General features: G+C 33.7%; 11 protein-coding genes and 1 pseudogene across 13 annotated transcripts; 6 read left to right on the top strand and 6 right to left on the bottom strand.

Annotated features, from left to right (window-relative positions):
• The first annotated feature begins 739 nt into the window (after window positions 1-739).
• LOC11409814 (probable esterase D14L) lies at window positions 740-3,175 on the top strand. The gene is made up of 2 exons (XM_003608409.4): window positions 740-1,314; window positions 2,388-3,175. The coding sequence occupies exons 1-2, from the start codon at window positions 1,100-1,102 to the stop codon at window positions 2,830-2,832; spliced, it is 660 nt and encodes a 219-aa protein (XP_003608457.2). The 5' UTR covers window positions 740-1,099; the 3' UTR covers window positions 2,833-3,175.
• A 15,169-nt stretch (window positions 3,176-18,344) lies between these two features.
• LOC11409813 (lysine-rich arabinogalactan protein 18) lies at window positions 18,345-20,146 on the top strand. The gene is made up of 2 exons (XM_003608407.4): window positions 18,345-18,982; window positions 19,856-20,146. The coding sequence occupies exons 1-2, from the start codon at window positions 18,440-18,442 to the stop codon at window positions 19,934-19,936; spliced, it is 624 nt and encodes a 207-aa protein (XP_003608455.2). The 5' UTR covers window positions 18,345-18,439; the 3' UTR covers window positions 19,937-20,146.
• A 1,146-nt stretch (window positions 20,147-21,292) lies between these two features.
• On the bottom strand, window positions 21,293-29,173 carry LOC11405718 (aspartic proteinase 36). Its single transcript, XM_003608406.4, has 12 exons — window positions 28,792-29,173; window positions 28,574-28,694; window positions 26,354-26,781; window positions 26,090-26,246; window positions 25,081-25,163; window positions 24,913-25,009; window positions 24,727-24,799; window positions 24,374-24,580; window positions 24,068-24,192; window positions 23,699-23,800; window positions 23,533-23,630; window positions 21,293-21,823 (listed from the first exon to the last, which is right to left on the bottom strand). Exons 1-12 carry the CDS (start codon window positions 29,025-29,027, stop codon window positions 21,655-21,657), a joined length of 1,896 nt encoding a protein of 631 aa, XP_003608454.2. The 5' UTR covers window positions 29,028-29,173; the 3' UTR covers window positions 21,293-21,654.
• A 2,107-nt stretch (window positions 29,174-31,280) lies between these two features.
• On the bottom strand, window positions 31,281-34,948 carry LOC25493522 (FRIGIDA-like protein 3). The gene is made up of 4 exons (XM_013602033.3): window positions 34,727-34,948; window positions 32,586-33,607; window positions 32,175-32,350; window positions 31,281-32,067 (listed from the first exon to the last, which is right to left on the bottom strand). Exons 2-4 carry the CDS (start codon window positions 33,601-33,603, stop codon window positions 31,624-31,626), a joined length of 1,638 nt encoding a protein of 545 aa, XP_013457487.1. The 5' UTR covers window positions 33,604-33,607; window positions 34,727-34,948; the 3' UTR covers window positions 31,281-31,623.
• Window positions 34,949-38,609: 3,661 nt separating this feature from the next.
• On the bottom strand, window positions 38,610-42,192 carry LOC25493521 (metal transporter Nramp3). Its single transcript, XM_013602032.3, has 4 exons — window positions 41,528-42,192; window positions 40,756-40,892; window positions 39,818-40,470; window positions 38,610-39,088 (listed from the first exon to the last, which is right to left on the bottom strand). The coding sequence occupies exons 1-4, from the start codon at window positions 42,061-42,063 to the stop codon at window positions 38,867-38,869; spliced, it is 1,548 nt and encodes a 515-aa protein (XP_013457486.1). The 5' UTR covers window positions 42,064-42,192; the 3' UTR covers window positions 38,610-38,866.
• Window positions 42,193-50,047: 7,855 nt separating this feature from the next.
• On the bottom strand, window positions 50,048-50,590 carry LOC112420921 (zinc finger protein 7). Its single transcript, XM_024780736.1, has one exon. It carries the CDS (start codon window positions 50,588-50,590, stop codon window positions 50,048-50,050), a length of 543 nt encoding a protein of 180 aa, XP_024636504.1.
• A 33,224-nt stretch (window positions 50,591-83,814) lies between these two features.
• On the top strand, window positions 83,815-85,913 carry LOC25493520 (pentatricopeptide repeat-containing protein ELI1, chloroplastic). The gene has a single exon (XM_013602031.3). It carries the CDS (start codon window positions 83,881-83,883, stop codon window positions 85,759-85,761), a length of 1,881 nt encoding a protein of 626 aa, XP_013457485.1. The 5' UTR covers window positions 83,815-83,880; the 3' UTR covers window positions 85,762-85,913.
• A 3,185-nt stretch (window positions 85,914-89,098) lies between these two features.
• On the bottom strand, window positions 89,099-105,327 carry LOC25493518 (WD40 repeat-containing protein HOS15). 3 transcript variants are annotated; one of them, XM_013602028.3, is made up of 14 exons: window positions 104,994-105,327; window positions 98,968-99,113; window positions 98,448-98,841; window positions 97,832-97,920; window positions 97,674-97,720; window positions 95,252-95,402; window positions 94,046-94,109; window positions 92,908-93,066; window positions 92,671-92,792; window positions 92,059-92,133; window positions 91,806-91,859; window positions 91,638-91,711; window positions 89,866-89,940; window positions 89,099-89,600 (listed from the first exon to the last, which is right to left on the bottom strand). In XM_013602028.3, exons 1-14 carry the CDS (start codon window positions 105,052-105,054, stop codon window positions 89,381-89,383), a joined length of 1,731 nt encoding a protein of 576 aa, XP_013457482.1. In that variant the 5' UTR covers window positions 105,055-105,327; the 3' UTR covers window positions 89,099-89,380. The 3 variants fall into 3 exon arrangements, with proteins under 3 accessions (XP_013457482.1, XP_013457483.1, XP_024637875.1); XM_013602029.3 differs by having other exon boundaries at window positions 97,832-97,926; window positions 104,994-105,325; XM_024782107.2 differs by lacking the exon at window positions 104,994-105,327 and adding an exon at window positions 100,686-100,888 and having other exon boundaries at window positions 97,832-97,926.
• A 2,807-nt stretch (window positions 105,328-108,134) lies between these two features.
• LOC25493517 (solanesyl diphosphate synthase 3, chloroplastic/mitochondrial) lies at window positions 108,135-116,682 on the bottom strand. Its single transcript, XM_013602026.2, has 12 exons — window positions 116,320-116,682; window positions 115,259-115,351; window positions 114,721-114,801; window positions 114,526-114,597; window positions 112,403-112,537; window positions 111,443-111,529; window positions 111,239-111,310; window positions 111,023-111,108; window positions 110,680-110,812; window positions 110,371-110,460; window positions 109,068-109,166; window positions 108,135-108,692 (listed from the first exon to the last, which is right to left on the bottom strand). The coding sequence occupies exons 1-12, from the start codon at window positions 116,443-116,445 to the stop codon at window positions 108,513-108,515; spliced, it is 1,254 nt and encodes a 417-aa protein (XP_013457480.1). The 5' UTR covers window positions 116,446-116,682; the 3' UTR covers window positions 108,135-108,512.
• An 8,883-nt stretch (window positions 116,683-125,565) lies between these two features.
• LOC25493516 (cytochrome P450 81E8-like) lies at window positions 125,566-129,371 on the top strand. The gene is made up of 2 exons (XM_013602025.3): window positions 125,566-126,518; window positions 128,368-129,371. Exons 1-2 carry the CDS (start codon window positions 125,616-125,618, stop codon window positions 128,992-128,994), a joined length of 1,530 nt encoding a protein of 509 aa, XP_013457479.1. The 5' UTR covers window positions 125,566-125,615; the 3' UTR covers window positions 128,995-129,371.
• A 1,805-nt stretch (window positions 129,372-131,176) lies between these two features.
• LOC25493514 (probable receptor-like protein kinase At5g24010) lies at window positions 131,177-134,430 on the top strand (annotated as a pseudogene).
• Window positions 134,431-135,792: 1,362 nt separating this feature from the next.
• On the top strand, window positions 135,793-138,964 carry LOC25493513 (probable receptor-like protein kinase At2g23200). The gene has a single exon (XM_013602022.3). It carries the CDS (start codon window positions 136,216-136,218, stop codon window positions 138,769-138,771), a length of 2,556 nt encoding a protein of 851 aa, XP_013457476.1. The 5' UTR covers window positions 135,793-136,215; the 3' UTR covers window positions 138,772-138,964.
• Window positions 138,965-144,179: the final 5,215 nt, after the last annotated feature.

The raw sequence follows: 144,179 nt of genomic DNA, 5'->3' as shown, positions 1-144,179 counted from the left end.
TTAGAGATGACATTTTGCATAAATTAAATCTAGGGTTAATATAGTAAAGTCACGCAAAAAAATATGTTAAATCTAGGGTTAATATTGCATCAAGGATTAACATTTAGAAATAAGTGATGACATTTTGCATAAATTAAATCTAGGGTTAATATAGTAAAGTCACATGAAAAAATTAGGTTAAATCTAGGATTAAATATTGCGTCACGGGTTAACATTTAAAAATAAGAGATAACATTTTGCATAAATTAAATCTAGGGTTAATATAATTTTTTTAGTAAAATTAAGGAGATAAATTAGGAGCGATTTGTTTATTTTGATTTCCCTAACAATTAACGTTAACATTTTGATTAAATTAAATAGGGTTAATACTGTAAAATTAAGCAAAGAAGTTAGGTTAAATCTAGGGCCAAATTTTGCGTTCGGGTTAACTTTAAGGAATAAGAGATTACAATAGTTGTTATATTATTTTTTATGTAGTGTTTTAGGCTCTGTGTTGTAAAATTTTGGTTTACGCAGTTTTGATTTTCACATTGATAAAAGACAACAATTTTCCATAATTTATAAGATTTCTCCTTCGGAATTAAATTTTTAAAAAATACGTTATTCAACCCGTGCGAAGCACGGGTTTGTAACTAGTAAGTATGTAAAAGTAATACAACTTTTTAACAAATTTACTGCAATTACTGTATGTTGTGGAAGATTCTTATATTAAAAGACCAAGCAAGCATACATGTTGTGTGCTTATCCCGGTTGCTATCATCCATAGTTTCTTAGGTCCAAAATATGACGACGTGGTCTAAAACTTTGGAAGCTTGATAGTCACAATCACAAACAACGTATTCACACCTTCTAAGTCCCTTAACCAAACAAAGAAAAACAAATACAAAACAAAATAGAATAGAATCACACCTAGAATCAAAACCTAAAGTTACTGATTAATCCAACACAAAAAAAATGGGATAGTAGAAGAAGCTCACAACGTGAAAGTTTTGGGTTCAGGTTCATAGTTCTAGCTCATGGGTTTGGCACAGATCAATCTGTATGGAAACACCTCGTACCTCATCTTTTGGATGAGTTTCGTGTCATACTTTATGACAACATGGGAGCTGGTACAACTAATCCAGATTATTTTGATTTTGAGCGTTATTCAACCTTAGAAGGTTATGCTTATGATTTACTTGCAATCTTAGAAGAGCTTCGAGTTGATTCATGTATCTTTGTTGGTCATTCTGTTTCTGCCATGATTGGAACTGTTGCATCAATTTCTCGACCTGATCTATTCAACAAAATTATCTTGATATCAGCTTCCCCAAGGTATAGTCAAATTAAATTTGTCTTTGATGTTTTTTGAAGTTTTTTTGTTGACAAACTTTGATGATTTCAAGTTAGAGATTAATCATTGTGCAATAATTGTTAGTTTGACTTTTGTTATTCAGTGCTTCTCTATTTCTAGACACAATCAATTTTTTTATTTAAAGCATAGTTTTTTTTGTCTCCATAAATATTGGACTAATTTTTAATGTAAAATTATAATATTGATTTTAGGCATTGAAATAGAATTTTTTTTTTTTTTTAATATAGATATTGCATCGTGTTCCTCAAAATATTGAATTTACCTTTCAAGAGATAGTTTGTGTATCTTGTCATAATAATTTTTAATGATACCTACAAGAAAAATGTGTGAAACAATTAATAGAATTAAAAATTTGTAAATATCCTATATTTTGAGTGGACATACTGAAACAGTATTTCATCCTATGTAGTTTTTTTTTTGGTACAATATCCTATGTAGTTTTTATTTTGATCATTATATTATGTGGGTATATCGGTTTTTTTAATGTTGAAAAATATTATGCTTTAAGAAACAAGAACAAATTTTATGAAGATTAGAAACAAAATTTCCTATATTTTCAGCATAAAGAAAAAAAATTATGAAAAAAACTTTGATAATTCTTCTCTTCTATATCACATTTAGAAGAAAAAAAAACTTAAAAAAAAGATTGTCATTTTTAATTTTCAATGTAATTTTTTTTTCTTCAACTGTACTATCTAATTAATACTATGTGCATCACTCTAAAATTATTATTCTTTACTTTGCATTAATGATAATGAAAATATATCAATAGTTAATATGAATGCACCTTTCAAAAAATAAAATAAAATAAGGATGTAATATTATCACTTTTTTTTTCTTTCATCTATGGTATTTTCTTAATTTGTATGAAATAATCAAATATCATATTTATTGTGTGTCAGATGGAGTGTGTGTGTGTATGTGTATGGATATTTTTATTACTTGGTTTGATGATTTATATTTATACAATTACATTAAGAAAAGAGCAATGAATTATTAATGATGTAAATGATGGGGGGATTATGTGGGGAAGGTATTTGAACGACAGGGACTACTTTGGAGGATTTGAGCAAGAAGATTTGGATCAATTATTCGATGCTATGGCATCAAATTACAAATCATGGTGTTCTGGATTTGCTCCAATGGCAGTTGGAGGGGACATGGAGTCAGTAGCAGTACAAGAATTCAGCCGAACATTGTTCAACATGAGACCAGACATAGCCCTAAGCGTGTTACAAACAATTTTTAAAAGTGACATGAGACAAATATTATGCATGGTCACTGTCCCATGCCACATTATACAAAGTATGAAGGATCTAGCAGTTCCGGTCGTGGTCGCGGAGTATCTCCACCAACATGTTGGTAGCGAGTCCATCGTGGAGGTTATGTCGACAGAGGGTCATTTGCCACAATTAAGTTCGCCGGACGTTGTTATTCCGGTGATACTCAAACACATTCGTCATGATATTGCGGCTTGATGTTAATGTGTGGTAGGTGTGGTGCATGATTGTATTATTTAGGTTTTTTTTAAGTAATAAGAAAATGAAAGAGCATGAAAGAGGGATGCTTTTAGTTTTGTGTCCGTTTCGTAGATGACTAAGGGTGATGGGGTTGGCAACACATGTTTCCATCAATTATGTATTGTTGTTAATTGTATGCTAGTGTTTTTAATTTTGGTAGGTGGTGATGCCATCAATAATTATGGGCATCAAGTGTTGTTATCCATTTTTTTACAAAAGGTGTTGTTATCCTTGTAATGTGGGGATGGAGGCTGTGAATAATAAATAAATAGTTTTTTTTTGTCTTGTTGGTCATGTGAAATAGGGACTTACTTTTGTTTTTTTAGGGAAAAAATAGGGGTTTACATGTCGATTGAATCGGTTTTGGTTAAACTCGTTATTCATCAATTAAATTTCTTCAAAAAAAGTTAAGACAAAAATTTATATTGTTTTGGTCAAATCCAAAATAACTTCAACTCAGTGATGAAGAAGTGGGTTTGAGTCGACCGTCAGATCTATGTGACATTCGCAAAAAATAATAATTAAATGGAATTCTGCATCATAAAAATTCTAATACTTAAATTAACTTCTACAACTTAAATAGAATCACTTTCCTTGATAAAAAAAATGGAATCACATTTAAATCAACGCGTAAAATTTGTTAATTGTACTAAAAAAAAAAAACACCCAAAAACATAGTTCTTCTTCTGAACCCTTATTTTAATTACTACCCAAAGTCCACACATATCATTCTGCTTTGCAGCATTACATCTTCGAATTGCTTCTTCTGTTGGAAGAAAGATTGAACCAAGAAATTAAAATCAACACTTGGATATAAAGGTACATTTGCACTTCAGTGTGTGCATCTATGTAAGCTCAACAAGCAACAATCCACTGGCATACCTTCCTCCTTTCGCGTTAATTTTTGTTTAGTCAATTGATTAACTAAGAAAGAAATTCAAACAAAGAATCTCACAAGATGTAAAAGCAAAACAAGTTCCTAAAATTATGGGCAATGGATATGATCTAGGTTTTCTTTAAGAGGGGCATGTTATAGGTTAAAGTGTACTTTTGGTTCTCTGTCTTTTTCAATGTTGCAATTTTGGCTCTTATACAAAAAATTACAAATTTAATCTCCTATGTTTTAGCCTCTTTGCAATAGTAGTAATTTTTTTTTCAATTTTTACTTAATCACATGGCATCTCATTAAATCAATTCGCCTGCACGTGTGTAATTACTGATTTTAAAAAAACCACACGTGTACTGGTGAATTAAAAAAAAGAGGAGCATGTGAAGTCGACAAACCTAGCAACTTCATCCATCAATCTCCTTCATCTTCTTAACCTATCAACTTTAACAAACCTAGCAACTAACTTCATCAAACCCAAAAGAAAAACAATTTTCCGAAATCTTAAATCTTCATCATATCATCCTCTCTTCTTCTCTGTTTACAAAATCAAACCAAAACTTAAAATCAATCTAGAAACCAAATTCAATCCTAAAACAATTTATGAGTTTTCATTCAAACCCAACGAAACTCCAAAAGAGTATGAGTAATTTTCTATCAAACACAAATTTAAATCCAAATCACTCTTTTTTTCTTCTTCTCAACTCCAGTGTTTACATTCTTCATTCACACCAAAATATACAAAACACCAAACCTCTCCCTTCCAATTTCACATGGAAATAGGATCCACCCAATTCTGAATCATGTTTCTAACTTATTCCCAAATGCACATGTTCAAAGCTTTGAAGCAACATTAGAAAAAGAAAAAAAAAAAGTCTGCAAATAATCGATCCATAATCGCGATATGGAACAAAATTGAACGAACAATGCAAGTATATATCAGCATCAGAGCATTACCTACATGAGTAACCATCAACTACAATCTAGTTCTAAAATAAGTTCTTGGACGCGGTTGATTCATCAAATCGATTCAGCATAAGCATGATGAAGTTTTGTTTCTTTTTAGGTTTATTTTAAAGGCGGTGATTTTATTGATCCTTCGGAGTATGAACATCGGATTTTCGAGTATGAACGTGTCAATATGTGCTTAGTGTTAGTTAATATTATTTTGATGGATTGAAATTTAGATGAGATTGATGTTGTTTGTAGTTAGAGCAAATTAGGATTTTTACTGTTTTTGGTTACTAAATAATTTTGAGAAAAAAAAATATGAAGGAGAAGGAGATTCAATGAAGTTGTTGGGTTTGATGAAGGGGGTGGTCACTGAGGTAGAGAGAAAGAACGGGGTTAGTCACATGTTCCTTCATTTTTTATTTTTTATTTTTTTAAAATTCATCAATACACATGTCATTTTTTTAATCAATAATTACACATGTGGCATGCCACTTAGTGAAGTGAGTTGTCACATAGGCGTTGAGTGAGTCCAAATTAGGAAAAATGTCTATTATTACAAATGTGCTAAAACATAGGGGACTAAATTTGTCATTTTTTCATAGAAGGCCAAAATCGCAACATTGAGAAAGATAGGAGACCAAAAATTAATACATTTTAACATACATTTTCAGGCTGATGCACTAACCAACCAAAAACCAGCAACCAAGTCTTATCCCACTAAGTGGGGTCGACTACATGGATCAAATTACGACATAGTGTTCTATCATAAACCATATTTGGATCCAACTCATTGACCTCTAAATCCTTTCTAATGGTTTCTCTTATAGTTTTCCTAGGTCTTCCTCTACCTCTTTTGACCTGACTCTCCTCCATCTGATCTACTCTTCTTACGACGGCATCTATGTGTCTTCTCTATACATGCTCAAACCATCTAAGCCTATTTTCTACCAACTTTTATACTACAGGAGCTACCCTCACTCTCTCCCTAATGGTGTCTTACTGCTCATCCAACGCAACATCCTCATCTGCACTACACTTACTTGATTCTCGTGTTGCCTCTTAACCGCCCAACACTCCGTACCATACAACATTGTCGATCGGACTGTTGCCCGATAGAACTTTCCTTTCAACTTAAGTGGTACTTTCTTATCACAAAAAACCACCTAAGGCTCTTATCCATTTCAACCATCCAGCTTGAATACGAGGATTTACACCTGCTTCTATTTCTCCGTCATTTTGTACTATCGACCCAAGATATTTAAACCGCATAACTTGAGGTATAATATGATCTCCAAATTTCACCTCCAAGATAGACCTAATTCTCCTTTTGCTGAAGTTATATTCCATATACTCCGTCTTGCTTCTACTCAGGCAGAAACCATACGCTTCTAAGGCTTGTCACCATGTCTCTAGCCTCCCGTTGCTCCCTCGACTCACCAAACAAGACTACATCATCTGCAAAAAACATACATATCGGTGCAAACTCTTGGATGTGTTCTGTAAGTACATCCAAAACTAAAGTAAAAAGATAAGGACTTAGGGTTAACCCTTAGTGCAATCCTATTGTTATGGGAAAATCTTTGGTAGCCCATCATGCGTCCTCACGCTAGTCAAAACTCCCTCATACATTTCCTTGATAGCTCTAATATAGGCAATCCAAACCCCTTTCTTCTCCAGGACTTTCACAAAACCTCTCTAGGCACTCTATCATACGTCTTCTCCAAATCAATGAAAACTAAGTGCAAGTCTTTTTTATCCGTCTGTTATCGCTCCATCACACGTCGAAGTAAGTAAATCGCTTTCGTAGTCAATCTCCAGGCATAAAACAAAATTGGTTATTCGTAAATCGACTTTCTTTTCTTAGTCTTCGTTCAATCACCTTTTTCCTATAACTTCATGGTATGACTCATTAGTTTAATTCCTCTATAATTGGCGCTTCTAAGGCTCATGCACTAAGATAAAACTAATATCTAAGTCAACCTTAAGCCAGAATAACTTGCATATCAACTGTAGAAGAAACATTTAATGGGGGGAGAGGCAAAAGTTAAATAACATCCATTAGAGTTATATAGCCAGACATGTTTGATGAAATAAAGATTAGTCATCCTATTACTCTGATAATGGAAACCTATTCAGAGTAATGCCCACAGACATTACTGCAACACCCCGTTTTTCCAACATAAAAATTTCAAAACATTTATTAGAGTAATCAACACATAAACAGAATGCTACACTTCTAAAAATCATAAATGGGATAATTAACTAATTATCCTTCAACATAAATCAATTCCAAAACATTGCAGCAGATTAAGTTCATCATCAAAAATAAGTCTTGGCACGCAGGCCTCATCAAAACATCTCATAATTTCAGTTAAACAACATAATCATAAAATCATAATCAAATACGTAAAGGAATAGAAAATAGCCACTGTATCAGAGCAACCTAAGGACTCAGCGAGGGATAACCACTTACGACAGTAAATCAACTGCAACTACTCTCGATCACCTGCAAGTTACTCATACGAAGAGCAACATTTCCAAGCAGAAGAGGTGAGATTTCACAAAACACTAATATTAAACATATAATTCAGCAATTATATTTAACAACATGAAAACATGATAATATTCATCATAGATACTAATATATCATTTATCACTTCATTAATAGTTCATATAAAGAATCACAACTTCAACAACTTGGCAACTTAACATCTTTGACTCGACAAATGCGACCCTAACTCGACTATGCAACTTAGACCTCTTATATGCATGTGGTACCAATCCAGGGCATCAAGCCCTCAACGTAATAAGTATTAATATACTTCCAGGGCATCAAGCCCCCAACGTAATTGAGCTAAAGCTCCAGGGCATCAAGCCCCCAACGTGGTGAGCAAAGGCTCCAGGGCATCAAGCCCCCAACAATGAATGCTAATGCATGGACACAACAACTTAACTTCTTATAAACAACAACCTCTTAATATATATCCAATAATTTGGAACATCATCATCTTAATCAACTTAGACCGACTCATGCAGCTTAGTTAAATAACAAACAACAACATAGGCAGTATGCAAATCATCATGATATAACAATATCGAATGCAAGTCATGAACATCATAAACATCAACATAATTCATGTAATGTATATACAATTATATAACATTAGCAACAACATTAGATCATATAATTCAGGCTTACTAAAACAACAACAGCAAGATAAACAACTTAATTCCTAATCTCCAAGATCAACTCACATCAACTCGTGCGACAAAGATCGCATTTAACCTAAACAAAGCATTCTGTAACTGGGCAGTTCGCGAGGCGAGGGCCTCTACTCGCCATGGCGAGTTCAGGTGTAACTCTCAAAATTCGTTCTTAAACTATTCCAGGTTCAATCTTAATCTTCAATCTTTCCTAATCATTATTAGACATGTTCAGGCACTCAAAAACATCTAAGGTTCAACTTAAAGGTCAAAATTACGAAATCATGATGCCTCTCTGGTCACACTCGCTAGGCGAGTGAATCTGCTCGCTATGGCGAGCTGCAAGGTGCAACTCGCGAGGCGGGTAAAAGTTGCTCGCGAGGCGAGCGATGAAGTTCATCACTCGCTATGGCGAGGATCATAGCTCGGGAGGCGAGCGATGAATGTTGGCTCGGGCAGAAGTGCAGTTTTCACGAAAATTCACTATTTCTCATGGTTTTAAGCCTAACATTGATTTCTGTAATCATCTTATGACTTATCTAAGGTCTGTGAATATCAAATTCTACATCAATCTAACAATTTTTCATCCATTAATTCTCAATTTCTCTCATTAACCCTAATTTTCCAACTTCTCTAATTCAATCCTACACTTGCTAAATACAATCATATGAATCGTATATGTTAATAGAAATGAATGCTAGTCTCACCCTTACCTTAATAATCAAAATCGCAGCTCTTCTAGGACTTTTTCTCTTCTCTTGGTTTTTTCTCCATTTTCTCCAAAAATTGATCGTACGTATTGTTTTTCTAAACTAGATCTTTCCTATTTATATCTCCTCTATCTACTTTATCTTATTCCTCTTTCTCCCCCAAAACTCTCTAAAATCTCAAAATAACCCCTCAACTCAATATTTATTTTATTTTCAAATCTTATTTTATTAAACAATAAAATAAGTCACAACTCCTCATAAAATCACATAAAATCATCTTAAATCACACATATCATATAAATATAATATAAACTCATCTTAATAAATTCTAGACTCATTTAAATAATTAAATAATTCAAAGAGAGCGTTACAATTACTACCCATCTTCCACACATTTTTACCCATTCTTTCAAACAATTTTCATCTTTTATTTTCTTCTTTTATCCACAAGGAAGCATTAATGTAGATACTACTAAGACAACAACTTGATCATAATGGTATCAACCAAAAAAAAACAGATTCATAAAAGAAAAGCCTTCCGTGTTGCTGAAGCGTCTCTTTCTCTCATGCTCAACTAATTCCTCATTTTCTCTTTGATCTTTCAATCTTTCTTCTTCTGACGGTTTGCAAGTAGACAAGTTTTCAACTTATCTGAATATCCATGTCGTTAGATTGTCATCGGCATTGCTCGCCATTTTCGCTGCAAGGAATAAAATAAACAAGCATAATTTTGGATAAGAAGTCAGGGTGCAAAAAAAGCAGTGGTTCAGAGTTCAGACCATGATGTAAAAAATGTCCATCAGCCCAAATAGAACTCAACCAGCAGTACCAAATAGAAACTGAAAATGTAACATATATATATATATATATAACCATTGCAAGAGGTGTTAATGCAAAAAAAATAAGACATTAAATTTTGTTCGATGGAAAAATAATTTGAAAACAATTTATTTTGATTAAATCCTATTGCTTTGCTTGCATTGAAATTAAGGATCTGTTTGGTTTAAATGAGTGGATAGAGTGCAGGGGAGGGATTTAATTAAGTATTTTGTTTAGTTGAGAAGAGGGCCAGAGAGAGTAGGGGGAGATATGTCTTCTGTCTGATTCATGAAAGGGAATTGAGAGATCTAATTCATTACATGCAATGGGTTAATTTACTTAAAATTTCTCACTATATTTTTGTGTTACATTTTATTTAATGATAATTAGTTCACTGCTTTGATATTTTTGTGTATACAACAAAAACAATCACTTATCTCACTAAGTGACGTCGGCTATATCCATCAAATTACGTCATAATATTGTATAACATATCATATCCCTATCCAATTCATTGATCTCTATATCTATCTTGATACTTTATTCTCTTATAAGTTTTTTAGGTTTTCCTATGCTTCTTGTGATTTGACTACACTACATCTGATCTACTATCCTTGCTATTAAATCTACATGCCAAAACTATCTGAGCTGATACGGTAGGTGCTAGTAAGTAGTAACCCAGGTGTATGAAAGAAATTGAAAAGGGGATGCAATGTAGGGAACCATATTCAAGAGAGAGTATAATGCAATAGAGTATTGTGGATAATAGCAGAACGCCAAAATTCTGCAATAATTTCACAAAATAATTTACATAACAAAGATTAATCAACAAAATATAATTTTATATTTCATGACACGAATTCAATTAATCAAATCATCTCTAACTTTATATTTATCATCTGCGAAAATGTATTTCATTGTATCAACTTCATTTCAACAACACCGATCGAGTTCAACAATGTTTGGATTCAATTCAACAAGAGGTTCAAAAGATGATATTTATCTCAATACCTTTTGCCTTAGGTAGCATATATATCAAGTTGTTTCTTATATAGGAATGTATAGGTCAATGTGTCCTAATTCTTAGCATTTTGCATTACTTATTGAGGGATATTTTCAAAGCTTCTTCCATGTTATCTATTTGAAGTTTTTATGTACTTCATTTCTAACTATCATTGCCAGGTGCATTTAGAAACTAAATTTGAGGCTAAAATAATTGAAGCAATACATGAGCAAGTAAATGGTTGTTGGCCCTTGACGATGATTTAGATCCAAATATATTCTAGGATTTGATGCAGAAGAATTGTTATACCTAATGCTGATGAAGAGAAATTTGAAGTCACGAATTCAATTGCCAGATACTAATAATTATGTTGAATGCATTCTTAAGAGGGCTTTTCCTAAACATGATGTGCCACAGAGCGTTTCAGATTGATCCTATATGATTCTTATATTCTCAAAGATCATTTCCCCTCCTATCAAAGCCATTCACCGTTTTTTAATTCTTTCAACTATTCTTACATTTTCTTTTTTGTGTTATTGAGTGTAGATTTCTGATTTCTCTTGCCATTTTCAATAGCATATTTTCTCAGATTGGCAATATATACAATGGACTAATTATGCAAGAGTAAACTGGAGCCTGTTATTTATAACATAGTTTTCCTTGTGAACGATGCCTTGGAATTGGAAAATTTACACTCCTGGTGTTGACTTTATATGACTGGAGAAATTAGTTCAGCTTCTATAACTACTTCTTGTGATTAGTTGATTAGATGGATTAGTTTTTGTTGAAAAATCAGCCTTAATTGCAGCTTTCTCTGAGTTTTGGACCACTTCGTCTGTCTTTAATTTATCGAATGTGTCACTGGAGTTACGGCATTTGCAGTGTTTATAAAGCTTGAATGTTATAATGATGATAAGTTAGGACGTAAACTCAAATTCTAATTTTTTTTTAGGCTAAAACGCACTTTTTGCCCGTTAAGTTTGCAAAAGTTGCAATTTTGACCCTATTAAAAAATATGGTAAAAGTGATCCCTCATGTTTAACTCTTTCGCGAAACCTCAATTTTAACCGGGTCAACGCAGAGGTGGCATTTAACTTAGCTGATTCAGATGACACTTGTGTAATTTTTCAATTTTTAAATTAAATACAAAATCTAGCACATTATTCATTTAAATAAAAGGGTTAATAGTGTTTTACACCCCTGTAATATAGGTCATTTCCGGTTTTTGCCCTTATAAAATTTTCGGTTTGATTTGCATCCTTGTAAAACTTTTTTTTTCCGGAAAACACCCCTCCCCCATATGACTGTACATATTTGCTGACGTGGTACACTGTGTGGCATGTTAACTGTGCATATATGCTTATGTGGCGTGCTGACTGTATAATTAATTTTTTTTTTATTTTTCTAAGGCTACATGTGGCATTTGTGACTATTTTTAAAAAAAAATTATAATATAAATTCATTTATATTAATTTAGACAATTAATAATAAATAAAAATTTAAAAAAAAGCCAAGTCAGCGTCACATATGCGCATTTGATGAGTTGGATGGAGGAGGGGTGTTTTCCGGAAGAAAAAAAAGTTTTACAAGGATGCAAATCAAACCGAAAATTTTATAGGGGCGAAAACTAGAAATGGCCTATATTACAGGGGTGAAAAACACTATTAACCCTAAATAAAATAATTAAAAAGGAAACCCAGAAGAACTTCACGAAGATAAACTTGTTGTTTTTTTGTGAAAGCAAGTTCTCTGGATTGGATTGTTATTGTACAAAGGATGGGTTTTTGAGAAAGTTTCAAATTCTATGATTTTGACCCATTAGTTTGTTTGTGATTTTTAATTAGGATTTTGATTTGTGAGTAATGAATGATTTTTACGTTTGGATCTGGTAAGAAGAAAGCTCTTTCATTTTTTATGTTTTATTTTAATTATTAAAATACATTGTGGCATTTCTATTTATTTTAAATTCCAAAAATATACAGTTGGCAAATATTTAAATTAGGTGGCATGACACATAGGATTGATTGGGTCAAAATTGAGGTTTTGTAAAAGGGGCTAAACATGGAGGGTCACTTTTACCATTTTTTTTAAAAGGGGCCAAAATTGCAATTTTTGAAAACTTAGTGGGTGAAAAGTAAGTTTAAACTTTTTTTTATGATTGGAATATAAAACAATGTATTAAGCTTCTCTTTGAGAGTAGAGTTGGGTGGTGCACAGTGACCAGTTGGAATTGTTCTATTATTGAATTGGTTCAAATGAATTTTTCTCATGCACGAGAAAATGTCTAATATTTTGAACTGTTTGTATGACCGTCTACCAACACTATATATTATAGGTTTAATGATGTGTTTCGTCCTTGCAATTAGGCGTCATTTAAAAATTAGTCTATGTAATCGTTAATCTTGACAATTTACCTTTGCATTGTTTAATCATTTAAAATTTCGTCATTTGACCAACTTAATCACTGCCAAGTCATCAAATTAGCAAAATAGTATGGGAATGGACAAAAATACCCTCGTCTTTATTATGAGAAGAAGATGAAGACAGGGGTAAAAATGTCATTTCACGAATGGATGACGAGGGTGTTTTTGTCCATTCCCATGCCATTTTGCTAATTTGATGACGTGAGAGTGATTAAGTTGGTCAAAGGATGAAATTTTAAATAATTAAATAATGTAAGGGTATATTGTCAGGATTAGCGATTACATGGATTAATTTTTAAATAACGCCTAATTGCAAGAATGAAACACACCATTAATCCTATATTATATGCATGGATAACTATAAGATAGCACACACTTCCAAGAAGTTATAGGAATTAAGTAGGGATCATCATGGAAAGAGAACTTAGATTACTTCCTATGTTTCATGACAATTATACTGTTTGAAATGGAATCCCATTTGTAGGAAGGTTTTGTATTCAATTTGATTTGTATTAGAGAGAGAATAAACACTTTGAGAAAGATTTACGTTGTGATCGTGAGTATTTTTGAAGTCTTATATATACAATTGTTTTTTTTCTTTTTTTTGACAAGCCTAATCATATACAATTGTATATTAATTATCTTATTTTTTATAAAAAAAAAAAATGCATATTAATTATTGAACAATGGAGATACGACAAGTAAAGATATTTGATAAACAAACCACATGTAGATTCGCCAAAAAGATAAAATTCTGTTTTTTTTTATAACAGCATAAAAAATTATTTGATGTGACATTCTAATGAATGACTTGAATTTTCTTCCTTCACCACTCATGAGATGTAAGTTTGATGGAGGATTAGTTGGGGCCTATAATGTTGCCAATGACTTATGCCATTCATGGTATGTGATCCTCTCTGGTTCAAGTCGTTGGTGATAGATATTAGGGTGTGTTTGGAAAATTCAAAAAAATAGCTTTTATTTAAAGTGGTCTTTTAAGTTTTTTATTTTTTTTAAAGTGGTCCTTTAAGTTTCAAAGGTCCCAGTCTTTTTAATTATTGAATCGTTTCAAACAAGTCTTATTATAGATAACATAATTGGTAATTGTTTCCTTGAACTCATCTTTGGTACCAAATCTGGCTCTTAACACTCACTTAAAATTAGTCATCTTTTTAGGCATGACAAATTGTGAATAATGCTCTTTGTTAATATCATCTGAATCATCACTATCATCCTCTAAAAAGACTTATTTGAAACGATTCAAAAATTAAAAGGATTTATTTGAAACTTTTGAAACTCAAAGGACCATTTTAGAACTTTAAAATTTAAATGACGACTTTGGAAAAAACGAAAAACTTAAATGATTTTAGATGCATTTGACCTAATAAATAAATAGATTAGTTTACACTTTAACACTTCAGATTTTATTCATAAAAATTAAATAAATTTTGTTCTATATCCGGTTGTTTATGGAACATTTTCAAGCGGGGCCCACAAAACGGCGGTGGTGCTAGTTGTAATATGTTGTCTTCCTAATAATAGAAGTATTTTGCAGCGTGAAAATTCTTGCGTCCTCGCAGGAATGATTGTTGAAAAATTATGTGATGGCAAAAGGTTATTGGTTCATTGAATTCGATGGATATGGCCCACCAAAGCAATCCAGCTGGTTCATTACCAACACCAACTACTTATTGGTCCCTCAAGCAAACCACCAAATCAGCATATATCCCATAGGAGAAATGATATTTGTACAACCTTCTCTTTTATACTTACATTATCTTCTTATTCTCTCTTTCTTTTTTTTCTCTCTATTAATTTTGACCAATAAGAAGAGAACACAATAAGGTTGTTCCAAAAGTTGTATCAAAAGAGTTGTTCAAATATCACTACTAATCCAACAAAATGAAACATGACGGTGCTAAAGACTAAAGAGTCTTATGTTTATGATGGATATAAATTTTTACCGTGATTGATCTCTATTATGAAATATGTGATACATCAAATCAGTTTTTTTATGCGCGAAAGTAGAATCCCTAAACGTAGAAATCATGGAAATGTTAATTTGATGTTTTTAAGCTTTTATGTAAATTTGTGAAATACATGTAAATTATAAAAAAAATGGAATTAAGAGAGAAATAGAGATATAAATGTGTATGTACCATGAATAAAATCGGATATAAAAGTAAAGGTTGAACATATTCTAAGTAAGAGGATCCATAAATCCGTGTCGTTTTAAGGTTTTGAGTAAGAGTGTAGCATCTCTCTTGCTTGTGCGGTTATTCTAGTCTCGATGTGGACAGTCCTATGAGCTCTCCTCATCATCCAACAGCGATGTGGACGGTCCCCTGAGCTCCCCTCGTGACCCAACATCATTTAGGAGGAAAATACCTACCATTTTTCTCATGTTGTTAGCGCTACACTAATCTTAACCATTCAAACTATGTTTCTTCTCTCTACGCTGTTTTCTTTTTCATCGACAAATCAATCAACCATTGAATTAAGAAAAGAAGGGGTGACTGGATAAAAATGACAGGAGAAGATTCAATTCTTAAAATAAAGGGTTAAAATGTACCCAATAAAAGGAGTTAAAAAGAAATTAAAAGAATCTACTTGAGTTTGTGTGTTAGTGTTGGCTCTAGAACTCACTTAGTTTGATTTTTACTTGGTTTGGTCTCTGAGGATGTGTTCCTCTTGAATTATCAAATTCATCGATTCTCACAAGGTATTTGATAGTGTGATTTTGACCTTTCTAATTAGTCGATCATTGATTCTTCAATCAAATATCGAGTTTTAAAAAAACATATTAAAAATAAATTGGTATTGAAATATAAATTTTTTGAAGACATCGAATGCAATTTCTATATTTGGCTTAACTAAAGTGGCACTAGCTAGCAATATTCAACTCTCCGGTATCACATGCGCCTATCTGCCTAAATGGGCCCGCTCCAGACTGGATCTAGCTCCAGAGCTAACGGACACTACACTGTACATTCTGTTTCTTTTCAAATTAAGAAAGTTTAATGCAAGTAGGGTGTCTGGTAATAATACAACTAAAGTGCTCTGCATCTGATCTATTTTATGTACCAAATTAAATGTTACTCCCTCTGTTTCATGTTATTTAAAGTGTCACGTTTTCTTTTAAAAAGAAAAAGTCACACATTTTTTAAAAACAATCAAGAGTACTAATTTTATGATAAAATAAAATAGACTTTATTTAACCAATATGTGTTACTTTATTTTATTTTATCATAAGATTATTATTTTTTTCCTTCAAAAAACATAATCTTACGATAAAATAAAATAAAGTAACACATCCCGTGAGCTTAGCTCAGTTGATAGGGATATTGCATATTATATGCAGGGGTCGGGGTTCGAATTCGAACACCCCACTTCTTCACAATTAAATTGTGTGAGCTCTAACTACTAGACTATTTGATCCAAAAAAATAAAAATAAAGTAACACATTTTCTACATCCACTCTGAGGATAATTAATGTATTTCTTGTAGAAATAACAAAGTATAAAAGTTATTTGAGTGATACATTTTAAAACTTCTAATATTATCTTAAAATTTGGAAAATAAAATCTCCAAAAAAATTTCTTAGATTTGGTCTCTATATAAGTTATTTTTTACTTTTAGTCCCTTTAATTTTAACCGACAATTTAAATCTCTCTATTTTGATAATTAATCAAATATCATCCCACCATTTATCGTCCCTTTAAAGTGTGTTGATATCAAGGTCTTAGGTTTTAGATTCTCCCGATGTCAATTTTACTGGGTTAGTCTAAACAAAGTTTTATCTTGACTTTAAATGGACTCTTCGTAAATTAAAGGTGGAATTAGACTCATCGAATTAGTCAGTCATTGTTAAAATTTGAAAATTGTTGAAGGTGAAATAAAAGTTGCATGAGAAGAAAAATCAGAAAGTTTAGTGAAACTGCGTTTAAGACAATATAAATAATTCAAATTGTGAAAGATGTAAACAAATGAAAAAGAATGAAGGGGCTTATATGAAACAATTAAAAATTTGAGGGATAAAACGCTTAAGTAATGACTTAAGAAATTAGACTGACCTCAATTGAAAATAACTCAAATTACAAGGACTAAGCATATGATTAAGGCCTTTTTGTTACATGTTTAGTCTTTTTCTTATACATAGGTGTTGAATCGCATAGGAGCTCAGCAGATGGGAAAAATAAAATAATAGGAAAAATGATTTTAGAATTGATAGAGTGAAGATGTTTACTACCAATAAACATTACGATAGGGTGGGGCGGGAACAGAAGATAAGAAATTGAACTTCATTTTCATCTTCGATGAATTCGGATATCTCCGTTTTATTCCATCTCTATAGTAAAATAATTTATTTTGTTAAAAATAAGTTTTTCAGCCCTAAATTTGAATTCACCCCAAACCTAAATATTTTCCAAAACTTATACCTAATATTTGAATTTAATTTTTACCATTTTTATATTAATCTAATCCATTTGAGTTACGAAAGCATCTGACACTATGCGTATTCATCAATTGCAAACCAGGAGATTGTTCAAAGTGATTAAAAGTTTAAACATATCCAGATCAATAACTAATATAACCAGCTAACAACTAATATGAAATACCTTAAATAATATCAAAATAATTTTAATAATATACAACTATATTTAATACTAGGTTCAAATGTAGTATTCTAGACATGACACTTTATCTAATAATGAAAGTTTAATAAATTAGTGGCAAGAGATTTATACATTAACGTGTAAAAATGGATATATGTAAATCTCAATTAAATTGGAAGTAAGAAAATGAGATTTTCTACCTATTAAAGCAACATTATTAATTCTCGTGAGCTTAGCTCAGTTGGTAGGGATATTGCATATTATATGTAGGAGTCGGGTTCGAACCCCGAACACTCTACTTCTCCACAATTAAATTGTGTGAGCTCTAGCCACTAGACTACTTGACAAAAAAAAAAACAACATTATTAAAGAAATTGGACTTTTTCGCTAGTTAAGTAAAAGTTTATATTTTCCAGCTGTATTTTTCCCTTGTTTATTGATTTGCCATTTCATTTTAACACGGAGATCATTTATCCAAAAATTATTTGAAAGAGATAATAGAATATTCTTTTAAGGTCAATTAAAAATCATATGTTTCATTTTATTTATGTAAAATTCAACAATGTCAAATATTTTGAAGTGAAATTTTGTCATCTATTACACATTACAAAGACACCAAGGTTAAAAGTTAATTTTGCAATTACCTGCAAATGATATTCGACTAATTTTGTATTCAATTTTTTGAGGATAAAAGACGAGGATGAGTTGTACTTGAGACACGTTGATCTAACGGCTAATGGTGGCCCAAGATATGATAGGACCCACTTAACAAATATGCGACCCATTTCTATTTGCCAACAACAGCATCATCACCGTCAAATAACATCAAAGTCCTATATAAACCTTTCATCACACAGTTCCTCAAACCCTCTCTCACTCACTCACTCTTCTCTTTCTCTCTCAACTCAACAAACAAAGAAATAAACACACAGTGCTTTCAAACTTTCAATATGGATCGTAACAATCTCTTCACCCTCGCATTCATCTGCATTATCGTCGCCGGCGTCGGAGGCCAGTCACCTTCCGCTGCACCAACAACCTCACCATCAACTCCGGCTGCCACCACTCCTGTTTCATCTCCGGTGGCAGCACCTCCTACTACACCAACAACACCAGCTCCTGTTGCTTCTCCCAAATCATCTCCTCCAGCTACATCCCCCAAAGCTGCTGCTCCAACAGCCACACCTCCGGCGGCCTCATCACCACCGGCGGTGACACCAGTCAGCACTCCACCACCAGCACCAGTTCCTGTGAAATCACCACCCACACCTGCTCCAGTCAGCTCACCACCAGCAGTGACACCAGTGGCTGCTCCAACCACCACACCGGCGGTTCCAGCTCCAGCACCAAGCAAGGGAAAGAAGAACAAGAAGAAGCACGGTGCTCCAGCACCATCACCAGCGTTGTTGGGTCCACCAGCACCACCAGCAGGAGCACCTGGACCAAGCGAAGATGCGTCTTCACCTGGACCCGCTACTACCGCGAACGATGAGGTAAATCTTGTTTTTGTCTTTTCTTTGTCGTTTCTATATTTAACATAGTACAATGTGGTTCAGATCTGTTACATACATACACTTGTTTTCACTTTGTGTTTTTTTCTAACCAAAATCTAAGAACAAACGGTAACTTGAACTCAAAAATCTAAGTTTAAGGTATTCCACGCGCCACCATTGACGGTGGGTTTGGTAGGACACACCTTATTAGGTCTGAATTTTTTTTTTTTTGTTTACCATAAAAAGAAGAGTTATTGGTAAAGATAAATAAATATTTAATATATAATTTATTACTGGTATTATATGAGCTGTCATTTTTGTTTTCTATTGTATATTTTTTCCATCCAGATCCAAAGATGAATAAAATAAATAAGGTTATAAAGATAAAGTGTGTACTATCTGGCTTTTCTTTAGAAAATATATTCATAGTTTTGGATTCACGTAAAGCGAAGAAAAAGTAATTCCTTTATTTAAAAAAAAAAGTAATTCCGAAATAGACATACACTATTCAAAATAGATATATTGTTCATATAATGGCATTACTTTATTATGCTAATTAATTAATAGTTACTGAGCTGGGTTACATACTTTTATGCTGTATTTACATGATATTATTTTAGATAGCTTTTATTTATGTTTAGAAATTTGATTGTATTGAGAATTCTACATGATATCCAATATAAATATAAATTTTTATTTTCTCAAAAATATAATTTTTTGCTCAAGAATATGAAATGATGTTAGTTTTCTGGCGTTGATAGTTGTAAGAATAGTAATTTTTAATTAGTTATGTCGTATGATTATAAAACAATGTGGGTTTAATGTTAATTGGACCAAACAAATCTTGAAATTTCTTTGTTCCATTTTTTGCAGAGTGGAGCAGAAACCATCAGGAGCTTGAAGGTGCTAGGAGGCTTAGCTATGAGCTGGATGGCTGTTGTTTTATTCTTCTAGTCTGTCTAGATATAATTCCTTGATCTTATTATCACACTCTTGTATTATTTCTTTCCATCCTTTTTTTTTTTATTCTTATTTTTGGTTATCTTATGGGTACACGATGCATTACATTACATTTATTTACATTTGTTACCGTGAGACTTCTATGATACTATTAATATTGTGGCATTATTTTATTCTTGGTGAAGATTGTTGTCATTATTCTGATATCTAGCATTTGTTTCGTTTGTCTTATTTTACGTCATTAATCTTGTGAGTATGTGACTGCTTCACGGAAGAATACCAGACAACATGTCTTTCTTTTGTATATATCTAAATTTTGGATAAAATTCAGTACAAATTGAGTTCCTATCTTTTTTCCCGTAAAAACTCTCAAATTTTAATTTATTTCTGCGTTTATATATTTTTTTTTCGGTTATATTATCCTGTTGTTTTTATCCAAAGGAACGTGTATTTAATAATATAGTATATGTTATCCGGTTAATTTGATTTATACATTCCTAGGATTTTCATACTCAAGGGATCATGTAGATTTTGTATGAAAATACCAATTTTCCCTACCCATTTTTTCGAAGCAGATCATTTTAACAAAAGCAATTGTTTGCGAGCAAATACCATCTCCTAAAACAAGTGGAGGTATAAATATCATCCAATATAAATGCCTCTCACTAACGATCTCTTCTTCTGTTTCACCACGGAGAAATTCAAGTTTTTTTTTTCTTCACTTTTTATACCATTCTGCGATTTGCATTTGTAGGTAGTATAGATTATCATCGTGACATTGTTGTTGTTGTTGATCATTTTGATTCTCATTTCACTTATTGGATTTTAAAATTTGAATGATATTATGAGAAGATACAGGAAAATGAGAAGACGTTACTCCTTCCATTAGGATTCGGAGATGAGTGTATTTGAAATCAAATAACCAGCAGCTTTTTTATTACAAACTATAAAATGCACACAGGACACTGACGCAGATGTGGATGAGATAATATTATACATCCCAGTGTTCAAGTTAACTTGAAGCTACCAGTACTAGTGAATTGTTATATCTCTTAAAGGAGTTAACTTATTTTTTTTTTGAAGGATTATAGGAGTTAACTTATGTTTTAACAGAGATAACTTCAAATATACTTCGGAAGATACAGTGTACTCAATCTCACAAACAGCGAAACAGGAATGACAATATCACCCGAGATTATGAAATGTCATTTATCTGGAAATTGCAAGTTATATTCGATCTTTTCAATTGTTCAATTATTAGCACTTGCATAGCTGTGTGCCTGGCTTGTGGTTGTAACATGTGTGGAAAACTACGATGACAAAGGTTGATTTCTTAGAACACATACCCAGTGCAAAGAGTAGACAGTATGAACATTTCTCAGTAAACAACAGGTTAAATGAAATGTAAAAATTACAATATAAGGTATTGTATTTCAATCTTATGATGCCACCTTTTGATTCACCTGTATATTACAATATTCACAAACAAAAATTCCTTTACGGTGATAGAATATCTAGAGAATTCTTTTTGTATCTCTGTGAGGGTTCAATAATCACTGGATAATGATATTGTGGACACTGATTTCTTTCAAACAAAAACCTTGACCAGCTCAGCGACTATGGTTTGCATCATTAATTGCTCTTGATAGCAAGTGAACATGCTACTGGGACTAATGAAGCATGACATTAAACAGCTGTAGCATAAACTTAGCTCATAATGGCTGGAGTTCTTGCTCAGGAACAGCCACATCAACAGGTTTATATGAATGCGCGCTTTGCCGTCTTCTTTTCCAAATAAAGAATCCAAATATTGATAATCCTAGAAGCGATGTAAGAAGAACAGCTAGGCCCACAATCATGTAATATCGCTGCCACCAATTCCTGAACCATTTCAGAAAAACGTGTTAATATCTCAAGTGGTTGCAGACACGTTGAATTCAAAAAATGAGAAATGTTGGGATAGACACTGCTCAACATAGGCATTTGATTCAATAAACATGCGCAAACAATACATGTACAAGGTTGTGGAAGTCATTTAAAAGACTTCTTTAAATAATAATGCTTTTGTTCATGCCAACCCAATCGAATGCCTCTGTAAGAATTTATATTCAACAATACACCACATACACTTCTATCACTCCAATGATGACATGGCAATTGAAAGGATGCAACATTCGCCCCAGAGTGTAAGGGTTGTAACCTGGAACTACCTATAGATAAAACCCATAGCCCAACTCATACAATAAATAAAAGCTTGAAGACTTTGAAGTAGGAAACGTTAAACAGAAGATTGTGAATCCATCCAAGATGAGTACGTGTAATTCCCACTTATTGTCACAACTCAAAAGTTTCAAAGCTCATTTATCTTATTATAAATGTTTGCTTGATAAACTAATAATCGTATTATAACAAAAAATTTATTTAAAAATAAATAATCAGACTGGAGGAATTTGAAGATGAAGACTTGATGATGACTTTGAACTTTGAAAATTATTATGTTGGGGTCGCGGAAGAGGATTAGAGATGTTTGTGTTTGCATTGTTTTTTTTTTTTTTTTTTTTATAATTTTGTCGTAGTTTTGAAGTCTTATTTTTTTCTAGTCAAGTAGCCTAGTGGCTGGATTCACACACTTTAAGCATGGAGAAGTGGGGAATCCGGGGATCGAACCCCGGCCCCTGGTTATTATTGTCCTAGCAGCTACCAACTGAGTTGTACTTGTGCGGGTGTGTTAGTTGTTAAGTTTTTAAATTTGCTTCCATCATAGGCCGTTACGCCATCCGCCATATGTTAATGGCATGTTTTTGGCTTGCCACCATAATCTGCCATCCATCAATGAAAACAGAGTACAATCTAAGTAAGGAAAAAAACGCAAAATAGACATACATAAAGGGCCTGTTTGGATAAACCGCTTATTTGCAACTTAAGGCAAAAGATAAAATAATGTTAAAATTGTTTTGTATATGCTATAAGTTGTTTTTATAAGCTATATTGAAGAACTTACGAAAATAAGTTGAAAAAAACTTAGATAAATAAGCTGTTCCCATAAATTCTCTCAAACAGTCTCACAAAACTTATGCTAGTAGATAAGCTCAAATAAGTCAATTCAAACAGGCCAAAAATAGATGTAACCCACATGTAAGGGGAATATCCATCTATAAAAAGAGGTAAAAATCTTTACCATTTAATTTTGCATGACTCATCAAGATTAAGTCCCCTCTTGCTCCCATTACACCTCAGTCAACTTTTATATGAATACATATTAGAAGAACAATGATATAATATGCAAGCGATAAACATCAATCAACTTTTTAACATGAAAATGAACTTAAAATATGTCCAGCCTTATTCCACTACCTTTTCCTTTTCACTTATTTATCTCTTATATACCACATTTGCATTCATTCGCTAAAAGAACATCTTCTATCTTTCAAAGAAATATATCTTTTAAATCCAAAACATAATTTTTTTATTTTCACTAATTCAAATTGAACCATTTGTTGCATAATTGCATATGTATATAGATGATGTGCATATGTATGGAAGGAATAAGTTTCCAAGTGTAAGACATTTCTCCATTAAAAAAAACTAACCTTTTTGATGGAGGCATAACATTCCAATCAATCAACTTATAACTTCCGAAGGCATCAGGAAGTTGCATGCGGTGTTCAGCAAGCCGGCCAATAATATTCTGCGCATAGAAATCACGGTCATATGGGAAGTCTTCAAACAAATGAAGATGCACAATTGTCAACTTACCATTGCAGTTGAGTTAGAAAAGTAATCAGCATATGGCCTCGGGGTTATGGCCCATCTAGAGAGAGAATCATTTCCAGAAGATGTAAAATTCAGTAAGTGGATCTGTGGACATCCACGCAAAGTGTTGTTACCAATTTATCATAAAGTAATCATAAAGCATGATGCCCATATACAGGAAATGCATAGTTTATATGAGCATTTTGAAAAAATTTCATCATGACTTGAACTTTAAACTTAGGACTTCTACCACAATTTGAAACCCAGCCTAAAAACCCGACCAGCTGCCTAAATACACGCATATAGTTAATCAAACTTGAAGTTGTAATTATACAATAAAATGTTTGTGCAGCACAGTAATTATTTTCTAACCTGGGAAGTATTAACATTTAACTCGTGAGCTATGAGTCCAGCCAATTCTGTAAGGCGAGGCTTCATATCATCGTAGCTGATATTAAATGAAACTGCTATTGTTATTTGTGCGATTTGGAATTCACCTGTGCATTAAATCGATTAGAACATATCAGTCATCAATAAACATATACATTGAAAGAGACAGTTTCTGAGACAAATAAAAAGTATGATGAACTATGTTTCTGAGACATACAACCCCCGAGCCATGTTAAGAAATGATGTCTCTAATACAACTCTAAATTAAAGACGAGAAGCTTATCATACCTCGAGGTATATTATGTTGTGACACAGATGGAGCAACTGAAGGATCCACAGATTTGGTTGAATTTGTTGCTTCTGTATTTGGAGGCATTGGTGGTGGGGCACTGGATATCTGCAGTCTCTCCCATAACTCAGCACAGTTGGTTTTCCAAAAACCAATTTTTGTTTGCTCGCGATCATACAAAACAAGTGTGTTTCGGACGACAATACCTGTGCAAAAAAATGACATCGGAATAAGTATTGCAGAAAGCTATCTCATAGAAGCTAGCTACATAACACAAAATTAGGATGGAACAATATTTCACATCAAGGCAAAACATGAAATGGCATAAAGTTACCAAAAGAAATGAAGTTACCTCCTAAAAGAGTAGTTGGATCCTTTCCATTTTGAAAAATTCCCAGACAATATGCACCTCTTACTTTTGAATGCTTCACGAAAAATTTCCCCATGAAAGGTACGGATAATTAAATCAGTAAATTTATTCAATGATTACACCAGTCTCTAAACACGGTTAAACATACAAATGATCCTATATAATTACCCGGAACATGTAATTTTCAGGTGATAGTGAGTACTTGTGACCATTCCCAAATATCATGTCAACTACTGGAAAGGTTTTAGAGAGTTGTGACACATCACTGAAATACAACAAACTGTTAGTTAAGCAGCAATGATAGAGTGACGCGAACTCATAATTTTATAGACATACATTCCAGCACCAGAAAAACATAAATCATTATAATTTGGATCTGGACCGCTGATTTGACTGAAAGATTGAAGTTCCTTCACAATCTGCAAACGGATAAAAAATTAGAGTTATCAGGTCAATACAATTCTGTTTTTTTTTTTTTTTTAAAAAAGATACAATTCTATTGTTATCATTTTTTGACTTGAAATGAAAGAAAATAAAATTTAAACGAAAGCCACTATAATAGGAAAATGAAAAGCTTCAGATCTTGGTATTTTTGGGATCACAAACGAAGACACCGTTGATGAAGCCCACAATTAACAAATTGGTGATTCCTCAAACTTCTAGAAGTCACGACTCACGAGTGCCAAAGTAAGAGTATAGGCACACACATTAAGTTTATTTAAATGAAGAAAACCAACAATGATTCATGGATCATCTATGCAATCAAATGAAATTTTACAGAAAGGCTATGAACAGCATCAGCATCAATCTTAACAGAGAAACAAAGACTAAAAAACAAACACAAAGGTTGGCACTTAGCAGCAAATCCACATAAAGTATTAGAGAAACCATCAAAAAACTTAACAAGATATATATCCAGTCTTATATGCAACGATTTTAATAGTATGAGGAAAAAACTAAATAAATCCTCAAAATACAAGTGTATCAGATAAATCTGCAACAAATTCCTAAGAAATATCTTCTGGAAAATAATTAAATATGTTTAAACCCTTCAATTGCACTTATGCCTTGGCAAGGCCGGAATGTGTTCAACAGCAATATCGTAAAATGATTCACTAACAATAGCATGTGCAGAAGTGGCTCCTCACAAGTTTCACTTTTTCATAGAGATGCTTATATAGTTGTATATTGAGTATTGACGCATTGTCAATTTATTCTAGCTCCATGTATGATAACACGAGACTCACAAATTAGAAAATAATTTGAAGGTGCCAACAAAATGGCAGGTGAGATTGAAAAATGAAAATCCAAAAGCTTCAATAAGAGTATTTAAGAAAGAACTTACAGCTTCTTTAAATGCAAGAAATGCTTCTTCCGGTAGGTATGCATAAGTTGTACCACTGTCCAAGACCGATCCATGTTTTCCATCAAAAACACTTGGATTTAGAGGCAGCCGCTTCCCCGCAACATGTATCTCCTTCAAATCAATATTGTAATAGGGACTGTCGCCACCCCGAAACTAGAGTAAATGTGTGAGATTAATAAAATGCATTCGTTGTGAAAATGCATTACATCTCAAATTCACGAAATAGAACTTTGAAATACACACCTGCGCACAGGATCCGATTGTGCAAAGACCATGTCTGACGGGGGAGATATGCCACCAAGAACCATTGCACCCCCACCAACATCCATTCCACCATAGCATAGTGAGAATGAGTCACTAACTACATTTTTGTCAACCAGCTGATCCATGATACTAAGATCTCCTCGGCCCAAACCCATAATGCCATCAGCATGCTGACTATAAAGATCGCCAGTCTCAACATTTTCACAACCAAAAACAGCACGCTGTGGAGCAAGCTCGCTCTGATTTCCAAAGGATACGACATCCTCTCCAAGGACACCACTGCTAGTACTCATTTCAGCATACTGTCTCTCATACACACATTGCATCCTGTCATTGTCACAGTTGCAATCCAATGTGCATTTGACAGGTTGATAGGTGCTTGACAAGTCTGGCTGAAACTTCGGATCCTGTTTAAGTAAAACAGAAACAAATCCAAGATAAATAGGACAATTAACAAATGGCATATCCATCTGTACAAGTTTTAAATAAAACCACTCTTTTGCATCTCTTCCACCATGAAATTGATGGTATTGAGAAACACAACACAAGGGAAACATAAGTATTCTACTGCATGAGTAAGAGCATAAATCAAATGGGTTAGAGTAATTTTTTCAAAACATTTAACTTAGCATGTTATGTTCAATTATATAAGCTTTTTTTTAAAGACTTCAATAGTCTTTTTATGAAAATATAACACATTCATTTGATCAGAAATTCTATTTGAATGTCTTTATTGTAGTGCGGCTTAAACAAAGTCAATGGACCCAGGACTTCAAGGTCTTCAATAGGCAAAAATGTCAAATTAAAATTACTGTATATTTAATAAATTTGATGACTACAGAAATTAATAATTAAGTCCAATTATAACTTTACTTAGCATGCACTCACCTGATACACTTTTGTGTGTGTGGGTGTGAAGTGTTACATGGGAGAGTATGCTCTCGTGACTCATGAGAGAAATAAATTGTGACGACTTGACCATACAGTACAATATAATCAATCAAGATCAGATTTAATTAAATTTATATAATATAAATCATCCTGTTGAAGGTGAAGTACTTTCACCTCTTATCATATATGCCCTCTAAATATATATATATATATATATATATATATATATATATATATATATATATATATATATATATATAAACAAGTTGTCATGTTGTATTTGATTAACATACTAAAAGCAAGAGAAGCTACAACATAGGTTACCAACTTACATCGAGAGTGTGCTTGCTAAAAGTAAAAATAGTAAAGTAGATATTAGAGGGGGTATACTACTATTATTAACTTAAATTACACTTCCCTTCCTTGAGAAATGCTCAAATTACAATTCTCTCCTTTCTAATTTTCAAAATTACACCCTTTTCTAGGGAAAAATGTGCTGCACTTTCGTGTGTGTGTGTGTGTGTATTAACTGCTTAGCAGTAGTGAACAGCTGGAAACGACTCTCATAATGGCATATTTCTTCTTTATATAACTTTCTATATCACTTGCACTATTTAAATGTCACATATTATTGATTGTAGAATTTTAGAAGTTAAAATGGATTTTTAAACATTTCTACTATCCGCTTTGGAATTTCACCATTAAATATTAATTTCAACCACATTAAAGTGAACTGGTGTATTGAGTATAAAAATCACATTCAGTCTAATTTTGAGAGAAAAAAATGCGGATTTAAGCATCAATTCGACAATTAGGGTAGAAGAGCAAAACATATGCATATTATTATTACCTTCAACTCTTAAAACGAGTCCAAATATACTACTACTCCATTTTACACCATTAAATTTTTACTCCTACTAAGCACGGCATCAATTTATAACTTGCAAGTTCCTCAACAACATACCAAACTATCCTATAACACCCTAGTGCATAGTTCCTAGATATACATGTACTTTCATAGTGAAACAATTCAATCACGAATATCGTGAATCTTAAAGTATCTATTTTTGTTAAGTGTAAACTATCACTTCCGTAATTAACGGAATACACGTAAGCATTGGTGTTAAAAGCAACCAACCAATCCAAGTGTAAACATTTCCCATTTTCATAACCACAATTCATCATATCAACAAAATAACAAAAATCCCTTCACACAAACTAATTATCATTTTCCATTTGCATTTACAGAGTCAAACTATGCACACATGAATCCAATAGAAAAGCCGAAAAAACGCAACGAATCATTACCTGATGCCTACCACACTGTTCACAAGTAGAGCAAGGAACATACGTAACAGTACTCCCCGTATCAACAATAAGAGCAAACATTTGCGGAGGAGTACCGATCCAAAGCCTTGTTGTATAATATCTACACAATTCAAAAAATTCAATAAACAATTCGATTAATCTCAAATCTAAGAATTCGATTAAAAAAATGCGAGCAGCGATGAAGAAAGAAGGTTTACCCGTTAAGAAGAAGATCATCGTGGAGTCTCATACGAGCGTTAGGATGACGCTTCGATTCGGATCCATGAAGCTGGCGACGAGGATCGAGTGCGGACGTGGAGGAATTAGGAGTGGTTAGGTATAGAGGAAGAATCATAGCGTGGTGGCGGTTACGGAGGAATGCGGTGTCGCCGGCGATGGTGTGGGTAATGTGGAGGATTAAGATTAGGATGAGGTGAGTTAGTGGCCGTGCCATGAGGTGGTGACTCGGGCAGGTTGAACGATTTTGGATCCGAGTTGATATCGTTGAAAATGGATCGAAATGAGAAGGGTGGTAGTGTGTTTCTCTCTGTTGAAAGGAGCGAAGTCCGAGTCAGCGTCTTCCTCAAGGAAAAACATATTGATATTGGTTTTCATTACTTTTTTAATACATTTTTGCTTTTTTTTATTCATTTTATAATATAATTCTTTTTGTTTGCTTTATATTTTAGTTTAGGATAAAAGTTAGGTGTAGTGTCTTGACAAAAAAAAAAAAAGTTAGAGTAGTATTATTTGAACAACCAAATGAGACAACTTATGTGACAATTTTTATTTCGTCTCTTTTTATTGGTCAAAAATAATGGAGAGAGAAAAAGAAAGAGAGAAAATATGAGTATAATGTAAATATGATAGAGAAAATTGTCAGAAAGTGGTTGTACAAATATCATTTCTCAAAAAGTTATGTGTAGTGTTATACTAGTTTATTTCACAACTTTTTTATCAATTAAGGATATATTCTACGCAAATGGACAACAAACTTTTTAGAAGATCTTACTCAAAAGTTTTCTGTTAAAGGGAGGGGATAAAAATAGTGTGTAAAATTTTGTCATTGATTTTAAGGACTTAATGATTATACTGTTGCTATCTTTTCAATTCTTTGGTTTTCGATTTGATAATTATGTTGCATGTTCATCTTATTTTTATTAGAATTAAATTTCTAATGAGTTTGATAGAGGATTGGGCAGTCTTAAAGTTGTCCTTTATTTTATTTTTTTGTTGATTAGGTTGAGTAGATAGATGCAGCTCAAATTAAATCAAGTGATTGTGTTAGTGGTTAATATATTTTTCTTTAAGTACGAATTATTCAAAAAAACTCAAATGATAAAACAATTTTTTATCATATTTTATTTACTTCATGATCAAATTTTGGATTACTAGAACCTCCTTCCTTCCTTTATCAATTAGAGTGTAAAAAAAAAAAACCTCCTTCCTTTAGGAATTAGAGGGTTAAAAAAATTGTTCAAATGTAGTGATTTGAAGTTCACGTTATAGCTTATGTATATGTTTGGTTGAGCTTGTAAATCATTAAATGTGAGTATCCAAAGGTCAATTATACTCCTTCCGTTCTTTTTTAAGTGTCATTTTTGTAGAAAAATTTTGTTTCTATTTAACTGTCACTTTTAAAGTTCAATGCAACATTAAATATTGTTTTATCAATATTGTCCTTAGTTATTTATTACAGAGAGAGAAATATATGAAATGAGATATTAAATGAATAAGATCGTTATACTAAAAATATAGCTTATTGCATCAAAAGTAGTATCAATTGTTGATTGTCTTGGTTTGTGTAAAATGTGAAAATGTGATAATTAAAAAGGAACGGAGGTAGTAGTTACCAATGAAATTTTTAACTTGAAAGGAAGAAGCTCCAAATTGGAGCATCTAGATTTCGTGCGTCTAAATAACTATCGTGAAACCAAATATCGTGAAAGCAAAACCAAACATAGCAATACGTCTTGTCTTATCTAAGGACGTGATAATCGGGTAAACTATCGTGAAACCAAATATTTTGCTTATAGATAACATTTGTCTCAATTGTGTGCTAAGAAATGCATACAACATAATGTCAACTTTTGCATAATATTTTGCATATAAGAAATATTTTATTTTTGTTTGTGAACCTCCTTTTTATAGAGGTTGAACCTTAACATTGAATATTGATTTAGCACCTACTACCTAGAGTGTGTATCCTGTATTATCCGATACATAATCTCGAGCAAATTCTTGATCAATTAGGAGTTATTGATCAAATTTTCCCTTAAGTGGTTTGTGCATGTTTCATTGAGATTGCATGCTTGATCTTTGGTCTCTATACAAGACCATCTTGTGCTAATCTTATTTTATACAGAAATGATAATACCTTCAAGAACTTTTTTTTTTTTTTGAACAAATCAAAATGGAATATATTGCTCAAAAAATACCTTCAAGAACTTATCATGGGTAGACTTTTCAACCACCTTTCTCATCTATCTTTTCATTAAATTCTTATTTCTCGACTCATCCACGAACATTTATCTAGCTCATGGGTGGTGTCTTGGGTTCCATCGAGTCAGAGCCGTTTGTTCATCAATGAGGTATAACCTCGTTTGAGGCTCAAATCCCTTAATTTCTATCATGGTTTGATTTAGGTTCTCTCTACGATGTTGGGTCTCATTATATGTGATAACTAGTAAACCAACACATTATAACATTACAAGGAAAATGAAAACCTTCCTTTTTTACTCAAAAACAGAAAGCCTAGATATATAATAGTTTAAACTTCATCGATTATTCTAACCATCGATGTTGCATCCACAGACTCGACCTACAATTGGCTTCCAACTCCTTTGTATTGGACCAAACGAGTTTTGTCACCAAATGTTTAACATACACTTCATTTAACCACAGCGACCATGTAAGAGCACACCTGCCTTCTGGCATCATAATAACTCAAACAGAACAAAAGGGAATATTTAAAAAAAGTTTGGATAGAACTAATGTTTGATCTCTAGCATGTCTCAAGTCATTTCAGCAATGCTTAGATGTTAAAAAAATCACATGTAATGATGGGGTGTGGATTGCAAACTACTACCTATATAACGACCATAGTTAGGAGGAGTTGCACTAGCTGGCTGAGTGTATATAGATTGGCCAGGAACTTGATAATCATGTGCGACTGCAGCATAATGGGGATACCTGTCAGCAGTTCCTGCATATGCTGTCCTAACAGGCGGAACCTGCCTACCAGTAACGACAGCTGAAGCACTACCACGGCCAGATGAACGAAGTGGAAAATGCCTCTCGTTAGGCCTTGGCCTCTTTGATGGTTGAGGACGTTTGAAAAAATCTCCACCTCTCCTTTTTTCTGTCTTTGCTTTCTCTAGTTGATGAACCCTTTTATGGAGTGTATCAAGTGGGTACTCGGATTCGAACTCGTATTCTTCAATGCACTTGATTACATTTCTCAGTGCGGCAAGCTCTTGTGCATTGGCATCAATCTACAACAGTAATTAATTAATTTTTTGTTACTCAACAACAATAAATGAGAACGTACATGTACAAGATAGTCACTCAATTTGAATTTCACTCAAGCAACAAAGCATACCTTTGCAGTAGCAATATCACGGACATTATCAGCCTTTACTTGTGAATTTCTCCTTTGGTTTTTGAGGTATGTCCTCAGGAGGGGCACAGGGGGAAAGCTTTCTTGAAGCTTGAAGAGTTGAACAAAGTGTACAGCCGCAATGTGTTTCCCATTGTTGATTAAAGCTTCGATAAGAGCTGCATAAATAGTGAAAATTAGAATAATCAATATCTGAAAATTGTGTCACCGCCTAACAATATAATACCACAACAAAAGCAGACAAGTATATGTCACGCGTGGCTATGCTTCGTCGGATAATCTAGCTATACTGCCCCTAAAGAAGACTACTCATCTAGTATAGGGGAGATATTTGACAGGACAATCCTTCACTGCAGACTTCACAGGTCAGTAGTTTATTAAAAGAACACCAACCTGGCACTTTGTGAGTTAAGCCAATAGAGCGGCAGAGCTCAGGTGCCGACCTATTCTGAGCAACTGCAGGTACAAGCTTGCAGAGTTCTTCTTCATCAAACTCTGAAGCAATCCTATAAGTAGAAAGAAGCTGCAAGAATGCCTCTGCTTCCAATGAATTTCCATTGGCAGCATCAATGCCTGCACTAGCTAACTTGAGCCTCCACTCATCGGCAATTGCCTTGGCTTGCTGCTTGGTTTCAGGGTTCAAAAGGTGATCTGCACCTGGGTCAGCCCTTGCCAATAAGCTGGCCATGGCTTCCAAAATTAGAATACAGGATTTGCGCTTGCCCTGAAGGGCAGCACCCACGTTATCATTTTGTTGGCTAGTTTCATTGTCGGGATAAAACCCCAATAGTAAATCAAGCACCAAACGTGCTGGATCAGTTGCACTTTCTAATGCAACAGAAACTTCTTCACGAAATTCAGACACTTTTTTCTTATGCGCCACAACATAATCCAGAAGGCCTGTCGCATCCATTTTCTCACAATAAACTTTCAAGTCTAGATGTGGCCTAACCTCAGTAGCCACACCTTCAGACTTTTCACCTGACTTATTAGGAGAGTCTTCAGGGGAGATGCTTACCTGATTATCTTTGTCCTCCCCATCATACACAAAATCAAAAGTTGTAGTCTCGTCATTTGGACGAGCCTCTATAATGGCAGCTACAGCGGTGTCTTTAAGCTCCTGCAAACGATCTAATAGATCTTGTTCTTTTGAAGTAACCGCCGCCTTTCTCTGTGTAAGTAATGTATTCATTTCTAATTGTTTCTCTTCATACTCCCTCTCCTTAGCCTGCAGCTCTTCATTTTTCTTGTTCAATGCCATCTCAAGGTCAGAGAAATGTTGCTTAATCTCATCCCATTGAACCTTATCCTCAGAAGCGCCCTTCTGAGCTTCCAATTCAAGAAACGCCTGAGCAAGCTGCTCAATCATAGACTCTTTGTTATTTTCATTGCTTTGCTCCACGTCACCCATATTCCTGCAGCTTAGCCAACAGCCTTTAAGAACAATTCAATTTAATTGTGATATACTATTACAAAGGTTAATAACATGAGAATAGACAATAAGAAAGTAATTTAATCTACACTCCTTTATCACAGAAAATCCCTTTTATCTGTATTTCTTTCTAATAATTTAGTATAATACTTAAGCGTATCTCCTACAACATCCCTCTTCATACCATTCATCAATCACTTTATCTAAAATTCTTATCAAACCTTACATATCAAAACACTGAAAAAACTAATAGTTTACTAAACAATCTGGCAAAATTTTCCTACATATAAATTAAATCTTCAGCTAGTTAATGGAACGTGGAAAGCTTCAGATAGTTTAAAAATATGTTGTCAATCACAGCACTTTAGCACGTAATCACAGCCCTAAATTCTCTGGCACATTTCCTTTTGCAGGGGCGTCAATCGCGGCCGCAAATATCGTTGGAATTGCATCCTCGCAAGCTACAGGATAAGGGAAGTAAAATCCAAAAAAAATGAAGAAATGATAACCTAGACAACTTCCTCACTGTTTCTGGAAGCCTTTCTAACCTAGATGACTCGGCAGCGGCTGCATTTTGTTTTGCTATATTTTTTTTCCCGCAGAGCTGCCGAGTTTTGTTGTTTTAGGGTTTTAATTGTTAAAATGTGTTTACTAAGAGTTATCTCCTCCAAAAACGCTTTTCATACCTTCATCGAGTCATTCATAAAGAAAATATAACATGCTTTATATATCGACAAGACAACAACATTTTCTTACATACAAATTTTGAGCTGATTAATAGAATAGGGCAAGCTTCAAATGGTTTAGAAGTAATAATTATAATTATAATTAATTTTCAAGGGTTTTAATGTTGAACCAAAATAATACAATTGCAGCAAAATGAAAACAAAACACCACAACATTATGGTTGTAGCAAAATTCATTTGCAATTTCGTTGCAGTTAGAAGCAAAACCAAACATCGAAACCCTACCATTTCAAAAGAGCTTTGAAATCCACTACGTATTAGGTGAATAAAAAACAATAAACCTAATTGGTGTAAAAACGAAAAACCTAAACATTGAGTTAAAAATGTAGAAGAAACATGCGTGAAAAGAAAAATACCTCAGTTATGATGCAAGAAAATCGTAGCTACGCTAAACGCGAAGGTGGTTGAGTCTTGTTTTAGCCCCAATTTGAAATTTTGGATGCGGTTGCGACGATTCAAAATCTAACTCTGAGCGGGGTATGTTCGTTTGGGGAAGAAAGTAGAGTGGCCAAACAATATGTTGAAGAAAGGTATAAAACTGGATATGCTCTTCGAACTTCCAAGAGAGGGGTAAGGGTTCTTTCGTAGATTGGTAAAAAATATACAAAAAAATTATATAATTATTTTTGATAGAAAAAACAAAAATATTAATTGGTTAGAATTTAATTTAATTTTTTTTTTTTACGGAATGTTAAAATTTAAGATTAATTAAGTTTTTAATCCTTATAAATATTCACAATTTTATTTTTAGTCCTTACAAAATAAAATCATATTTTTTAGTCTCTGTGACATTTTCCTTAAGCATTTTATGGACCAAAAATGTTGATGAAATTTTTTTATAGGGACTAAAAATGCTGACGGAAAATTTTATAGGACTAAAAGCACTAACAAAATTTTTTGCAGATATTTTTAGGGACCAAAAACTTAATTAACTCTATAATTTAATCTTCGTATGGTACTTGTGAAAAAATTTACATTTTTTTAATGAAAAAATAATAGTAATTTTTTTTGGAAGAAAATGTTGGTATTGGCTTGGAAACTGATAGAGTGCTCCTCCTCCTCAAGGTCTCATGTTCGATTCTCTTTAGTGCTGGTTTTAGTGGGCTAATTTAGCTTCTTACAATAAAAAATCAAATATCCTCGTGAGCTAAGCTCAGTTGATAAAGACAATACATAATATATACAAGAACCCCCGACCATCACCCTAAAAGATTAATTCATCACAACTAATAATACTCCCTCCGTCTGGCCACCACCCAAAAAAATTAATTCATCACAACTAATAATACTCCCTCCCTTCACATAATATGTGTGATTTTAAACACTTTACATCGATAATGCATATATAAACACGTTATATAAACTAGTTTTTAGACTAACAATCAGTGTTTGCATTTTTAATTATGCTAATGCGTATAAATTACGAACAACAATTTTTATAAAATTTTGTTTTGGTTAATTATAGGTTGCACTTTTACATTGTAACAAACTATACTTATCTTTTTCAAAAAAATAAATTGACACTTATCTTTTTCAACGAAACTAACAAAACAATATAACAAATATAATATAATATTTTTTAAGGGGAAGTATAATATAAATTTTTATCATTTAGAATGACACCAAAAATATAACATTCTTGTAGACAATTTTGTTTAAAGGTATAATTAGAAGTAAAAAAATCAGCCCAAAATCATGTGTTTTCTTTATATATAATATAGATATAGATTAATAGCTAAAAACAAACAATGCATATATAAATTAAATCCTATTAATTATTGAAAATGAACATTTTTATTTAACCAAAAAAGAGACATCTTTACTAACAAATAAAATTTGGACATTTAAATTATTCTTTAAAATATTGATTGAAAATAGATAATCTCATGAAGAGGATAAGGATGATTTTCATGCAATGAACAAATATTTTGGTGCTAGTCACATCCCAAAAAAAACAAGTTACACCTAAATTTATTTAAAATTTTACAATAATACCAAAATTACCCTCTTCATGTAAATTTTTAAAAACCCATCTTTTATGATCATTCTGAACCCTTACCCCCTTTCATCCACAAATCACCATAGATGTGCAACCAATATCTGAATCAACATCTTTATTATTGATTTGTACTATATTCATAAAGGTTAGTGAATTTCATGAATTTCATTTTCGATGAGTTTCTATTTGTTTATTGTTTGTTTTGGTATGAGATATGTCTGTCAGTCAATTTGATTTTAAGTGAGAGGTTAGTGTAAATTAAGTTTACGTGTATGTATATAAAATGGGTTAGTGTAGTTTACGTATGTAGGTTAATGTAAATTCAAGTTTATGTATGTTCAATTTAGGTTATTGTAAATTCAGTTTACTTACATTCAATCTAGGTTAATGTAAATTAAGTTTACTTATGTTCAATTTAGGTTAATGTAAATTTAGTTTACTGTATATAAGAGGTTAGTGTAAATTCAGTTTACTTGTGTTCAATCTAGGTTAATGTAAATTAAGTTTACTTACGTTCAATCTAGGTTAATGTAAATTAAGTCTTGGTTAATGTAAATTCAGTTTACTTACGTTCAATCTAGGTTAATGTAAATTAAGTTTACTTATGTTCAATTTACTAAATTTAGTTAATTTGAAATTTTTATTTTAGTTAAAGGGTATATTAGTCATTCTGAAATGTAACTTGTTTTTTTTGGGGTGTGACTAGCATCAATCAAATATTTTAGGTTAGTCAAGTAAATGATTTATAATTATCTATAATTTCATTTTTAGGCACTACAAAAAGTGTGTTCTTTTCTTTAAAAAAAAAAAAAGTGTGTTCTTTTATTGGGAATGAAAACGAAATTCATAATATTTATAGAGATTATTTACTTAATTAATCTGAAAAAAAAATTAATTGGTGTATTGACATTTGACACAACTAAAATTTTAAATGTTGTTTATTCAATAAAAAAACACAAATAATTGTTCTTTTGGCATAACTATATCAAGAAGATCGTCATCCTTGAATTTGAGCCGAATGTCAGAATTGCTACATAATCAACATTGTTACGCAAAGATCCCAAACTAGTATTAGTATAGTACAATGAAAAAAAATTAACTCCTATTTTAAAGTTATACCCATCATGAAAAAATATGATTACGTTGACAATATTATTAACTCGCATCTTCTTGGAACTCCCTCAATCCAAACTTGGATGCTTTCCTCAACTTTTCCTATGTTCATCTTAATGATAGTGTGACTGATCTTTTACCTGGCAAGCAAAGATTAATGGTTTTGATATAGCTAAGCCTGGATATAGCTGAATTTTGTCTCATTAGTTCCTCTAGTCCCCTGCATATTTCTGCATATTCTTGGTGCTGGAATTGGAAGCAAGGATCCATGACAAAGTTAGGTTTCTTATGGCTGGGTTGTCACAATTCAACCCCTACTTATGATGTCATGCATCGTCGACGTATGTTGCAATCTAATACTTGTACCATATGCATGAATGACAACGAGTCTTCCATTTTTTTCAATCACACTAATAGTTTTAATTTCCTAAAGTCGAATGCCATTGGAGATTCTAGCTCCATTTTCCTTGCTGGAATTTGTTGGACTTGGAGAGCTAGAAATCCTATTTGTATCGCTAAAGAATCTTGTCCAATATTTAAACTTACTTTGGTTGTTCATTCTCTCAACTCTTAATTAGATGTTGTTACCCACCTCATACTTTCCAGAGAGTGCCTAAAATGGTGATTTGGTATGATTTTAAAGATGTTATGATTCTTAATGTTGATGGCAACACTATTAGGAATCATGGAGTTGTCGGTTTGGGTGGCTTGGTGCAATTTGATAGTGATGATTGCATAATTGGATTTTATGGTCACATTGCCTGCAACAATAACCTTCATGTATAATTACTACCATTTTGTAAAGGATTCGCATTAGTTTATTTTCTTGTTTATATTAAGGTCATGCATGCTAAGTAGCGGTAGTTAAGAAAGTAAAAAGCAGGTTGTCATGTCCGTCAAGATGGAGCTGTTGCGGTCGGAAGTTGGTTTGTTGTGCAGAATTTGTTGTCTTGGTGACCTACTGCTATGAGGTTGTTTGTTTTGTGAAGCTGGAACTGTGTTTTGTGCGTTTGACTGTTGTGAGGCTGTCCAGTTTTATTGCATAAGCAATTGTGTATATCTGACTTACTCTTATACATTGAGTGGGCCAATGGAGTTTTTATCTCTATTTGCCTTTGTACACCTTGTGCTTGGGATAGTATTTTAATTCAATTTTGCTAGAAAGTAGAGTAGCCTAAGATATTACAACAAAGGTCAAGCACTACATGTGTTTCCAAAGCCTCAAAAACAAAATTTCAAAGCAATATAACACCTAAAGTATACCCTGAATTATTTATAATTTGCAGGGCAAACACTAAGATGGCCCCTGCCTATTGCATCATGAAAGCCAACTGGTACAACAATACTACTTCCTAGTCTGCAGTTCTAAGGATCCATTATTCACTCAACTATCTGAGGGAAGTATCGCCTTTGGTCGCGTTACACTTTGCCAAGGTGAAAATGTGGTCGCCCGCAGAATAAGATATATTATGAATGCAACATATGCAGCGGTTATTGTACACACTACAACACCAACTATTATTCCATTCACTTCAGCCGAGAAGAATTCCAACAACAGATAGCCGTTAATCACTGTCACAAGAGCAGCCACACTCCACGAAAAAATCTGCATCCATAACAGAAACCAATTAGCATTTTACTTAATACAAGAGTATACATTAATTGATGATACAAACTTGATATGAATGAGGTTAAAAGTAGAACTGCATCCGCAACATAAGAGGAACAGGTACACTGTATATAATTTATAGATAGTTGATGCAAAAGTTAAAGTTGGATCATATGCAATCTCCAACAGCAAGATACTTAATATACTTCCTAACACATAATATTGAACCGATAATAAATTCATGGTCAAAATGAAAATCAACAAAAAAGGGATAAAAACATGTATATTATTGTATCAAGTACTTGGAATGACCTGAAGATTGTCGAGTGTAATCTGTAATGAAACTAGTTCACTGCATAGTACACCACTTCCATAAATCTTTTTAATTCTCAATACAGGACAGTATAATCATGCCTACTGATTTGTCTTTTTAAAATCTAATTCTAAATTGTAAAAAATGATTACGAATTCATGGACCAATTCTAAATTTTCTTCTGCTTGAACTGCTAGAAGAAAACACCAATAGTAGGCCACTTCTGAATTATATCCTTCCTATGTAAATTAAGATTTGATTTGATTGACCAATAACACAGGCATATCAGACAGCAATTTCACACAGAACAAACAAAATCGGCATCACTAAGTCTTTTTCTAAACATATAAACCGATAACAACTATCTGATAAGTAACCATAAAAAACAAACTGCAGATTGAAGGATAATATACCTTGAGGACAGGGCCAATTTTGAAAGTGCCCATTATCTGCTCCTTCGACACAAGACAAAGCAAAGGAATAAGCGCAAAGGGAATTTGAACCGATTGAAGTACATTAAGCCACTCATTCAGAACATCTAGTGAGTCCTCCGTAGCATCAAACATAAGAGCAACTATCATGGTTGGGACTATTGCAAAACTACGAGTAATCAATGCCCTCATCCATTTCTTCAACCTTAAATTTAGAAAGCCTCCCATGATAAATTGTCCAGCATAAGTACCAGTTATAGTGCTACTTTGACCAGCTGCTAACAACCCAATACCCCATATATACAATATCGGAAAAACTCCACCTCCATATGTCTCCTGAAGATACTGTCCTGCATTTTCAAGGCCTATTTTATTTGCTACTTCGGAACCATAAAACCCCTTTGCAAACACAGCTGTGACGAATATGTTAATGATAAAGGAGACTATCAAGGCAATTGTTGACTCTATTGAGTAATAGTTAAGCGCTTCTTGAACTCGGCCTTTGTTGCTGTGATCAACTTGCCTTGACTGAACAAGAGCCGAATGCAAGAATACATTGTGAGGCATTATAAGACATCCCACAACTCCAACAGCTTGTTGTATAGTTCTGGAGCTGAGTTTTGGAACCAAAATACCTACAAAGATGAAATCAGACTCCAAATCATATTCAAAGCAAGAAGCAAACCAAAACAACAATTTACTTATAGTGGTTTTATAAATCTAGCATTGACACAAACATCAAGCACGACACTAACACATCGGCACTGATAATAATTATAGAAAATAAAAGTAGTTAAATGTAATTACATGTGTTGTTGTCGTGTCTATGTCAAACACGCCTTTAATATGAAGTGTCCGTGTTACATAGAATTTAAATTTTGCACGGGTCCTAAATCAGTGAAATAAACAAAACTCCTTACCAACTAGAAGTTCTTTGCCACTTGGCTTTGCCTCACCAAACATCCATGCAAAAGCAAGTGCCATTACACCAATGAGAACAGCAAAAAAAGCTTCCAATGTCCTCACACCATAGTTCTCAAGAAAGAGAAAAATAAAACTGTAACAAACAAACAAGGCAACGAAGCACATGATATGTTAAAGTTTTATTTGGAGTTACCATAACATCCAAAATGTTGTTACAGAAAAGACACCAGGAGATTATCAATCATTTCTGTTTAGAAAATAACAAAAGGAAAAAGGGGTTCCCACTCATGCTACAAGACAACCTATGAAAATATTAGAGAGCTTAGTGTGTGTTTGATTCTACAGTAATACAAATTGATTTTGATTGAACTGATTTTAGTTAAAACTTAGTTGAATATAGAGTGATTTATGTTAAGATACATTCATTGACAATTAAGAACTAGTTGAACAATAAAATTTAAGTGTATAAATCATGTTAGAGTCAAAAGCTACAAACCCTAACTCCAAGTTATAATCAATTCTAAATGCAAATTCAATTCCAATTGACATAACCCAAAAATGTGTCAAAATCAATTTTATGTATCTAGATCACTTCGTCTCTTCCTACCATGAAACCAAACACAAATTTTGAATTGATTAAGCAAAACCTTGCAATTACCTAAGCATAAAAATCATAAACTTTAGGAACAATAGCAATCACTGAAAAAATCCAACAAAATCAAGTAAACTAAAAAGAAGCAAAATGGATAATTAGTAAATTAGACTTACCAATCAAGAGCAGTAATGACAACACCAGCCCAAAGAGGAATAACTCCATTACTAAGAATCCTAATAGCAATAGCACTACCAATAACCTCTTGTATGTCAGAACCAATAAGAGCAAACTCAGCCATAACCCAAAGCACATACCTAGCCCATCTAGGATACTCCTCCCTACAAAGCTCAGCCAAATGCTTCCCTGTAGCCACACCAAGCCTAGCTGACAAAAGCTGAATCAAAAGTCCCATAGCTGTGGCCCACATAAGAAGCCATAACAAAGAATACCCAGCAATGGCACCAGCTTGTAGGTCTCCTTCTAAGTTCCCTGGATCCAAAAACGCTATACTCATTAGAAAACCAGGTCCAGTGAATAGCCATAGCTTCTTCCATGAAAATGGTGGCACCGAGGTACCCCAGTTTGTGGATTCGTCTATTCCTACCACCACTATCTTTTCTGATGAATCATATGCTGTTTCTTGTGGCTTTTCTTCTTCTTGTTCTTCCACTATAAGTGGTTGTGATTGTTCTTGTGAATTTGGATACATAATTTGATGATATTTGAATTTGATTCAATTCAATTCAATTCAAGTGTTGATCATTTGTATAAAAAACGTTGACAAACGAAAATGGAAAATTCGGTAAATTGGAATATTTTGGTGTGGCGAAAGTGTTGAGAATATTTTGTAAGATATAAAATGGTGTGACATGTGTTAAAGTGCGACATGCCACGTGCATGTCTCATTCTAAAATTTAACATGTTGTGTTTTTTTAACCTGTTATGCTTGTGTTTTACGAGGAAAATTTGTTTGTTTCCTTATGGAGGGAGATGGTTCGTGGGGTGAGATTGTGAAGTGTGGGGAGCCTTAACTGTGCGTGTGCGCGTCTCCATCTTTGCGTGCAATTGCATGCCGTTTGTGACACGTCAGCTTCTTGAAATAATTGTATGTGTAAATGTGTGTGTCATGCTTAATTGCGTTAAAAGGATTTGTTCTTTCAAAAAAAAAAAAAAAACTTTAAGGATTTGTTAACCTTAATGTGTCAAATGTCAATTACTACCTCCGTTCCTATTTAATTGTCACATTATGACATTTTACACAAACCAAGACAATCAACAATTGATATTACTTTTGATGCAATAAGCTATACTTTTACTATAATGACCTTATTCATTTAATATCTCATTTCATATATTTCTTTCTCTGCAATAAATAATTAAGGACAATATTGGTAAAACTACATTTAATGTTGCATTGAACTTTGAAAGTGACAGTTAAATAAGAACAAAAAATTTCTCCAAAAGTGACAATTATGAAGGAACGGAGAGAGTAGTTTTTTTTTTTCAAAAAGAAAATTACTTCCTCCATTTCAAAATGAGTGTCACTTTATCCAAAAAAAAATTGTTTCAAAATGAATGTCGTTTTACATTTCCAATACAACTTTAATTTTTTCTTTCAACTTTTCTCTCACACAATTTTCAATGCAACTTTAAGTTTGTTTTTTTCTTATAAAGTAAAGGTAGTTTAGTAAATGTGTTATGTCTAATGATAATTTCATTCCATTTCTTAATCACAATTGGCTAAAACGACATTCATTTTGAAACGTAGAAAATAACTACTACCTCCGTCCCTAATTATAAGACCCTTTTGAAAAAATAACGGAAATTAAGATAGTAGATATTTATATTAAATATGTTTGTAATTACTATTGTTTTTACAATTTTATCCTTTAAGAAAGAGGGTTGGCTTATGTTTTCAACATTCTATTTATTGCTGATTGAAAAAAAAAGATGTATAATAAATAGGGGTATGTAGATAAAGAAATAATTAATGTAGTTGGAAATAGAAAAGAGGTCTTATAAAAAGGGAAAAAAAAATGTGTCGATTAGTTTTGTGATGCTACGTTGATGATTATGATAAGTGATTTAACATTATTCTTTTGAGCTTTTGTTAAATTTTGTTTTAATGCTAATCACTTGGATATTACAGGCTAACCAAATAAATTTGTGAGAAGTTTAGAAAATGTGTAAATATGTTTTTGGTCTTATAAAATTTGTAGTTTTCTAAGTTTTAGTCTTTATAAAAATTTTCATCAATTTTTTGTTTTTAAAATTTTCTACCGTCATTTATGGTTCTTTTTTAAAGTCAAATCATGTGTATACTTACATATTTTTGAATGAATTTTTATCAAAATGTTTATAATATTACTAGCGAAAAGACGTGTACTCACGTGCCCATATTTCCGCTCTTTTTATTGCGTTAATGTTTGAAAATTATGATCAGTGATTTTTTTTATGAAATTTTGATTTTGATTAAAATTAAAAATATAAATATTTGTTTCTTTCAAGTTATAACAAACTAACTAACCATGATTATCTATTTCAATGACACCAACAATATAACAAAAAATATAATTTAAATTCTTTTTTTAATGATAACAACAAAAATCTTTATTATATAAAAAATTATTTAAGGGTATAATTGGGAGTAAGTATAAATGTATTCATCTAATTTGTTACACTTTTTAAATGATAATGGAAAAAAAATCAGACATATATATATTCATATCGTGTTTGTTACATTTTTTAAATATTTAAATTTATTTTGATCTATTTGTTACATTTGTTATTTGTATTTAAAATTAAGGACATTTTCGGAAAGAAAAATCCAACCCAAAAGAGGTAGTTTTCTTTATATATAGTATAGAATAGATAACATTCTCTTCTTCAAAAAAAATGAATTTTTTAACAAGAAATAAATTAAATATGAATTTTTAAGCGCTAAAACTTAAAAATTCATATTTAATTCATTACTTGTTAAAAAAATTTAAAATTTTGCGAGAGAGAGATTTGTATCACCTACTAAACATGACCACAAAAAAAATAAAAAAATTCTAAGGATATACATGATTTTACTTAAGTGCAGGACCAAAATAAATTTTTTTAGAGACCAAAAATTGATGAAATTTTTTATTAGGACTAAATCTTAAAATTTAAAAATTTTATAGGGATCAAAAACATATTTAACCATAAAAAAATTCAAAGTTGTGTATAATCATGTATTTTAGAATCAGTGTTTTCTCGTGAACTTAGCTCAGTTGGTAGGAACATTGCATAATATATGCAGAGTTCGGAGTTCGAACCCTAGACACCACCAAAAAATTAATGCTTTCTCAGCCGCTTGAAGTGGTGATTTGAATTATGGTAATAAGGATGGAAATGTTGATTTGATTCATGTACTTTAAAATGAGTCTTGTGAGATTCGAATTACTCATAATGAGCATGATTCAAGTCATGCTAGTTATTCAGTCTCGTTGTTGCTTCTTCCTATATGTGATTCAAATCATGCTCTTCTTTCTATAGAAACAAAATGGTTGAAACACTTTTAATATAGCCAGAAACGAAGAAACTCGAAAGTGAATTAGAGCTTTCGTGTGGAGAGCATCTTGATGATGTTTTTGGGTTGAGAAACAAATCGTAAACACCTTAGTTAATTATGAATAAATACCTAAGTTGGGACATCATTAAGGTGTTAGGAAAGGATTCAAGCTTCTTTTTTTCTTTCTTCTAGTGTGTCCTTGAGTGAACATCATTCATTGGTTAGAAAATGACATGAGAAAAATTAGGGATGGCTCTTAGTGCGCAGTGGAGGATAATTTCTTGATGATCACTTTTGTAACTATATTGATGTCTGTTTTATATTTAAATTAGTTAGGGGTTCATAACCGCAATTTTTAGAAAGATAGAGATCCAAAAGTACAATTAAGCCAAGACAATAAAAATCATCAAAGTTTTATGAACGTTAATTTCTAAAATCACAATCAAATAATACAATATGTCTAAAAGTATTATCGATTGAAAACTTACATTAGATCAAGTTTAAAAGTTATAGTTAGTAATCATTCAATATTGATATTCTGGCACGTAGTGGACAAATGGCGTATACGATGTCAAGACATCAAAAATGTCGAATGCAATAACCATACATCGTAACAACACAAATAACAATAAATAACTTAATGCAAAGTGCAAGAAGGAAATAACATAAGGTATTTGTTGACCAAGTTCGGTGCAACGTCATTTACATCTGGGGGCTCCAACCTAGGAAGGAAATTCATTATAATAGTATTACTTTGAAGCCTGCATAAACAACCTCCTGTTTACTAGCTTCGCACCTAATCACTACCCGTGATATTTCTATCTAAGACACTCTTAGATATGAGACCCCTCTCACTTCCCCTCAATCACTCTACCCACAATCAAAATAGAGACACACTCCGAGAAACATAATCCACTCTTGCTTAAAAGCTTACAAGTGATTCACAAATACAATTCAACTATCAGTCCAGCTAAATGCATCAAGGTGATACAAAGAGACACTCACAAATAATAAGGAATCAAAATCCTAATAAGACTCTTTTGTTAAATGACGGCTTTGATCCAATACAACTCAACTAACACATACCATCTCTGTGCTTTGATAAACAGTGGTAACATCCAGATAGGTATACAAAATAAAGCACAAGACTTAACAACGAAACTCTAAAATACTCAATTCAGTAATATTGAATTGGTGAATAAAACTAAGGTATGAGTCTTTCTTATATAGCCATTTAGTAGCATGAGCTTTTTCTTCACAGACTAAACACTCAGCAGACCAAATCATATGAGTCTTCACAATATTCTAGGGGCAAATATATTATTTCCTAAAATATTTTGACATCCAACTTAAGAAACACGGCAATGGCTAATCCGACCTTTGCAGCTTCTAGAAACACACGTCTCTTGGACCACAAGTCCCATGAATAAAATCTTCAATCAAATCTTCCAAGATTTCACGCAAAAATATAATCTTCCAAGATTGCGAAACAAGGCACGCCTCTTGGACCACAAGTCACATGAATAAAATTTTCAATCAAATCTTCAAAGATTTCGCGCAAAAATATAATCTTCCAAGATTGCGAAACAAGGCACGTTACGATGTCGTACTAACATGTCAAGACATCCTGTCCAACATCTTATTTAAACACTTGTTTTAACAAAATGTGGTCAATTACAACCTACAAACCCAGCAAATACTTGTGATCAATTCATATTCTCGTCAACATATAAAAATATTAAACACAAATATTCGTCAACATATTATTATAATTAAAATAAACTAACAAAGTCATTATGTATACAACCAACCCATTTCTCTAAACAAAACAACAACAAAAAAATACAACCAACCCATTATTGAAGGGTTGTGATCCTCTTCATTTTTCAAAAGAATTGGGGATATCAAATACTCAAATTTTAAAGTATTCAATGATTTAAAACATGCTCTTTTAGAATTGATGATATTGATTCGACATTTTTACACAAAAACTATATAATAACTTTTTTTTTAAGGAAAAAACTATATAATAACTGTGATGTCCATTTATTTTAATAAATATTTAATGATGTGTTTCGTCCTTGTAATTACGGGTCATTTAAAAATTGGTCCCTGTAATCGTTAATCCTGGTAAATTACCCTTGCATTGTTTAATCATTTAAAATTTCGTCTTTTGACCAACTTAATCACCGCCACGTCATCAAATTAGCAAAATGGCATGAGAATGGACAAAAATACCATCGTCATCCATTCGTGAAATGACATTTTTACCCTTGTCTTCATCTTCTTCTCATAATAAAGACGAGGGTATTTTTGTCCATTCCCATGCCATTTTGCTAATTTGATGACTTGGTAGTGATTAAGTTGCTCGAAGGACGAAATTTTAAATGATTAAACAATGCAAAGGTAATTTTTAAATGCCAGGATTAGCGATTACATTGACTAATTTTTAAATGACTTCTAATTACAAAGACGAAACACATCATTAAGTCTTTAATAAATAAAGAGGATCTCCGCTCACTTTGGTTTATGAGCGATATATATTGAAGTCTCTTGTAAAATATTGCAGTTGTGAACATTACCTTGTGCTTGCATATGCAACCTTGCAAACTTTCACATTTACTGGAAATAATTAATTAGGAAAATTGTGTATACACATATTATAAGGCTGAAAAACACATATAAAGGATGAAAATATCTCCACTACAGTTAACTATCGAAATAAAAAATTGACTGCAGTTAACTTTCAAAATTCCTTTGGCAGTTAACTGTCAACAAAAAAAAAAGGAAAGAAAAAAAAAAAACTTCAGCACTTAAGTGCAAGTGCCGAAGAACTCATATCAATTTTTTTTGAATGATTTCGTATTAATTATGATGAAGTTATAAAGTATATGTTTGGCTACAACCATGTTCCAGTGTATTATTATATTCTATGATTGAAGTATATCCAAGTATCAGTTTTGCATATGTGGAAGAATCAAAACAAGACAGCACATTACCAATGTAATAACTAGGCAGTAAGTAGATGCCTTGTTTCCTTTTTCCGTCGGCAGTTAACTGCCGAAGAAACTTCGATTAACTGTAGCTGATTCTTTATTTTGGTAGTTAACTGCCGCATGACATTTTCGTTTTTTACATGTGTTTTTCAACCTTATAACATGTGTATACAACACTTTTCATTAATTAGGGGTGAAAATTTGATCCATAGATCCAACATCCATTCAACCTATCCACTATAAAATTCATCCAACAAAAAAAAAGATTAATGGATTGAATTCAATCCATCCATTTAAGCACTTGGATTGGCAAGCATGATGGTGTTGGCCCGAACCCACTATGATTTGATGGATTTTCTTCCTCATTGACTAGGTTTGGGTATGAATTTGAGTTTTCTCCGATTTCGAAATACAGGTATGAGACGCATAACAAGGATATAGGTTCCCACCCTGAAACCATACTCAAACCCGTTCCCAAATGTAGAAATACTTTATACCTTATCACTCCTTTTATATAAATAGAAACTCAGACTCAAAACCATTTCACATGTGAAATATGAACTAATGATATTACTTTTCTCTTGGATTTTTGTTTGGTTCAAGGGGGCAAGGTATGGGAGAGATTGGGGAAAGTTTGAGAGGAAGAAGAAACCAAGAGAATGGAAAGGAAGAAGACTAAAAGTTTGATTTTTAATTCAAAATTTGATGTTTTCGTTTTTTAATTTCATCCAGTGTCAATTTGCATTTTTTATTTTAGTCCATGTATTGACACCACTTATCATCTCTCTATCAACCTCAACAACTTTGCCAACTCAGAACTTGCCACGGTATGCCTTTGATACACACCATGGCATTTTTGTTGACAAAAGCTGACGATAAGGACTTTTTCCAAAAGGTTATCAAAATACAAGGTTTGTTTTAGAAAGAAAAAAAAACTTACATAGACGAAAACAAAAAATGCGCGAACTTACAGGGACCATTTACATATTTAAACAAAATAAATATATGTAATTCAACATAACTAAAAGGAAACTATTAGTCTTATTTTTTATTTTCTTGTGGTTTTTTTTTGTTACAATGCTAGATGAAATAACCAAAGGAAAAAAGATAAACCGAAGAGAAAACAAACACAAACTTTTTTTTAGAAAAGAAAGTTTCAGTTGCATCCATCTTTAGAAGATGTAAAAGATCATCCGTATGGGAGATATGATAAATAAAATCATTATTTGCTCACATTGATTTCTCTCTTTGAGAGTGTGACAAAATATAATGTTACTTTGCTCAATCAAGTCCTTAACGTCTTGAATTAAAACGACATAAACTTGAAACTTTTTTTTGAAGGAATAAACTTCAAACTTTGAAGTTGGGGCTTTGATGGAGTTAATACACCGAAGAGAGTCAGAAGAAGTTCTTCAATCCCCTCTTTTTTTGTTAATAAGATACTTGATAAATAGCAAATAATTCGGCATAAAGGGTGTCAAATGATTCTTGAATGTAGCCTAAAAAACCCAATAAATAATAACCGACACTATTTCTAATAATCCTACCGTAGCCGGCTCTAACGGGCAAGTCTAGACAACTACCATCAATGTTAAGAATGATTACTATTGTTCCATTTAATGAGTCTTTCACCAGACATAGCATTGAAATTAATAAAAAAGCAAATTTTGCGGTTATCCACCATACTTCAATATTGAAACCATACTTCGAATTTTGAGGTTATTTTCTTGTGGGTTTATCCTTGATACAATACAACTACACTGTTATTGAATCCATGATTTTGATGTTTCTGCAACCACAACATGTTTGTGATTGAGGTTGCACCAACTACATTTAACTGAAGTTCTCTACAATATTTTAGGGATTGCAATGTAACCACACCATGATTTTGAATTGCGATAAGGAGTTGCAGTTACAATTATGTTGCAAACTTTATATTGTAGCAAAATCTGAAAATAATCTAGCCAATGTGACGCCATTGCGAAGACTTCAAAAGTCTTTATATTGCAGATGCAATTGCAGCTGTGGCGGCAAATTAAAACGATTATTACCACACTCCATTAATACAATTTACAAGCAACTTTTATTTATCATAAGAAAATTGAAAACAAAGCACTAGTGTAAATGAGGACTCTGAAATAGGACCAAATGCATCAAAATCAAAGCCGAAGATCTAAGTCAAGCTCATGTGTATCTGATTCTTGCATTCGAAAGCTTCCATACCATACGAAATCCCCAGCATGTTCAAGACCAAGGGGTGCCAATGTCGTTCCAATAAAAGAATCGGCATCATTATTTAATCGAGCTTCCACCATAGCTCTTTCTCTGATTGGCTTGTGCACAAGAGAATGAGGTTGGATTCCTAGTGATCGAGATGCCAAAGAGTTTTGAGATAATTGGTAATTTCTAGCTGCTTCTCTTTCCCTTTTGTGTGCATTTTGGTGACCCCCTAAGGCTTGTGAATTGTAAAACTTTCTCATGCAGAAGTTGCATGAGTATGTCTTTTTGTTGTGAAGAGGTTTGCATGAATATGTCTTTTTGTTGTGAAGAGGTTTTGATGATTGAGAATCTTGGTTTAGAGGTATGTTTCCTTTGGTACCTAAACTCAACCATTCTCCTATACTATGTGATTCATCATCAAGATTTTTTTGTTTATTGATTGAGGCTTTCTCATTGTCATTGCTCTCCTTAAAGAAGGTCATAGTAACGAATTCTTTAAGATTGGAATGGTTTTGTGAGACTTGTTTTGTGGTATATGAGAATAGAAATGCAAGTTCTTAAATAATGATTTGATTAAGAAAAAAAGGGAGTACAGGACTATTGAGTGTGGGGGCTGAATAATATTATTTGGTGAGTTTATGATGTCACCACTGCGACATGTTATGTGTTTCCACTGAGTCTTGCATATACTTTTGAGGAAGAATTGAGAATTGGGACGATGCTATTGTCGTCATATGGAAACAAAATAGTGGCAATCTCGGTTTTTAATGCGTGGTCGTGCTTTATATATAGTCCATAAATGTATTGAAATTATATAAACGTGTTTTTTTGTTAGTGTTTTGTTTTACTTGATCACTAAGTATGTGTTTAGTTTGACGTTTTTTTCCTATCAAACACGAGTAATATTACAATTACCAATGTAATATTTGCCATGAAATGCAAAAGCTTCAACTTGAAGAGTTGAGATTTCGTGCGTTTGGACCAGTCCTAACGTGGCCCCAAACACAACATAAATTGACACTCTAAAAATTGATTCAATGACTAAAATAACTAAAAAAACATTTGTAAATATATTTGAAAATTTCGATACAAAACGTCTTACCTAGTCAATAGTCAAAATGGTTATTTATCTATGATACAATGCAAATTATTGTGGTTTTACACTTACACCATCTTAATAGGTTGTTGCTGTCGTGGACATAGGATAGAAACCCCTTCATTGTTGAAAGCGTCATTTACTATTAGAGTACGTTAGATTGCATTTTATACTTCAAGTACATGTGCAAGGAACATGACCATGCGGGTAAAACATTGATAGCACTATTTATGGTTTGGTTCAAAAAAAAAAAAAGAAGACTAAACTGTGGTTTGGAAGTACAACATAATATACTTCCAAATCGATACTACCTTTACGTAAAATTGAACTATAGTTTTTTGAATCGAATTTAAGAAATGGTTGATGCCTTTTAGGGAAAAATTCTAGGTGTAGGGAACATGGGAAACGACTTGGAAAGTGAAAACATTTGGGTGGGTTGTAAGAGGAAAAGGAGGGAAATTTAGGTGATGTTTTTGGAGAACATTCAGAGCTAAACTTTTTTGTCACTTTTGTAACTCTCCAGAACAAAAGAAGAGAGCGGGAGAAATGTAGAAATCAAATTTGCTCTTGGAAAGATTGTTGAAGCTAATTTCTTGTAACTATTTGTAACGAATCTTTGATAGTGAATAGAGAGTTCTCTCACCTCAAAAATTGGTCATTGTTGGCCTACACTAGGTCAACAAATTCTTAGCGTGTTGTTCTTTTACCCTCTTTATCTTGTTTTTTTTAGGAAACCTCTTGTTGTTCTTGCTTCAATTGTGGTTTTGTCTTACACTTAATTTCTAAATTAGATCTGAACATGTTGTTGCTGCTTGAGACAGATTGATTATCGACTGTCATTGATACTTGCTCCACATATCTAAATTTAATGGCGTAATTCGATTTACGAATTCACAACATATTAACTAATAAAACCTTGCTTGTTAAGTCTCTTATGTATGGAGGGCAATGTTTGTGCACACAAATTGACTTCCTTTAGTTTTGGTTCCCAAGATTTTATTTTTGGCGGGATACCATACTTGGTTCTAATATAAAGGAATCCCATCATTGTAGATAGATTGCATCTTTTCAGTTATATTATAGCCTATAGGTTTAAGTACATATTTTGTTGATTTGATTTAATATATTTGGACATGCTGCAAATGATGCTTATGACTTCAGTGTTAGATTAGTTGAGATCTCTTTGCATAGAAAAAATTATTGAGTTATATTGGTTATAACCATAAATTGGTTTATTGATTTATCGGATCAATGCTAATTGTAACCCATTTTCGAATCAAGAGAACACATTTAACCCGTTATAAAGTTATAGTTATAGTGTGTTGATCTACATAGTAAGAACTCAACTCAAATTTCACTTGAATCTTATTATCGATGTGATGATCTCGTTGACAGGGACATATGTAACTATCTTAGTTCTGTAAATCATGAGGCTTTCCCTGACCTTACTCAGTCCTTGAGACCCAGACATGCCTATAAAGATAAAGTTAGTTAATATAGTGAATCGAGAGTTAATATAGTTTTTTTTTTTTTTAGGGAAGTTAATATAGTTATTCTTGTTAACTTATTTATTTTTAGGGTTAATAGGTTTTTAACCCCCTGCCATTTGGGGGTCTTTTGGTTTACCCCCATATGAAAAAAAAACTTGGAGAATCCCCCATGTAATTTATAGATTCTTTGACTGGATAATGACATGATATTCTTGGAGATTCCCCCATGTAATTTATAGATTCCCACAGCCAACAGTCAGCATCTGACTGGATAAATTAGAAGACGTGGCGTGCTGACATGATATTTTTTATTATTTTATTTTTCAAAATTTCCACGTGGCAATTTAAAATAATAATAATAATAATAAAAATACAAAAAATCTTTTTTATAAACCCAAAAAATCTTTTTATTTTGAAAAAAATCTGAACATTTTTTAATTTCTATTTTTTGTTTTTTTAAAACCCCCAAATTATTTAAAAACATTCAGATTTTTTTCTATTTTTTATTTTGATAATTAAATTTCAGAACTTTTAAATATCTTTTTAATTTAAAATAAAATCCGAATTTTTATAATTAAAAGTAGAGAAAAAATTGAAATTAAAAAAATCTGAATGTTTTTAAAAAATCTGGGGTTTTTTTCGAAATTAAAAAAATAATTCGGATTTTATTTTAAATTAAGAAGATATTTAAAAGTTCTGAAATTTAATTATCAAAATAAAAAATAGAAAAAAATCCGAATGTTTTTAAATAATCTGGGGGTTTTAAAAAAACAAAAAATAGAAAAAAAATTGAAATTAAAAAAAGTTCAGATTTTTTTTCAAAATAAAAAGATTTTTTGTATTTTTATTATTTTTCTTTTTTTATTTTTTAAAATTATGCGACGTGCAAATTTTAAAAAATAAAATAATAAAAAAATATCATGTCAGCATGCCACGTCATCTAATTTATCCAGTCAGATGCTGACTGTTGGTTGTGGGGGTGTAAACCAAAGAATCTTTATTTTACAGTGAGGAATCTCCAAGTTTTTTTTTTCATAGGGGGTAAACCAAAAGACCCCAAATGGCAGGGGGTAATAGCTAGGGGTGGACATCGGTCGGGGTGGGTCGGAATTCGGGCTCAAAATCCCAATCCGAGTTAACCGTCGGATGTGAAAGTCCCACCCTTCTCCGTCTGTTTGCTTCCATCGGTTAAATCGGATTCGGTTTATGCGGTTTGTCGGATACGCCGGACGAGTAGAATCGGTAACCGATTTAAATTCCAGTAAAAAAAAAACATAGAAGAAGAAGAATTGATGAAAAAAATACTACAGAAGAAAACGCACAAAATTCATGACAAAGTTACAACTTACAATACACATTAACAACAGAAAAAGCTAAAAATTTACAGACCCATGAAATTTCCAGATCAAAAACTTCAATACAAATAGGAAAAGGAAAGAAAAGAACGAAATTAGATCATATCGAGAATGGGGAAGAGCATGAAAGCATAAAACCCCCATAAATTATTACAGATCTGTCCAAATGAAAGTATTCCTTCTATTTTCGTTTGCAATGAGTTTTCTTTTCAGACTCTCTTAGTTTGTGAATCTGGATTTATGTTGTTGTTCGTGAAGAAGGAGAGGAAGAGATTGACGGATTGGTCGCCGGAGCAAACTGAGAAGAGAAAGCATCAGCGGCGGCTAGGGTTATGTGTGGGATGAAGGTTGTTTTTTGGAGATGATATTTATAAAAACAAAACGACACAGTTTGATAATAAACATAATAAATGATAATAATTATATAATAAATATACATTGGGCCGGTCGGATACGGGCTCCGTTGGGTTCGGATTAGCCACCCGAAGCCGTCCATACCAAACCACAGAAGACCGGGTTCTCTAACCCGTTTGAACCGTGTTGACCGTTAAACCGACCCGACCACCCGCGGGTTATTCGGACCGGACGGATTGGGCCGGATTCGGTTTTTTTGTCCAGCGCTAGTAATAGCCTATTAACCCTTATTTTTATTTGAACTCATGTATAAATAGAATATTTTTCCTATTCACTATTGATCAAGTTATCAATAAATGAAATATTTATAAAAAAAAAAAAAAAAAAAAAAAAAAAAAACTAGTTATAGGCTCCCATACTGGACCTTGAACAACTGTCAAACACTGCTAGATTACTACATTATTAATAGATCTTGGTGATTTAGGAGCCACAAATTTTATATGGCGAAGAACAAGTTTGTGTAGGAACAAGTTACATGCATACAGAGATATTGCATAACATTGCAGTAAATGTTAGATTGGCTAGAGTATGGTCCATCTAAGACAAAAGATGGACTTTATTTTGTTGTTTGTAGGCACTATTAGTGAAACAGGGAACATTTTCATCAGTAAACAAGAAAAAGCCAACTCTATCCTCAATATTAGAAAAATTACTTTAAATGCACTAAATAATGCAATCTATTTTATTCGAAATAATGCAAAACTCCTATTTTGGAAGTTAAAGTTCCCAAAAGTTGTCAATAATAGTGAGAAAAAGTTAAGGGGAAAGAATTGTTATTGAGTTTTTAAATCAGTTTCTTTCTAGAAATGAAGGTTTGTGGTGTCGAGTTGTAATTGGGCTACGTCCTCAATGCACAGTTGATGGATATTTAGAACCACCACTTGTTATCATTCTTAGAAATCACAATCTTTTTTCTTTAATGTTGTTCTTAAGAAAGTTTATAATTTTTTGGGTTAAATATGTTTTTAGTTCCTATAAATATACCAAATTTTCGTTTTAGTCCCTCTAAAATTTTCCTTCAAGTTTTAGTCCCTATAAAATTTTCAATCACTACTTTTGGTCCCTATTTTTAAGTAAAATTTTGTGTTTTTTAATGAAATTGTGCAGAAATGTATGGAATATTGTAAAAATCACTCAAAAAAAAAAAAGAATTTTTTAACAAAACATGAATTAAATATGAATTTTTTACCTCCAAACATATAAAAATTCATACTTAATTCATGTTTTGGTAAAAAATTCTAATTTTTTTTGGGAGAGATACTCATAATATTATGCATTTTTCTGCAAAATTGTATTTAAAAATATGAATTCTACATATGAGTTTACTTTAAACGGGGGACCAAAAATAAAGATTGAAAATTTTATAGGGATTAAAACTTGAAGGAAAATTTTAGAGGGACTAAAACGAAAAGTTGTTATATTTATAGGGACCAAAAACATATTTAACCCTAATTTTTTTGTCAAGAAAAAGAAAGTTTCCTCAATTGGATTGTGATCTTAAAGGTTCGCTAAGATACAATAGATATGTCTTGTCCAAGGTGGCATTTAGCATGGGAATGGAGAGTTGTTTCTCACCATGGGAAAGTTTTTTTCAACCATTAAATTAAGGAGGAGTATTAATTTTAGGGTTAATTAAGTTTTTGGTCCCTATAAATATCTGCAGTTTTGTTTTTAGTCCCTATAAAAATAAATCACACTTTTTAGTCCCTACAAAATTTTCTGTGTTTTTAGGTACCATTTGGCCAGACTTTTTTTCGGTCTAAAAACTACTTTAAAACAAAGTTAAAATAAAGCTCTTTAAGGAAAAAGTTAAAGCTGTTTGGTTTCTTTATTTTTAGAGTTAAAGTTATTTTTAAGTTAAAAGTTGTTTGGCAAAATGTTGTACAAAACTTTGAATTTTTTTTTTTTTTGTGGTGTCCGGGTTTCGAACCCGCGACCTTGCATATATTTATACATTGTCTATATCAACTGAGCTAAGCTAGAGAATAATTTGTATTTTCTTTTTCAATTATACTGTATAACAAATTTTGTTATAAGAATATCATATTTTTGGTGTCATTTAAAAAGATAAGAATTTATATTATATGATATTATATTTGTTACATTGTTGGTGTCATTGAAAAAGATATGTTTAGTTTTTTTAATAAGAAAAAGATATGCATAGTTTGTTACAATATAAATGTGTAAAATATATATAAGTATAATTTTTTTTAGGCATCTATACTAGTACTTTTAATTAAAATCAAAATTTTATAAAAAGAATAATTGTACGCATTACGCAACACTGAAAAAATTATACGCATTTGCGTAAAAAAAAAAAGCAAACATACAGACATAAAATATTACTCTAAACGTTAATGTGCGTGTGTATATTTGTGAGGTTTAAGAAAAGGAATAAAATTATTTGGTGACATTCGATGACAGCATGAATAAAAATATTTGCGAGGTTGTGATAATTAAAAGATATTAAAATTAATTATATAAGTGATAAAAAGATAATAAAATTCCTTCAAAAATAGATAATAAAATTAAATTGATCCTCCTTTTAAAAAAATATATATGGACCGGTTAAAAAAAAATTAAATGGAAGAAAAAAATAAAAGATAAGGTTGCCTGCGTGAGTTGAAGAGAAGTATTTGTGAAATAAATCACAGAGAAATAGTTTTTTGAAGTAGCATTCAACAACTTTTGGTTAAAGCTCATTCCATTCAATTTTATGCATTCTAAAAAAAGTACTTTTTTTCGAAGGTACTTTATTGATATTGTGTTTGGCCTAGCTTCTTCTTAAAAATGTAGAAAAGCTGGAAAAAAAAAAAAACCGAGCCAAACGGTACCTTAGTCCCTATTAAATTAAAATTTGTTTAATTATCCTTAAACTTCTAAATTTTTGAAAGATTTTTTACATACATATTCATAACATCGTAAGACACTCTTTTAGAAAGAAAAAAAATTAGTTTTTTAACATGTAATGAATTAAATATGAATTTTTCTAAAAGCCAAAATTTTAAGATTATATTAATGAAAATTTGGACCTAATGATAAAATTTTAAGTTACTTTTTTGCGGAGGAACTTTGTATAATATTCTAAGTAAGTGTGTGAAAAATATATTACAAATTTAAAAGTTTAAGCACAATTAAACAAATTTTAATTTTACAAGGTCTAAAAGTATGTGTTGGTCCCTATTAAATTGAAATTTGTCTAATTATACTTAAAATTTTATATTTTTGAATGATTTTTAACAGACATGTTAAGAACATTATAATAATCTCTTTTATAAAAAAGTAGAATTTTGTAACATGTAATGAATTAAATATAATTTTTTTCAAACGCCAAAAATTCAAGATAAAACTAACGAAAAATTTCGACCTAAAAATAAAATTTTGAACTAATTTACTGTGGCGGAACCTTTTATAATGTTTTAAGCAAGTATGTAAAAAATTATTAAAAAATTTAAAATTTTAAGCATAATTAAACAAATTTTAATTTAACAGGGACTAAAAACACTAACGGAAAATTTTGTAGGGACTAAAAAGTGTGATTTATTTTTATAGGGACTAAAAACAAAACTGCAGATATTTATAGGGACCAAAAACTTAATTAACCCTTAATTTTATCATGGACTGCCTACACCATATTTTTTCCTTTGTCTTTTACATTTTTTTTTTGTTCAGATCTGTATTTTTTTCTTTCCATGCTTATATACTTAACCATTATTGAATAAAAAAACTCAAAAGTTTCATATTTTTTATCCAAAAAAAATCAGTAATGGAAGCAACATCAACTTGCTTCTTCTGTGATAGAATCCCATCAAAATCCAAACTAGATTCATCATCATCATTTGGATCATTTTGTTTATTAACACGCAACAATGTTACTACAATCATGTGCAAAACTTCATTAAGAAAAAATGAAAAAGAAGGAGAAGAAAAAATGATGCAGCAATAGAAATTCAACTACCCTTTGAGAATATGAATAAGAATGTTCATGTCCATGAGAATATTGGTGACCCTATTGCATGAGAATATTCCCGATCTTGAGTTCTTTTGCCTTATACGTAATAGAGCAATAGAAAAAATATATAAACATAATGAAATCAATGTTAAAATTGGATAGAGCGCAAGAGTATGATTACCGGATTATCAAAGAAAAAAATTCCAGATCTGCACAAAAAAAAGTGTAAAAGATGCAAGGTATGGGCCTAAAATAATTATATCCTTATGAGAACTCTGATACCACCCGTGTTTCTTTCCTTATTCTCTTTCTCTCTTCTAATACTCATATGATAATGATTTTCACCTTTGGGTGTACCGCATATATGCGGAACTTTGTATTTATCTTTTAAAAAATTTAAATAGAACATTGTTCTTTTTAAAAATAGAACGTTTTTATTTTATTACGAGCCTCTTTTCACCTACAGAGTCGAGCCTCCAGATTTGTAGGAACGACCCTACTTCTATTCATGTGTAAGTAGTTCTTGATATATATAAAAATGGGTCACCACAAATATTTCATTTTTGTCTATGTCTTTCATAAATAAAGTTCTTAATTTCTTTTTAAAAATGAAGATGACACAAACCCACTCAAAATACTCTACCGACCCTTACTTTAATTAAGAGTTGTGTTATTTGAACAACTATTTAGATGATAATTTTTAAGACAACCATAAATTTACAAAGAAAATGAGGTATTGACACAAAAATCAAAGCAATAGAGAGAGAGATAGTAAAGACATAATGTGAGTGTATGAAAAAGAAAGTTGTCACAAAAGTTGTTAAAGAATGATTGTATAAATATATCATCTCTCTTTAATTAATTCAATCCTACTTCATTTTTGTTGGTAACCATTGATTTTTACTTTATGATTCAGCACATCAATAGCAAATAATTAGGGCTTAAATATTTAAAAGATCCCTGTAAGTTGGCGTGATTTTGGTTTTCGTCACTGTATTTTTTTTTTCTAAAACAAACCATGTAAGTTGTTAACCTTTTGGTTTTCGTCCCTCCCGTTAATTAGCATATGTAACAAAAACGCACATGTGGCAAAACAGAGGATGACGTGGCAAACTTGATGATGAGTCACACACTGAGAAGGACCAAAACCAAAAAAATAAAATTTGTAGAGGGACCAAAACCAAAAAAAGAGAAGACAAAAATTTTAAATTTAGTTTACATTTCTTCATCTTATTCTCATGTCTTCTTCTTCATCATTGTCACCGTCTTCATAAACTTCATCTTCATCATCAAACAAACACTTAAATTCATCACTTCAAAATTCAAAAATATATCAACCCAAAACAACAACAAACCCAACCTCACATCTACACTACAATTTCTTTTTTTTTTTTCAAGTGATAAATTCCCTTTTATTTCTTCGCACAAACAACAAAATCAAATTAAACCAATATACCCACTGTTCAACCTGCAATCCAATTTCACACAAATTTTAAAATCATTTACACCAAACATACACAATAAAACTGTTCAAAATAAAACTCATCTCAATTCAACATTCCAACATTTTTTTTTCAATTCCATTTATTATCCTTCAAGATCTTCAAATAAAAATAACATTCAGATCAAATTTGAACCTTTCTCTTATAATTCAATTTCACACAACAATCCTCCAAATCAGAAAAAAAAAAAAAAGGTACATGACCCAAATGCTCAAAACAAAAATAATGAGATGCGGGTTCAAAGAATTGACAAAGAAAGCATTTGGAATGACCAAAAAATAGCAGAGACGCGAGAACAATGATGTGACGAGAGTGGTAATGAAAAAAAATAGAAAATCCATTCTTTAGGTTTTTCAATTTGGAAGTTTTGTGAATTTTTTCAATATTGAGAATTTGAGCATTCTCAATGAGGACTTTGTTGTTATAATTTGATTATGATATTATCAATAAGAATTTTGTTGGGACTATGAACATTGTGGATTTTAGTGTTGAGGCGTCAATCTGACCATTATCAATGGGGATTTTGTTTGGGTTTGTGAGATGTTGTCTATTGAGGGCGAGATGACGATTTTTTTAGTTTTTTTTTTATCTCTTTTTTGGGTTTTTTGATTAATTTATGAAGATAATGATGAAGATGAAAAAAAGGTGGAATGAAGAAGATGAAGAAAGGTATTTTTTTTTCTCATTTTTTGGTTTTGGACCCTCTATGAATTTTATTTTTTGGCTTTGGTCCCTGTTATACCCTGTTTTTGGACCTAAAAATACTGGACCCAATTTCATTTCAAAACTTTGTCAATTGTCAAATTTCAACTGCACAGTTCAAATTGTCTCTGCCTCGCAGTATTTTCAATCGCAATTTTACCTATGTTTTTCTTGCATAAAACTTTCAAAATGTCTTTACTTGTCTTGTAAGTCATTCAAAAGTGTCTCTGAATCATTACATTGCTTTTTCTACAGTTTATTTCAAAATTTGCAAAAAAGTCATACAGAGGGGTATTTTGGTCATTTCCTGCAGTGGGACCCATTTTCATCCTTGTGACTGTCTCCGAGTCTTTTCAGTTTGTTTTTAAACATTTCATCAGTAAGCCTTATCAAATTCATTTCAAACTTGCATCTGAGTCAGCGTCAGGTCAATTTGAGTCTGTTTAGGTCAATTTTAGCCCTAGGGGCATTTTGGTCATTTCACACAAAATTTTGGCATAGAGAGGTTACTTTGAAGTACCTCATTTAGGCCATTGGTTCGTTTTAGTCCGTTTTGTCAATTTTATTTGTGTTTCGCTTTACGTTTGGTCAAATTACCAATTTGATTTTTATTTTTCTTTTTATTTTATTTTTGCATTTTTGGTCCTCGGAGAGGTCCAAAATTGCATTTCAGTCCAGTTTCTTTTTCAATTTACATTTCAGTCCTTTTTTGATTAATTGCAGTTTAGCCCTTAAAAGTTTTGTTTTTGCAGAAAGGTCCAGATTTCTTTTTTGTCCAAGGCCGTGCCATTCTTTTTTTCAGGTCCAGGTGTCACTTTCTCATTTGTTCAGATGCACACATGTCAAGCTATAAAAGGTGTACAGTGCCACACAGACCCATAATCACACGCCAACTCACAAACAAAAATCCAACTTTCTCTTTCTCAGCAATTGAATCAAAACAGAAAAATTTCTCAGAATTTCTCAAGAACACCAAGAACAAAAACCCTAACCGTTTTTCCAGAAACCCTAATTTTCATTAGAATCAACATTTTTTAGATCAATTCTCAGAGATTCTGTGGAATCTTCATCACAGAATTGACCGTTTCTCTGCAATTCCAAACGCGAGCTCGCATTGAAGCAAACTCAAGCGTTGATCGCAGAGGAAGAAGAAGAAGGAAAGAAGCAAGGTGTACACCGAAGAAGATGAAGATTCAAGGCTAACAAGAACCACACTGATTTATTTTCAGTCTCCAGAAACGAAATCAGATCAAAACAGAAGCAAGATTTGAAGATTTTCCGAAGAAATCAACAATCTCCATACAAACTCAGGTAAACACGTGAATCTTCATCATTCTCATCATCAAAGCCAATAACAAACTCAGAGAAGATGTAGATCTGTGAAGTTGAAAACATTTAAGCCAAAAATCTAAAAAAAATTCAAAGAAAAACCGTAACACCAAAAGCACAGATCTACATCATCCAGGCCGTTAATCTCTTCATCTTTTCGTAAAAAAGGATCATCAGTACGTGAATCAACAGAATCTTAAAAAGATTCAAAGAATTTTATCAAAAAAAGCAAACCCTAATTTTACGAAAAACGTAAGTGAGAAGACCAGATTCACGTTGATTCACGTAGTGTTTGTAAAAGCCAAGGCCAGAATCGTAATCGCAGTGAAAAGACGAAGAGAATGATATGATTTTCATCAAATTCTGGGTTGAAAGCTCGCCGGAACCCTGGGGAGCTCACCGGAGAAGATGAAGGTTCCGGCGAGCCTACGGTGGCTCCAGCCAGACCTTCATCTCTCACGGTGGCTCCAGCCAGACCTTCATCTCTCACGGTGGCTCCACCCAAAATCTGGTGAGCTCATGCTAGAGAGAAGACAGAGCAATTGTGGTATAGAGAGAGAAAGACAAGGGGAAAGTGAAACCCTAGGTCTGTCTCACCTCTTTTATAGAGGTTTTATCCTCTAAGCCCAATGGGCTTACGCTGTTGGGCCTAGGGTTTCAGCTTTCCCTTGGCTTCTCTTGCTATACGCGCCCCCCCCCTTTGCTTCCTGCACCCCTGCTTGCTCCAAATTTTACCATGAAATCCGAGGAAATTACCACGTAATTTTTACTACTTTCTTGATAATTTTTAGTGGTATTTTGCTTGGAAAAGACTGGTAAAAACATATGTGTTGTTTTGTTAGCGTATTTTACTATTTTAGTTGTTTTCTTCTCGTATTTTCTCCGTCATTTCATGCGCATAATGTTCGTGTTCGTCATGTTTGATTTGCATACTATTCCATGTGAATTTTGCTACTGTTTGCTATGCATATGTCACTGTTTTGATGTGTTGAGTTTTATTCTTGCATCATGCGCATTATTCATCACATGTTTCCGGCTTATTTTCATCGTCACTTTACCGTCTTATGCCATACTTTCTTCCATCGCTTTATGCCATATCCCTTTTTTACCATTTTCTACTAACATTTCCTTTCATGTTGATCACTTCATAGCACTTCATTATCTTCACTATTGTCTCCGTTAGTTTAGTTTTCTTTTTTTTACAAATTGTAATTCATTCGGTGATGTAATATTTTACCATTGGTTTGTAGCTTGGCAAAGAGGCCATAGAATGTATTTAGGCAATGTTGTAATATGGACTATGGACACTATGACGCACCGGCACGCACACACTCACCTTAGATGTATGCATAGGATTGTATGGTTAGATAAGCGTTTAGGTTTAAATACTTAAAAAAAAATCAACTTTTTCCAAGACATGCAAATAACCTCACTTGAAAACTTTTTTTGAAAATAAAAAGGAGTCAAAACTCCTTATTTCCCCTTTTATTTTCTTAAGTAAAACTTTTAATGAATCTTAATCCTCCTTGGACTTTATTTTTGCAAAATAACTAATTCCACCTCACACTTTCCAAATCTTATGCCCTTGAGGCCTCTCATCTCTATTCTTCAAAATCTCTTTTCAAACTTAAAATCAACCAACAAAAACAAAAAACCATTTTTGAGAATGAACTACGAACGGTTTTGATCCCTTAAAAGGGTACGTAGGCAATGAGTCAAAACTCATCCAAGCCGAAATAAAATCAAATTCTACTTCTTCTCACCCCCATTCTTAACTAATCATACCTTCCTTTTTTACAAATAAGCAATAAAACTAAAGCGTAGAAATAAACTTAGGAGAGCGGTTCTTATGGAATACCATAATCGCTCCGGGTGCCTAACACCTTCCCGTAGCGAAAACGACCCCCGAATCTAGAACTTTTAAGGGTTTTTCTCCTTTTACCCTTCCCAAGAAAAAAGAGAGATATCAACGGTCAAAAGGTTCAAGTCCAATTAATGGCTTGGCACCCAAAAACCATGATAACAGAAATGGCGACTTCACTGGGGATGTTTTTTTAGCGGGTCACGCCTAGTTTTCCTTAGTTTATACTTACGCTTTGTTTTATTACTTGCATATGAATACTTGTTTACTTTCATTTGACGTGTGGGGTGAGGATATCAAAAGTCCTATACCCGGGCTGAGTGAACGTATGTTTAGGTAGAGATATAATCGACAATTCGATCCGGGGGTTGCCTCGTGTATTGGATTATGCGATCAATCTCACATAGCTGAGGCATTTTGAAGGTGATATTGTCGGCGTGTGTTGTCATGCTTAGGCACTTCACTTTCAATTGTTCGACGAAGCTATGAACTGTAGTTACCAAACCCATCCTAGCCTTTTTAGGACGTAGTGCGGTGGCTAAATTGAGTGTTGTCTCAAACTTTAGTCGTCACGCGATACTACACTCAAACTAGACCTTCTCACAAATAATCATGGAACGGGTGTCGTCCTGTACTACCATGATATATGTGAGAGAGGTTGCAGTTTGGGAACTGTGTTAGAACCTTGGTTACTACTATCCAAAGCCTTAGTTCACCGGACGCCGTGTCCATCCGTGGCCCTGTTACTTTGAATCTCAACCCACCTTGTTCTTTGTAACTAAACAAAACAACCATGCATACATGCATTCATGCATAAGTTTTTTTTCACGCATACATCGAAGATTTTTTTTAGACAGATCGAAACATTGTAAGACACCGCAGGTGTGAACTTGTATTCATAAGTTTACCATTGTAAAACCTTATTTTGCTTGTTTAACAGTGTTTACAATGTTTCGAATTTGTTTAAAAAGTCCTTCGATGACATTAAAAAGAGTCGTTTTTGCATTTGCATCTGCATATCATGCATCATATGCATCATACATCGGTCACAAAGGCTTCCAAGTGCTCACTATCTCCTGGTTTCTCTGCCTCAGTGTGAAAAGTGGCTCGTGCTCAGAGGATTTACGAACCTGATAGAACTGATCGAACCAGAGAATACAGAAGAAAGAAAAGGGCTATGGAAGAAGAGAACACGCAGCTTCGTACCGAATTGGCATCTTTAAGGGAGGAATTGGCCAAAGCTCATGATGCTATGACTGCTCTGTTGGCTGCTCAGGAACAACCAGTTCCTGTAGTTTCTACAGCTGCAAATGTGACTCCTACCGTAACAACTGATCCCCGCTCTATCATGCCATCCGGGTATCCTTACGGACTTCCGCTGTACTATACTGCTAATACAGGGGCAGGGACCTCTGGTACTACCAACAATGGCCCAATCCCAGGGGCAAACTTAACTCCTGTTAGTACCGCCTTGACTCAAGCTGCAACAACTGTTACCGAGCCCATTGTGAATGCGGTGCCTCTATTTGTCCATGCTAATGCGCACCACGGGAGTATTGCCACAACCGGAACTATGGAAGAGAGAATGGCAGAACTTGCCAAAGAGCTCCGACGGGAAATTAAGGCCAACAGGGGAAATGGAGACTCCATTAAAACCCAGGATCTCTGCTTAGTATCGAAAGTGGATGTTCCAAAAAAGTTCAAAGTCCCGGAGTTCGACAAGTATAACGGGCTGACTTGTCCTCAAAATCATATTGTCAAATACGTCCGGAAGATGGGCAACTACAAGGACAATGATTCCCTTATGATTCATTACTTCCAAGACAGTCTGATGGAGGATGCTGCAGAGTGGTATACTAGTCTGAGCAAAGACGATGTCCATACTTTTGATGAGCTAGCCACTGCTTTCAAGAGCCACTACGGGTTTAATACTCGATTGAAGCCGAATAGGGAGTTTCTCAGGTCCCTATCTCAGAAAAAGGAGGAAAGTTTCCGGGAATATGCGCAAAGGTGGAGAGGGGCAGCTGCCCGTATCACTCCTGCTTTAGATGAAGAAGAAATGACCCAGACATTCTTAAAAACCTTGAAGAAAGATTATGTTGAGAGGATGATCATCGCTGCCCCGAACAACTTTTCAGAGATGGTCACTATGGGAACCCGTCTTGAGGAAGCCGTCAGGGATGGAATCATTGTGTTTGAGAAAGCTGAATCCTCTGCGAATGCATCGAAGAGGTATGGTAATGGACACCACAAGAAGAAAGAAACGGAAGTGGGGATGGTATCAGCTGGAGCCGGTCAATCTGTGACTACTGTTGCTCCTATCAATGCAGCTCAAATGCCTCCGTCATACCCATATATGCCGTATTCTCAGCATCCGTTCTTCCCACCGTTTTATCATCAGTATCCTTTGCCACCAGGCCAACCTCGGGTTCCTGTCAATGCCATCGCTCAACAGGTACAACATCAACCGCCAGTTCAACAGCAGCAGCAGCAATATGCTAGACCAACTTTTCCTCCTATACCTATGTTGTATGCAGAACTTCTTCCAACTCTACTCCAGAGAGGGCATTGTACGACTAGACAGGGTAAGCCCCCACCTGATCCGTTGCCTCCAAGGTTCAGATCTGATCTCAAATGTGATTTTCATCAAGGTGCCTTAGGTCATGATGTCGAGGGGTGTTATGCTTTGAAGTATGTTGTGAAGAAGCTCATTGATCAAGGGAAGCTGACTTTTGAGAATAATGTCCCACACGTCCTCGACAATCCTCTTCCAAATCATGCCGCTGTGAATATGATCGAAGTGTGTGAGGAAGCTCCTAGACTGGATGTCCGCAACGTCGCAACTCCTCTGGTGCCTCTACACATCAAGTTATGCCAAGCCTCTCTGTTTGACCATGATCATGCCAATTGCCAAGAATGATTCTGTAATCCTTTGGGTTGCTGCGTTGTTCAAAATGACATCCAGAGCTTGATGAACAACAATCATTTGACTGTCAGCGACGTCTGTGTGATTGTGCCAGTCTTTCATGATCCGCCCGTCAAGAGCGTGCCTTCAAAAGAGAATGTTGAGCCTCTAGTGATAAGGCTGTCCGGACCAGTACCTTACACTTCTACAAAGGCTATTCCTTACAAGTACAATGCCACATGAATCTTCTACAGTGCTGAGTTTATCAATGCAATTACTGAAGAGGCGACTGGATGTAGTCCTAGGCCTATGTTTGTTATACCAGGAGGCATTGCGAGAAATTGTGATGCCATCAACATTCATTCAATCATGCATGTTTCCGAATAATGTGTCTTGTTGCTTAAGTGTTTTGTTTTTCAAAATAACCATCCTCTCGCTCTGCCCGAAGCGAAAGTGATATTTCTGGAAGGGCGTGTTTGTTTCGGCATCGCCGTTATTAACAAAAATCGTCGTTTCTTTCACGACTTTTATTTTTTAGTGATTTTTTTTTTCTTGGAAATAATGGTAATACCAGAAAAAACCAAAACATCTTTATTTTTCCTATCAATTTCAAAGAACTGCATAAAAAGAAAAAAAAAAAAAACCATTTTCTAAAATCATTCAACCATTCTATGCAGTTTGAACCATAATAAACCCGTTGAACACAGTAATCCTACGGTTCCTCCAAATTTTGAATTCCCTGTGTATGAAGCCGAAGATGAAGAGGATGATGATATACCATATGAGATCACTCGACTGCTTGAGCAAGAATCGGCCTATTGTATGGAATGATGAATGCCAAGAAGCTTTTGATAGCATCAAGAATTACCTGCTGGAACCACCTATCCTTGTCCCTCCCGTGGAAGGAAGACCTTTGATTTTGTATTTGTCAGTGTTTGATGAATCCATGGGATGTGTACTCGGTCAACAAGATGAAACTGGAAAGAAAGAGCATGCTATCTACTATCTAAGCAAGAAGTTCACCGACTGTGAAACTCGGTATACAATGCTTGAGAAGACTTGTTGTGCTCTAGCTTGGGCTGCCAAACGCCTGCGTCATTATTTGGTGAATCATACAACTTGGCTGATATCCAGAATGGATCCGATAAAGTATATCTTCGAGAAAGCGGCCGTTACTGGAAAGATTGCACGCTGGCAGATGCTTTTGTCTGAATATGATATTGTGTTCAAAACTCAAAAGGCAATCAAGGGTAGCATTCTTGCAGATCATCTTGCTTACCAACCTCTTGATGATTATCAACCGATTGAATTCGACTTCCCCGATGAAGAAATCATGTATTTGAAATCAAAAGATTGCGAAGAACCGTTGATTAATGAAGGTCCAGGTCCCAATAGCAAGTGGGGTTTAGTCTTTGATGGTGCTGTCAATGCTTATGGTAAAGGAATTGGGGCAGTCATTGTATCCCCGCAGGGGCATCACATTCCTTTTACCGCCCGAATTTTGTTCGAATGTACCAACAATATGGCTGAGTATGAAGCATGTATCTTTGGGATCGAGGAAGCAATTGACATGAGAATCAAACACCTCGACATCTATGGAGATTCCGCGCTCGTCATCAATCAGATAAAGGGTGAATGGGAGACACATCATGCTAAATTGATTCCTTATCGTGATTATGCGAGACGTTTGCTGACATATTTTACAAAGGTTGAGCTGCACCATATTCCTCGTGATGAGAACCAAATGGCTGATGCTCTTGCTACTCTATCTTCCATGTTTCGAGTGAACCACTGGAATGATGTGCCATTAATCAAAGTGCAACGCCTTGAAAGACCGTCACATGTGTTTGCTATTGGAGATGTGATCGATCAGGCTGGTGTGAACGTGGTTGACTATAGACCCTGGTACTACGACATCAAACAGTTCTTGCTGAGCCGTGAGTATCCGCCTGGTGCTTCCAAACAAGACAAGAAGACCCTGAGAAGATTGGCCAGTAGATTCCTGTTAGATGGAGATATTCTGTACAAGAGAAACTATGACATGGTGTTGTTAAGATGTGTTGATGAACACGAAGCAGAGCAGTTAATGCATGATGTACATGACGGTACCTTCGGGACCCATGCCACAGGGCATACTATGTCAAGGAAGTTGTTACGGGCAGGTTACTACTGGATGGCCATGGAGCATGATTGCTACCAATACGCCAGAAAATGCCACAAATGTCAAATCTATGCTGATAAGATTCATGTGCCTCCGCATGCTCTCAATGTTATTTCATCCCCATGGCCGTTCTCAATGTGGGGCATCGACATGATTGGAAGAATTGAACCGAAGGCTTCAAATGGTCATCGTTTCATCTTAGTGGCAATTGACTACTTCACCAAATGGGTTGAAGCAGCATCTTATACCGATGTGACCAAGCAAGTGGTAGCTAAGTTCATCAAGAACAACATCATCTGTCGATATGGTGTTCCCAGCAAGATTATTACCGACAATGGTACCAACCTGAATAATAATGTGGTGCAAGCTCTTTGTGAAGAATTCAAAATTGAGCATCATAACTCTTCTCCCTATAGACCTCAGATGAATGGTGCAGTTGAGGCCGCCAACAAGAATATCAAGAGAATTGTCCAGAAAATGGTAACCACTTACAAGGACGGGCATGAGATGTTACCCTATGCTCTGCATGGTTACCGTACTACAGTGCGCAGTTCAACCGGGGCAACCCCTTTCTCTCTTGTATATGGTATGGAAGCAGTTCTTCCTTTGGAAGTGGAGATTCCATCTCTCCGTGTGATCATGGAAGCAAAGTTATCCGAGGCTGAATGGTGCCAAAGCCGGTATGATCAGTTGAATTTAATTGAGGAAAAACGTATGGATGCCATGGCTCGTGGACAATCATATCAAGCCAGAATGAAGACTGCTTTTGACAAGAAAGTCCATCCTCGAGAATTCAAGGTAGGGGAACTTGTATTGAAAAGGAGGATAAGCCAGCAACCCGACCCAAGGGGCAAGTGGACGCCTAACTATGAAGGTCCTTATGTTGTCAAGAAGGCCTTCTCCGGTGGTGCTTTAATCCTTACACACATGGATGGTGTAGAACTTCCAAATCCAGTGAATGCCGATATAGTCAAGAAATACTTTGCCTAGAAATGTGAAAAGAACAGCGTGGTAGGTCGAAAACCCGAAAGGGCGGCCTAGGCAAAAATGCGCTTCCCGGTGGATCGAAAACCCGAAAGGGCGGTCCAGGCAAAAATAAGGGACAAAAAACAAATATGAAAAGCTCGCTGAGATTGTACACAACTCAGGCAAGAATGAGCGTCTCGATGAGCCGAAAACCCAGAAGGGCGGTTCATGCAAAAATGAGATTGAAACAAAAGGCAAGTAACTGTATCTGGCCAACCACCGTCCCCCTTGGGGTATCTGCAGCTGTTAATGACCATTTTCATCTGAAGCTTCTGTACTTGTGAATTCAAAGTTTCTAAGAACTGTAGTGGTTACTGTGTTCAATGTACCACCAACCAATAAAATTACCATTTTCCAAGCTTTGTGAATCCGTGGAGTCATGCCTTTGGCTGACCACCACTCTTATACATCAATTTGAGCCTTTGCTTTTGTTTGAAAACTCTATTTTCTTCTACTTTCAAAGTTATACACAAAAATATTTTCTTTCTATTTTGATAATGACAATGCTTGAAACAAACATTTTGAAAATTGAAAACTTTTTGTCTATTTTGAAAAGCAAACCTGAGCAACAGGGTACATTCAAATGAAACATGCATGAGCGAGAGTATGTTGATGTCTATTTCAATGCATGCTACAAGCAGGTTCTCCTCCAGGATAGTCTGTGGTCAATGGCAAGAATGAAAAAAACAGAATAAAATGCATGAAAATAAATGAGCTCGCTAAGTTGAAAACCCGAAAGGGCGGCTTAGGCAAAAATGAGCACCCCGCTGGATTGATAACCCGAAAGGGCAATTCAGGCAAAAATGGGGCATTGAAAAGAATTTATTTCCCCGGTGGATCGAAAACCCGAAAGGGCGATCCAGGCAAAAATGAATGAAAAATGAGAATATAACATGCAAAAAGCATTGACCACAGATGCAATGTCTACAACATACCCAGCACTGAAATGCCCAGCACAACGACGTTTTCCCCAGTCAGGTCTTCCAAGATTCTATCTCTAGCAAGTTGCATATCTACCTGCCCTCAGCTATGGTTCTGACACGTCTCCCAACGACGTCATCTCCAAAGAGGATTTCCAAGAATGTGTAATATAGCACGAGCCGCTACGTGCCCAATACTCTAATGTCTTGTCTCCCCGTGAAGTCGTGCCTACAAACTGCCAACAGTCATGCATTACAAGCATTCATACACGCATAATCATGCATATTGCGTACCCATGCATTTAATGAAACTGTTATAACATCCATGCATATCGCATTTCCAATGTCAACATCAGCCTCAATTTCTACCTATCAAATCAAATCGACGTCAAGTCAATCTCAATCTATATTTTGTCAAAAAAAAACCAATCCCCAGTGAATATGTTTCTGTTTGGTCAAGTGGCTAGTTCAAGTCCAAGAACAGCTTGTACCTATCAATTTGCTTATGTTATCGGTCGAGTGCCCAGCTCAATCCAAGAGCAGCTTGTACCTGTCAATATGTTTCCGTTTGGTCAAGTGGCTAGCTCGATCCAAGAGCAGCTTGCGCCTATCTATCTGTTTGTCTCCGGTGGAGTAACCAGTTCACATCCAAGAACAAGCTCGCACCTGTCTGTTTGCCTTGTTTTCAGTCGAGTCACCAATTCGAATCCATAAGAACAACTCGTACCTGCCAATTTTACATGTTTTCAGTCGAGTCACCAGTTCGAATCCATAAGAACAACTCGTACTTGCCAATTTTCTCTTTCTTCCAGTCGGGTCACCAGTTCGAATCCATAAGAACAACTTGCACTTTCCAACATCCCCAAGTGAGTTACCAGTTCGAATCCATAAGAACAACTCATGTTTGTCCAGTAACCTCTATCCCCTGTGAAGTGACCAGTTCGAATCCATAAGAACAACTCGCAGTTGTCTGTTTGTTTCATTCCCGGTCAAGTGGCTAGTTCGAATCCAAGAACAGCTTGTACCTGTCCAACTTGTTTCTAGTCTCCCGTTACTCTGCTATTCACTATCTTTGTCAATGTCTACCAATCCCGCAATGGATACGACATATTTTGTTAATTCCAATCCCCATGAGGTCTTGCATTCATAATCCAAATGGTGCATGGCATGCATATTATTTGAAAATGGGTAGGCGTATTTTTACGTCCAAACACAGCGCAAATGCTAATATTTAAGTATCTTCGTCCAGTCAAGCCAAAGACTCCGTCTCTTGACTCTCCAGACAAAGAAACTTAAATAGGGGCAGCTGTTATACCCTGTTTTTGGACCTAAAAATACTGGACCCAATTTCATTTCAAAACTTTGTCAATTGTCAAATTTCAACTGCACAGTTCAAATTGTCTCTGCCTCGCAGTATTTTCAATCGCAATTTTACCTATGTTTTTCTTGCATAAAACTTTCAAAATGTCTTTACTTGTCTTGTAAGTCATTCAAAAGTGTCTCTGAATCATTACATTGCTTTTTCTACAGTTTATTTCAAAATTTGCAAAAAAGTCATACAGAGGGGTATTTTGGTCATTTCCTGCAGTGGGACCCATTTTCATCCTTGTGACTGTCTCCGAGTCTTTTCAGTTTGTTTTTAAACATTTCATCAGTAAGCCTTATCAAATTCATTTCAAACTTGCATCTGAGTCAGCGTCAGGTCAATTTGAGTCTGTTTAGGTCAATTTTAGCCCTAGGGGCATTTTGGTCATTTCACACAAAATTTTGGCATAGAGAGGTTACTTTGAAGTACCTCATTTAGGCCATTGGTTCGTTTTAGTCCGTTTTGTCAATTTTATTTGTGTTTCGCTTTACGTTTGGTCAAATTACCAATTTGATTTTTATTTTTCTTTTTATTTTATTTTTGCATTTTTGGTCCTCGGAGAGGTCCAAAATTGCATTTCAGTCCAGTTTCTTTTTCAATTTACATTTCAGTCCTTTTTTGATTAATTGCAGTTTAGCCCTTAAAAGTTTTGTTTTTGCAGAAAGGTCCAGATTTCTTTTTTTGTCCAAGGCCGTGCCATTCTTTTTTTCAGGTCCAGGTGTCACTTTCTCATTTGTTCAGATGCACACATGTCAAGCTATAAAAGGTGTACAGTGCCACACAGACCCATAATCACACGCCAACTCACAAACAAAAATCCAACTTTCTCTTTCTCAGCAATTGAATCAAAACAGAAAAATTTCTCAGAATTTCTCAAGAACACCAAGAACAAAAACCCTAACCGTTTTTCCAGAAACCCTAATTTTCATTAGAATCAACATTTTTTAGATCAATTCTCAGAGATTCTGTGGAATCTTCATCACAGAATTGACCGTTTCTCTGCAATTCCAAACGCGAGCTCGCATTGAAGCAAACTCAAGCGTTGATCGCAGAGGAAGAAGAAGAAGGAAAGAAGCAAGGTGTACACCGAAGAAGATGAAGATTCAAGGCTAACAAGAACCACACTGATTTATTTTCAGTCTCCAGAAACGAAATCAGATCAAAACAGAAGCAAGATTTGAAGATTTTCCGAAGAAATCAACAATCTCCATACAAACTCAGGTAAACACGTGAATCTTCATCATTCTCATCATCAAAGCCAATAACAAACTCAGAGAAGATGTAGATCTGTGAAGTTGAAAACATTTAAGCCAAAAATCTAAAAAAAATTCAAAGAAAAACCGTAACACCAAAAGCACAGATCTACATCATCCAGGCCGTTAATCTCTTCATCTTTTCGTAAAAAAGGATCATCAGTACGTGAATCAACAGAATCTTAAAAAGATTCAAAGAATTTTATCAAAAAAAGCAAACCCTAATTTTACGAAAAACGTAAGTGAGAAGACCAGATTCACGTTGATTCACGTAGTGTTTGTAAAAGCCAAGGCCAGAATCGTAATCGCAGTGAAAAGACGAAGAGAATGATATGATTTTCATCAAATTCTGGGTTGAAAGCTCGCCAGAACCCTGGGGAGCTCACCGGAGAAGATGAAGGTTCCGGCGAGCCTACGGTGGCTCCAGCCAGACCTTCATCTCTCACGGTGGCTCCACCCAAAATCTGGTGAGCTCATGCTAGAGAGAAGACAGAGCAATTGTGGTATAGAGAGAGAAAGACAAGGGGAAAGTGAAACCCTAGGTCTGTCTCACCTCTTTTATAGAGGTTTTATCCTCTAAGCCCAATGGGCTTACGCTGTTGGGCCTAGGGTTTCAGCTTTCCCTTGGCTTCTCTTGCTATACGCGCCCCCCCCTTTGCTTCCTGCACCCCTGCTTGCTCCAAATTTTACCATGAAATCCGAGGAAATTACCACGTAATTTTTACTACTTTCTTGATAATTTTTAGTGGTATTTTGCTTGGAAAAGACTGGTAAAAACATATGTGTTGTTTTGTTAGCGTATTTTACTATTTTAGTTGTTTTCTTCTCGTATTTTCTCCGTCATTTCATGCGCATAATGTTCGTGTTCGTCATGTTTGATTTGCATACTATTCCATGTGAATTTTGCTACTGTTTGCTATGCATATGTCACTGTTTTGATGTGTTGAGTTTTATTCTTGCATCATGCGCATTATTCATCACATGTTTCCGGCTTATTTTCATCGTCACTTTACCGTCTTATGCCATACTTTCTTCCATCGCTTTATGCCATATCCCTTTTTTACCATTTTCTACTAACATTTCCTTTCATGTTGATCACTTCATAGCACTTCATTATCTTCACTATTGTCTCCGTTAGTTTAGTTTTCTTTTTTTTACAAATTGTAATTCATTCGGTGATGTAATATTTTACCATTGGTTTGTAGCTTGGCAAAGAGGCCATAGAATGTATTTAGGCAATGTTGTAATATGGACTATGGACACTATGACGCACCGGCACGCACACACTCACCTTAGATGTATGCATAGGATTGTATGGTTAGATAAGCGTTTAGGTTTAAATACTTAAAAAAAATCAACTTTTTCCAAGACATGCAAATAACCTCACTTGAAAACTTTTTTTGAAAATAAAAAGGAGTCAAAACTCCTTATTTCCCCTTTTATTTTCTTAAGTAAAACTTTTAATGAATCTTAATCCTCCTTGGACTTTATTTTTGCAAAATAACTAATTCCACCTCACACTTTCCAAATCTTATGCCCTTGAGGCCTCTCATCTCTATTCTTCAAAATCTCTTTTCAAACTTAAAATCAACCAACAAAAACAAAAACCATTTTTGAGAATGAACTACGAACGGTTTTGATCCCTTAAAAGGGTACGTAGGCAATGAGTCAAAACTCATCCAAGCCGAAATAAAATCAAATTCTACTTCTTCTCACCCCCATTCTTAACTAATCATACCTTCCTTTTTTACAAATAAGCAATAAAACTAAAGCGTAGAAATAAACTTAGGAGAGCGGTTCTTATGGAATACCATAATCGCTCCGGGTGCCTAACACCTTCCCGTAGCGAAAACGACCCCCGAATCTAGAACTTTTAAGGGTTTTTCTCCTTTTACCCTTCCCAAGAAAAAAGAGAGATATCAACGGTCAAAAGGTTCAAGTCCAATTAATGGCTTGGCACCCAAAAACCATGATAACAGTCCCTCTACATATTTCCTTTTTCGGTTTTGGCCTATCTCACAGTGTGACTCATCAGCTTCGTTTGTCACGTCATCCTCAGTTTACCACATGTGCGTTTTTATAACAGAAGCTAACAGGAGGGACGAAAATCAAAAGGTTAACAACTTATATGTTTGTTTTAGGAAAGGAAAAATACAAGGACGAAAACAAAAAAACGCCCAACTTACATCAACCTTTTTATATATTTAAGCCAATAATTAAACATAACATTCATACCAAATATCTTCGCCTTTTCCTTTTGTTTGTATTGACATTAACATACAATAAAGCAAAAGAACCACAAATTGGAAAATAACTAAGTTTTATTTTGTGGTTGGAAAATATCTTAGTATCCACTTGGCACTCTCAAGTGCCAACTAGCTTTTTCTTTTGCCTTTAAGAATAAAGCACTTCGGTATTGGCTGATATATGCATGGAGAATCAAAATCACATCAAACTGTCAACATCAAAGCATTTTTTTAGAGAAATCCAAGCAAGGAAGCAAACAATTATGTTTGGTTATGATATGGTTACAAGGAATATCAAGAGTGAGCATAGCTGGCATACTATGTGTGTTTGGTATGACGGTGGCGAGAATTGATTTTGATAGAATTGAGTTTGAGAGAATTGATTTTGATTAAAAGTGAGTTGGATGTGAATTGATTTATGTTTGGATACACTTACTTAAAAGTGATTCTTACGAGTTGATGTTGTTTGGATAGTATGAATCAAAATTGATTTTAAATGTGTAACGACCAAAATATCCTTTTAATTATATTTACAAGTAAATATCTCTCATTCACATTAGATAATTATTTCAGCTTATTATAAATTGATTTTATTGATTTAAAAATTCAATTTAAAATAATATTAATTTATAAGACTTATTTTTAATAATTTTTTTTATCAATTAGGTGATTTTTAATAGAATATAAGCATCAAAATAATGCAATTAAAACTTAAAAGAGATACAATATGCGCTCATTCAAAAATAAATAAATGCAGTTTATGTAAAAAACAACATTGACCCAAATGGGTTTAATTATATAAATAAATTTTAACTAATAGTCGAAAAAAAAAATCTAAAGAATCAAACAAAAACACCCCAACTCAACCTAATAGTAAAAAAAAAAATTATGTTTCCAACGTGCCCATGTTTTTCACTTTCGAGAAGCTTCAATCCATTTCTCAACACTCTTCTGCCACTTCTCTTCCCCATATATCAACATTCTTATCTTATTTTACCATTTCTCTCAAGCTTATAAGGAAAAAAAAACGAAATTATATGGGTTTGGGTTTAAGAGGAAATGACAACATCCATCTGATTTAAGTGGTAGATCTGAGACATGTGAAGAAGAGGAAGAAAGTTGTGGTGATTATGGATGTTGGGAAGAAGAAGAAAGCTCTTATTGAATAGGAAATCCAAGAAATTGTGGGTAATAAGGTAAATTTACATGTCAGCAGAAATTAACTATTTGGAATCGATTTTCCTTTGCCGCAGATGCTCCAATTCCTGGCTTTGAAGTAACTCGCGTTTGGGGCTAAAATCACGTTTTCTGGAATTGATTTTACAAGTTATCCAAACATCCATTTCATGGTTCAAACCGCGTTTGGGACTGCAAAAGCACGTTTGGAGCTTGCAAACGTGCAACCAAACATATACGTATTGATATAACAAGTAACGCAATCTTTTGTTGGCCCAGTGGGTGTGTCCCTTTGGGTTTAACGAAGGGATGCAATTTTCTGCTTGCACTAGGATTCAAATTTGAAACAGTGATATGAAAAGGTACGAGCGTCTGCCCACAGGGCAATGTTTGTGTTTCTTGTTCTTAACATCGAACTTTAGTAGATAGATTATCCTATATTTTGGAAAAATCACCCTCGTTCCGATCCATTTAAAAATTGCATATCAAATCTTTTCAACAAAGCTATATCAACAAAACAAATTATCATCTACCTCTTGAATACCAAGGCACCACACAAATTTGAAGTGACACCAACCGGCTAAGCTCCTTTATGTGATAAGTTTGAGCGAGTCAGAAGTCTACCAAAAATTAATTGCCAAGAGAAAATTTGGATTTTTTGGAGAGCCAAACTAGTCCAAATACCCCTTATTTATCTTCTAGATGCTGCACTTAAATCCTCCGGAGAAAGAATTTTACCGCTCAAAGTGACATGTAAAGATTTCACCACGAAGACGCTCATACGTAGACTCAAGGACCCAAATTCATCTATCTTTCTTGTTTTTGATCCAAATAGTATAGAGGTGATTCATAAACTCCCCCAACAAGTGCTCATCCCTTCCAAAAAAATCTCTCCTCCAATCAAAGTCTCAACGCCATTTTAATCAACCCAAGAGAAAAAATAAGTTGCATTTTGAGATATTTTCTCTTATTTTTATCAAACTGATATAAATCAAGTCACTGTCTTGCATGCATGTCACAACAAAGATAATCATGAACTTCTAATTTTGATTTAAGTCTCATCGTCGGAATTTCAACCAATTTTTTAATATTAATTATTAACAAGACAAATATTTTAATATGGTATCATAGCACTTATCAGTATCAAATGTAATCTTAAGCAGTGGCGGAGAGGGAGGCCTTTAGAGGCCATGGTCCTCATACATTTTTAATAATCTTTTTATATATTAATTACAACTAAACTATATTAAAGTGTTTCATAAAATATATATATTAGGCTATAATCCTTCAGTTAATCTAATTAAAATGTTTACCATATGATTAGATTAATTGACAACTAATATAATTAGTTTTATATGTTATATTATTTTAAATCATCTCATATGGTCCTTTTCCACAACATATTTTAAATGGAATGAAGCTCATTTATATAGCTTCGAGAAATAAAAGACGATTTCAAAGAAAAAAAAGAGCAAATTAAAACCTAAAATAAAAATAGGAGATTAAAATATAATTTAATCTTTAATTGAAATTATTCTTTTGTGACAAAAATTTCACGTTTCTCACACTCATACAAAAATGTTTCTATTTAGTCAATTGTCGTTCTCTTTTTGTATTAATTCTCTTATTCTCAAGATAAATTATGGGGTCATGGTGATTTGGAGTTCGACCAAGAGGTAAGTAAAGTTTGACCAAAAATTGTTCTACTCAAGAATCGAACTCATGTTATCCTGAACAATTTGTTATTTGTTAAAAACACATTTAACCCTAGAATGTATTCACTATTATTTTTCTATTTTGTTACAAGGGTGTTTTTGTTTTCTCTTCCTACTTTTTGTTAATTTTTTTTACTATTAAGTCTATACTTGTATGATAACTATACTTACTTATTAATGTCTCTCATGTAGAATATAGTTATAAATTTCTTTTAGAAACAAGAAAATATTAGTTTAGGGTTTCTTTATATATCTTGCATTTAAAAATTATTATTTTTAATCAAATTATATTCCGTGTTTGCTAATAAAAATGTTCCTTGTACTCATCCTCCTTGACTTTAAATTTATGACTTCACCCCTAATCTTGAGGAAGTAAATGATGTTAGGAATGAAGAGAATAGAATGAGGAGGAGAGATTGTAGGTTGGATAGGAGTGGAAGAAGTAGTCAGGATATACATTTAGGTTGAGGGGAGGGGAGTCAAGATTGTGCGATGGTCTGCTTATGAAAACAGTCCACCATAAAAATGCATTTTTTTTTCTTAAATAAAATAATGGGTTTTCCTAGAAAAAAGGTATAAAACGATGTAGCAGAATTTCATAACAGTAGGATGTTTCGAGCAACTTTTGAATTGACACAAGGATTAAAATTCGAGTAAATAGTCAATTTTTCCCCTGAAATTGTAGGTTTCGTCAATTATCCCATGAAATTAACAAAACTTCAATTACCACCTGAAATTGCATAACGTTAATCAATTTACCCCTCCGTCAAATTTTTCTGTTAACTGTTTACGGTTATGATCAAATACCCCCCTCCCCCCCCCCGAAATTTTGCACTTATGTGCAAAATGCCCCATAAACTTGAAAATTTATATTTTTTTTATCTTTGACTCAAAAGATATTAAAGGCAAACAAATTAACAATTATTGATCATATAAATCTGTATGGAATGTATGTTTATGTAGCTATTGGTCATATAAATCTTTATGGAAGGTATGTTACTCTCATGTGTTTTAAATATATACATATATAGAAGACTTTTTTTTACACAAGTTGGTAATTATGTTAGAGTATGCAGTCATAAAGTACACAAGTCTTTGATAATTGTGTGTCCATAAAGAAAATTCATGGGTTAATATCTGCATAAGGAAGAAGAAACAAGGCTTAGGTTTGTGAATTTGCAACTTAATTAATGATATAATTTTTATAATGCAAGAAATATCATATCTATTAGCTGCAGCATGTTAAATAGATTATGTCATAAACATTCTACATATGAAGCTGGTAGATCACATTGTACTACAAAGTTATGTGATAGATATCAATTTTCTGCTGTTATGGCATTCTTGTCTTGGTTTAGCTTGATTTTTAATGTTTGATTTTTAGTTTTACCTTCTTTGTAAAAAAATTATCTTGCTCTTTGTTGATAAATATGAAATATGAATGAAAAGGCTGCACATGACAAAACCATGATTTCTTTGGCATATATTCATTCATTTTCTTGTGAATAATTTTTTTTTATGACAATAGGTACAATATACTACTTGAAGAACTAAATGTATGATTTTTGGTAAGAAAAAAAAATCTAAATTTTTAAGTTTATGAGGCATTTTGCACATAAGTGCAAAATTTCAGGGGGGGGGGGGGGTATTTGATCATAACCGTAAACAGTTAACAGAAAAATTTGACGGAGGGATAAATTGATTAACGTTATGCAATTTTAAGGGGGTAATTGAAGTTTTGTTAATTTCGGGGGATAATTAACGAAACTTACAATTTCAGGGAGAAAATTGACTATTTACTTATTAAAACTCTCTATTTAGTCACACACACATAAAAAAGAAAAGGTAGAAAAAATAATAATCATTAATTTTCAAACGATTATAGCATGTCCACTTTTTTTATGCGTGACCCAATAGAGAGTCCAAATTTTTGTGTCCACGTAAGAATTATTTGTATATTTTAGCATCTAGTCACCCTTTCCGACATGCATGATTGCATGCAGCAACTAAGTCACCATCGAAAAACAACAGAAACCTGTTGTGCACCCGACCTCGTAAACACTATTTGCATATGTTGATATCACTTCTAGAGTTCTAACAACCATGCAAATGCCACAACAAGGTTACAAAAAAGTGGAACAAAACACTGTCTAGCGGGGTAGATGCAGGGCAAAGTTTTAACAGTGGCATGTGATATACATGAATATACATGTGATATTCATGTGATATACACGTGATATATATATACACACAAAATATTAGTGCGCATCACATTTTACAAATAGTATGCATGCATGATGCATCTTAGTTAGCTTCCTCACTGCATGCATGAAATACAAGCTAGATATTTTTCCTTTTCAAAAAAAAAAAATATTTTTTCTGTAGATGAAACAACAGAAGCTAGATATAAAATATGCTTTCAATTCAATAATTATACATATACGACAGGCTTTGGGGGCTTTTCTTAGTCAGATACTAAATGACACTACCAACCAGTAACAAGTAACAGAGTTAGTTCTCTGTTTGTATTTGATAAGAAATTAAAGGTGCAGATGTAGTTTGGACTTTGGAGAATTTTAGTTTCCATTTCTGAACTGATACGTGTATCTAATAAAATATTAAATATTTATATGTAAATGTAATATAACTTAATAATTATGTATATAAATTATTAATTATATAATTAGTTATTTAGTTTTAAGAAGTTATTAGTAGTTATAGCAAGGTAGTTATTTATTGGTGTGTTATATTTAAAGTTGTAATGTGTGAATGAATGTTTAAACAGGTTAATAAATAAAAGTTCTAGTTTTCCCTATTTATATGAGATCCATTCTCTAGTTAGATAATTGTTACTATTAATTTTTAGGGTAAACTATAGTCACCTCCCCTCGATTCCATTAAAATGATATTGACATCCCCTCTATTTTTAAAACTTACAATAATCTCCCTTAAGTTTTGCTAAAATAGGTTAACATTTCCCTTATCTCTTAACACCCTTAATACACCTTTATTGTTTTTTTAATGAGTAGTGATACATAGACCACCTTAGGTGGCATGTACCACTTGTACACCCCATGTGACAATACATCCTTTACACCCACACAAAATTCTGACACGTGACATATTGAACCCCACACAAATAGAAGATAAAGTGTGGTTGTGAGATGAACTTACCAAAATATCCCTAATACATGAGGTGTACAATGAGGTGTAGGAATAAAAGGGGGTTCATGTATCATTTTTCAAAAAACTCACATGTATTGTCTCTCACACACTCTCACATAGAGTGGTACAATGTGTATATGGAAAAAAGTATGTACATGAAACATTATCCTTTTTTTATATCATTTTCATAGTCACACCATTAAACAAAATTCAAAAGGGATCATGTTAGTTCCACCCCAAAATTGGGATCAGATCGCAGTTTTCTATTAGAATCATTGTTCTCGGGAGGAACTTCTTCTTCAATTGATTTTCTTGAATTGATCCTTTAGAGGCATACCGATTCCTGGTTTTGCATGAGCATCCATATTGTATTGTTCATCTAATTCAAACCTCTCGTTGCTCATCAGAAGCGATTCATACACGTAATGCAATGAGAAATTGAATTGAAATTAATAAAGAAAATTACAATTTGGGGGAATTATTAATACGGAGATAAAGATAAAGAAAATGGGAAGGGTTTTGTTGTAGATGGAATTGAATTTACTTTTTTTGTCGAACGATGAAATTGAAATTAACAAAGAAAAATTTGCAACATGGGGGAATAATTGGATGATGATATGGAGATGCATCAAAACTTGATGATGAGCTAATGGTTGTGGTTTGACGTTGAGTCCATATGGAACTGATAATGAAAACTAACAATGATCCTTTTTGTTTTTTGTGTGATAGCATGGAACTGACGTAATTAAAAAAATAAAATTTCGTGCATGTATTGCCTTTATCTCATGGTCTTAGATTTCGAGCCTCGAACTTCATAAAAAAATAAAATTTCTTGTTTGAATGGCTTTTATTAACATCTTTGTCCATATACCATGTCCCTCCTAAGCCACTGAAACCTTGCTCCAAGCGATATCTATCCTCGTTGTTCCTCTTCTGAAGAAACCTTCTTCATTGTATTAGAGATTATACGACCTCTAAAAATATTTGGTATGCTCTAGGCTTCATCTCATTTAAATTTGTCTCAAACCCATACATTGTCAATTGTTTTAAATGCTGGCTAGCTTCTTCGAGTTCCAACTTCTTTGTTGTTGGTGTTTGGTGGTCTTGGAGAAATAGGAACTCAAGTTGTTTTTTTAATGTTTCGATTTCAACTTACCATCATGGAAGCTCACAACTTATAACACACTTTCAACATTTACTTTCCAAGATCACTAGTTCACCACCCACATACCTTGAGGATATATTGGTCCAATGAAACTCTTCAAATCATATTTGCACCATCATCAATGTTGATGGCAGCTGCCTATAGGTAACCTAATCAGAGCTGAACCTGAACGCTTACCGGATCAATTATCTCGATCTTGGATAAAAGGTTTTTCTGACTACATTGTAGAAATAATTGACATTCTTTTTCCTAAGCTACACGGGATATCCACACGGGACTTTTACGGGCTACAGAGTTAAACTTCCATGTTATTATTTGGTACACGGATTATCTCCATTGTGTTCACATTTTTTAGGAACCAGCTTTCAGATTTCACAAATATTATACTTTTGATCCGGAACATCAAAGATCTTCTCAAACTTCATTGGTTTGCTTCCATCCACCATTTCCTATGAGAAGGAAATTGTTGTGGTGACTTATAAGCTAAACTTTGTGCTTCATCTACTTAAATTTATGGCACATATTTTTTCCTACATCACACTTATTAATCTCATTCTTAGACCATTGGATGAGTCTTAACTATTTAAGATTCGGTGCCTATTAGGTATCCTCAATGGGGAGAATCTTTTTGAGAGTCTTATAAGACTAGGGATCTTACTTAAGACCCCCACTTTTAAGCAGGACTCGCACTCTTTTAATATTAAAAAATTGAAAAATAATGATATAAAATTATTGATAGTTGTTTAGTGGATCTCATTTAAGAACTTTGTGTGTGATCTGGGTTGGAGTGATTTAGTGCTTATTAGATACTACTATTAAAAAATTATAAATAAATGATGTGTATGAGACCCATTTAAGAACCGAAAAATGAGTGTTTCATTGCGGATGGTCTTGCATTCTTAGCCTTGTAAAATAAAATAAAATTATCTCCACCCATAAAAGCAATAATATTTGAAAAACCAACCCAACAAGCATGGCCACAACCCCACTTTTCATCACACCACCGCCACCACCTTCAGCCACCGCGGCGCCACCATTTACAGTAGAAACCCTTGCCGTCTTAATTGACAAATCCAAATCCAAAACCCACCTTCTCCAAATCCACGCTTCTCTCGTTCGACGCAACCTTGACGACCACACTATCCTTAACTTCAAACTCCAACGCCGTTATTCCTCTCTCGGCCACCTCAACTACTCCGTCACCCTCTTCAACCGCACACGTAACCGAGACGTGTACACATGGACCTCCATTATCCATGCACACACCCAATCAAAACTCAACGACCAAGCACTTTCTTACTATGCTCAAATGCTTACCCACCGTATCCAACCCAACGCCTTCACTTTTTCTTCTCTTCTCAATGGCAGCACCATTCAACCAATCAAATCCATTCACTGCCATGTTATCAAATTCGGGTTGTGTTCGGATACTTATGTTGCAACGGGTTTAGTTGATGGTTACGCAAGAGGGGGTGATTTTATTTCTGCAGAGAAGCTCTTTGATAAAATGCCTGAGAAGAGTTTGATTTCTTTTACGACAATGCTTATGTGCTACGCGAAGCACGGGAAGCTTCTTGAGGCGAGGTTGTTGTTTGATGGAATGGAGGGAAATAGAGACGTGGTTGTTTGGAATGTGATGATTGATGGGTATGCTCAAAATGGGTTTCCGAATGAGTGTTTGTTGCTTTTTAGAAGAATGCTTGTTGAGAAAGTTAAGCCTAATGTGATTACTTTGTTGCCTGTTCTTTCTTCTTGTGGTCAAGTTGGTGCTTTGGAGAGTGGTAGATGGGTTCATTCTTATATTAAGAACGGGAAAGATGGTGTTGTTGGGGTTGAAGTTCGTGTTGGTACAGCGTTGGTTGATATGTATTGTAAATGTGGGAGCTTGGAGGATGCAAGAAAGGTTTTTGACAAGATTGATGGTAAGGATGTGGTAGCTTGGAACTCGATGATAATGGGTTATGCTGTTAATGGGTTGAGTGAAGAAGCTTTGAAGTTGTTTCATGAGATGCATGGTGAGGGAGTTCGACCTAGTTATGTTACTTTTATTGCACTTTTGACTGCTTGTGGACATTCTGGTTTGGTTACCAAAGGATGGGAGATGTTCAATTTGATGAAGAATGAGTATAAGATGGAACCAAGGGTTGAGCATTTCGGATGTATGGTTAATCTTCTTGGTAGAGCCGGGCGTTTGCAAGAAGCGTATGATCTTGTGAGGAGTATGAAGATTGATCCTGATCCTGTGATTTGGGGAACTTTACTCTGGGCTTGTAGACTTCATAACAATATTTCATTGGGAGAGGAGATAGCGGAGTTTCTTCTGAGCAATGATTTAGCTAGTTCTGGGACTTATGTTCTTCTTTCGAACATATATGCCGCCGCTGGCAACTGGGATGGTGCAGCAAAGGTTAGATCGTTGATGAAAGACAGTGGAGTTGAAAAGGAACCTGGTTGTAGTATAATTGAAGTTAACAACAGGGTACACGAGTTTATTGCTGGTGATTTAAAACATCCTAAGAGCAAAGATATATATTTGATGCTGGAGGAGATGAATAGTTGGCTCAAGGGAAAAGGTTATACTCCAAAAACAGATGTTGTTTTACATGACATAGGGGAGGAACAGAAGGAGCTATCCTTGGAAGTTCATAGTGAAAAACTTGCATTGGCATTTGGGCTTATTAGTACTCGTCCAGGAACTACGGTTAAGATTGTAAAGAACCTTCGTGTGTGTTTGGATTGTCATGCTGTGATGAAGATGATATCTAAGATCACTGGGCGTAGAATTGTAATGAGGGACAGGAACCGGTTCCACCACTTTGACAATGGTTCATGTTCATGTGGGGATTTTTGGTGAACTTAATACATAGAATTTTCTTTCTTGAGGAAAAAGAGCCCAGGTTTTTGCCGTTGTAGTTAACTGAGGGTTTTTAAATTAGTGATATCAAATATAAAGACTAAATTACTTTTTGTATACTTTACATTTAAACTTTGTTATAAAAAAGAATGTCATTTAAACATACATAGCATCCTCAGCAAATTTATGCATTTGAGAAAGGATGAAACATTAAACAGACAACTTCAAAGCAAGAGAATTATAGACAGCAATCACCGTACTTTTTCCACTATCCAAGTTAACTTCTTTCCTACGGTCTGCTGTTGTATTGCTTTTTTTACAATAGAATATAAACTAATGGGTTGTTATACTCTATTTCTAAGAGGAATACAACAAGCTCAAAATGTGCCCCATCACAAAAACTTGTACTGACATTATGGAGTACAACACCATTGTCAACTTGATGTGCGAATTTTTCAGCCACTTCACTGTTTGTAACCATACAAATGTAAAGGTAGTGAACTATACCCCAAATGTGGTCAATCACAGCACATACATCATCAACAATCCCAATTATACAAGCTAGTGAACTATACCCCAAATGGAAAGGTTTTGTTTCAGTAACGTTTAATAAGGCAGTAGCTCTTGGTCCACGATATAGTTGAACACCTACCCGTTGGAGTTCAAAAGCAACCGAGAGCAATGCACTCAAAAACTCAACACTCATAATCCTAGTTTTGCATAGGATAGATTTGAACATCCTCTTGATTTGCAAGGAACCCAAAACAACCAACAAATTCCCATAATTCAAATGTGGTATTTCTTTTTTTATCAACATCAAAATTGTTCCTATGATAAATAATTTCAAAACAATAGCCTCTCATTGGTTTTGCATTTAGCTTACTATACATGGATACAATTTGAATGTTGTCATGCGAAAGAGGATCCAGCAGTACCCAAAAAGTTACAGACTTGTCAAAAGGCACAAAATTGCTTGCTTGCTACGTCAAACTTAACCTAACTATCACAACATAGACCAAACCAATTCTTGTTACTCTTACAACCAACATTTTTTAACTGGAAAATGAAGCCCAAAAGTTTACTATGCTCAACATTCATAACTCTGAAAGACAAGTCAAAAAGATAATCTAAAGTATGATTCATATAGACTTCTACGTACCTAGGATCTTGAGGGGGATGAATTTGGACAGAACAAGTTTCTGTGAAATGATCAACATTTTCAAAAAATAAACCCACCTTTGCATTATGAACTTCCAGACAATTTTGGCCAATGGATTGACAAGTCCTTTTGTTGTTTCAGAATCAAAAACTAACTCAGCATATAAATAAGGCTCCAAACTTACATGTGAATTCAATACTTGTGTCACCATTCACTAGTTGCAACATTCTACCTTTAACATGAGCATATTAGTAGGCATCATAATACTGTCAAGAAGAATAACGCTTGCAAATTCCAATTTACACCTCAATTTCGTAACCAAGCCCAAAGCCAAGATTTTATATTTGCCACAATAAGCAGTCAATTTCTTTCCATCTAGTGCTTCTCATTTATCATATACAAAAACTGAACTTACTTCCTGAAATGCCTCATAAGCAACAAGAAGAAAACTATGATTAAAAGACTTGATGGCAAGAGAATTAACCACATAAATCCTAACCAAAAGTTTGCTTTTATAATATCATAATTAATGATTCTTCTACAGATAAAAAACTTCAAAGAGCTCCAATGCAACATGTTGATAAAGGTGCAATGATCAGGAACAATACATATCATACATAGTCCTAACCAAAAGTTTGCTTTGATAATATCATAACATAATTAATGATTCTTCCGCGGATAAAAAACTTCAAAGAGCTCCAATGCAACATGTTGATGAAGATGCAATGATCAGGAGCATTACATGTCATGCTTAGTCCTTTCGACAAAGCAAAACTAACATCTTTCAGCTCATTATTCATGAACTTGCTACTGGTAATATTCCAGACAGCAACATGACACTTTGACATTGAAGTTGGAAGACAGTTTGCAACATTGAAGTTGAATACAAATTTCGGTGTATTAACAAAATCTCTGACATCATAATTGAGAGTGTAAATAATGCAAGAAAAACACCAAAATTATTCACATAAGTGGTAACCGTTTAGTGGTTCCGGTGGTGGAATTTTTGTCAGAATCCAAACCGGAAGAACATCGTGGGTATCATCACAATTGCTTAATACTGGAGAGGCTTTGACGGAACACTCCATCTTCATTTTGATTTCAAAAACTGAGTATGTCACAATTTCTTCTTTACCCTGCAATTTTTGTGTATCGCCATAATGGAACATCAGTGGATCATGAGCAAAAAAAAAAATTTGAAGCGGGGAGGAGTGGAGATGTTTGTGGAATTGATTGTCTTTGCAGGAATAATTAGAAGCTAGAGACAACATCAATTTTGGGGTTGATGGTGTCAAAGGATGCTGAATTAGAGAGGGAAGGTCGGTGATTCAGGCAGTTGACTCGGTACAACAATGAAGTTAGCTCCTTGCGTTTCTCATGATTAACTATGTGTGTTGAAGTTAGGGTTTGCAATATACAAATGGAAGATTGGCATGAATCTTCAGGAATCCATCGAACTTCCTTGTGTTTTTTAGTTTGTGGTTCTTGAATGTTGCTTGGTGAAAGGCCACCTCTATGTAGTTGGAGATTGTCGCCTTCTCACCTTCTGCTTCGACTTCAGCTTCATCAATATCCCTCAAGACATATTCTTTATAATAATGATCCAAAGTAATAGGCTCATCGCATAAAAAACATAAACGCATTTCCATCTTTTCTTCCCCTCAAGGGCACTCAAAGTTTTTAGTAGTTTGTATTTAGCAACCATAATCGCACAAGATCGAAGGCTCGTGATACCAATTGAGACAGGAAAAATAGATTCTATGGACGAACAGATAAAATATAAGTCTCAAATGTAGGGATTCTAATGATGTAGAATAGAATCCGATACAAAGGAGAAATTCTTATACATATTTGAGAGTAAGAGTTCTAAGGTTTTAGCGAGAAGATAATTGTTGAAATGTTTGATTGATTTCAAATAAGGTACAAGACCAATTTTAAATACAACCCTCGAGGCTAAATGAGTATAATGACATAAAATAAACTAAGATTTAAAATAAGCTAATTTTTACTCCGTTAATGTTGGACTCCCCCTAAAACTAAGATTGATGCTAATATATAGAGCTGTTTTAGAATACTACCTGACCAAGACTCCGACAAAATGATTAATTAAAAAAACCCTTCATCCCATCCCATTCCCTTTTCCATGGAACATTTGTAATGGAAGAAATTGGAAGAAAATGCAGAAAAAGGCAACTAAATAAAAACTACATAAGTCAAGCGATAATTACACAGGATGTTGTCCACAGCTAAATCTGTACATTTTTGCTTTTTACGGATGCACTCCTATAAATTACTTTTCGCTAATGGTAACAAACTTCAGCAGTATCCAAGAACATTAAGTTATGGCTAAAAATTATAATGGGAAACCTATCCACCAAAATACAATTCCACCAATCTATCCTAAAGGAAAGAAATGAAAGAATCCGATGTACCAGCAAGGACAACACGGCATTTCCACAATCACATTCTGAAATCCAAAACACACACTATATTATTGGCAAAACATGCTGCGATCTTGTCACCCTCCTTATTCCAACAGACCTCAAAAATGCCTCCACTGCCATTGTATGTTCTAATAATCTTCCCTTCCTTCAATGACCATATGTGCAAGGATTTGTCAAGAGACCCGCTGGCTATATACTCACCATTGGGACTAAATGCAACAGAGTATACAGGATGCCTGTAAGACACAATAAACATGTCAGACAAAAAGGAGAGAATCTAGCAGACCTGCTTTCACTATTTATGCATTTTCCTACAAGTGAACGTGTCACATATAGATCTAAAAAATTTATTAAACTGCGGTGAAGGTTAAGGATTTCATGTTGATCGGCCTCCTCCAAATGTCTACAACTTTGAAGCAGAAAGAGGCTGAGAGGTGGACGAGTTTCCCAAAGTTACTAAACTACGCTCATACAAATAAACCAAAGCTATGAAGATAGTACCTGTGTCCATTCAAGCTGTGGATGAGTTTCCCAAGTTCGATATCCCATAGTTTTACAGTTGAGTCAAATGAGGCACTGCACAAAAAGATGACAATGTAGTTGTTAACATGAAAACAGACATTTTTTTTTTCCATACCCAAACAAAACAAGAGAAGGAAAAAAAAACATGCAGGCACCTTCACGAAAATAAAACTCTCAAGATGGAAATATTTCACAAAAGGTTGAAAACTGATAGAGATCCAAAATATGATCTCTTATCAGTGAAGATGAGAATTATTTACTAAAAAATATAACAATTACAGAAGGTTCCCTACAGTGTCAAAGCTAAGCTCCTCAGATTTGACAGTCCCTACCCCAGATAAAAAAAATTGTAAAATACTAGTTCTAAACAGTTCTCTTCCCTACATTCCCCTCCCTTCATAGTGCCCCCTTTACATATGTATTCCCTCCCTCTTAGCAGTAACTAACCTAAACAACCCGTATCATTCCCCCTTTCTTTTCTTATACCTCCACACACAAATCTTTGGGCCTTTCACTCTTCACAAGTGTTTCTTCCTATGGGACTAGTTCAGTGGATCACATCACTAGCATCTGTTTGAATTTCAGCCTTGTCTCAAGGCTGAATCAGAATGTACAGGAAATCGATTGCTGGCTGCAAAAGCCTCTTTCCCTGCAGCCTCTTTTGTTAACTGTGCTCCCATGTAATGTAATGTTGCTAGTAGGTAGCTCTTTCAAGAAGTACTCCATCGCAGTGATTTTCACTTCCATCCCTAAGGATAGGTCCTTCCTTTATGACATGTGGTACTCCAAACATCATATAATTATGAAGATTTTAGAATTATTTGGCAACTGGGCCTCCTTGAATAAAACAAATAATTAGAAAGAAAAAGACCCTTTCAGAATTAGGGTACACAATCACCGACTGGAGATAGAAAACGAGAGGAGGAAAAAATGGGAGCAACCCGTCCGGAAACAGCGCTTTTGAGCATCACAATAGATACTCTAATCTTACCGGTCTCCGGTTTTGCATGCTGTCACTCATTTTCTTTTCCTTTCTTACCTTTCCACTAATCTTTTAAGTCTCTGTCTAACCCACATGCTATCTCCACTGGGACTTCTCCCAGTGTATCCATCAAAAACTAAAGAACAGTAGTATCACCGCATCTTCGTCACACAATAGAATATATGGTACATAATTACAATTTAATTAAAAAGAACACAATAGAATATATGGTACATAATTACAATTTAATTAAAAAGAACTGACATGATGGAGGGGCAGTTAACCAAAGAGCCTAATGGCAGAAAACTACGACAGACAATTACAATCAATTGGAACCAGCAACACGACAAAGGTAGCATTTCATTTTGAACGGTTCAGTTAACACAGCAATGCAACTCACAGCATTACCAATTTCAGCTGAAGAATTGTAGTCATGACCCATCCATATAAGATCACGGGGGTAGAATAATAGAGAAAACAATAGTTCTATATTTCAGGCGAAGCATAAATAAATGCATTGGAAAAGACTTTGGCTGTTGGTCGTTTTGTATATATAAATAAAGGGTCATAAAGGATTCAAAGATGGAAATAATTGATAAGTTTATGTAAAAAAAGAGTTACTTTTTAAAGTTTCAATGTGTAGAATACACAATTATCACGACCAAATTTCCTCTTTAGACTTCTTAACAAGGGCACTTGTTAGCATTTCCCATAAATAAATGCATGAAATCAAGAGTAACAAATATAATTTCACCAGTAACTAACTTACCTAGCTAACAGCAATTTTTTGTTAGGATTATTTGTACCAGGACCGGTGGGGCTCCATCTGATGGTATATATTTCCTACGAAGAAAGCATTTAGTTTACCCAACAACACAAAATGTGTAGTTATATTGATATCCAACCACAGAAAAAATGCAAGCAAAACTTGGGGTACCTTGGAATGCTCCCTAAAATCATGAAGATACTTGTCCTGCTTCACACTCCATATCTACAACCAATGCATCCAACCCAAACAAAAAACATCAAATGCCCACAATAGAAACAGTGATTTTAGAAATTATTTCTTAGTTATTTGATAATAATAAATAATTGTTTAAAATGAAGTATGATTCCAAAAAGCCTGACCAGACCCAAAAATATATATGTTTGATCGATATAAGATCAATTAGTAAGAAACTAAGTAATACCTTTGCTGTGATATCATCGGAGCAGGATGCCAGCAATGTGCCTGTGGGATCCCATTTGACACAGTTAACTTCCCCCTGCAAATGCAGAAAAGAAAAGTCATTGGCATGTAAAACTTGTCCAATCAATATTGCATTTTCATGAAATATCCTAAACTAATGCTTTCTGAAAATACAACAGACTAAAATGTTCATGTTGACTATTCTCTCTTTATATATATATTTTGCACAACCTCGTGAAATACAAGTTGATCATTCTAGATTATTCAACTGTTCAAATTTCTCAACCTCAGTGAACTACGATACAAAATACAAAACCTACAAATTCGTTAAGTTGGACTCTGCTAGATCAAAGGAAATTACAAACTGAATTCGCAATCAAATTAATTCATTTCGTGTTGGCCATTTATAAAAAAAACCCAACTAAATAGTAGAGCATCTCAAGAAGCCTGGACTCGGTCTTGAAAGACATGGTCCAAGGTTATCTACTACTCTATAGAAAACCTTGCCAACCTTTATTAACTTTTTGCAAAAATGTATGGGACCAACTCCTCTAAAGAATAAAAAGTAGCAGTGTGTAATGTGGTATTGCAAAATAAGGTCTCAAGCATGAACCTGGTGTCCAGCAAAAGTTTGTGTAGGGTGGTTTTCACCAATCTTGCAGACATATATCATATTGTCTGTAGAACTTGAGGCGAAAGACGTATTGGTGCGCCAGTCAACATCAAGTGTTGGACCTGAACAAGACATCAAGCCCCAATCAAAAAGTCATTCATATATATGGTTAAGAAAATCATCACTAAGAATTCTTTTATAGTATTCTCGATTAAAATATACATTCAAAATTTTCACCTGAATGAAATCCAAATTGTTGTTTGCATTCCTCTGCCTTCACATCCCAAACAATCGCAGTTTGATCACAGCTTCCAGTCAGTATATAATCGCATCTCTTGTTCCACTTCAGAGAGAATATTGGTCCCTTGTGTTTGCTTAATGTAGTCTTCAATTCACCTAGTCAAAGATAACCACCACATGATCAAATTCAAAACAATGATGAAGGTTTAAGTCCTAGAATCAAAATCTATTGTAGCAAGAGCCTGCTTAAAAACACAATAATAGGGACAATGATTTACCAAATAGGATGACTGCAACAAGATACTATTAACCTGTTTGCTTTGAGAAAACCTTTTGTTTTTGCTAATAATTTCCAAAATGTAAGTTTGTTTGAGTTTTGCTTTATGTTTACAAAAATTTGTACAAAAACTGTGAAAGCAATATAGTTGTTTCCCCACTTTCTTATACAAATCTTTGAAAGAAAAAGAAAAAAAAGCAAAGTGAAAACAAAGTGTCACTTCAATAATTCAAAACAACAATAGAAAATGAAAAAGGAAAAAAATTGGCTAAAATCAAATAGGCCCTAATATACCCATGGAGAATAATACTCTCACAAGACAGAGAGAAAGTCATACACTTAAACTATGCATATTCAGGCAATCATAAAACATGTAAGGTTCAGCAAAGTGTATAATATCATTACCCATCAGTTTGCTATTCATTAAATTATTTTTTTAATTAAAAACAACACATAAGTTTAATAGGTGTGCCATCCTTTTAGCTAATAATGATTTCATCGGCAAGCCATTATATATGATTAACAGTTCCTTAGATGAACAACCCACAGATACAATTGACTTTCTAAAACCAAAATGGGACTATCACAATGCTTAGTGCTGAGATGCTGAGCTCTTGTGGTGTGTAAACAAGTGTCAGTGTCGTGTCGGACACCGGGACACACCTTCAATCAGAAGTGTCCGTGCAACATAGTTACCAACCCATTAAAATAATAGCAAACAAAAGTATTATACCAAATATTAAGAAAATACATCTTTGAGTTTATCTAATCACGTATAAGTCCTCAAACACTATCGTAAAATATTTGCTCACAAAAAAAAAATGCTATTGTAAAATATAAGGACATAAAAATGCCCACCATTTGTGGTCCAAATTCTTGCTTGCCCATCATATGAACCAGTTGCAAGAAGAGTCCCCTCCCCCTGTACAATGGACACCAAAGTAAATTCAAGGTATAAAACATTATAATCAAATACTACAGATAATAACCTCAAATTTCAAATCTTATAGTAAGGGGGTAATATTTACCATAAAAAAATTCAGAAAAAAAAAAAAAAAACTGAGTATTTTAAAATAATTTTCAACTTCAATTCAAGTTTCTGGATTGTTAAGAGTATATTCAGTTTCAAACCACATTTTCTGTTATCATCAAATGTTTTCATTGTAAACTACAAATTGGACACCAGGTTTTCACATTTAAGTAACAACTGAGAAGCAAAAAGTGACGGAGAAACAATAACTGGATATTTTTGCCAACAGGTTGTGGGGCCAACTACATGTGCCAAACAAAGCTGTAATGATTTTCATAGATCATATGTGAAGTTAGATCAACTTAACTCCAAATCTCACTTGATGGTTTTCGGCCAATTAATGCTCACTGGCCTTCCCATACCTCAAACCATTCCACTACAAATTATGTAGTCGATATAAAAATATATAAATTCAAAATTGATTCCTGAAAAAATAATATATATATATATATATATATATATATATATATATATATATATATATATATATATATATATATAATTAACTGTTGGATGGATGAGAGGTCCCTACTGGTAATGGAAATAAATCATGTCGTATAACCTAGTCTACATCAAGCCTAGGTCAAGCCAAACTTATTAAATACATGATCAAGACTTTTAAAAGCCTATTAAGCTAAAAAGGCAAGACTTTAAGTCGTCCAAAAAGCCTTTCAAACCTAACAAGTTAGTAAAAATGACTGGTATAATAATATTTTGAAGTACGTAAATGAATAATGAAGATTCAAATTATTTACAAGTTAAAATAAAACAGAAGAGAACAACCATGGAAGGCTCGTACATAATCATTCACCAGTTTTAAAAAGTTCATTTAAATTAAAATAGATAAAATACAGTACATCTCAAGGAAGGGGAGTGTGATTTTTCCCTAAATATTATTATATGATAAATAAGTATGGTACAGAAGTTTATAGTATATCCTCTTCGTATTAATTTGGTGTGAGAAAAATGGATGTGAGGTAATGCAACTTCACATGACTTTGTAACAGAGTAAAATAACAATCAATTGAACTCACATTCCAATCAATTGAAGTGACGTCTTTACTCTTTTCATTTGTGTTGCCCCTAACATGCCTCAACACCAATGCATCCAAAGGGACACTCTGTGAACCAGACTTACACCTTCCTTCTGGTATTGCCCAAATACGAGCTGTTGAATCCCCGGACCTTAATATTGAAATGATGATATTGTTGAGCACAAGATTATTATAGGAAGCCATCTATCAAGATACCAGTCTCAAAACCACAAAACTAAAAGGGTACCATAAATGTATTCTTTAGAAAAGCTTCAGAACACCAACAAAAAATAAAGATAAAATAGCATCATATAAAATGTAAGTCATTGCATGATGTTATACAACAGTAAAGAACCTACATAGCATATAAAATAAGACAACAAGGAAAAGTTAAGTCAGAATTCCTAATGACAGACAATCATCATGTTGACTGACATAAACATGCATCTTCAGATCTTTATTTATATTAAAATTTGAGGCCTTAGGTCCTACACAAGTTCATTATGTATCTGCCAAAAAATGTGTCAACTCCAGGAGAAGAGGTAATTAAAATTCTTTAGGAACAAAAACTACATTGAACTTGAGTGTTTAGTAAAAGGCTAACACAAGAATAACCATATGTGTCAGATATGAGAATGTTGCCTAGATAAGTGGATATACTAAACACACGATAGGATTAAGAGTGATAGCATATGAGAGAGGGATAAGGAAGGATCGATCTATTACAGAAAATATAATTGAATCTCGACTAGATGGTTTGGGCATGTGTCGAGGAGGTCTGTAGATTAAGCAGTAATAGATCGAGATTAAGCAGTAACAAGAGTAGATTAGATAGAGGACAGTCCAATCGCAAGAGGCGAAGGAAGAAAAAGTTAAAAGAAAGATTTAGAAGACAATAGTTTGGCTATAAACAATATTCATAAAACTCATAAGGTTTAGAGGACAATGCTTTTTTATAAACGTAATTTATGATAGAACTTTAAGGCGTATTTTGACACATGTAGCTGATCTCACCTAGTAGGATAAAGTTTGGTTGTTGTTATTGCAAGTGTTTTGAAAAAAAAAAATCAAAATTTATTCAGAAAAAGAAAATAATATGTTGATATAGTTGATACTCATGGAACCAGGCAGCATGACTAGCTTAATGTATTGTATAATTACCTGCTGTGACAGGTATAACTGACTCAATTATCTGTTATAACAGATCAGTTAAGTCTCTTGGTAGGGAATTTAGAGTAACAAGGTGTTTTGATTATTCTTTTACTAAATTGTTATTACAGCTTTCAGTTAATTAGATAGTTGGATCCTAGATCCCCCCAGTGTATTAGGGGACATTGTAGTTTGATGTTAATTTGTTTGGTCGAGTTTGCAGTACCAGTTTACATAGAAATTACTATGAGTATCTTTTCCTCCCCGGTCTCTTATTTTCTTGCACTTGTTCACACTTGACATGTAATTTGTATCTATAGCTTTTAAAAACATGAGCTCTAATGGTCAAAAAATAAATTACAAGGTGAGAAATTGGGGAAATGGGGAACAGAGAAAAAGGGCCCCTTTTAGCTATTTATTTCAACAACAGTAAAGGATGGATGTTTGATGCCAATAAAAATTGAAGAAATGCGTAAGGTCACTGATACATTCTGGGCAGAAAGGGAGGTTATTCGTCCCTGTACTTCTATTAATATGAAAAAGAGAAGCTATTCTCTTCCACTGGAAGTTATCCCGTCACAACTAGGAAACAGTCGAAACACCAAAGATAATCCTACTGTTGGCTCATTCCCTTTATCTATAAGGAAGAAGGCCAACCATACAAACTAACTCCTTACTAACCTAACTGATATGGAACCAATAGCCTCTAACAGATTAGTTCTTACTGGCTGTGCTTCCTTTATTCATCCTATGATAAACTATTACATCTTTACCTCTAGTAGAATTATTATCCTAACAAATTGTGAGTAACTGGATTCCATTAAATCACTTGAAAGGTTCTAAAATCCACTACAAAATGAAGCCAGTATCTATGAAATTACACAATTAAATTTATTTTCTAATAAAAAATTCAGAAACTAAATATGAAAAACAATTATTGCACTTTGAAAGCAGTTATTTCCAGAAACACTGAGCATTCGGTAAAAATTACACAATTAAATTTATTTTCTAATAAAAAATTCAGAAACTAAATATGAAAAACAATTATTCCTAACAGGTTTAACTATTTTGAAGAAAAGAAAAAAAACTGAATGCAGTCGTTGTCTCTCCATTAAGATGGAAGTCGGTCAAAATTGGAAGCAAACCATTGTTGGAAATCCAAGATGCAAAATAATATCATGCACATCAACCATTAAAGTTACAGAGATACATATCACATTCACATGTCCGTTGTCAATACATATTTGTAAGCAAACAATTCAGAGATACCTACCCTGATGCAAGGAGAGATCCTGAAGGACACCATGCACAAGCACACACCTAAAAGGATGGGGAACAGGACAATTGTCAGGGACTTTTGGAGCATAAACAATAGATGAAAGTAAATTTAAGAAGTGTACAAACAAAAGGAGCATCAAAGATACACCTCACCTCGGAAGTATGGCCTTCCAAGATTATCACATCTGAACTAGGAATTTGACGTGGCTGAGATGTTGATGTCGTACATATGTCCATGGGTTCTGGTCCTATCAAAGCAAATGAAAAAATCATCCATATTTAAAGGAAGAAATATTAATACAAAGTTTGAAACAGATCCCTAGTATTAACTTTTGTACGCCGCATATAATGAATACTCACTAACAGCATTTTGGGGAGAGAGGTCCGGTGGTGTAAACACTTGCACCGACTACAACAAATGATTTCATTGCTTTACTCCAAAAAAAGATAAATAAATATATATATATGATTTGATAGCAAAATAGAATAAAGGGATGAAAATTTTAGTCATTATTAAGCCATTCCAGCTTTCTAATCCAACCACGATAACAAAGAAAACTTGTCTTAAATTTTAGAAGGGGAAAGCATTCAAAGAAACAAGTAATGCTGTAAAGGTGAATAGAAAATAAAGGATAACAGCTAAAATATAATTACATGATGTTGAAATTTATCACAGATTACTGATTAGAAAATGCAGCTGAACACAACACACTACAAAGAACATATGTGATATAAGTAATGTAAACTATTTTCACAAACAGCAGATTACCTCGAACTGTTCCATTCACTTCATGTTTTACAGTGACCTTGTCTTGATCTCTGACCACTTCCTTGTCAGTCTTCACTTCATGCTTTGCACTAACCTTGTCTTGATCTCTGACCACTTCTTTGTCAGTCTTACTTACATGCTGCTGTTCACGCTCTTTAGCAATTTTTACCCTCTCCTTCTCCCTATCCTTTTCAAATTCTTTCTCCCTATGATGTCTTTCCTTGTCTCTTGCTCGTCCGCGTTCAGCTTCATTCTCCTTCTCTAATTCTTTACTTCTCTCCTTATGTAGTTTTTTCCTTCTTTCACTAATAATTTGCCTAAGTTCATGCACATCTTTTGTGATAAGATCCAAAGGTTGTAACAATGAAAAATCTTCGTCCAGGTCTGCATCACACTGGCAGGCTTAAAAGAAACATTAATCAACATGAAACCTAGGGATATGAAAGCCTAAAAAGATCTACTCAAATGGATGAATATTATGTTGACAAAAATCAGGAATGGAAAAACAGAGGATGCTAACATTATTCAAATTGGCTTCCATCTCAAAGTACTGCAGTCCCTTTTGAACAAATGTAACAAGAGCACCCGGCGGTACCAAGTTTCCATCAATGGGGCATTTGTTGATAGAAGCTTCATTACCAAAAGTATAAGCAGAATGTGTGAAACCTGCGGTAGTGATGTAACACAAGTATCCAGTTATAAATCAACACATTTGCACTTGATGCAAAAGCAAAACCATTTGGCCACTGGAGTTCCAACATCATGTTAAAGACTAACTCTCTTAAGATGCATTTGATGCAAAAGCAAAACCCAAAACGATTTGAGGTGAGAAAGGCAAAAAAGGAAAGAAGATGGTTGTGAGAAACGGCGGTCGACGAAAAAAGTTATCAATAATGACCTTTCATGTAAAAAACCGATTCTAAACACGACAAATTAGGTAAAGACACGGACAAATTTTATACCCATAACAAAATCAAAACGCACGTTACAAACACAAAATCTTAAGTTGTTGTTAGGTAAAGACAAAACCGATTCTAAACGCGGCAAATTAGCTAAAGACACGACAAATTTTATACCCATGACAAAATCAAAACGCACGTTACAAACACATAAAATCTTAAGTCATTATTAGGTAAAGACACGACAAATTTTAAACCCATAACAAAATCAAATGCACATCACATACCCATTAAATCTCAAGTCATTATTAGGTTAAGATACAACAAATTTTGTACGTAACAAACAATACATCGTATGAAACATGATTCTAAACACGACAAACAAGTACGTATATGAAAAATGAGCAAGCAAACACTCAATTCCTAAGTTGCCACTCGGTTCCATTGCTCAAAAGAGTAATCAAACTTCCTTTTAATTGATATTTCTACTACGAGTGCAGCAAAATACTACAAAGGAATGTTCTGACAAAAGGCAAGAATGTATATGTGGAGTAGTTAAATAACTTAAAACTACCATGTCCGGCTTTAACAGATGGATGAATCGAAAAATCTCCGGACCACAATTAATTCTTGCATGTCGTCATTCAGTGATTCGGCACAATCACCATTAACCTTCTATTACACTTTTGCAAATACAATTCTCAACTCACATATACATTAATACATAATCAATTACAATAAAAACATAATAAAACTTTTCGACTCATCCATCCGTTAAAGCCGGACATGGCAGTTAAATTATTTAACCACTCCTTAGTCTCCGGCCCACAATAAATTCTTGCATGTCATCATTCAGTGATTCGACACAATCATCATTAACCTTTTATTACACTTTTGCAAATACAATTCCCAACTTACATATACATAATACATAACCAATTACAATAAAAACATAATAATTAACAACGAAAGCTCATCATGTACATAATTTTTATCCACTAAAGACAATTTGTGCGAAAAATACCGAAAATCAACCAAAAACATAACCAGTCTACGCATCTAACTCATTATCAATATCATCACATTTCATACCTTCAAAAATCAAGTCTCAACACCAAATCTAACTAAAAGTAACAGATCTAAAACAAATTCCATCATCCATCAGCTTTAAACAGAAAAATCAGAAAACGTGAAGTATCATTTATCAAATCAATTAGCAGGTAAAAAAGCTCCAATTCTGAACAACGAAAACTGAAAAATTGTGAAACATTGAAAACCCTAACATGTAACGCAAAAGAAAAAAGAGAAAAATAAGAATTAAGAAAGGTAAAAGGTGAACCTGATTCGTTGAGGTAACGAAAAATAAGAAAGTTTAGTTCGACGGAAGTGATGGAGGCCATGATATGAAAGCAAGAAGCCTCGCTCGCCGCTTGAGAGAATGGTTTACGTCGCAACCATGTGTTGTTTGAACGCAAGAGGTGGATGAATGAATGAAGTGTCGTCGTAAGGGGTTTTGTGAGCTTATAAATAAGATTGATGATAGTTTCGAGTTAGATAACTTAACTTAACTGTAACACTCACGCAAGAGGGGTCAGGTTCAGTTCCGTCTGCCCACCGTTACTTTCCGAGGCTTCCGTTTCTTGTTTTCTTTTTTCGTCTATTTCCCAAATCATAATACAAGCGGTTATTTTTGTCTCTAATCTACTGCTCACAATAATCTCTAGTTGTGCAATATGTTGGGAGAAATCGTCACCAACATTAAAATTCTTCGTTAATATTGTCATATTAGTATTTCGGTATACTTAATCAATATCATATCAGCTTCTAAATGTATTAATTTATGATCATATCAGTTCTAATAAAATATTATTTTGAAATTTTGATCCATGAAGTACACATCAAAAAGACTAATTTAAAATTTTGATACATTAAAGGATTATTGCGACTAGTGACTTCGTATTCGGAATCAAAATGACTATTTGTTTATATTCATTAAGAGATAAACATGATCTCTTTCTACAACTACAAATACATGTTATTATTATTGCTACAAAGCAAAAAAAAAATGGTATTGCCACAAATGTGACCGACGTGACTCAGTTCAAAACAGAAAGACACTTCGACCAAAAAAAGCTTTTGTATTTACCTTTTTGTACAATATTTTATCTTTTTACCATTAGACATAACTTTTAGAGTTAGTTAAATTAGTTTTTTGTTGGCATAATAATATAGTGATTGTTTAAATTTAAATGAAGGGTAAAATAGGTAATAAAAAAAAGTCAGCCCAAACTCATGTATTTTAAGCTTATTTTTTATATATATATAGTATAGATAAACAATCATTTGGGTTCCAACACCACATTCGTGGTATAGACAACAGAGAATCTTTAATCTACACAAACTTCATTGTCAAGATAGCACCTTAATCTCTTCAATCATATCATCAATCTCCTTGGTACTATTATTGAAAATTTTATCATTTTTAGATTTCCAAATCATTCAAAGTGTTGCATGTCAAATCGACCTTCAACCTTTTTGAAGTTTCTTATGTCTCACCTCCCCACTCCAACATTCAAAATGGACAAACAAATTTGGGGGAGTAATACGATTTATTTCTAGCCAACCCAAAACCTTGAACCACACCTCAGACACAACTTGACAATGTAAGAAAAGATGAGATGGCGTTTCCACGACCATCCCACAAAACTCACAGTTTAAGTTTGTCTCTAAAGGAAAACAATTTCTCCTCGTATGGTTATCTTGTGTTGGGATACGGTTATGTAATAGCTTTCAAGAAAAACCCTCTACCTTAGATGGTGCCGGACTCTTCCAAATTGCCTCAAACACCTTCTTCATTGATCGGCAGAAAGGACCTTTCACCCTTAATCGAGAAGACCTTTTTTTTCCTCCGTTATCCACCACCACCCATCCTCCAAATCTGAATCCCTCCACTCCCGAATCGAGTCCATCAAATTATTAAGTAAGTTCACCTCCACTCAAAAAGTTCTCCCACACCTTCAATTGCCACTATATCCTTCCACCACCTCGGTGCAAACCCCGACCACTCATCCACACTCCTCTCAAACAACCCTCCCACCATATGACCATACTTTGAGACAAAAACTTCTTTTCAAAGTGAATTTCACATGGTAACAACTTCCGTATCCATTTAGCTAAGAGACTTAAATTCATCACCTTTACATCCCTAAGACCTAATCCCCCAATGATTCGTGGTTGACACATCAATCTTGGAATTGAATTCCACACATAATTTAAGAGGGCAATTCAGCCACCAAGACTCTCATACTTATTGCTCCTAGAATTCAATTTGAAGCTCAAAGTTTCCAACAAAGGCTCCTAAGTTGATAGCTTCCTTGGATTTGCTCCCCACAGGTAACCCCAAATAATTAAAAGGGATAGTTCCCTTAAACAATTCAAAAAATCACAAGCGCCTTCCTTAAAGTCCCTTCCCACATTCACACCTATAAAACAACTTTTAAAGAAATTTACTTTCAATCCGGATGTCATCAAAGCCTATTAACAACGCCTTAAGCATCCATAGATTTTCTATTGTCAAAAAATAAATCTATAAAAATAGTTGTAGCAGTAAATTTTTAAAATCTGTAAGTTTACCATAGTTATCTAAAATTATTAATAATATAAAGAGTAATATAAATTAATGTTTTTTAATTGTAAATACAAAAAATATTAATGCATGTGAAAGTTTAGAAAAAAAATAATACTATTTTATATTAAGAGACAAAGAAATATTTGAAGTATCTTATAAAAAAGAATTGTAAAGTGAATCTTATACTATAAACTGATGAGGTAATATTTTTCAAGATTCAAATAATTTATTTTAGTCAAATGCTGTTTGTTATTTTAAACTATATATTTTTTTAAAAATAATTTCAATTTAGAATTGTACCATTATTTTATCTTATCTTATAATAATGTATATAAGTAATTAAGGCGGTGAACAGTAGCACTTTCCTGGCCAAAATTAGGGTGTTTAAGTAAACACTTATACAATTCATTTATAATTTTGTATTACATTTGTTGGTATAATAAAAGCTTCATTACCAAAAGTATAAGCAGAATGTGTGAAACCTGCGGTAGTGATGTAACACAAGTATCCAGTTATAAATCAATACATTTGCACTTGATGCAAAAGCAAAACCATTTGGCCACTGGAGTTCCAATATCATGTTAAAGACTAACTCTCTTAAGATGCATTTGATGCAAAAGCAAAACCCAAAACGATTTGAGGTGATAAAGGCAAAAAAGGAAGGAAGATGGTTGTGAGAAACGGCAGTCGACGAAAAAAGTTATCAATAATGACCTTTCAAATAAAAAACCGATTCTAAACACGACAAATTAGGTAAAGACACGGACAAATTTTATACCCATAACAAAATCAAAACGCACATTACAAACACAAAATCTTAAGTTGTTGTTAGGTAAAGACAAAACCGATTCTAAACGCGGCAAATTAGGTAAAAACACGACAAATTTTATACCCATAACAAACTCAAAAATCACATTACAAACACATAAAATCTTAAGTCATTATTAGGTAAAGCCACGACAAATTTTAAACCCATAACAAAAACAAATGCACATCACACGCCCATTAAATCTCAAGTCATTATTAGGTTAAGATACAACAAATTTTATACGTAACAAACAATAAATCTTATGAAACATGATTCCTAATTTGCCACTCAGTTCCATTGCTCAAAAGAGTAATCAAACTTCCTTTTAATTGATATTTCTACTACGAGTGCAGCAAAATACTACAAAGAATGTTCTGACAAAAGGCAAGAATGTATACGTTGAGTAGTTAAATAACTTAAAACTACCATGTCCGGCTTTAACGGATGGATGAGTCGAAAAATCTCCGGACAACAATTAATTCTTGCATGTCGTCATTCAGTGATTCGGCACAATCATCATTAACCTTCTATTACACTTTTGCAAATACAATTCTCAACTCTCATATACATTAATACATAATCAATTACAAAAAAAAAACATAATAAGACTTTTCGACTCATCCATCCGTTAAAGACGGACATGGTAGTTAAGTTATTTAACTACTCCTCAATCTCCGGACAACAATTAATTCTTGCATGTTGTCATTCAGTGATTCAGCACAATTATCATTAACCTTCTATTACACTTTTGCAAATACAATTCTCAACTGACATATACATAATACATAATCAATTACAATAAAAACATAATAACTAACAAAGAACTTTAAATAATCCAGCTCATGATGTGCATAATTTTCATCTAATCGCATTTCGCTCGATAAAAACCGAAAATCACCCAAAAACATAACCAGTCTACACATTAACTCATTATCATTATCAACACATTTCATACCTTCGAAAAATCAAGTCTCAACACCAAATCTAACTAAAAGTAACAGATCTAAAACAAATTCCGACATCATTCATCTTAAACCAGAAAAATCGGAAAACGTGAAGGATCATTTATCAATTAGCAGGTAAAAAAGCTCCAATTCTCAACAATAACTAACCCTAACGAAAACTGAAAATTCATGAAACATTGAAAACCCTAACATGTGAGACAAAAATAGAAAGAGAAAAATAAGAATTAAGAAAGGTAAAAGCGAAACCTGATTCGTTGAGGTAACGAAAAATGAGAAAGTTGAGTTCGACGGAGGTGATGGAGGCCATGATGTGAAAGCAAGAAGCCTCGCTCGCCGCTTGAGAGAATGGTTTACGTCGCAACCATGGATGGATGAATGAAGTGTCGTCGTAAGGGGTTTTGTGAGTTTATAAATAAGATTGATGATAGTTTCGAGTTAGATAACTTAACTGTAACACTCACGCAAGGGGTCAGGTTCAGCTCCGTCTCCCCACCGTTACTTACTTTCCGACGCTTCCGTTTCTTCTTCTCTTTTTCCGTCTATTTCCTACTAAATCATAATACAAGCGGTTATTTTTGTCTGCAATCTACTATTCACAATAATCTCTCTTTTTTTTTCTTATAGTTCGATATATTATGCATTGGATCAATCAAGCTGAACTCACGAGAACACTAACTAATTTTTTTATTTTTTTTTATTTTTTTAGTAGTCAGTGTTTGAACTCGAACCTTCAATATATTATGCGCATTGTATCAATCGAGCTGAACTCACGAGGACACTCACAATAATCTCCAATTATGTAATATGTTAGGAGAAATAGTCACCAATGTTAAAAAAAAATTGTTAATAATGTCATATTATTTACAATCGTATTAGTTCTTATAATGTAACCCCAAATAATTAAAAGGGATAGTTCTCTCAAACAATTCAAAAAATCACAAGCTCTTTCCATAAAATCTCTTCCCACATTCACACTATAAAACAACTTAAAAATAATTTACCTTTATAGTTTTAGTGGAATAAACTTATGGGAAAAAAAAAATCATATTTTAATTTCTCAACCAGTAATTTAAAATTTAATATAACAACTCTATTTTTTTTTAAGGAAACTACTCTATTAATTGAATCGTTCATTGTAATTCACTATGCATGTGATTTATAAAAAGAATAATAACTTTTGTCAAAAAAAAAAGAACAATAACTATTTTTTTCTTGATTGTATTTAATAATTCTATTGTTTTTATATCTTATGCAGATGCAGATGGTTTACTATTGTATAACATCATGCAAAGACTTACATCTGATATGATGCTATTTTATCTTTGTTTTTGTGTTGGTGTTCTGAAGCTTTTCTTTCTTAAAGAGCACATTTATATACCCTTTTACTTATGAGATTTTGAGATTAGGATCCTGATAGATGGCTCATGGCTTCAATATGAGAATGTTAATGTACCTCCTATTTAACTTCAGACTTGAACCAAATACCCCTTAATTATTATTTTAGAAGCCTTCACAGAAATGGAAATTACTAATTAAAAGGGTATAGAAATTTGTCCTCGTGAGCTTAGCTCAGTTGGTTGAACAATGTATAAAATATGTAAAGTTCGAGGTTCAAACCCCGACCACTAAAAAAAAAAAATATAGAAATTTCTCTAAATGAACAACAATGTGCGTGCATATACGATAAGCAAAGCAGAAGCTTCTAGTGATTATTACTTATTATGCAGCGTTGTAGCTAGCAGGGGCGAATGCTTGTACAGGAGAGGGGTAGCTATGGCTACTCCAAAAAAATAAATTTTATTGAGTTAGTAGGTATATTTTTATGTTTAGCTACCCCTAATAATATATATTTGGCTACCTCAAGTTCGATTTTAGGTGCAATAATTTTTTATGACTTTGGTTACTTTCGGATGGCCACCTCATAAAATTATTGCTAGCTTCGCCGCTGGTAGCTAGCTTCTTCCATATTAAAATTGTAGAATGACATAGGATATTATTACCATCACATCATAGGATATTATTATTATTATGAGTTGTATTATTTGAACATTTATATATGTGACAACTTTTACGATAACCAAAATTTTATAAAGGAAATGAAATATTGTATTGGCACAAAAATTAAAGCAATAGAGAGGGAAAATAAAAAGATAATGTGAGTATGAGAGAGAAAGTTGTCAAAAATGGTTGTTCATATATCATTTCTCTATTATTATTATTATTGATTGTGACATTTCTTTCTCACTCAGGTTACTACTTCCTACTAGGCTACTAATGCCCAAGATTGCTTAACCCTTCAATGTATCCTTCTTTTTATGTCTTCTCAAGGAACTTATGGTTGCACATTGCTTAACCCTAGTAGGTGAATAATTCAATGGTATGTGTAATCTCTTCGGCAGCTGCACACAATATCATTTCTCACTATTGATTGATATTTATTGAAGAACTGGTGATTTTTTGTTACTCAAAACTTGTTGATTCAAACATAATAAGGAAGACTTGTAAGAATTAACGGCTTTGCCACTCCTTGAACAAAAGGGCATTGTTGTTTAGTGAGTTACTCCTTGTACTTTTCTAAGATTGTGGGTTAAATACTCTTTGTACTTCTCTTGTTTTTCTAATAAAATTTTGTTGTTAAAAAACAAAATCTAAGCTCCAACAAAAATATTCAACTGAAAACCTTTAAGAAATGAAACAGTTGCCGCATGTGTGAACATATCAATGGAGATAATGATGGACAAAATTAAAAAATATTAAGACATAAATTTCAAAGATAACTAATGATCAGCTAAAGTATATTGTACTTGATTAACTTCTCTGAGAATATGAATCTAACAAAGAAGCATGAAGATGGCAACAAACATTCGTTAATTCGTTAACAAAGAACAAACACTTTTGAGAGCCAGATTACACCTTAATATTTCTAAATCCTGTACTCCAAACAATTCGAACAACATGAAAGATCCCCGCAACTCTACATTGAGGACAAGAGAAGCATATGTAGAGTATTGCGTCAAATAGTTATTTTACGAACTTCTTTTTTGGTTTCATTTATATAGGGCACCTTAATTTTGTCATGCCTTAATTTTCTCACCTTTTGGTATCCGCATGTCCAATAAGAGTTGTTAAGACCCTGCTCTTATTTGAAGTTTTAAGAACAATTTCCTGTTTTTTGAATTGAAAAACACAAATTTGTTAAGACCTTCCCTTTCTTCAGTACCTATATTAACTATCGATTTCCTTTTTTTTTTCTTTGATGCATTTTATATACCGACAGTAATGAACTCATTTATCCTCAATGGACATATTCTCCCAATATCTACTGATAGCAATGAATTAAATTTGTCTTAAATGGAAATATTCTCCTAAAAAAAAAATGGAATCCTCTAAGAAATGAAATCAGACCGAACAATTTAACAAAAAAGATTGTTTTCAACTGTCTTCCACTACTTTTTCACTTCGGATGTACACATGAAAACAGTTTTTCTCTAGTATCATTTCAGTTGTACAAACGACACACTAACAGAGGGAAAGATGTATAAGAGAAAAAGAAAAGAAAAAAAAAAAAGGAAAAAGATTTAATATATGAAAGAAAAAGGAATGGTGACATTATCCTAGAAATAACTTATTTTCCTCACTGGGGAACGGTGGTAGAAGAATTGAGAAATGGCGCCAGAACAAATTGTCCGCAGTTGACTTTTACTGAGAGACTTCTTTTAGCTACTAAAACAAAACAAAACAAAAATGGGGGACAAAGCCTTCCTGTCATTTTGTTCTTGTAATGACTATCTGAGTAAGTTCTACAAGGGCTTTCCTTGATTTTCTTACTTCTTCATTGTCATTTTCAGGTAAGGAATCAATGGCTTCTGCTGCAAGGCTAGCATGCTTCATGGCTAGCTCCTTCGTCTTTTGTATACCTCGGCTTTTCCCAAGATAATCCAAAGCCTGCACATGAAAAATACAACATTATGTAATCACGCAACAAGGGCATGTGACGTGGATTTTGTGTAACATCTTAATTTGAAGGACTAATCATAAGACTCTAGTTCAATGATATTTATTCATGTGACTGAACTTAGAAGTGTTAACACATAGGGTTACAGATGCATACATACGTATACTATACATAGGTGTAGACATAATAAACTAAAAGTTAACATGTACCAGCAAAATCATGGATTTAACTAAAACCAATTCCATACTCTTAAAAATAGTAGATTAGCTAAAGTCAAATATTTCAAAATAGTTCCTGGTTTTGTGAAGTGACATAAGAACTAATTATGTAGGAAACATGCAACTAGGAAAAACTTATTAGCTTACAATGTTAACGTTCTCGGGGTTTTCAAAGCCCTCTTCCACAATTGCACGCAACTGGGGGAACTCCTCCATTGCAAACAATATTGGAGCTGTAACGATTCCCTGCAATAATGTTATATGGACCAGGTCATAGATTAGTATAAACATAAAAGACACAGCATTAGATCATGTGAAAAATAAAGGCAGCAGAAAAAAAATTAAAAACCAGTTGTCTGACAGCAACGCAAGATTTAGGGCCTATTTGGATAAACAGCTTATTTGCAGCTTATAGCACAGGCACTTGTATATAAGTTCGCATAAGCTATTTTTATGTCAAAAGATAAAATAACGTTAAATTGTTTTTTTACTCCCTCTGTCCCAAATTATAAGTCGCTTTTGAAAGAAGAAAAAAATCTCAGATTATAAGTCGCATTACAATACCAATGAAGCTACTTTTCCTATTATACCCTTAACTATTTATTACTTTTTCTTCTTTCAATTTTTTAATTTATCTTTCCCATACCATTTATTAAGGACAATTTTGTAAAGCAACTCAGAATATCTCTTTCGCATGCAAAATTAATTACATTTTTTTTTTGTGAACAAATTAATTACATTTCTTAATATGTGTGAAATGGCCAAAATGACTTCTAAGTTGTTTTTATAAGGTATATTGGAGAACTTATGAAAATAACTTAAAAAAAGCTTATAAAAATTGTCATAAGCTGTTTTCCTAAGTTCTCCCAAACAGTCTCACAAAACTTATACCAATAGAAAGCTCAAATAAGCCAATCCAAACAAGCCTTTAGTATCAGTGCAAAAATAAATTTCAAAATTCTGTCAAAAATAAGGTCAAGAAAGAGCAGAATATAACACATTAATTTACAACTACAAGAAAAGACGTTTCAAGTCATAGAATTAATGGTAATGTAATTGTTTCTTTCAACTTACTTTCCTAATTTTTATTCGTTTAGTAGAACTATTTTTGGGAGAATCCAGTTTGTGATACAATTTTACTGTTTCAACTTATAATGCATGTTTTTATTTCGGAATCAATAAAATTATAATGAAATTTGGCTACAATTGAAGACCCTAAGGGGAAAGCTACCCATAGATAATGTCAGTCCAAAAAGCATGTATGAAACATAGACATGGAGAAAAAATAGAAGAATTAAGAATTACGTTATTACTGGCAGGGAACATATCATATTTTACTATCTTGAGCACCAAGGATTCACAGGCTATCGTCAAAATATTTCAAATTGAAATTCAAAAGTCAAAATCAAGATTGCATGAAATTTAGAATCAGATTAAGTTGTGAAATTACATGTTGAATGTCTGATAAAGAACCCTTTCCAAGGGAAGCTGATGTGCCTGTAAAATCAAGCACATCGTCTATCAATTGAAACGCCAAACCCTGCAAAACAGAGGAGAAAGAATTAATTATGGCATTCAGAAACATGTATAACATATACATAATACAGATAGATAGAAAGATATCAACCGAATTGTTTCCCAATGAAATGTATAGATTCAGAACACCTGGTTTCATATAACAACAACAACAACAACTAAACATTGCTATTTGTAATTGAAAACACCATACTATAGACTGAAGATCCACAAATATACAAACCAGATTTTTTCCATACTCAAAAGCAAGCACTGCAACTTCAGCTGTTTGCCCTGCAAGGATGGCTATTGCCTTGCAACTGTTTGATATTAATGATGCAGTCTTGTAGTATGTCTTTTCCATATAATACTCCATGCTGAAAATATAAACAATTGTTAGAAATGAAACAAACAATAGGTGTCCTATCTCTGTTATTGACAATTATGTGCTTTTGTAAGCCAAAACCCAGGAACTTTATAGAGAAACCTTACTCGTTGTTAGTTACACAAAGTATATAAGGTGAAGGTTAATTACACAGGAAAAGAAAATGGATATACATGTGACACAAACAAACTCAGAAGCATACCTACACCGTTGATCAGATGTTGTGGTCATTTGCATGATCTCCCCCGTTACAAGATGTTCTACAACTTCTGCTAACAAAGATACAACCTACATGTATAGAAACACAGTCCTTTAGCCGATGAGAAGTACATAATTATGTGCACATCAAGGACCTAAGTATATAATACATCTTCTCAGTTTTAGGTACATATGAACATATATTACGCATTTATTGTACCTCGGTGTTCTTTAAAGAGGCCAGAGCAACACAAGCCCGGGAAAGCAAAAAATCTCCGGCCAATACTGCCAACTGCAACAAAAGTATACCCATGAAAACCTCAAGCAAGCTACACCCACCATAATATGACAGTATATGTGTAAAAAGTAGTGACAAACTGGCAAACAATATGCAGGCAACAAGAACAAAACTTTATACACATACCTTATTTCCCATTACAAAATTTAATGAACCAATACCACGTCTGGTATCTGCATCGTCCAATACGTCATCATGAAGAAGGCTTGCCACCTGAGACAAAATAATGGCAAAATTATTTTGTAATGTAATAGTGGAAAAAATTCCTGTATAAAGAAGAGGTTTCAGCTAAAAACACTTGCAAGTGCAAGCTAAGGCTACCAATAATAGACCCACAATGGGTCCTACTCTTCCGCAGACCCTAATACGGAGAGAGCTTTGTAGCACCAGGTTTCCCTTTTAAAGGCAAGTCTGTGGCAGTTGGCACAACAGTCACAGTTGATGCCATGCTACAAATAGCTCACAGGTTAAGCCAATGAATTAGCAAGGTTGTTTACAACAAATTCGTAATTGGGTCCTTCCCTTCCCCGGACAACGCATAGCAGAAAGCTTTTGTGGCACTAGAATGCCCTTATAATTTTTTTAGAGCAAATAGAAAAACGGAACTAGAGTGGGCAATAAATCAGCAATTGAATAACAATGGGCCACAATACAAATTAAAAATGGAGAGATAGAAAGAAACTGCAAAAATTAACTGCGATAGCTATAGAAAAATAAACAATAGTATATCTTTTAACCATTGTCAACATTGCTTGAAAAGAATCAACAAAATCAACCTATATAGATAAACGTGTGGTGCATGGCGCACACAACAAAACAATCATGCCTTATCCCACTAGATGAGGTTGGTTACATGGATCAAAATGACGTCATAATGTTTTTATCATAAACCATGTCCATAGTCCAACCACCTCTAAAGTTAATAGAGTTGAGATATTAGCAATCGTGTTAATAAATAAAGTACAATTTGACACCTCCTATTTGCGCGTGTCATATAAAATTTAATTAATTTGTACTTCAAAAACAATATTGCTGACAGTATGATGAAAGCATTATTTAATAAATGAAATTTTCTAAAGGACTGACATGGATCATCTCTGTTATTTCAGCTATGCGTTGTTGTCTTGAACGTAGGTCAGTTGTTGTAGTACCTCCAAGTTCCATTGGAGGAGGTGCTTTGGGAATTGGAAGATTTAATGCTGTTGACATTAACAATAAAACCTGCAAAAACAACCATCCATTAATCCAATCCCATATGCTAACAAATTAAGCAAGAAAATTGATGAATAAGGCATGAGAAAACTCATAAATATGTAAATTGTTGTACCACCTAATATCTATATGCACACTCAAACAGATAGATGGAGTAACAGTAGGGCTATCAAAGCTAATCGTCACAACAAAGTGAGGAATTGAGAATGGAGGGAAGGCATCCTGATCCCCAGAAATACAAGAAGAGAAAAAAAAAAGTTAGCATTATAGATACGGGGAAATTACACAGACCTCCCATAAAGTTTCTTTAAATGACACAAACACCCCCTCTCGTTTTATATTAGACACAAATCTTCCCTAAATTCTTTTAAAATAGATAGCACCTCCCTCTGAGACTTAACACTGTCTGCTGTTAATTTATAATTAAAAGGGATAAAAATGCTCCCCTCTGAACAGTATATACAACAATCTCATAATACTGATTTTATGATTTTATTCAATAACAAACAAGTGGTCTATGCCAACAATCAAAAAGAATTGTAATGGCATCTTCATTGTTGACCTCTGCGAGTCTAAAACCAACCCTTTCACGGTTGAGAGCTCTTCAGTTAGAGGACTTCCTTCCCATTCAAGGCCCTTCAGAGTTGTGGCCAGTGGCGTCAAGAAGATTAAGACCAACACACCTTATGGAAACAAAAGGGAAATGATGTTTGTGGACGAATACAGTGCTAATGCCGATGGATACAGCCCTATATCTACGCACCCAAAGAAGTTTTGCTGTCATGCAAATTTTACGGAAATTCTACGGTTTTGGTGATGTATTGTTTGTGTAGCAGTCCACTCTCACATTCACGAACGAGGCACCAGATGGATAGAACAAATTCGGTTGATGAAATCTTTTTGGTGGAAGATAGTGCAGAAGAAGGCAACCATAAAAATTTGAGTTTTTCTTTTATTTTTTAAGGTCACTTTAACACCGTTAAAGTGAAGGGAGGTTAGCGTTATTTGTGAAAATAAAGGGGGTGCAAGTGACATTAACATACCTCAAGGGAGGTGAGTGTAATTTGCCCTATAGATATTGTTAAAAAAGCATCCTTATCCTTGACAGTCAAAATTTATGAAACACTGATACAAACACAGACACTGACACCGTACACAACACTGGCAATGTAGCCAAGATCGAGTCCCAGCTCGTAGGATCACACGATCTTACGTTCCACAACACCTCAATTGTGCTTCGACTTTACTCTGGTTCGGTTTTGCTCTGTTTCTTCTGTTTTTTTCCGTTTATCCTCCGTTTCCTCTGATTTTCTCTATTTTTTTTTTGGAGTACTCTGTTTTTCTCTATTTTGTTGCTTGGTTCCTCTGTTTTTCCTCTATTATCTCTGCTTTTATGCTTGGTTCCTCTGTTTTCCCTCTATTTTCTCTATCTATTTCGCTCAACTCTGTCAACAACCTACCGATCCTACTTACGAACAGTGCTACGTTCCTCGTGTTTACGTTCTTTCACTGCCCGACCGATCCTACATAGGATCTCGATCCTGACTACATTGGACTGGTAATGATTTGCGAAAATGAATTAATTGAATGTAATCACATTGTTGTGTCGTGTCGGCGTCAGACACGCCTTAAACTAGAAGTGTTGGTGCTACAGAGGTCCAAACTAGTAGTATCTCCTTATATTTCCATTTTTAAGATATGCCTTCTAATGTTGTGTCACTGACCATATTTCACAGAATTATGTGAGCTGAGCATATTGAAGAGCAAAGGTAATATGCTAGTAGTATGATGCATTAACCTAATTGTAGTAATTTGAAGGACAACTTCAAAAAGATGTCATGATAATGTGATGATCAATAAATTTACAACATTCGAAGCTTAAATTAAATGGTTGTTTAGTTCCTTCTACAATGATAAATATGCAAATGCCAACCCATGCAAGTAAACATTTCTGCAAAGCATAAACAAAATCTGCATATCATTGAGAATATTCTTACTGTGGGACGAAATCTTTTTCCTTCCACCCCCATTTTGAAGAAATACTCAGCAGCAGAGGCAAGCTTAGGAACCTGTCACATAATACCCAATTTTTACCATGAATAACTGACTTCTATGCAGCACATGAAACAAGCTTCTTATCGGTTCTGTGCTAATATTAAAAACTAGAAAGTTAACAAAGACCTGTGATATACCTTTGCAACTACCATTTCTCGCAGCTTGTTACCAATAAATGATAGTTCATCAGCCACCAGAGAAAACGGATCAAGTTCATCCTGAAAATAATGCATGTATCGTAGAGAAGTTGGTAAAAATAAATATTGAAGAATGATGATGAGAATATACCACTTAAATTATAGATATTTTTATCAAATCTATCTCTACTAGTAAAAAAACAAAGGAGCTCAAGTTGTTTGTAGAAAAGTTTATGGTTAATTCAATATATAAAAGATGTAGATTGAAATCCTTATAACTTTCTTACATTTGTCCTTTTGAATAAATACAAGCACTAGTACATACATACCACATGGCATATTCATGCACTAACATGATTAGATGAAGTATGGGGTTTTCACATTGTTAGTAAAAGATTCTATTACTCTTAAAAGAGTTTACTAGATGTCAAATTCGATGTAACTTAAAAATTTAAAAACACTGCCTTAGAGCAATGGGGATTTGGGGCAGTGCACGTAAGAAAGATGAGAAACCAAGAAAGTTTGCAAAGAAAATAACCTCAACTAGGGAGCTGCTGGTGTGGTGATGAATATGATATCTACTACTATACAACGCTGGCATGCCCTTTGAAAAAACTAGACTTCTCATAACCTGCACCACACAAGAATCATGTACAAGTAAAATACAGTGTCACACAACATTTTTCTCTAGATGAAAGAAGACAATTTTATGCTAACAACTGCATAACTGAAGGACAGAAGAAGGATAATAAACTTCTTCGGACAAACTAATAGGAAAAACAAAACAAGCAAAACAAACCACATTAAATCTAAATCTACCAAAGACACTTATCAAAGAAAACCATTTACCAAGAATAAGCATGTATTTGAAAATTTCAATTCCACGGTCACCCCACGTGCTAACTGTAAAGCTACTATGCGACTGCATGTTAACTATGAAGCTACTATGTGGAGCTTCTAAATATCACGTTGTTTTTGCATTGGACTGCAAGAATTACAAGTCTAACGCTAAACCAAACATAGGCTAAATCCTCAACAACAACAACTATGAAGTTAACAACAATGTCTTTTTCCATAAGGTAGAATCTACTACAAGGATCAATCATGTGATGTATTTAGGTCAAAAGATAAACCATTCCCATTTGAATTATAATAATCAATGCAATCATATTTTTTTTAAAAGAAAAAAACAGAAAGAGCATAGCAACTTACTGATCGAGTAAACCATCAACCTAGTATTTTGTATGACAATCTCGAATAGGGTTTTGACAAGTCACTATCATTTTAACAAGTTATACTATCATTTTGGTCCCTAAGTTTATCCACTTACTATCAGTTTAATCCTTAACCTATTCCTTAAAAGGACTAATATGAGTAAAATTTGAACCTTTCTAAAATATTCATAAACTCAGCTACCTATTTAAGAACATCCTACGAAGTCGGAGACTAATTTGATGATTTTCTCCTTATTGATCACAACACTGCTTAATTGAAATCAAGTAGAAACAACACCAATCACAAAATCACAACTACTTCCCAGTAGTAAAAATGCATAGATTCAAGCAAAATTAAACAAAGCAAAAACTGAAAGGTAGGTACCTGCTCAGTAGAATCTGCAGGTGAGTGGGAGAAAAGAAAGCGGCGGTTGTTTTCTCCAATAGAGAGAAACCGGCGGTATCCATTGAAGGCACCTCTGAGGTTTCTCGAAATTCGAGAAAAAAGCATCTCGTACTTGGAAGAGAGAGACGAAGAAGAAGAAGAGTTTTTGGGTGGCGATGCGAGGGGTACGTGGAATTAGGAAGAGGTGTGAATAGTAAAAGCAGAGAAGCGCAGACACATTTTCCACGAAAGCGATACTGCTGGCACCGTTTAAGAAATAAGAATGCGGTAGTCTGTGTGTGATTGTGTTTATGTTTAGTAATAATAATGTAATAGCGTGACGATGACAAAGCTCAACCATATAAATCTTGGTTTTCTAATTTTCTTGTCAAACAATTTACCATGTACTAATGTAGTAGGCTAATTAGGTTGTGAACTCAACTTTCATTTTTGCCCGACCCGATTCAACTCAACAATTTACTCAACTTGCCCGTCCCGATTCAATCAAAAAATTTACTAATCACATGACTCATTTTTTATCTTTTGAGGAGAAAAAAAAAAAAAGGTAAATCATCATTTCTCTTTCTAGATAGTAAGGTAAAACAATTTAGTCTTTTGAGCTTAGCTCAATTGATATAAATAATACATAATATATGCAAGGTCTGAGGTTCAAACTCCGACCACCATAATTTTTTTTTAAGAATGTTAATTAATTTAATTATGCTCCATAAAAAAATATATGATTGCTAGGGAGCTCCAAAATCTTATTTTTGATGACATATTCAGAGCTTGTATATATTATATTAGCTTTCTTGTTTGTTTTTTTTTTCCTTGAGCTTCGTCTTTTGATCACAAAAAAAAAGAATTATGCTTAGTCAATATTCATCAAAATCAATTACATATTAATAGCAAAAAAAAAAACAATTACATGCATGTTAACTAATATTCTTTTCTTCTACATAAAATAAAACTAATATTCTTTTGTTGACTCAAGACATGTAAAGACCTTTAAATTTAATGTAAAACTTTTTTCTTTTTTAAAAAAGGATTAAAATTTATTGTTCAGTTTTAATGTTAAACCTAAGAATTTATCAATGAGAATGCCACATACGCATCTTTCAAGGGTGGGATGCATATTACATAGTCGGATCTCCTTGAAAACTTCTTCTAGATAAGCGATGTGGTCCGCCTCATCTTCAAATTTTACAATTAAATCCTATGTAGCCTTCGAGCATATCCCCAATTTGGTCTGTAATTTTTTTTTTCATTATACGTTGCTAAATATTAAATCTTTGTCCGATCCGAAACAGAACTCATGTGCTTTCATGATGTTGTTCCATTCCCCTCATTCTCTCTCATCACGGTATAATCTACCAAATGTTCTACCTTTTTATTAAGTTTTGAAAATTTATTAATGCTTTTGCTACCTCTCAAACATTAAACTTTTATTCAGGTTTTGAACCTATAATCTCTCAAACATTAAACTTATTAATCTAAAAAATTTGTAAATGTTAAGGGACAAATTATTATTGTGCAATCTTTTCTCCACTTTTTCTGATTTTTTAATAATAATAATAATAATAATAATAATAATAATAATAATAATAAATGTTAGTAGTTAATTGTTAGATTAAATTTAATCTTTCATTCAGGTTTGAACCTAGAACCTCCAACTTCTTTTATCTTTAGCTCAAACCAGTTAAGCTACCCATTTATTTAAGGTTTATATTTTGTTGTTGTCAATGATTCTTTGACATATTTTTCCACATTCAGAGAAATTTCATCAACCTAACATAACATGTGCTAAATCTTATGTGCAAAGGAGCAATATTGGACTTGTCTTTGCAAACATTTGTTTTTAGGAAAATGCTAACATGTATTATAAAGATGCATATTAATGAACTTAATTATACACATGTTGTCTTAAACGCTATGCATTTAATTTGTTAAGAGTATGGAATTTGTTTTTTTTTTTTTTTTAATACATAATTTATATTTTTAAATTGCTTAACATGTGACCTTAAGACACAAGTTATCATAAACTTTATTATTATTATTATGAATCAAGAGTTCTTAATGATTGTTGTTTTCTACATGTGAAGTCTTATGTCATCACAATACTTGACACAACATCAAGGTACACACGAAAAAGAAAAATACCAAAACAAAAAAGGTTTTAATGATACATATTTTTAAAATAATCAAATGGCGTGTGTTTGTGTGTACCGAAATGATTTTTATTTAGAGCTTTTACCTCTCAAATACTTTTCTTTCTTTATATATGTTGAAATTTGGCTCAATATTGATGTTGAAGTTTTGACGGAAATTGTGGCACGTTGGTTTGGGATCGTGACACAGTTTGTGTTGCGAAGTTTGGAGTGAGCCACTGAAAATACCGTGGCACAACGAAAAGGAATCGTGACACGATTGCTGGATAACGATTAGTTCGTGCAAAGTGAGGATCTTCAATCGTGGAATGATGGAAGTACATCGTGGCACAATATCCCGAAAATTGTATCATATATAAGGCTTCATTCTTCATTTTTTTTAGAAAGCTTCAAGAGAGAACCTTGGGAAATCAAATGAGGTAACTTTAAGGTTGGGAGTCTTTGATGATAGGTTCTCTTGGGTTGGAGAAACATTTGTAAACACCTTGAATGTGAGATCTCATTAGAGGAATGACCAAAAAGCTTCCTTGAGTGGTTTCTCTTAGGATTCATTGTGGGTTTGAGTGACTTGACAAAGGGGTAGAAATTAGGTTGATTCTTTGTGAGTTTGTAAACTAATTTCTTGTAACTTATTTGTATCACTCTTATCATAGTGAAGTGGAGAGATCTCTCTCCCCCAGAGTAGACCATTGTTGGACTAAACTGGGTAAATAATTCTTGGTGTGTTTGTGTCTCCTCTCTTCTTATCTTTTGCTTGCGGTTTTGTGCTTTTACATTTGGTTTCTAGATTAGATCTAGGATTGTTGTTGTTTGTTGAAGCTACTTTGATATTGATTACTATTTTTCTTTTGCTCCACAAATCTAAGTTTTATCGGTGTGTTATGTTGTTCGAATTCACAACAATATATTTAGTTCCTTTTTCAAAAATTCTTGATATATTTAGTTGAATATCCACGTATTTCAACATTTTTTATTTTATTTTATTTTATTTTGTTATACATTAGGGTCCGTTTGGTCCAACGGTGGGGAGGGGAGAGAAGGGATTTAATGAAGGGAAAGGGAAGGGAGGGGAGATATATTAATTAAATATGTGTTTGGTTCAAAAGAGGGAAGGGGAGGGGAGAGATTTTAATTAAATGTATGTTTGGTTCAGAAGGGGAGGTGAGGGTTTTAACACCAAATTACCTTTTTATCCTTCTAATCCTTAAAACTATCTCATGATTTTAAAATTATCCACTTTATAAAAAATTTAACACGAAAATTCAATAACCAAAAATCCATAAATAATCAAATAAAAAAGTTGTAACAAAATATTAAAAGTCATAAATATTGCTTGTGAAAAAATAAATTCATAAATATTAGAGCAAAATATAATTTTTTATTTTTATTTTATTTTATTGATAGTCATTTTTTTATCTTGATAATCCATCTAATATTTACTAAATTAAGCTCTATATAAATATGTAAAAACCAAATATATTGAAATAAAAAATTAAGACTAGAATACGTACATACAATAAAAAATAAGAAATAAAAAAATCTCAATAAAATATGAAGAAGAAAAGAATATGAGGATATTATGACAATATAATTAAAATTGTAGCAAATAAATTGAAGGAATAAAAAAACAAAGTTTAGCAAGTTAGCAACAAAAAGTCCAGGCATTAAGAATACACTTGAATAAATAAGCCTTAAATTTTTAATGAGGACGACTTTGACATTGTAAAATAAATATGAGGATAATTATGACAATATAAATTGTATCCATTCATCACTCCTATGGGGGGTTGGAGTGAATCGTCAAATCCACATGATTCGAAGCTCCTAGCTTGGCCAAGAAATCTGCACACTGGTTACCTTCTCTTAGCTAATGATGGAGAGAGAAATTTCTTGAACTGAGAAGATCTTTGATATTCTGAATGAGCACGGCATAGACATGAAAATGATTTAAATCTTCCTTAATCAGGTCGACTGTCAGAAGGGAATCTGAATAGCATGCCACTCCACAACAAACATTAGACATCATTTAATTATAGGCTTAATATATCATTTGGTCCCTTAACTTATTTTATGTTTTCACTTTAGTCCCCTAACTATAAAGTGTCTCAAATTGGTCCATTATGTCTTCTGTCGTTTACTGTTTTGGTTCTCTCCGTTAATTTTTAACATCAAATGTCTAAGGTGAGCCATGTTTAAAGGTGGTCCATCATATACCTTATTAAATTTTTAAATTTTAACCTTTTGATTTTTTCTATAAAAGAGGATTGTTGGATCATGTAGGTCTATTATATTTTATTGTAAACCACCAACACCTAATATTTTTCTCACCTTTCTTCTTCTTCCCTATTCTTCTTCATCTTCATAATCATTCCTAAAAAATTACTACCAGAACCATAATCATTCTTTAAAAAAAAAATCTCAAAAACATTGTCAACATTACTACCAGACACAGAATCATCATCATCTTTGTTTCATTCATCCTTCAATTATCAAGACTCATTGTTCCTCAACAACAACAACCTAGAACCAGTGACAACAACAACAATACAACAACAACAATATCAAATCAAATTCAACCCTTTTTGCTTTCTTTCATTATCATTATCATTATCATCATCATCATGAATTAAAAAATAAAATAAAAAAAGAAAAGAGGAACAACAACACAACAACAACAACACTGTTTCCCATCGTTTTTTTTGTTTGTAAATTTTTCTTCATCAACACTGCCACGTAATCTTCCTCATCATTCCTTCTTCATCGTTTCTTTTTTGTAAATTTTTCATGTTTAATTAATCAATTGTTTGGTGGTTGTGTGTTATATAGGTGGAGTTCTGCCTCTGTTTGGTGCTAACCCTTTTGGGCTATCTCCCTGAAATTCCATATGTTATCTATGCTATTATCTAGTGTTCAATTTAGCCTTTGTAAGTTGTGTGTATTGTAGGATTTTGATTTTTGGGTTTTATCAACATTTAATTTTGGGTTTTTATTTTTGAGATTGATGAAGATGAAAGTTAGAAGCAAGTGAAGGTTGTTGTTGTTGAAGAAAATGTTGTTGTTGTTGTTGATGGAATTGTTGTTGTTTAAATTGAAATTGGGTGTTTGTTGTTCTTGAAAAGGTTGTTATTGTTGTTGATGATGAAGAAGAAATTTTTGTTTGTTTTTATTGAAAATAGAGGATCTGGAGAGAGGGAGAGATAATTTCATAAATGATAGAATTTTTGTTTTGTCATATGAACAATGTTGAAGATGATGAAGATCAAGAGGAAGAATATGAAGGAGAAGAAGAGAAGGAAAAAAATCAAATATGGATGGTTCACTGTAATATACTATGGACCTGCAATCAAACGGTTATAATCATATTAAAAATATTAGACATAAAAAAACTAACTGCGAGGACTAAAACAGTAAACGACAGATGGCATAAGGGACCAGTTTGAGACACTTTATAGTTAGGGGACCAAAGTGAAAACCAAAAATAAGTTAAGGGACCAAATGATGTATTAAGCCTTTAATTATATATTTCATTTAATTATAAAAATTAAACATCATTTAATCTTTCTCTTTCGAGATTTTTCAACTGTGAATGTATACATAAATAGAGTTTCTAGATATTTATGACAGAAAAAGTATTACCTGTGATATTGTGGATTAAAATCTGCATATAGCACACCATTTGTATTTACAAATTTTTTAGTATACGAGCTCTACTCACAAGACTTGTGTAGAAATATGTTTGAGAATTGCTGTTTCCACATTATATAAGGCTGTGCCACACGAGTAAATGATGTTTTTGCCCCCTCGGCAGTTAACTGCCGAAGTTTTAGAAATACAGCTGCAGTTAACTGCCGAGGAAAACCTCGGTAGTTAACTGCCGATGAAAATGTTATAAGAACAGAACAGACATAGGAGTTTCCAAAACTCAATTGTTGCGTTTTTTATTCTCCTTGCTGCGATTTTGAGCAATTTGAAGCCATTCCAAGTCAATTTCAATCACAAAAACAAGTAAGTTTTCTGAACCCTATTGCATTGTTGTTTTGTGGTCGAATTGTTTGTTTTTTTTGTTAAATTTCGATTATATAGGTTCGATTATATTGATTTTATGATTTTATGATATGTTAGGATAGTATAGGTTAGAATTGTTAGAAAACTTTTATTGAATTGTTAGGTTTAAGTTTTGATGAATCGTTGTAGAATTGTTAGAATTGTTTAGGTTTAGGTGTAGGTTTTGATGATAGTTTAAGTTTATGTTTAGTTTTTGATTTTATGATTTTATGTCATTGTTGTTTAGTTAGGTTTTGATCGCCATTTTTTTTAATGTAGATATGTCTCAGAATCAAAATTAGGGTAACGTTTAGGGTGATGAGAAGAACAAAGAAAAATTGCCTATGACGTGTCACGTAATTGTTTGCGATGGTTCCGAAAAAAAGAAGGGTTCGAAGGTGCCGGTGTACAATCACTTGAGGTTGAGGAGGAGCGGGAGGACATGCTATTTTGGTCCTCAACCAAAACAAGGTGCCGTAGGGACTGTAGCGGGAAACCCGATTGACTTGTGTGACGAGGATGAATGAATGAATGCCTAATTGTTTTCGTTTTTTTTATGTTTTAGTTTTGTGTTCCGCACATTTTGTTTGACATTATGGTACTTAGAATAAGATCGCATTTGGAATAATTTCGATTAAAGTCGCGTTTTTAATAATTGCGTATTCGAATAAAAACTAATTAAATCTAATGGGAATCCAACTAATTAAAATTGCGTAATGAATAAATAAATTCGAAAAGTGAATAAATAAGATAATTATTGTTTCATTCAAAACAAAATATATGTTATCACATTACATTGCATTACACATTCATTCTTTTGACAATTGAATACCAGCGTTGAAGACGCTTATCGAATGCTGGAGTCCTACCGGTTAACAAGTTTGAATTGCCCCATCCAGAGTAAGACAATTGTTGCAGTTGAAATGTGCATTCCAACTTCAACAATTGTCTTACCTTTGAATGGGGTCAATTCAAACTTGCCAAACAACAAGACTCAAACATTTCACACGACATTCATGTTTTCCTTTGAAAAGAATAAATTTTTGTTAGGCTTGCTTTAGATGATGGTATTCAAGTGCCAACGAAATTATGTTCATTCCTTGACACTTAATACCTTCATCTAAACCAGCCTAACAAGAATTTAATCTTTTCAAAGGAAAAACATGAATGCCGAGTGAAATGCTTGAGTCCTGTTGTTTGGCAGGTTTGAATTTATCTCATTCAAAGGTAAGACAATTGTTGAAGTTGGAATGCACCTTACCCCAACTAATGACGATCTTCTAGCGGAATCAAGTTGTTGATGATATCTTCAGTTGATCTCAGCAACGTCATCCGCATATCGATCCACTGGAACATGCTGTGCTCCCAAAACATGCTCGTCACATTTTCGTCGTTTGTTAATTCCACCCAAGTGAATGAAACTCTCCCCCCGTCGAGCGTTGGACGTTTATACTGAAGGTGTTCCACCCTCCTTGTGTCTATGGGGTTGACTCCTTGGTTGAATTCAGTTAGTTCATCATTGAGACCTCTTAACGTTATACCAAGGCATCGAACCTTCAACCTCTGAGGTTCTCCGCCGTTGAATTGCGCATGAACGTCGATCCATCCGACCATTGTTTCAAATCTACACAATAAGAAATTAAAAACAATCAATGAAAAACTCATTCAAACATTTCATCAAACAGTTAATGTGCACATTATACATAGACACTAAATTTCATAAAAATAACCCTAAAATTATAAATCATATACTCTTACTAAAATAAAAAAATTAATCATATAATATAACATAAATCATTCAACTTATGTTTAATCATATAATATAACATTAATCAACTAACATGTAATCTAAAAATGATTTATAACATGTAAATCTAATTAAAAACTAAAATAAAAAAATAAATATAAAACAACAAAATAATAAATAACCCTAAAATTCTAAATTATAACATAAACATCATGCAAATATTTTAACAACATTAATCAACTAACATCCACCCTAAAAATTAATTATAACATGTAAATCTAGTCAAAAACTAAAAAATAATAAATGTACTCAAAAATTAAAAAATAGAAACATTTATAACAACTAAAATGTAAGTTAATAGGTTTATAATTACTTACTTGTTGAATAAAATGTGATTTTGTTGAATAAATTTGGTTGGAATTAGTTGTGTTTTTTAGAGAGATTTCTGAGAGAAATTTGAAGATGAGATGAATAATGGATGAGAGAGCTTCTGCCATATTTGTAGCAGAAGATCCTCGGCAGTTAACTGCAGTCGAATTTCTAATTCCTCGGCAGTTAACTGCCGAGGGGGCAAAAACGTCATTTACTCGTGTGACACATCCTTATGCAATATGAGAACAACAATTCTCAGCATGTTTTTCTCTATCAAGCACCTCTAATTAAACTTGTACTCATTGATTAGTATTTTATTTGGTTTTTTCTAGATTACCTTTGAAGAATGATGGGTAATTTACCTACCAACCAATGAATATGAGCAATTTGTTGGTGGGGTCAAGATAGTTCATGGATACCACTTAAAAATGTGCTTATATAACTAATGTATATTGGTTAGGGTAAATTACCCACCATTCTTCCATGGTACCTAATTGTCACCATTTTATTTTCTTCCTCTGACCCTGAGACGACAACGCTGACTTAAATATTAGAAGCCAATTACAAGAAATGTACAACTTCTGACATGTTGATGTTAAAAAAGAATTTTGATGAAGACCGGAATATCTTTCTAAACTTCTGATTGTAAATGTTTGTTGAAAATAGCATTAGTCATATATGTAAGCCTACATCATCATATAAACATAACATTTATATTTCCGTGATCCAAATTAATTCCGTTTCATACACACAATTTTCATGATGAAGATTTTTCAAAAAAGACACTTTAGGTGAAAGAAAATCAACAAATCTCGTGACAAGTCAAGATCAAAGACTACCACTAACAGCGTAACAATTTTGATTATTATTAATCCCAACAGTAACCCAAGCTCCTATTTATATTTAGAAAGCCACTACATTCAACTACATAACTAATCATAGAATCAAATCAACAATCAATCAAAATGACCCAGTTCTTCTATCACATTCTCCTTGCTATTATCTCACTCTTAACACTAAAATTTGTAATAATCACAACAAGAAAACTCAAAAACCTTCCACCAGGTCCATCAAGTATTCCAATTATAGGCAACATTCATCAACTCAAACACCCACTTCACCGTACCTTCCACACTCTCTCACAAAAATACGGTCAAGTCTTTTCCCTACGGTTCGGTTCACGTTTTGTCGTCGTTGTTTCATCACCTTCTGTCGTACACGAATGTTTCACAAAAAATGACACTATTTTAGCAAACCGGCCACCTCTTCTGGCAGGCAAACACATCGGATACAACTACACCGCGGTAACCGTTGCTCCTTATGGCGATCACTGGCGTAACGTCCGTCGTATAATCTCCCTTGACGTTCTCTCAACACACCGTTTAAACTCATTTTTACGTATTAGAAAAAACGAAATCATGAAACTCATGCAAGCCCTAGCTCGTGGTTCTAGTTCTAGTTCTAGCGACGGTTTTGTGAGAGTGGAGTTGAAAACAAAGCTTTCGGAGATGACTTTTAACACGATAATGAGAATGATATCTGGAAAGAGATATTATGGTGAGGATTGTGATGTGAGTGATGAAGAAGAAGCTAAGGGATTTAGGGAGATGATTAAGGAGATGGTATCGTTGGGTGGTTCGAGTAATCCTGGTGAATTTGTTGGGATTTTGAGGTGGTTTGATTTTGGTGGTTATGAAAAGAAGTTGAAAAGGATTGCAAGAAGATTTGATGGGTTTTTGCAAGGTTTGATTGATGAGCATAGGAGGAAGAAGGAGAAGGGGAATAACATGATTGATCATCTCTTGAACTTGCAAGAATTATCACAGCCGGAGTATTATACTGATCAAATCATCAAAGGGATTGTTCTGGTAAATGATATTTTCCTTTTCTTGCGATACACTATTCATTCAATTTTTTTAATACCTTCTTTTTAATGCCCCACTTTTAACTCTCTTTCATAATTTTGCTTTTTCTCACAAAATGTTTGTTTCCTTTTCATAAAAACAAAGTTTGTTTCCGAGATAAAAATAAAGTTTGTCAAGTGGTCTTAACTCAATTTATTTAGATATTTCATGATATATGTAATGGTCGGAGTTCGAACTTTGAACTTCTAATTTATCTTAAATGTGAACTTTTTAGTCATTAAGTCACTGACAGAGCTAGAAAAAAAAGTTTAGGCGGAACACCAAAACAAACAATAACATATATACACAATTTATATTTTAATATATAAGCATTAAACACAAAGTTGATTATCAAAAATTAAATTACGTATGTTTAAAATTCAAAATAATTATCTACATATTTCGAGCGATTTGAAAAATAAACAAGGAAGAACCACAATGTAATTTTATTTAAAAATCAATAATATTTTATTAATTTCTTATAAATAAAAATTAAAAGTCACAGCCCACCCGTCCTAATGTGGCTTCGCCACCACACTAGGCCACTTGACAATTCATTGACACATCACTAATGAATTGTCGTCATTATTCAATTTTATTAAACCCAAAATTCGGTGGTAGAGAAAATTTTATAATTTGAAACTATATTTTTAGATTTAGAACAATGATTAAAACTAATAATTGATTTATGTGATAAGGGACTTTGAGCCATTTAAATGAGCGGTTGATCATGACATTTGGGTGTGGAAAAAGTTTAGTTGAAAGGAAAGAACTCAACTTATTTATACAAATTTTTTTATTTTAATTGCCAAATCTCAACACAAGTAAAAATGTTGATAAATAAAGGATTTGTAATATCTTCTAAAAAATGAATTTGTAATTTTTTTTGTTACAATGAATATGTAATTTGAGATTTTTTTTTAGATAGAAGAGATGACAAAGTTATCATAAACTCACACACATAAAGGGAGGTAGTGGGGTTCGACCCCGGTCATAACGTCCGGTCTAACAATTTCAAAAATTTTGTCCGTTGAGCTAGGACTTACGAGACATTTGAGACTTTGTTTTTAGATTTAGAAATAAAGGACTAAAATCGTGATTAAGTAAAAATGGAAGATAATTTTTTTTACTTAAGTGTATTCAAATTTAAAAATACTTGTACACAATATACAAATTATTTTTATTTTAACTACAAAATGAGGATTATGATTCTCTAGTTATGGACTTGGCTATTTCTAAATATCATATGTATAGAATCAATCTAGCATAGAGTGATTTTGCCTTTTAAAAACATCTGATGTAGATAATCTATTTGACGTACTTTAAACAATGATGCTTGAATGATTTTAGAGAACATCATAACTCAAACTCACCTAAACTTTTTTGTTATAAAAAAAAAACTAAAGAATGAGAGCATAGTATGACAATGGGAAGTATTATTCTATTGGTCTTTAGAGTTATTCCAACCAAATTTTGGGGTTTCAAAGTATTCAAGATGAGATTGTGTATCCTTTCAAAAAAGAAAAGATGAGATTGTATACAAATGCACAATTCTAACTGTAAAAATAGGGGTGGTCTAATATGAACCCGATCTAATTGGATACCCTCCTATTATTAGTAAATTTTAATATAGTATGTTTTTTTATTTCTCTATTATTAGAAAATTTACACGTATATCCAAACATTGAAAACTTGATTGTTGACTCAACACTTAATAAAGTGAATAATCGATAAAATCAAAGTAGAAGTCATTTTGATGAAATTATCCCAATGATTTCACTCATCTTGAAATTGAGTTTGTTTGACTTAAAAGGTCATGATCCTTGGAGGAACAGAAACATCAGCTACAACTCTAGAATGGGCAATGTCTGCTTTGCTAAATCATCCAGAAGTGTTAAAGAAAGCAAGGGATGAAATAGATACAAACATAGGACAAGATCACTTAGTAGAAGAGTCAGACATTTCAAAACTCCCCTACCTACAAAATATAATCCACGAGACATTTCGATTGCATCCTGCATTTGCATTGTTGGCTCCTCATTTTTCTTCACAAGATTGCACCATAGGAGGTTATATTGTCCCAAAAAACACTATTTTATTGGTTAATGCTTGGGCAATTCACAGAGATTCTCAACTATGGAGTGACCCAACACAATTCAAGCCAGAGAGATTTGACAAAGAAGGAGAAGCTGATAAGTTGATTCCATTTGGATTGGGAAGAAGGGCTTGTCCTGGAGCAAACTTAGGGCAACGTACAGTTAGTTTAACTTTGGCATTACTTATCCAATGTTTTGATTGGAAAAGAATAAGTGAGGAAGAAATTGATATGACTGAAGGAAAAGGAGCCACTACTCCGAAGCTAATTCCCTTGGAGGCCATGTGTAAAGCTCGTTCAAATGTCATCAACAAGGTTTATCTAAAAGTTGATGAAAACATGTAAGAGAAGGAAATTCTGTTGCCGATGAGCTTGCTGAGAATGGTCATAGTCTCCCTCAACTTTACTCTCAATGGTGGGATTTCACTTTTTTTTAGTTCCTTTGTTAGATACAGATAGCAGTAGCTTACCTTACTTGAGACGATCCTTTGTATAATCTTGGTTCATGTCTCTCCTGCATTTATTTGATTTGCTTTCATTCAAAAATGTGAATGAAAAATGTTGTGTTTTTCTTCCACACCAAACACAATTTGCATTTGAGTAAACATATTAAGTTACAACATGAGTAATCAGTGAGACAGAAATGTGCACAATACAAAGATGTATGCATCAACATCATGTTTCCCTTATCTTGTGTAAATGCTTCTCTCTTTTTTTATTTGTAAAAGATATTATGCAATATTATTTGAGCTTTTTTTTTCTTCTTTTAACCATCATTGCTGGAAAATCCACTTACTCAGAATGTTCATTAAATATTACTTTTGTAAGGATTAAATATATGGTCAAGTTTAGAATAACATTAGGCTCAAATACAATTGTAACTTCAAGTTTGTAGGGTATCAAATTGTTTGGCCACTCGATCATTCTAAGTGTCTTCAAATTTTGTACTCGACGTTTGGAGACTGTGTTTGATACAAACCTATTTAGTCGTTCAATTATTTTGAACACCTTCGCTCTTTGGGCTCGACGCTCAAGGGTTGTGTTTGATACCAAATATGTTTTTTTTTTTTTTTTGTACGGTCAAACATTCATTCAATTCAAAGAAAGAAAGTTGATACGATCAAGCTGCGGGTTCTGGGACATATCTCACCCAAAATCAGGATCCAAATTGTTTTGCTAAGCCAACAAGGCTATGGGCAACACCATTCTTATTTCTTTTAATGAACATAACAATTACAAAGAATTGACAAAATATCATTGCAGTCAAGTATAATATTTTCAATAACAGCCAGGTTGACAACACCTTGAATGCATTTCACAACGACCTCCACATCCATTTCCACCAAGAAATTGCCGTTTTGGTCTGAAGCCAAAATCCACTGCAGGCACCATCGTAGCGCCATTGCTTCAACCATAGTAGGAGAAATTTGAATCTTCTCTAGCTTTGTTGCAGCAAACTTGACATTCCCTTCACTATACCTCCAATTACCATCCCACATCCTATATGACCATCATTGATAACTTCTGCATCAACATTCAGTTTCACCATACCAAAGGGTGGAGGACACCATTTCTCAACAGTTTGTGCAGCAGGTTCCGCTGCCCCTTCAAATCTATTAGCATAGTTAAATTCATCAGTGAAATCAGAAGCTACCATGGCTATTTGAATAGAGTCAAAATGCTTTTTTTGAAACACCATTTGATTTTTACCCTGCCAAATTTTCGACAGTTATATCAAAAAATTGAGAGGCTAAGTGGTCTTTTTTGGATAACCACTCAATCATCCAATCTTTCAACGATAAGTGAGCTGGCACATGGATTCCCAAAATGGAGCTGAACCAGGTTTGTTGCGCTAACTTGCACCTCATGAATAGATGGTCCCGACTTTCTTCTTCTATGAAGCAAAGAGGGCAAATGGTGTCTATACTCAATCCTTTTCGCTTCGGTCTACATCTATCTAGTAGGAAGGATATCTCTAGCTAGTCTCCATAGAAAATAAATTATTATATTAAGTGCATCTATAATCCAAACCAACCAATCACGTTTTAACAGGGATTTTTCATTTTTCAGGTCTCTAATGGTTCCAGTAGTTGTTAAATCAAATTTCAAATATTTAAAAATAAAAAGAGAAACAAACAGACAAACATGAAGAAGAATATTCAAAGCTGTCGACATAACCACAGTCCGCACCTCAAGTCTTCCTCAACTTATCTAAGTCTTCTTCATTGGTTCTCCTTCACTTCTCCCATTCCCTACTTCTAAGATTTGCAATCAAAGATTAAAAGATCATTCAAACAAACACAATTTGAATTCTCTCCCCAACGGCAATTCAACACTGTATCATTTTAGTAATTTTCTTCAATTCTCATCATTACAGTTCGCCTCACTTGGATACGATGACCAAGACATATACTTCATCAGTTGTGGATAAGATATCAACGTTACTGATACTGAACGTGTTATATATAAATTAATTATATTACCTAAAAACATATATTGTCTATTGGAACCACAAATTTCTGATCAATTTCCATTATAAGAACGTCGCGACAAATCATACTACCAATTTGGACCTCATGAATTTCCATGGCCCTGGAAAGAGATATTTAGACTTTGGTGCCTTTTCATTTTGGCTGCATTATTATCAGCTTCTTAATTCATCCTCCACAGCATTTGAATAAATAAATAAATTATTATAATAAGTGCGTCGAAAATCCAAACCAACCAATCATGTTTTAACGTACAGGGAACTTCCATTTTTCATGTCTCAAATAGCTCCAATAGTGGATAAATCAAATTCTAAATATTCATTAAAAAAATATGAAGAGAAACAAATAAGGAAAAAGAAAATTCAAAGCGGACAACTTAATCACAGTCCACAGATAGAGTCTTCTTCTTATGCAAGTCTTCTTCATTGGTCCCCCCCTTCTCTTCTCCCACTCCCTACTTCTACTAACTTCTATGAATAGCAGTCATCACAGCTTAAAAAAAAATCATTCAAACAAACACAATTATCAACTCTCTCCCCATGGCAATTCAACAGTCTATCGTTCTACTAACTTTTCTTCTTCAATTCTCATCATTACAATTTTCCTCGCTCGGATTATATAATCCCCAACACACATACTTCATCAATTGCGGATCAGATTTTGATGTTACTGAAAGTAACAACGTTTATATTGGTGAATCAAACCCTACTTATCCGAAAACAGTTTTCAGCAAAAGCTCCAAAGTAACAAGTCAATCATCATCACTATCAACACCACTTTCACCTCTCTACCAAACAGCAATTATATTCCCTTCCAAATCTTTCTACGAATTCAAAACCGTACCAAACAACACTTACATGGTACGTTTCCATTTCTTTCTATTCTCTTTACCAACTAATCTTTCCACTGCAAAATTCAACGTTTCCTTTCCAGGTTTCTCTCTGTTACAAAATTTTGATATAAACTCCGCTTTCAATTAAAGAATATTTCTTTAAAATCACCCGTAAAAGATTCAAAATCACTTTCACACCTCAAACCTCATCATTTGCGTTTGTTAATGCAATGGAACTCTTTATACTCCCCACTCATTTCATCCCCGAATCAGTCACACATTTCAATTACATTAATTCTACTGGTCAAGGCTTATCTTCTTACACTGGCGGTTTATTCTCGCGAGCCTTGGAAACCATTCACCGTCTTACCGTCGGTGGAGAAGCCATCACAGGGGAAAACAATAGCTTATCAAGAAAGTGGTTACCAGATGACAGTTACATCACTAATCCACATAACGCTAAGAATGGTTTCTTTGGAGGTGATATTAAACGCACTGCAGGTGATGAATCTGATGGTCCAAATTCAAATATACATATTGGTCCAGACGCTCTTTATAAAAGTGCCAAAGAGAGTAAAAATGGTTCAAACGGTTTAAACATAAGTTGGAGTGTTCCTGTGGAAAAGAATATTGATCATTACCTCAGGCTTCATTTATGTGACATTTTTAATGATCGACAATCTGGTTTTACATTTTTCACTCTCTTCATTTGACAGTTATGTTATAAATGTAAATGATAACCAAAGTTTGTCAATACAGATGCCTTATTATTATGATTTTGTGGTTCGTTCCGATAACTCTAGCCTATTGAAGGTTACCATAAAACCTAATGTGACCGATTTTGTACCGAATGCATTTTTAAATGGGCTAGAACTAATGAAAGTGATTGAACCATCAGGTTTAATCCCCTCTGATGATTTGGGTTCCAATTCAAAGAAGATTCGTCTTCCGGTTGTGTTGGGTTCGGTTCTTGGAGGTTTAGCTCTGGTTTCTGTTGTGGTGGTTGTGTTTTTTTGGATTAGTAAAATCAGGAAACAAAGGCCTGTGGAGAATTCCGGTTTTTTGGCGACTCAAGCTGCTGCAGGAGGGATATCCCTTAGAAGATTAACATATGGAAAAACAACTCAAGGCTCGCCTTTACCTAACATAAACCTTGGCCTGAAAATCTCCTTGCTTGATCTTCAATTCGCAACAGAGAATTTTGATGCGGATAGGATAATCGGAAAAGGTGGTTTTGGAAATGTTTATAAGGGAGTTCTCAAGAATGGAATGAGTGTAGCAGTGAAAAGAAGGGTGCCGGGGTCAGGTCAAGGACTTCCTGAATTTGAAGCTGAGATAATGGTTTTGTCCAAGATTCGTCACATACACCTTGTTTCCTTAATTGGGTATTGTGATGAAGGGTATGAGATGATACTTGTTTATGAATATATGGAAAAAGGGACACTTAAAGAGAATTTGTACAATAAAAGTTTGCCTAGTTTTTTGACTTGGAAGCAAAGGCTTGAGATTTGTATTGGTGCTGCTAGAGGTCTTCATTACCTTCACAAAGGAGTTGCTGGTGGAATAATCCACCGTGATGTGAAATCCACTAATATATTGCTTGATGAGAATCTTGTTGCTAAAGTTGCTGATTTTGGCCTTTCAAAGGCAGGTCCTCTTGATCAACATTCTTATGTGAGCACAGGTGTTAAAGGGACTTTTGGGTATCTTGATCCTGATTACTTTAGATCACTACACCTTACAGAAAAATCCGATGTTTATTCTTTTGGGGTGGTTCTACTTGAAGTGTTGTGCGCAAGACCAGCCATCGAACTGTCTTGTCCAAGTGAGCAAGTCAATTTGGCTGAGTGGGGATTGCTTTGCAAAGACAAAGGGACACTTAAAGAGATTGTTGATCCCTCTATCAAGGCACAAATCAATCAAAACTCACTTAGAATATTTAGTGAGACCATGAAAAAATGCTTACAAGATCGTGGTTGTGATAGGCCAACAATGGTTGATGTGTTGTGGGACTTGGAATATGCTTTGCAGCTTCAGAGAGAACCACATGAGGATAGTTCTAGCAGTGCTTTTGCATCACTTCAATTGCCTAATGTTCAGCGTTTACCTTCTCTGTCTACCCTGACTAAAGTGGATGGCACGTCTACTGGGAGGGTTGATGAATCTGAAAGTGCAGCGCTGACGATGCTAGACAGAATTTCATGCGAAGAAAATCAAGGGACAACAATCAACACGCAAGTGTCTCCATGAACTGTTTTGTAGATAGCTCACTTCTCTGTTTTGTCCCTGTTTCCCCCCTTAGTTAATGGTTGTTGGTCTGTTCTCAATTGTAAGATTAATAATGGAGTAAAACAGTATTCATTTTCAAGTGATTATATGAAGATCTATGTATGGTAGAATGTTGTGATTTTCTTCCATGCTAAATACAATTTCAAATATGTCAAACTGCAATTTGAGTAATCGTACTTGTAGTGTAGTATAATTGTTGAATCCTATGATAAGCCCTTGTAGCCTGCTCAGAGATGCACAAAATACAAAGACGAATGCATAAGTCATATCAACTTGTGTAATCCTCCTCTATTTATCTAAAAAAAATTAATCGTAAAAAATTATAATAAGTAATGTACTATTGTTTAAACATATTGTTTTCTTTTAACCGTCTTTGCTGGAAAATTGACTTGCTCAGAGTCAGAATGTTCGTTTAACTTTTGATTATACAATTGAAATTTGAAACTTCAAGCTTAAACTTAAACTTTTTATATGTAAATTAATTATACATGCGTAGGCTTTATCAATACTATAAAACCTAAACTAAAAAAAGTTGTAATTAAGTACACGAGCAAACAATTTTTTTTGTACAATTAAGTCATTCTGTTATGCAACAGTTACTCAATTGTTAGTTATTGCTGACAAGATATTATATAAAGAAGTCCCTAAACCACTATAAACACAGAAACAGTATTCCATCCAAACCGCAAACAAACAGATGTAAGCATGTAGGTAGGCAAAAGCATATAATACTATAGTTCCAAGTTTTGATAGATTGTTGATCTATGCAGTAGACCAAGTCACAAGCATCTTATGATTAATATTAGAAAATTGAAGGCAATTGAAGGCATTGGTTCAATTAAGAAGAAATAACACTTTCATATATCACGCTGTGATGCAATAAATAAAATGGAACTTAATGTTTACCTTTTCTTAAGCAACACAAAGCTTCCTATCTGAATCTCTTATCCAAACAGTAGTATGACCAGAATACAGTAACTTCATCGCACATGCAAGAATTTCTTGGTCGTTCGAATTTCTCGCTCTTGCTCGCAAGAAATTATATTTGTACAATCATTTTAGAACAACCCTCTCACACTCATCTTATGTTCTTACTCCTTCTCTCTCATTCTCTCTTTTTATTGTTTTTGTCATTTGTCACAAAAGAAGAGAGAGAAAAAAAGTTCTTTCAAAAGTTGCCATGAAATTGTTCTCTTTTTATTCAAATTGCTCTCTTTTTATTCTCTCTTTTTATTGTACCAAATTGTTTAGCTGATCATTCAGTGTGTCTTCAACTTCTGGACTTGACGCTTGGAGATTGTGTTCGATACCAAACTGTTCAGTCATTCAATTATTTAAAACGTCTTCACCTTTTGGGCTCGACGCTCAAGGGTTGTGCTCGATACCAAACATGTTAGTCCATAAGATTGAGTTGATTCTAGCCAGGTATATATTACTGAAAGATATATTTTGTATTCACAAATTTCTGATCTATTCCATTACAAGAACGTCGGAACAAGTCATACTACCAGTTTGGACCTCATGAAAATTTTCATGCCCTCCAAGGGTTACTTAGACTCTAGTGCCTTTCCATTTTGTTGCATTATTAGCTGCTTCTTAATTCATTCTCCGCAGCATTGAATTGAACAAATAAATAAATTATTATAATAAATGTATCTAAAATCCTAACTAACCAATCACGTCTTAACGTAGAGCTTTCCTTTTTCATGTCTCGAAATATAGTTCTAGTGGTTGATAAATCAGTTTACACAAAAAAAAAACAGAAACAGAAACAAACAAGGAAGAAGAAAATCCAAAGCTAAAGACTTAACCACACTCCACGGCTTAAGTCTTCCTCTTATCTCACTCCATTCTTCATTGGTTCCCTTTCACTACTGATAAGTTACAAGAATTTCAATCATCAATATCATCATAGCTTAAAAAATCATCAACCAAACAAAACTTTCCTCTCTCCCAATGGCAATTCAACACTCTATCATTTTACTGGCTTTTCTTCTTCTTCAATTCTCATCACTACACTTCCCTGCACTCGGATACGATCATCAAGAGACATACTTCATCAATTGTGGATCAGATATCGACGTGAATGAAAATAAGAATCTTTATATTGGTGAATCAAACCATGCTTACCCTAAAAAATCATTCAGCCAAAGAAGTTCCATAGAAACCAATCCATCATCAGTGTCTTCACCTCTTTACCAAACAGCAAGAATTTTCCATTCTGAATCCTCCTACGAATTTTCTACCATACCAAACAACACTTATATGGTACGTTTCCGTTTCTTTTCATTCTCTTCACCAACTAAACTTTCCACTGCAAAATTCAACATTTCCGTTCCTGGTTTCCTTCTGTTACATAATTTCAACGCTGAAAACACCACCAAATCTGCTTTAGTAAAAGAGTATTACGTTAAAATCATTAGAAAAAGATTCAAAATCATATTCACACCTCAAACATCATCATTTGCGTTTGTTAATGCAATAGAACTCTTTATGCTTCCGGTTCATTTAATCCCTGATTCAATGCCACATTTCTCTTACAAAGAATCTGGTGTTCGAGGAGGCTTATCTACTTATATTGGCGGTTTACACTCACAACGAGCCTTGGAAACAAAACATCGTTTTAACGTCGGTGGGGGAACCGTTGATAGAGGAACTGATACTTTATCGAGAGAATGGTTACCAGATGACAGATATGTAACTAATCTACAAAACGCTAAGAATTGCTCCTTTGACGGTGATATTCCACGCACTGCAAATGATACGTCTGATGGTCCAAATTCAAATCAATATATTGCTCCAGATATTGTTTATAAAACTGGCAAAGAGAGTATTAACGGTTCTAGCAGCATAAGTTGGAGTGTTCCTGTAGAGAAGAACGTAGATCATTTTCTTAGGTTTCATTTTTGTGACGTTTTCAGTAATCGACAATCTGGTCTTACAGATTTCCTTCTCTTAATTTATGACAATTATGTTGTGAATGTCAATAATGACACAAGTTTGTCACTACAAATGCCTTATTATTATGATTTTGTGGTTCAATCCGATGCCTCTGGGAAACTGAAGGTTACCGTACAACCTAATGTGTTGGATTTTGTACCGAACGCATTTTTAAATGGACTAGAACTAATGACAGTGGTTAACTCCTCGGGTCCAATTCCCCCTGATGATTTGGATTCGGGGAAGATTAGTCTTCCTGTGGTGCTGGGTTCGGTCGTTGGAGGTTTAGTTCTGGTTTCTGTTGTTGTGGTTTTGTTTCTTTGGATTAGTAAAATCAGGAAACAAAGGCCTGTTGAGAGTTTCGATTTGTTGCCGATTCCAACTGCTGCAGGAGGGATTTCTCATAGCAAATTAACTTATGGAAAAACAACTCAAGGCTCACCTTTACCTAACATAAACCTTGGCATGAAAATCTCCTTGCTTGACCTTCAAATCGCCACCGAGAATTTTGATACAAAGAGGATTATTGGAAAGGGTGGTTTTGGAAATGTTTATAAGGGAGTTCTCAAGAATGGAATGAATGTGGCAGTGAAAAGAAGCGTGCCAGGTTCAGGTCAAGGACGTCATGAATTTCAAACTGAGATAATGGTTTTGTCCAAGATTCGTCACATACACCTTGTTTCCTTAATTGCATATTGTGATGAAAGGTGTGAGATGATACTTGTTTACGAGTACATGGAAAATGGGACACTTAGAGATAATTTGTACGATACAAATTTGCCTTGTTTGACTTGGAAGCAAAGGCTTGAGATTTGCATTGGTGCTGCTAGAGGTCTTCATTACCTTCACAAAGGAGTAGCCGGTGGAATAATCCACCGTGATGTGAAATCCACTAATATATTGCTTGACGAGAATCTTGTAGCTAAAGTTGCTGATTTTGGTCTTTCAAGGACAGGTCCTCTTGATCAACATTCTTATGTCAGCACATGTGTTAAAGGGACTTTTGGGTATCTTGATCCGGATTACTTTAGATCACAACAGCTTACAGAAAAATCCGATGTTTACTCTTTTGGGGTGGTTCTACTTGAAGTGTTGTGCGCAAGACCAGCCATAGAACTGTCTTGTCCAAGTGAGCAAGTCAATTTGGCTGAGTGGGGATTGCATTGCAAAGACAAAGGGATACTTGAAGAGATCGTTGATCCTTCCATCAAGGCACAAATCAATCAAAACTCACTAAGAATATTTAGTGAGACTGTGGAAAAATGCTTACACGATTATGGGTGTGATAGGCCAACAATGGTTGATGTGTTGTGGGACTTGGAATATGCTTTGCAGCTTCAGAGAGAACCGCATGAGGATAGTTCTAGCAGTGCTTTTGCATCACTTCAATTGCCTAATGTTCAGCATTTACCTTCTCTGTCTACACCGACTGAAGTGGATGGCACGTCTACTGGGAGGATTGATGAATCTGAAAGTGCAACATTGATGATGCTAGATAGACTTTCATGCGAAGCAAATCAAGGCACAACAATCAACACGCAAATGTCTCCAATGGAGGAGCTGTTTCTTTAGATATCTCGCCTCTCTGTTTTGTCCTTGTTTCCTTGTGTTTCCCCCCTTAGTTATGGTTGTTTAATCTATTCTCAATTGTATGATTAAATGGAATAAAACAATAATCATATAATAAAGCAACTTGTAATTGCTGGATCCTATGATAAAATGCAGTGCTTTGCTTCCACCCTAAATACAATTTGTGTTTAAATAAGCATGTTAAGTTGCAACTTGAGTAATCATACCTGTAGTGTATGTAGTAATTGCTGAATCCTATAGCAAAAGCCCTTTTATTAGCCTAGCAATACCTCATGAAGGATTCTTGAGAGAAATAGAGATACATAAAATACCAAGATGAATGCATCAAGTCATATCAATATCATGTTTCCTTTTATTGTGTAATCCTCCTCTTTTTATCTGAAACTCTGAACTATTTTATTTGTCAAAAATTATAATGAATAATGTTTTAACATTTTGTTTTCCTTTAATCATCTGTGCTGGAAAATGCACTCGCTCAGAGTCGGAATGTTCGGTAAATATTATTTTATGTAAGAATTAAATATAGCCAAGTTGAGCCTAACACTAAGAACATTGAGCTCGATTAACTTTTGATTATACAATTGAACTTTAAGCTTAAACTTGAGCTTTTTATAATGTAAATTAATTATACATGCATAGGCTTTATCGATACTACAAAGCCTAAACTAAAAAAAGTTCTAATTAGGTTCCTAATATATTTTTTTTTTTGTAATTAGGTCAATATGTTACACTGATGTTAATCAACTGTTAGTGTTGGCGAGGCATATTATATAAACAGGTACCTAAACACACAGAAACAGTGTCTCTTACAAAACAAATGCTGGTTCCATCCAAGCTACAAACAAAGAGATGATCCACGCCTTTCAACTTCTACTAAGGTCAAGCCCCCTGCAAAAAGTGGAAACACAAAAAGATATACGGTTTGTTTAAGTTAACGGGGATGATCCAGATCATTACAAAGCAGTTACCTGTAATATTTCAAGAACACAAAATACTATAGTTCTAAGAATCGATAGATTGTTGATCTATGCAGTAGATCATGTCACAAGCATCTTGTGAAATTATTCTTAAAAGCCAAAAATGTTTAGCATCATAGTGACACACACTCGAGCAAGAATCGTTCATAGTCCAAAGTCCAAGAAATGTTCGATTGTCCATTGGATAAATATATAAATATTATTAAATTAAGAAGAAAAACAAATAATATCATATAATATATCATGCTGTGAAGCAATAGATAAACTGGAAGTAAAATGTTTTACCTTATCATTTTGATATCCTGACTCTCGCTTCCCATCTGAATCTCTTAATAAAACAGCAGTGTGGCAAGAACACAGTACCTTCGTCGCACACGCAATCCCATCAAACACGGAGGCCGCACATTGCAGTTTGTCGCATGTATAGAGGTCTTGACCACGATCGAATTTCACTGTTTCGATTGGAAAATAATAAGTGAGAAAGAAATTGATGAGTTAAGGAAAAGGAGTCACTACTCCAAAGCCAATTCCCTTAGAGGCCATGTGTATAGCTCGCTCAAATGTCATCAACAAGGTTTTTCTAAAAGCCGGTGAAAACATGCAAATGGAATAAATCAATAATCACTTTTGAGTGACTATATGAAAATATAAATAAAATGCAGTGTTTTTCATCCACACCAAACACAATTTGTATTTGAAATAAGCATATTAAATTACAAGTTACAAGTTGAATAATCATTGAGACAGAGATGTACACAATATAAAGTTGTATGCATCAACATCATGTTTCCCTTATCTTGTATAAATGCTTCTCTCTCTTTTTTATTTGTAAAAGACACCATGCAATTTATTTGAGCATTTTTTTTTCTTTTAGTTGTCCTTGCTGGAAATTCCACTTGTAAGTTGTAACTTCAAGATGGTACGGTACCAAATTGTTTGGCCGATCATTCAGAGTGTCTTCAACTTTTGGACTCGACACTTGGAGACTGTGTTCGATCTAAACTGTTTAATCATTCAATAATTTATAACGCCTTCACCTTTTGGGCTCGACACCCAAGGGTTCTGCTTGATACCAAATATGTTACTCCATAAGCTTGAGCTGATTCTAACTGGGGATAATTGAATGTCTATAATATAAATTAATTATATTACCCTTATTTTTAGGAAATTAATTATATTACCTAAAAACATTATTTTGTATTCACAGATTTCTGATCCATTCCCGTCTAGTGCTTTCATTTTATTGCATTATTAGCAGCTTCTTAATACGTTATCCGCAACATTTGAATTGAACAAATAAATAAACAAATTATTATATTAAGTGCGTCTAAAACCAAAACTAACCAATCACATTTGAACGTACAGGGAACTTTCATTTTTCATGTCTCAAATAAAGTTCCAGTAGTTGATAAATCAACTTACAAAAATTTAAAAAAGAAAAAACAGAAACAAACAAGGAAGAAGAAAATCCAAAGCTGACGACTTAACCACACTCCACGGCTTAAGTCTTCCTCTTATCTCACTCCATTCTTCATTGGTTCCCCTTCACTACTTCTAACTTTTAAGAATTTCAATCATCATAGCTTAAAAAATCATTTAAACAAACTATTGAAAAACATATAAGAAATCATATAAGAGATTAGAGGAATGATTCTTTCTTATTTTATTTATGCAGTCCAAGACTGTTTATATATAAAAAGGAATTACAATAAACATAATGACAAATAATGTCTTATCATGACTAATAATGGTATAATATATTCTAATAATGATCAATAATATCATTTGACTTTTCTACACCCGCCCTCAAGTTGGTGCATAAATATTTGTCATGCCCAACTTGACTATAAGTCGCTCAAAATTAGGTCTTGCCAAGCTCTTTGTCAAGATATCAGCAGTTTGCTCATTTGAAGTCACATACGGTAGGCAAATAGTTCCATAAACAATTTTCTCTTTTATGAAGTGGCGATCAATCTCAATGTGCTTGGTTCTGTCATGTTGCATCGGGTTGTGAGCTATACTTATTGCTGCTTTGCTGTCACAGAATAATTTTAAGGGTAAGTCAACTTTCAACTTTAGTTCTTCCAACAGTTTCTGAATCCACAATAGCTCGCAGATTCCTTGAGCCATGGCTCTAAATTCGGCTTCCACACTACTCCGAGCAACAACACCTTGTTTCTTTCTTCTCCAAGTAACTAGATTTCCCCAGACATAGGCGCAATGTCCAGTAGTGGATTTCCTGTCAATAACTGATCCTGCCCAATCTGCATCTGTAAATATAGAGACATCTCTGTCATTGGTTTTCTTGAAGTACAAGCCTTTTCCGGGGTTGGATTTCAGGTACCTTAAGATTCGGTAAACTGCCTCCAAATGTTCTTCATAGGGAGAATGCATGAATTGACTGACAACACTCACGGAGAAAGCAATATCAGGTCTCGTGTGAGCTAAATAAATAAGCTTACGAACTAATCTCTGGTATCGTCCAATGTCAACAGGAACATTACCTTTCTCCCAAAGTTTTGCATTTAGTTCCATAGGAGTATCTGCTGGTCTACACCCACTCATCCCAGTTTCCTCCAAGAGGTCTAAGATGTATTTTCTCTGAGAAACTACAATTCCCTTTCTTGAACGCGCAACCTCCATACCGAGAAAGTATTTAAGTGCACCTAAGTCCTTTATCTCAAACTCTTTTGCCAAATTTTTCTTCAATCTATCCATCTCAACTATGTCATCTCCTGTGAGAATGATATCATCCACATAAACAATTAGAATGACAATCTTACCATCATTGGAAAATCGCATGAATAAGGTATGATCTGATTGAGCCTGCATATATCCTTGTTTTTTGACAGACCAAGTGAATTTTTCGAACCAAGCCCTTGGAGATTGCTTGGACCATATAAAGACTTTTTCAATTTACACACATTTAACCCAAACTTGTCCTCAAAGCCCGGAGGACTATCCATGTAAACTTCTTCCTGCAAATCACCATTGAGAAAAGCATTTTTTACATCAAGTTGGTTAAGAGGCCAATCTAAATTAACTGCCAAGGACAAGAGAACTCTGACAGTGTTTAATTTGGCAACAGGAGCAAAAGTCTCTGAGTAGTCTATGCCATATGCCTGAGTAAATCCTTTAGCAACCAAGCGTGCCTTGTATCTTTCAACTGTGTTGTCAGAGTTATACTTTACCGTAAAGACCCACTTACAGCCGACTGTATTTTTCCCTGCAGGTAAAGTCATGATTTTCCAAGTTTTATTCTTTTCAAGAGCTCTCATCTCCTCTAGAACAGCTTCCTTCCACTTTGGAATTTTTAGAGCCTCCTGTACATTTTTGGGAATTTCTATAGTAGACAACTGAGAGGTAAACGCAACAAATGAAGAAGACAAATTTGAGTATGACACAAATTTAGCCATCGGATGTTTGGTACACGATCTAACCGGTTTCCTAATTGCTATAGGTATATGTAAATTAGGATCATCACTTGTAGTAATAGAAGAAGACTTACCACGACACTTAGGAATAGAAGACTTACCAGGATTTGGATGATGATTAGGATCATTTCTTGGTTCAGATTCTTGGCAGGGCTGGAGAATGGGTCCTTCATCTCCCCTTTTATGGTCCCTTCTTTCATAGACATTTCCCTTCCAAATAGGATCACTGATATTGAACCTGTTTTGTGTTTCTTTATTTGAGTCATTTTGTTGTGGCATTTCAGGCTCTTCCTCATTACTATCGATATCAAGAATTTGTTCATTATGGTTTTGATTTGAAAATTTTCTTTTGGTGCACCAATGTTAGTCTCAGAATTTTGTGACAACACTACATCACTTAAAGTAATAATATTTTCAAAAAAAGAATCTTCCTTCAAGTCCCCCCTTGAAGATGAATGTTATCAAAAAAGGATTGATTCTCAACAAAAGTAACATCCATGGTTACAAAAACTTTTTTTGTTTTTGGGTGAAAACACTTATACCCTTTTGAGTTGGAGAGTAACCAATAAAAACACATTTGATTGCTCGTGGCTCGAGTTTGCCGATATGTTTATGTTCATGAACAAAAGCAGTGCAACCAAAAACTTTTACTGGTAATTCGGCAGACACACGTGTTAGAGGAAAATATTTTTTGAAAATATCAAGAGGGGTTTTGAAATCTAAAACTTTAGACGGCATACGATTAATTAAATATGAAGCAGTCAAAATAGCATCACCCCACAAATATTTTGGAACCTTGTTAGCAAGGAGTAAAGCTCTTGCAACCTTTAGAAGGTGCCTATTTTTTCTCTCTGCGATTCCATTTTGTTGGGGTGTATTAACACAAGAACTTTGATGAATAACTCCATTTTCATGGAAAAAATCGGACAAAACCATATTAAAATATTCTGTACCATTGTCACTTCTGAAGACTTGAACA

The sequence above is a fragment of the Medicago truncatula genome, chromosome 4 (genome assembly GCF_003473485.1).
Source record: "Medicago truncatula cultivar Jemalong A17 chromosome 4, MtrunA17r5.0-ANR, whole genome shotgun sequence".
Lineage (NCBI taxonomy): Eukaryota > Viridiplantae > Streptophyta > Magnoliopsida > Fabales > Fabaceae > Medicago > Medicago truncatula.
The sequence above is the reverse complement of the archived record's forward strand: the minus strand, read 5'-3'. Positions and strand labels throughout refer to the sequence as shown.

What these genes read in the sequence shown, in the direction of transcription:
- LOC11409814 (XM_003608409.4), top strand. Translation starts at nt 1,100, where the DNA reads ATGGGAGCTGGTACAACTAATCCAGATTATTTTGATTTTGAGCGTTAT. An exon ending in TTGATATCAGCTTCCCCAAG is followed by an intron (nt 1,315 to 2,387) that starts GTATAGTCAAAT and finishes TATGTGGGGAAG; the next exon opens with GTATTTGAACGACAGGGACT.
- LOC11409813 (XM_003608407.4), top strand. Translation starts at nt 18,440, where the DNA reads ATGGATCGTAACAATCTCTTCACCCTCGCATTCATCTGCATTATCGTC. An exon ending in CTACTACCGCGAACGATGAG is followed by an intron (nt 18,983 to 19,855) that starts GTAAATCTTGTT and finishes CATTTTTTGCAG; the next exon opens with AGTGGAGCAGAAACCATCAG.
- LOC11405718 (XM_003608406.4), bottom strand. Translation starts at nt 29,027, where the DNA reads ATGGCACGGCCACTAACTCACCTCATCCTAATCTTAATCCTCCACATT. An exon ending in CAATCGGATCCTGTGCGCAG is followed by an intron (nt 26,247 to 26,353) that starts GTGTGTATTTCA and finishes GGGTGGCGACAG; the next exon opens with TCCCTATTACAATATTGATT. An exon ending in ACAACATAATATACCTCGAG is followed by an intron (nt 24,193 to 24,373) that starts GTATGATAAGCT and finishes TTTAATGCACAG; the next exon opens with GTGAATTCCAAATCGCACAA.
- LOC25493522 (XM_013602033.3), bottom strand. Translation starts at nt 33,603, where the DNA reads ATGGGTGACGTGGAGCAAAGCAATGAAAATAACAAAGAGTCTATGATT. An exon ending in CTTAACTCACAAAGTGCCAG is followed by an intron (nt 32,351 to 32,585) that starts GTTGGTGTTCTT and finishes CTATTTATGCAG; the next exon opens with CTCTTATCGAAGCTTTAATC. An exon ending in GTGATATTGCTACTGCAAAG is followed by an intron (nt 32,068 to 32,174) that starts GTATGCTTTGTT and finishes TTACTGTTGTAG; the next exon opens with ATTGATGCCAATGCACAAGA.
- LOC25493521 (XM_013602032.3), bottom strand. Translation starts at nt 42,063, where the DNA reads ATGTATCCAAATTCACAAGAACAATCACAACCACTTATAGTGGAAGAA. An exon ending in GTCATTACTGCTCTTGATTG is followed by an intron (nt 40,893 to 41,527) that starts GTAAGTCTAATT and finishes TGTTTGTTACAG; the next exon opens with TTTTATTTTTCTCTTTCTTG. An exon ending in TGGCAAAGAACTTCTAGTTG is followed by an intron (nt 40,471 to 40,755) that starts GTAAGGAGTTTT and finishes TCATCTTTGTAG; the next exon opens with GTATTTTGGTTCCAAAACTC.
- LOC112420921 (XM_024780736.1), bottom strand. Translation starts at nt 50,590, where the DNA reads ATGACCTTCTTTAAGGAGAGCAATGACAATGAGAAAGCCTCAATCAAT.
- LOC25493520 (XM_013602031.3), top strand. Translation starts at nt 83,881, where the DNA reads ATGGCCACAACCCCACTTTTCATCACACCACCGCCACCACCTTCAGCC.
- LOC25493518 (XM_013602029.3), bottom strand. Translation starts at nt 105,054, where the DNA reads ATGGCCTCCATCACCTCCGTCGAACTCAACTTTCTCATTTTTCGTTAC. An exon ending in ACAATTTGGATTTCATTCAG is followed by an intron (nt 92,793 to 92,907) that starts GTGAAAATTTTG and finishes TGTCTTGTTCAG; the next exon opens with GTCCAACACTTGATGTTGAC. An exon ending in CACAGCTTGAATGGACACAG is followed by an intron (nt 89,601 to 89,865) that starts GTACTATCTTCA and finishes TGTGTCTTACAG; the next exon opens with GCATCCTGTATACTCTGTTG.
- LOC25493517 (XM_013602026.2), bottom strand. Translation starts at nt 116,445, where the DNA reads ATGCTTTTTTCTCGAATTTCGAGAAACCTCAGAGGTGCCTTCAATGGA. An exon ending in GAGAAATGGTAGTTGCAAAG is followed by an intron (nt 114,598 to 114,720) that starts GTATATCACAGG and finishes ATTATGTGACAG; the next exon opens with GTTCCTAAGCTTGCCTCTGC. An exon ending in CCTCTTTAAAGAACACCGAG is followed by an intron (nt 111,109 to 111,238) that starts GTACAATAAATG and finishes CTATACATGTAG; the next exon opens with GTTGTATCTTTGTTAGCAGA.
- LOC25493516 (XM_013602025.3), top strand. Translation starts at nt 125,616, where the DNA reads ATGACCCAGTTCTTCTATCACATTCTCCTTGCTATTATCTCACTCTTA. An exon ending in TCATCAAAGGGATTGTTCTG is followed by an intron (nt 126,519 to 128,367) that starts GTAAATGATATT and finishes TTGACTTAAAAG; the next exon opens with GTCATGATCCTTGGAGGAAC.
- LOC25493513 (XM_013602022.3), top strand. Translation starts at nt 136,216, where the DNA reads ATGGCAATTCAACACTCTATCATTTTACTGGCTTTTCTTCTTCTTCAA.